At 48.4% G+C, this 130,249-nt stretch overlaps 1 protein-coding gene across 1 annotated transcript; it reads right to left on the reverse strand.

Annotated features, from left to right (window-relative positions):
- Positions 1–15,004: 15,004 nt before the first annotated feature.
- On the reverse strand, positions 15,005–73,648 carry nectin1b (nectin cell adhesion molecule 1b). The gene is made up of 6 exons (XM_048981323.1): positions 72,548–73,648; positions 35,937–36,308; positions 32,923–33,222; positions 32,508–32,625; positions 30,318–30,466; positions 15,005–19,896 (listed from the first exon to the last, which is right to left on the reverse strand). The coding sequence occupies exons 1-6, from the start codon at positions 72,603–72,605 to the stop codon at positions 19,397–19,399; spliced, it is 1,497 nt and encodes a 498-aa protein (XP_048837280.1). The 5' UTR covers positions 72,606–73,648; the 3' UTR covers positions 15,005–19,396.
- Between the last annotated feature and the right edge of the window lie 56,601 nt (positions 73,649–130,249).

The raw sequence follows: 130,249 nt of genomic DNA on the forward strand, positions 1-130,249 counted from the left end.
TTAGTGAGTAAAATGAACACATCCATGAAATATTTAAATCTAGTGAAAACCCCTTCCACGGGCAATGTGCTCATTCATGTTTGATTGATTTATCAGTCTCCACACTTCACGTAATCTTTCTGTCCATCAGCTGGGAGTGCAGTGCTATGCTAGTTGGTGTTGCAGAAAGAATGATCATGTTTTGATCAAGCTTTAAATCATGGCTTCTATAAAGCCACTTCGGAGGAGGTCTGGTTACATTCCGATAGGTGAAATTATGTTTTTACCAAGGAATTATATAATCATAGCATCACCTCCCTTGACTTAAACCACACACCTAGAGAACCAACCCAACATCCTATTGGCCTTTTTAACTGCTTCCCCACACTGGCGAGAGTGGGACATGGAAGCATCAACATGCACTCTGAGGTCTTTCTCATAATCAGCTACCTTTATTTCAGTGGAACCCATAAAATATCTGTACTTTATATTTCTGCTTCCTGCATGGATTACCTTTCATATATCTATATTAAATTTCATCTGCCAGGTATCAGGCCAGTCGCTAATTAGATCAAGGTCCTGCTGTAGCCTCTGATAGATCAATATCTGCTACACCACCCACCTAGGTGTTGTCTGCAAATGTAACCAGTTTACTGTATATTTAATGTAAATTAGGAACAGTAGTGGTCCTAAAATTGAACCCTGTGGTACCCCACTATGAACGCAGGCCCACTGTGACATTATGTTTCTAATAACTACTCGTTACTTACTGTCTGTTAACCAGTTTTCAATAGAAGCTGCTACAGTTCCTAAAATCCCTGCAACCTTGAGCTTAAGCAGGAGCCGTTTGTGAGGGACAACATATTTAGAGAATAATAATACAAGCAAGAACAATAATAATAATAATAATAATAATAGTAATAATAATCATCATCATCATTCTAAGTTAAGCAAGCGCCTGGATTACAATTTTGCTTGTACCATCAAAGAAAATTTGAAATAGTAAAATCCTTTGCAGACATATAATAGGAGGTTACAGTTTCCTTTGAAAAGCAAAAACATAAAAATACACGGAATCAGGTTGAGATCAAGATCAGGCCTTGGCTCCTCATCCCAATGGGCAGGAGACCACAGAGGGTTTATTTATAAGCTGGACACCGTGGAAGCCCTGGGTTTGAGAGTCACAGTCGAGGTTCTGATGACTTGCCATTCAGTGTCAGTCAGTGAGCCTGACTAGGGCGACGGTGAGTGTTTGTCAGGGGACATCCAGGCCATGATAAGCACACCAACGGCAGCACCTCCCGGTCTTTGAGGGCCACCAGTATTGGCTGAATCCTCAGTGATATTTGCGAAGACAGCTCATGTTTTGCTTTGGGGTTTAATTGACTTTGGTGCTCATGAAAAAGCCTCATTCACACACATGTCCTCTGCTCACTGAGCCAGCCCAAGGTCGGGGCTGCATTGTCTTTTTCAGTTATTCCCATTTACGATGGCACACCTTCCGTGGTTCCAAAGACAAGCTGTTGATTTGAAATCCTGAATTTTGCCCTTGGTGTGTCCATGTTTGCCTCTGTAGGTTCCACTGCCTTTGTGACAAATTTTAAGAAAATATCAAAACGGTTACTCCAGATGAAGTTCTGTGAACATGCCCACAAAGCACACTCTTTTGAAGTGGCTTTCCCGCCTTAACGAGCTGAAAAAGCTGAACACTGACTTGTGTCTGTCTGTCAGCTTCTTGCCACCTCTGTTTCCAGGATCAGGAGTCATAAATTCCATTAGAGCAGTGTTTCCCAATCCAGTCCATGTTTTTGCTCTCTTCCGGCTCCCTGGCAGACAGTCCACAATTTTGCTGCAAGGGACCAAAAATGCGTACTTTCTGCAGGTCCCTGAGGATCGGATTAGGAAACACTGCATTAGAGTATAATTCAACTGAAGATTGCTTGAGAGATAGAGCTACTGTAGAAGTGTGCCTGTATATTTACAGCATGCATGTCTTCACCAGAATGTACCTGATCTCCTACATCTCCAAGTCCTCATGAGGAAGACAACAGCAGTGCAGGTGACATAGACAGCATCCATGCCTTATGGACATCTACAGCGTCCATTCCTTATGGACATCGACAGCGTCAATGCCTTATGCACATCGACAGCGTCCATGCCTTATGGACATCGACAGCGTCCATGCCTTATGCACATCGACAGCGTCCATGCCTCATGGACATCGACAGCGTCCATGCCTCATGGACATCTACAGCGTCCATTCCTCATGGACATCTACAGCGTCCATGCCTCATGGACATCGACAGCGTCCATTCCTCATGGACATCGACAGCGTCCATGCCTCATGGACATCGACAGCGTCCATGCCTCATGGACATCGACAGCGTCCATGCCTCATGGACATCTACAGCGTCCATTCCTCATGGACATCTACAGCGTCCATGCCTCATGGACATCGACAGCGTCCATTCCTCATGGACATCGACAGCGTCCATGCCTCATGGACATCGACAGCGTCCATGCCTCATGGACATGTACAGCGTCCATTCCTTATGGACATCGACAGCGTCCATGCCTTATGCACATCGACAGCGTCCATGCCTTATGGACATCGACAGCGTCCATGCCTCATGCACATCGACAGCGTCCATGCCTCATGGACATCGACAGCGTCCATGCCTCATGGACATGTACAGCGTCCATTCCTTATGGACATCGACAGCGTCCATACCTTATGCACATCGACAGCGTCCATGCCTTATGGACATCGACAGCGTCCATGCCTCATGCACATCGACAGCGTCACACCCTGTGGACATACTTCATATTCACCCTCCACACCCTCACCAAAGGGGATCGATGTTCCTCTGGAGGCGCCGTCCTCCAGACAGCGAGCAGCCCTAACGAGCTTTCCCATCAACCCCGGGGTAGACCCCCGCTGTCATTTTTAGATCCGTACCCTTTAGGATGACATTAAGCGCCCGCGTCTTTAAGATTCTCTCCTCTCCGAGCAATTACCATTTGTCATTTGTTTCTGCATTGGCATACATTGTGTGACACGCTGTGTTTTGGGGTGTGTCACTGTAGCACAGGCGATTAACGCGTTTCACGGCATGACGTCATGTTAACATCCCGCTTCGTCCCAGTAATGGTAACCACTGTGTATGTGGTAGGATGTGTGGGTGTGGGGGCTGGGGGTGTCGGATTCTGCATCCTCACATCTTTTAATTTAAGCTTCTAAAGACTGGGGGAGTGTAAATTTGTAATTCAGTGGAGGTTGCAAGCGAGACACTGTTTGTTTTTATGCTTTATTCCTCCGTCGGTGCCTGTCTTCCCTTCAACCTGCCCCCTGTAGGTTATCTCCTAAATTACCAACACGCCCCATTTACTCTCCAGCTGAATTCGATTCTCTGGAATCTGCCAAATGCCGTTTAACTTTTTATTAAATGAGGGATTTTTTTTTCTAAAAAAAAAAAAAAAGCTGTCATTAGATCTTCAACATTGTCAAGTTCTCACCTCCGGTTCTATTACCTACACATCACAAATGAATGTGCTCATACACACACATATAGATTAGGTATCTATATCTTTGTGGGGACACTCCATTCATTTCTATGGGTATAGCCCAAATCCTAACTATGACGACCCCCTACCCAGTCATAACCTTACCCATAAATAACCAAACAAAATTCAAGACTTTTGACATTTTTAGTTTGTTGGTTGCAGTTACAGATTTTTGTAAGATTTCATTTCTCCTTGTGGGGACCAAAAATGTCCCCACAACATCAAAATAACTTTTGGTCCCTACAATGTAATATTTACATGACCCACATACACACACACACACTTACTGCATGTCTCTGAACTGCAGACACCAGAACAGCATCTTCACCCTGGTGTCAGGCCCTGACGCTGTGCGGTCCGTGCCGAATGCCACAGCGAGCGTGCTGCTAGTGGCTGACACGTACACGCGCTGTCAAGCCGCTGTGCGATTACCTGTGAATCTGCTTCGCCAGGGATTCAGCTGGCTGCATTCCTTTACGAGCCAGGATCACAGAATCTCTACTGGCTTCCCGTCGTACAAAGTTTCCTTTACCGTGTTCCATTTCTTACTTCAGTAAGCAAATAAATCAGCACTCAGATAAAAGTAAGCATTTTCCAGAGAGGTGTGTCCACAAGGATTTCACACTCCGAAAAATAGATGTTGTGGGGACTCTGCAGCAAGGCAAAATGGCTCTATTTAATGTTAGTGTGCTTTAAACAGGGCCGCAAGGTTTTAAATCAAATTTCATTTTTATTGGTTTTATTGGGCTGAGTTTAGGATTTTATGCGCTCTGTGTATGTGTCTGTGTGTGTGTGGGGGGGGGGGGGGGGGCGGTGGGTATCACCTGCTCCTGCCATGTGCCCTACACTCCAAGCCCTATGTGATCATATCTGATTGGTTAAAGGATAGATAGATGGAGGGATGGATGGATGGATGGATGGATGGATGGGGTGTTGTGATCTCAGAGGTAATGCTGAAAGAGTAGAGGAAAAGGAGAGAGAGAGAGATGTCTGTGTTATATTTCCATCTCTCTTACATTCTATCACCCCCCACAACCCCCTCCTCTCCATCTGCTTTGATTTTCCTCAGGATGTCTGACAAACTGCAGAGAGATTCCAGACTATGATCTGCACCCCTCCCCCAGTCCTCCACACCCGCTCCTCACGCTCTTTTTAGCTTGGGGGGGCGGGGGGGTGCATTGCATTTAAATAGTGATGGTTTCGCCAGGCGGGGTAGCGGTGTGGGGGGGTGGGTATTTGAAACCTGATCCCTGTCAGGCCCCGCAGGCAGGAAGTTGCATTCCTCTGATCACTTCAATGGCGACAGCCTCCGATCCAAACTGTCAGCATTTTGGCCCAAGCCGATCTCTGTCTGCGCCGAGGCACACGACAGACAGGCTCAGAACGTTCCGGGAGGTTTCAGAGACGCGACACTCGCTGGCGCACAGAAGAGTCCGACGGGGAACTGGGCTCGTTCTTGTCCCGGGGAGAGACACACGATGCCGTGGTGAGTGCCAGGAAATCAGAGTGGCGATTTCAGCGGGGCCTCATAACTGTGAGATTTCCATGGATACCGCATCAGAGTGTATCTGTGCAATTTTCCAAGAGCAGAATCGCTCACTCACTGATATTCTGCGAAAAATGCACGCTTCCCTCCATGTGAGTGAGGACAGGGCCAGCTCGCCATGTTCCGTCAGAGACAATGAGTCTCAGAAGCGTGCAGAGACACGGATAAGCCCACCTGCCTTTGGTCCACACTGAAAGTTTTCACACCGATCCGCCAGCTCTGCAAGATGCACGACTTTCTCAAAAGTTGGTCCCGATACCGATATCAGAAAACAACGATTAAGGGAGGCTGTCAAGTTAGAAGCATGAAGCATGATTTGCAGAAATCTCTCTCTTGACTTTTTTATTTGAGCTTCAGAGATAATTGTCTTTTTATCGATTGAACAAATTTGCAGACTGAATGGTAAACGTGCGTGAAATACCACAATCCTGTAAATTAAATGTCTAATCTGATTGAAGTGCCTCTAAGTCATTGATACAGATTCCGGGCTGGGGAGGCCGAGGTTATTTATATCAGCCAATCAGCTCTCAAAGATCCCGTTTAGTTCGATGCTGACGTCATGCTCCTCAAAAAAGTCAGAGCTGTCAGATATCTTATGGAAACCTTCTCATATGATAGAAATCTCTAGAAACATCTTCAAACACCTCATTCAAGGAACGCGACTGTGACAGATGTGTGAATGGAAAAAGTCAGCTCCTGTGGGGTTAGTAACCCTGTGCGATGATGCAGCATCATCCCAGGACGTACAAACTGGTCTAGTCCAAACATCCATGAGGACTCAGCTATGGAGTTTTAATTCTGTTTCATATTTTTATGCTTTAAATATATATTTATAACTATGACTGAAATTTGCAACATTTTCTTTTCAAACGTTATCATGGTTGAATCACTTTATGATGTAGGTGACACCCAGCATTTAAACGCTCAGCTATCGCTCTGTTGGGTCTTTTGTGGGTAGATGGAAAGCAAATGCTCCTTCAGTGGACCTTCATGTTTATCTGTCTGTTTCTGTCGGGACGTTAATATTGCTCTGCTTCACATATCAGACAGGGACCAGCAGTGAACACTTACCCTGTAATAGGTCATGTGCTATCCCAGGTGGAATAGGGTTCAAATCCCCAAGCCTGAAAGCACAAAGTGTCAGCGCTACCTACCGAGTCCCTAAGGTCCAAGTGAAGTATCTCCCGAAGAAGCCTATTGAATACCAGCTAAGGAAGTGCTACCTTTATATCTAAACAACATTCTTTTTCAGCAGTGCTTAGCAGACATTCTTCTGCTTTGTTCGACCAGACATTTGTGGCATTCTTGAAAAATAAAGATACTGAAATTCAAGGTAGATGACATTAATAGCCACTGGAGACAATATAGATCAAATATCTGAGGAATGTTTACATGCACTTGCTGGCAGAAACTGGGAAACACACCATCGGCATGGCCTGTGTGCATCAGCAACCGAAAACCACTGGCTAAGTGAGCAGAATTTTATGGGGCACGTTAACATATTTATGCAAATGAAGCTTATCTCTCTTATTTGCATATCCTGATACTTTCGCGTCTGTGACATACATGCGACCATAAAATGCTCAGTGGGTCAGCTCGGTGAAAATGAGTCGAAATTCTGCTGGAAGAAACGCGGTGGGAAGGAAGCATTTATCCATCGCATTCAAAGCTCTTTTTTGTTTCTTGATCTGGTGACACGGCCATTGATTAGGCTACTTGAAATTCCAGCTGCATTTTGTTTCAAATGCCTCAGATAAATATTTTATCCTGTTTCAGCTCATCACAAGCCATTTTTTGGTCAAATGTCACAGAGACACCGACGACTCACAAATCAGACATTGTTGAGATGGTATGAGGTCATCGTCGAGAGGCACCATGACAGTCCATCCGAAACAAAAATGTCTCTTTAGCAAGAACCAGACTCTAGAGGTGTCCGCTTAATTTTATGAAACAAGTAATTTGGGCATTGAGTCAGACGGTGTGTTCTTTGTGGTCCTCAAAATCGAGCTGTATTGAGAGGGACCGGCCTCTTCAATGCCCATGTAGGAGAGGCAGCTGATGACCAGAATACTGAGAGGTTCGGCCCAAACGACCCACCTCGCCAAACTCCGACATCTCGACAGTCCTCCACAGATGAACACATCAGATAAGCGTCCGCTCCCGTGTAATCAAATCTCCCGCACAGCTACATGAGCAAGGGCTGTGAAGAGCTTGTTCGCTGAAAAAGATATTCTGCCACAGGATCTGCGGTAAAAAATATCCCCTTCTCACAGAAGAGGGTCACCTGACCATCTGATACTTGTCCATTCTCTGGCGGGGCGTGAAATCCCAGTCGGGCTCTGTGAGTTTTACTCTGGCCTGCCTTGACCCGGATTGCCTATCTCTACATTTTAGCCCTCATGACCTTGACGGAGACCTGCGGTATGCAGTGTGCATATGTAGCCAGGTACCCTGCCGAGTGGCTAACGGATCAGAACCAGATGGCTGATACCTGTCTGGGGGTGCAGCAGTATGATGTTTGGTGACGTAATGTATGCGCTTGCTCCCGGCGGCGGGGAGGGGGGTTGGCTTTGTTTCTCAGTAAAGGATCTAGCACGGATCCTCGCAATTACCAGTCTATAAAATAGTACAAATCAGAACTGAACATCGTGTCAGACGTGGTCGACCTTGCTTCTAAGTGAACGTAGTTCTCTGGTAGCGAGTCGGTGGACATGCCATTTCCCTGCCAACCCAACGGGTCAGTTCATTTGAATTTCAGCTTTGATTAGTTAGTTGCAGACAAACTAGGTAACTAACTCAGGTAGTAGTCCTCTCATATGCCAATGGTAGTGATATTGTGTCCATTCACAATATGTACCTGTAATTGCCATTGATGATGGGTGATTTCAGTCCTGTAACCAGCTCCCGTTGCTGCATATGCATCAATAAACGCCTGCTTTAGCCCCGTCGCAAAGGATCCACCCGATATTATCCCAAGATTCTTTGCGCAGAGGTAAAGTGGGCGTGTCCTGGCTAGGCGATCGGTGCCGAGCTTTGTGACTCAGTCGAACAGCTGGTGACGGCCAGACCGCCTCATTCGACGATGCTTTCCATCCGACCGTCGAAGACTGTCGAAGACACCATCAAAGACCAGTTCCTTCAAAAGATGCGACCCCTGAATTCACCCAGAGCCTGAGCAGGGGCGATTTCCTAAGGAAGCCCCACCGCGTGCTGTGCTCTAGACGGATCGGCTTCCTCTCGGCTGCATGTCACTTAACTGCACTTGCGCACGCGTGTCCTGAAGGCCGAGTGAAGGGCGGCTCTCTGCTAGCCTGCTTGCCTCCCTCTTTAAGTTGCAAAGTGCGGCGAGAGCCAAAGGCCTGATCCACGGAAAGCGGTACCCAGGAGCAAAAATAACCAAAATGTTGTATATTAATGTTAATTTTGTTCCACTGATGCTTAAGACACTGAAACACCTACGAAAACGACACTTTATATTATTAAAGGATGTGGTAATAAAAGTCTAATTCTGGGCATGCTGTATCCATGGTCAGGTTAACCGTGCCCCGGGGGGTTGTTGGTTCCCACAAAAATCGCCAGGAACTAAAATTACTCCCACATTACCTCCCTAATGCAAAGGTGCAATAGAGAGATCAGAGTGTGTATGACATTATCTCTGATTCTTCCTGTCCTTCCAGGCCAAATCCACACACCCACAAATTCCAGATTCCAGGTCCATATCTCATATCAAACACCTTAACATTAATATATTAAACATCAATTTCATCTTAATTTCCAAAGCTCAGAAATTAAGAACTGCTTACATTCAATTCACATACACAGACTAGTTCAGACTAGCTCATTATCCATCCAGTATCTGAATCTGCTGTCCGAGTCCAGAGACGTCCCTGGTCCCACAAAACTTATTACTGTAAGATGCTCTTCAAGCTCCGTCATTGGAGCAAAAAAAAAGAAAAAAAGCCCCCATTTTAATTTCCTCAGAGGAAATGAGTTTTATCAGATGCTGAAAAACTGGAGTGAAGGTGAACTCATTAATTCAGAGCCAGTGATTATTTCCCCGCAAGTCGACTGCCTGTTAAAGTAGTCTTGAGTAATCAAAATAAATACATTTTAATGTGCGATTTTAAGGGCGTCTGCCGCGGCCGCCTCACCCCCGCTGTTCGCGCCTCCTGCTCCTTTATGATAAAATGTATCGGCAAACTTACTCGCCGGTCTTAATTCCTCTTTGAGGTCTTATCGAAATTAATAAAATAACTTTACGGCACAGGGAGTGGGATTAACGGCGTGATGGATGGTCACTGGACCCGTCGGAAGGGGGAATGCTGAACAGGCCCCGCACCTCTCTGAAAATCAGGGATTTAGGGACACAGCTGAAATTGGATTTGGAATCACCGCTGGGCAGGACACAAGCTCCCCGCCGTCGTCATGGCGCCAGTGACACGTGTGTAATCCGGGTTACAATGGAATTAACTCAAATAAAAAAGGTTCCTTCTCTCAATCAAGATGTGTAACACCGGAGTGGGGAAAGTGAGCAACTTCCATTCTTTCAATTTGTCATCTGTTGTAATATGAATCAGCTTCTGAGCGAAACCATGGCGACCAGGGTTGGGGGGAGGGGTGGGTGGTGTGAGTAGGGTAATCTCGATACCATCTCTGTTTAATGGAGCACTTAAAATACTTAAAATACTACTCAAAATATTTTACCAGAGTTTCAGCACGAAAGATTTAACCTAAATGTGTAAACATAAATACCGTTTTACACCAAATTCACCCAGCTGTGATAATGATGTCTTTGTAATTAGCTTTGTGGTGAGCATAATTAAATATTTTACTTATTACCCAACAATCAGTGTTTGGGGCCTACTTGATCACTCGGTTGTTTAAACATTAATTTACTTTTAAACATTTCCCAAAGGAGAAATTTTGATAACAATTCATACAAATGAATTTGGTTTCTCCCAAAGTTTTTCCAGAAAGGATCTCTGTTACCATGTTAAATGATGATTATACACGATAAAGTGTTTTTTTCTATAATCTCACATCCTTCAATACACATTACATTAAAGTAAATTAAATAAATGGCTGTTCCCTTACGCTTCAAGTGATATTTACTTCCTTATTCCCTACGTGAAGTATCATCATCGTCCATGTGACCAGTCATGTGACCTTCCCTGAGGCCAGTGAGGCACTCAGAAGTAGTTAAAAGCCACCGTGATGAAGTTGTAAGAACACAGAATTCTTACTGATCATCGTTTCTGGAATGGTTCCTCGTAAGTGACTCCCAGAATGCAAAGGGGGGCCAACTGGGCACGACGTGGCAGCCAAGCTTCTGCCAGGACACCTCGCTTTGTGGAAGAACGTAGGAAGCCACTGGCTCCATGGGTGACCTGGCTTGGAGTTAGCTTGGCACCGGGCTGGTGCCCTGGACGGCAGCCTGTACAGGGGAGCGGAAGACAGAGGATGGGTACTGGGGGGCTGAAGTCTTATTCTGGAGGCTGACCGGGTAGCTCACAGCAGTGAGCGGTTGTTGCTTCCAGAAAGCCAGGCAGCTACTCTTTCAAGCAGAGCAAGAAACACTTCCTGTGGGGAGGAATTAATGGTAAGTGCAGAGCTGGCCCTGATAGTCGTGTGCAGCTCAGCACCACGCTGCGCAGAGGACAGCAAGACGTCAGCTAATGCGACTGCGGCCCCGTGTTTATCCAACGGAGGAAAGAGAAAAGTTCACCTATTAACTCTTAAACAGTCCCTGTTCCTCAACTCCAGCAGGACCAAGAATATGACAATTTCAGGGGTGGGGGATCGGAGATAGATCGTACACTTTGGAGATCGAGACAGATATAAGAGTTATAAAAGCGGGTGCCTAATCGCACAGTTACTTTAGTCAGATGCAGAGGGAAAATGGCTAAGTATTATGACAAGGGTTTCTTGTGTTGTCAAAGCCTCCGTATACCTCTGAAGGCCTGACCTTTTAACCACCTTTCCTACGCTCACTCCCCTCTGAAGAAGTCAACCTTTCACTGCAAAATGAGGATTCCCAGTGCCAACAACAGGCTCGCTTTGGGTGATACACCTTCTAAACCGTAATTTGGCCCAGATCTGCTCAACCTGATCTTCGAGGATTATTGTGATAAATTTTGCAGTAAAACAGTTACAGTTGCATAGAGGTAGATGTTCCACCAAGGAGAAGGACCTTCTCTTTGTCCACAGGAAGCTCTGGTACAGAATCCGCTCTTCATCACCTTTATGGACTGTGACGCGTGCCATCAGCCTTTTCTCACCATGACGATTATATGTGCCCCTCTGACCCCCCCCTTGGTATCGGGTTTCACAGAAGGATTGTTGGGTGACGTACATCAGCCTATGCTAATTATATGGATCATTATGGGTGGATGGCAGCTTGACCAGGAGACCAACCTCGATGCATCAGACATGAACATCAGAGGTGCAGAGAAGCACCGTGGCCAAGGAGACACAACGTTCAGGTGCCGCGGTCTGACTTTCGACACTGAACACAACTAGAGCTACATCGCTCACCGGGCAAATGAACGGAATTGGTCTGTAAAAGCCTGATAAGAACCTAAACTGATGACCAGAAATTAAAAACAAGGGTGAGAACCTCAAAATAAAAATCACAGAATAAGATGCATGCTCAGGAACCAGCAGCACGCGGAAAAAACTGAAAAACTGAAAGTTTTTACTGCTGACTGAGAGTAGAGATGGGAGACGGGAGAATCTGTCAGGCAGCAGTGTTTATGGATGTTTATTATGGCCAGAAAACGTACATTTCCTCAAAATATTCATGGAGTTTAGCTCACCTGCAGTTCCACCCAAATGAATTATTATTTAAAAGGGCAGCTTAGCCACTAAGGATTGATGTGTAAAAGTTATTAAACTTACCGGAGGCTTGCAAACTTTTTACAGTTATTTAACGCGATTCGGGTGACAGGGATGAATAGCTCCATCCGTCACTGTAAATCAAACTGATTTGCCTTAATTCTGCTATTCCTGAACCTAGGTTAATCACTCAGGTGCCAGATCCTTCCCTGCCTAATTAATAATAAAATAATAAATTCCACAAATTCATCAGAGTAACCAAAATAAAACCCTTAAAGCAATCCAAATATCGTATCCACGACATCAATGATTAAAAGCGCACATCAATCTCCCTTCACCTCAAGGTGAGTTGCACCTCCGAGCCGCAGACAATCACACAAATCCCTTCATTGGTAATTAGCACACAAGTCTCTCCCCCCCCCTGTAATTTATTACACTTTCCAAATGCTTCTCCAAACTGTTATTGAAGAGGCAGACAATGAACGTCGAAGGTGTAAATCACAGTGTGCCGCACACACATGGAGACACATGACTGCTTTAGCCAGCGTGAGGGAGCCGAGACCTGCTTCCAGTGTCGTCCGGAGCCTTGATGTGCGAACTCTCGCAGGTCCAGACACCGGCGGTTTGGGGGAGACGCATGTGACCCAGAATCCAAGTCCATCCATCACTCTCTCGTGGTAATTATTTATTGCAACTAACGACGCTGATCATTGTTAAACTTCGTCTGTCACAAACGTAATTGGCGTGGAGTAACGTTTTGTGTAATTGTGTAAATTAAGAGCTTTATTTTCTCTTTCAGTACATCTATTATCTATCTGCCACTAATCAGCCGGGTCATAGGGTACACATTATTATTATAATTATTATTATTATTATTATTATTATTATTATCGTGGGAGAGTGGGAGAATGTTCTCTTGTGTCAGGGGAAGACATCCCTGTCTTGCAAACCAATGGACTCTGTAATAAATAATAAATCATGTACACGGTGTGATGCTTGGGAGAGTTGAGCTCCTGTCACTGTAGCGCTGTCAGAGATGCTGCACCATGTTGCCAGCGACTGCTTCTCCACCGGGACCCATCACTGCCGTCCTACTCACTCACCTGGGGGAGTGGCAGCGGCCTGTGGCCCGGGGCCAGAAGAGAGGGGCCGGACCTGTGCGTCTCCGTGCTCTGGGTTCCGGCTGTGCCCCCAATATGGCCAGGATATGCATCAGACACGTTTAACCCTGGAATCATTCTTGGAAAGAGCTAGAATCGTAATTTATCCCGCGATCATTGACGTGGCTTTCATTACCATGAATAAGCACAAACAATTGTCTTTGAATACCTAGTTACTGATGCATTCCATGGATAAATTGCTGACTAAGCAATTGCATTCAAACTGGTAAAGGAAGGGGTTAAAGCCACGTCAGATGATGCCCCCCCCTCCCACCCCCCCAAACCATTAGCATAAATTCCGCAGTCAAAGGAAAAATCTTGGTAGACCAAGAATATTTACTATTCACCCTCAAACATGAGAAATATTTTATTTAAATATTTAAAAGAGCACAGTGGTTAGCTTCGATACTGCCAGCATATGAGGTATTTATTCACTGATATGTTGTTCTTTGTTACTTACCAATGTGTGACATAAATATCCTACCCTGCGAGTCACCGTTGTCTTATCTAACCTGCGTATGTGTCCACTGTACATATGAGAGCCGTTGACTGGAAAATTCCCTGTGTGTGTGAAGATACTTGGCCTATAATCCTGACTGCGACTTGGGGGGCTTGTTAGCCTGTTTATCCAGCTCCTCAAGGACTGTTTTTGAGAGACTGTACAACCCAGACTCCAGTCAGATCACCCGCGAAACGTACCTGAGCGCAAACAAACGCAGCTCAGCGCTTGTCCATGAACATGGAACAGATCTTGCAGGCTAACTAATGTTTTGTCTTTTTCTCTTGTAGCCAGGTGAGGCTACATATGAGTCGGTGTGGATTTGAGTGGCACCTGCGCTGTCCATGACCTGCCACCACCCCAGACTAGCGACGAGTGGCCCTCATGGAAGCGCCTTGCATTAGTTTCTCCCAAAATGAAGATGAGGCACGCCAAGGTCTTTGTCGCTATAGCATCAGCGCTTTCCTTGTCGCCAATGGTTAATAAACTTTTGTTTTTTTATCTTTGCCTTAAATGCTATTTCTGTGAACACACAATGAAAAATCAACAGGCCTATTTGTTAGATTAATACACATGCAGCTGTTGCATTCATGGGGAGCTTTTCAACAGTGCATCACTGCTGCGGATTTTATCCCGTTACTCAAAACATCCCCGTTAATAACAGCTAGCTATTTGGCGGCATAATGAACTGTAAAGACTTAATGATTGCAATTGGCCTGTATTTGGTTGTTTGACAAATGAAGTCAGAAACTCACGGTTCTGCATAATGTGCGGAAAATAGACGCGGTTTTATTTTCTGCACCTGTGTGAGGATTTTATTATATGCTGAGGTGGTACCTTTAACACGTGGAAGGTTCCGTAATCACGCCGTTGATACTTGGGTTCCCCAGAAGATGCTTTGTGCTGCTCTAGCCAACACTCTAGGGCCATTGTTGTTTTTCAGACCAGCATCGCAATTTTGCTGTCTTCGGTTACATAACGTGTAAATGCGGCCCGCCACAGCTGGCCCCCGCCTCCTGCTGCAGTGCGAGCGCGCGAGTGACTCATCATCGCTTTGTATAAACGAAGAGAACGATTTGAGGTGGTTATCAGAGCACGTATGGAGGGTTCTCAAACAGTCAAGGGAGCTCAGAGTGGTAGGCTGACCCTGAAAGGCGCAGACCTGACTCCGGAAGCTTCTGCAATGAGCACGCGAGCAGCTGTCAGCCTTGGCCAGGTCCGGGAACTTTCCCGTCTTTACCAGATGATGTTTTATTATTTTTAAATGTATCGCTCACAATGAAAGTAAATGTTTTCTCCTTTTTGTACGGACCACAGAGGTTAACACACTCCAAAATGAAGAGTAATTTCAGTCGATACTGGACTGACCTTTCGTTGACATTCATTGGAGAAAGCAAAGGGGACACGGGGGGGAGGCCACGGTGCAGTGTAACGTCTTTTTATTGTGGACAAACGCACCTTCAACTGTACACATCTTAAGTAAAAATCATAACAAAAACAAAGAAACTCATTACCATCGATTTAGTTGACACTATTTATAAAATGCAGATCTTTATACTGTCAAGAGTTGCTGAAAGACACCAAATGGTGATAAAAACTTTTACCCCTGTTCAGCACAAACCACAGGAAAACACAACCTTAACGTACCCTCTGACTTACAAATACAATATCACCCATGTAATACAAGAGTCACTAGGGGCTCTTAGAGTGGAACTTATATTACAGAACGCTAAATCCCTTTATTTACACGTAGCGTCGGTAGGTCCAGTCCGGATCATCGTGACATCACACGTGTGCATGGACAGTCTCTAATGCCCCTCTACCGCTACTCAACATGCCTGTTCCGGACTATGCAGCCATCCTTCTCGAACCACGTGCCGATTGCCTCAAATCAGCCGTATACCCTTCACGTGAGTCCCGCCTGACAGCCGACGACGGATGCACAGATTCTAGAAGCTTCTCATAACAACGCCGCAGACGTCAGGATCCACCTTTCTTTGTGGAGGCAGCTCACGTTCTGCATCGTCCTCATCTTTCTTTCCCTGACATAGCTGCCATCAAACTGTACTCCCTGAAGCCATCGTTCCCATATGAAGATGAACGGCCCATTCTGACGTACTTAACTCCAGAGCAGGAGTGGTTGTAGGGATAACCTCCCTGTTTACATGATGATAGTTTTACAGGATATAAGTGTGTGTGTATGTATGATTGTAAACTCAGCAAAGCATTTCTCTATTTGCACGGGATTATTTACCCCTGTATGTTATGACAAAGATCCCTTGCTGAAGGTGAAATTTGGCCCTCATACATTATACTGCGTTGGCAGCAGTTACTATTTAATAGATGATTACTCAATGTACTTGATGATACTTATGTTTCTACACAATCTTGTGAAATGGCATCAAAAAGTAGACTTAGAATCCTTAACAGGTCATCACATCTAGACCATCGCGTACAGATTATGATATAGAGACCATCGAGTATAGACCATCACATAAAGACCATTGTGTGTAGGTCGTCTACAAACCATCATGCACAAATCATTGTGTACAGACCATCATGAACAGCCCATAATGGGGTGTTTCTCAATATGCGTATTTGACCATACTTCTGTTCTTGGGAACCCGTTTTACATCACCTACCATTGCTAAAGACCAGTTTCAATGCTCAACAACAGAAGTACAGAGGACGGTAAAAATCCCCGGATGTCGTTGTTGCTCCACCCCAAATATCAATGATACAGTGGTTGCATTGTCACCAAACGAGACCAATTCCATGATTCCTTGCATCCCAAGTTCATTCTTGGAAGGCAACTTAGCAAGACCGGTCTAGCCAAGACCACAAGTATGATCTTTGCATCCTTGGTATTGAGGAACACCCATATACAGACCACCATTGTGTAAAGACCATCGTGTACAAACCATAACTATAGCTCACAGGACTCAATGTACCATTGTCTCACACACAATACTGCTGTCTGCTCATAGCCGTCTTCAGTTTCATTCTTTCTTACGAGTAACCACTGTGATTAGCTGGGTCAGTACCTCCTTCAGTAACATGAACTGCATTACTCAGAACATACGGCTGGTCTATCAGATACAAGACAGAGTCAAATCCACAAGCATGAGTATAACATTTAGAGATATGCTAAATATGACTGCGCAAGATAGGTAAAACACGGTAAAACGCGAACCAGGAAGGTGGTCACAAGCTTTTCAAACACTGACTGATATTCCTGCGTCATTAAGTCGTATTTCCACATACTCATGAGTCTTAAGAATAAAACGAGTGGCGTGCGCGTTATTGAATGTGGCGTAAAACAGGTACCGATGTGCAAGGTTGGTACGCAAGAGCCCTGACCCAGCTGCCCAGGTCACCAACTGCTGAAATCTGACTAGAGACAAGAAAAAGTCTCACTCTTTACGGTAGCAAAGAAAGCAAAAAGTTAGAAGCCAGAAAAGGCCGTTATGTTGGAGGTAATTAAGCAGCATCGAGGCGTGAGGCTGTGAGGGAAAGCTCATGGGGGGCGGCATTCACGTCGACGTGGAGGGTTCACTCGGACGCCTCTCTGCGAGCTCCATCATTCACAAGGCAGCTTCCATTTCCAGTGTGAGGCCCCCGAAGCGCACGGTCAGGGCGAAACATCGTGCACGTTTTCATGGACCTTAATGTGCACAAAAGCGTTTTATTATCTGCGTATGTCAATGTAAACACCGTGCTGCACAACCTCAAATCTCAGACTCCACTTATAACCGTACGTCCAGTCAATTCGGTACTTTCTCGGAGACAGATACAGTAAAATCTTCATTTCGGGATATAAAGGCATCTGTGGGAGATGAGCGGGAACACGGACGCTGGAACTCACAGACAGATAGATTTTCTGTGCCTCGACAGTTCTCGTGGTTATCTTTGTGCTTGTTAAATTACAGGGAACATATGTGACTCCACGACACTGGTACATAATAATCCAGACAGATGACAAACAGCTGCGACATAGCATCCATCACACCCCAAGGTTATAAATGTAACTCATGTCTCACTTGGGGCTGGAAGAAAAAAAAAAAACAGTCAGCTTAAGCGACAGATTTGTCCTCTTCCGGAGGTTCCTCTCCTTAGATCCCGGCACAAAGTCCTTCCCACGGTCCGTGAGCACAGACCCTGCTCTGTACCAGTGCTGGCAGGCCTCTCACGTTTTAGCAAGGACACAAAGACACACACCCCGATGTAGGAGGGGGAGAAGCAAAGCCTGCACGTATACACCCAAACACGAGGCTATTTCGTACCAGGTGGATAAGTTTCTGAATTTCAGATGAGCTTCGCCATTTTTATTTCACTCCTTTACACTGTAGACTGGATGCTACTGAGGTCCGGCTTGCTACACATGGGGGTTATTGGCACTGCATACATAATCATTCAACAGAGCTGCCACCCAAAGACACAAAACGCTTAAAAGAAAAATAGTCAGGCAGGATAGATGGATTTGCAGGCTCCTCACATTTATCCAGAGCCGTCACAGTCATCAAAGACAATTAAAAATGTATTTACGAAAAAGAAGAGAACTTAAAACATGTCATGTTGGCGCTCAACACCCTGCGATGTTTGTATATCAGGTTTGTCCTGCATGCATAGCCCAGTGCTTGACAAACGCTAGCATTCCATGTCCACTCTGTGTCTTTAACTGGGTTTTCTCTAAGACGAGGTGGAGGCCGGCACTGGGCTTTTCCAAGGCGCTGATGTCATTAAGGTTATTACGTGTCAAGCGATTCACGCCCACTTTCCAGTTCAGTCTCCTGTTTCAGTAACTTGGTATATTGAACATTTCTACATTTGGTTTTCATCAATTCGAACCTCTGGCATGGAGAGAATCTGGCTAAAATGCAAAACTGATGAAAGCAAAGTGCCATCATTGTCACATGATGACAAAATAACGTTCAGTTCTTGAAGGCGTGTGACTGGCAGCGGTTTGCAGGAACGAGGGTAGTGGAAACATGCGGATTAAGAGATTGGACTTCAGTGCGTCATTTTGGCACCAAATAGATTTCCCCACCCTTATGAAAGCCAACTTTTGGATGCCAGGAAATCCACTCCGCCATGTTTGGCAGTCGGGGCGTGAAAATGACGTGCAGCATCAAGACACTAGAAGCTTGGTGAGGTGTTGGTACGTGCCAGTGAAGGTGATACTAGTCCATTAGCTGGAACCTTCCTGCCAGAGGCTTGACGCATTGCACACTTATCTACCAGTCCTGCTTTCCAAGACTGGATTGAGCAACTGCTGCTGGCAGAGAGGGTCAGGCATATGGCTTAGCGCCGCATTCTGATTGGTCCATAGGTCCAGCAAAGGCTCCTTTGATTGGTTGATTCGATTGGTTAACTGCAGGTGACCCATCAAGGATCGCTTCTCCTTGGTGTTAGCAATGGCTTCGCTAAAACGAAAGAGAAACGCCGGCGAGCAAATGCAGGAGTAAGAGGAAATATCATACATCCAGTGTAGAAGTCAGCCCACAGGTGCAGCAATGCCCTTTTTCATACACAATTGATACATTTAGAATAACATGATAAAAGAAATTATGCACAATTATTATTATCAAGCAGCTAGGCTTCCTGGCAGAGTGAAGTCACCGGCCACTGGCCACGAATGAACCTTTTAATGACTGGTTTAATAGCATTGTTAAAATACCACAATGTGAATCACACTGACGTCTGGAAACGGCTGAGAAGGCGCATTCCGGATTATTCCGTATTCTTTTTATGGGTACGTATGGATGTGTGCCGGGGTGGGGGCAGTTGGGGGCGTGGTCAGCAAGGGAGGGGCCCCTACACGTACCACTCCTTCTTGGAGATGACCGAGCCGTCGGTCTGGGACACCATGTCATCGGCGATCTCGGCGTCGGGCTCGTACTGGAAGGAGAGAGTCCGCCCATCGTACTCTCGCCGCTCCGCCTCCTCCACCGTGAAATAGGGCCGCTTGGTGTCCTCAGAGTCGCGTTCGCCCCCCTCAAAGGTGGCAGGCCCGCTGATCTGGGGCGGCTTTTTCTCGTCGTCTGAGTCGTCAGGGTACTGTGGACTTTTGGGCAGCGCCGGGTGAGGCGGGGCCCCACCAGCGCCGGCCTTGCTGTAGCCATTCCCAAATGCGTGCTTCTTCGTGCTGTAGTCGCCCTTGAAGGTGTGCTGTCGGCGCCGCAGGAAGATGAACAGGAGGCCAGCGGCCACGCCCAGCAGGGCCACTCCCCCCACTGCTCCACCAATGGCGGCGCCAGGATTCTGCTGCTCTTGTGGATTGTCACGCCCCCCAGGCGGCGGGTTGTTAGGGTATTCTGGGTAGGGAAACACAGATGGAAGGGAAAGTGTGTCAGTGTCTGGGGAGTCGTGTGTGTGTGGGGGGGTGAAGGGGTTAGGATAAACACAGGGAAAAGGGGGGTGACGTGTCCCTCCCGCTCCCTGGGGAATCAAGCACCGCCCCCACCCAAAAGACTCACATCTTTGGGAAACATGTAAGGCAGCTTGGAAAAGCACTTCCAGCAGGGGGCAGGAGAGCTGGGCACACAGGGACCCCCCCCCCCCCCCAGCATCTCCTTTTAAACACACAGGACTCTTTCACTGTGGTCAGAGACAGCTGTAATTCAGCATACATGAGCATCACTGCCCTGCACAAAGAGGCACTAATGCAGATGCACTGCTTCCACCCCAGCCCTCACCCATTGCAGTCCTGGTGGGGGGGGGGGGGGCTGCTCCAGTCCATGTTCATTTTCGTTTCAAAATAGGCTGAAAACCAAAGCAATGGATGGAGGAAGAGGCAGATCGCAGACAGTCTGTGTGACCTAATTTACACTGTGCGACATGCAAACGTAAAACGCCCCACTATTTATTTGGGAAGGTACCATTTCTTTAACATTTGCTTCGGTAAACAATGACAATGTTCAGCCGTCAGAGTATGAAACCTCTCCAGCGTGCCGCTATTTGATGTTTAAGGTACAATCTCACCTTAGAGTGCAAGTAGGACAAGTTCGGTTAAACTGACACCAGTCTGCCTGTCAGAGCCAGCTGTCACTCTGTCCCAGCAGCTGACAATCTCATCAAAGCCACATCACACTTCACCATGAACCCCCCACCCTCGAGGAACACACATCGCACGGATAAACTTCAGTGCCGAGCACAACAAAGCCGGGCGGCACCGAGAGGCGACATGCAGTCCTGGGTGGCAGGAGGGGTCGCCTTCGTCAGTCCTACTTCTCATTAACACGTACAACCCCCCCACCCTGCACATGGCTGCTGATTCCATAGCAACAGAGCAGCACAGGAGAACAAATCACAGTGTCTTTCAGGGATTTTTCAACTGACAGATGGTTATGGAAAAATGATCAGAGCTGTTACTGTTTCTGTTGTAATAGATGTGGAAGGAAACAGAGCACTCCCAAAATGAATAAGAGCACCCCTACAAGGGATAAGAGCACTCCCAAAATGAATAAGAGCACCCTTACAAGGGATAAGAGCACTCCCAAAATGAATAAGAGCACCCCTATAAGGGATAAGAGCACTCCCAAAATGAATAAGAGCACCCTTACAAGGGATAAGAGCACTCCCAAAATGAATAAGAGCACCCCTACAAGGGATAAGAGCACTCCCAAAATGAATAAGAGCACCCTTACAAGGGATAAGAGCACTCCCAAAATGAATAAGAGCACCCCTACAAGGGATAAGAGCACTCCCAAAATGAATAAGAGCACCCCTACAAGGGATAAGAGCACTCCCAAAATGAATAAGAGCACCCCTATAAGGGATAAGAGCACTCCCAAAATGAATAAGAGCACCCCTATAAGGGATAAGAACACTCCCAAAATGAATAAGAGCACCCCTATAAGGGATAAGAGCACTCCCAAAATGAATAAGAGCACCCCCAAAAGGGAGAAGAGCACAACTAAAATGAATAAGAGCACCCCTATAAGGGATAAGAACACTCCCAAAATGAATAAGAGCACCCCTATAAGGGATAAGAGCACTCCCACAATGAATAAGAGCACCCCTATAAGGGATAAGAACACTCCCAAAATTAAGAAGAGCACCCCTAAAAGGAATAAGAGCACCCCCAAAAGGGAGAAGAGCACTCCCAAAATGAAGAAGAGCACCCCTAAAAGGAATAAGAGCACCCCCAAAAGGGAGAAGAGCACTCCCAAAATGAATAAGAGCACTCCCAAAATGAAGAAGAGCACCCCTAAAAGGAATAAGAGCACCCCCAAAAGGGAGAAGAGCACTCCCAAAATGAATAAGAGCACCCCCAAAAGGGATAAGAGCACTCCCAAAATGAAGAATAGCACCCCTATAAGGGATAAGAGCACTCCCAAAATGAATAAGAGCACCCCTACAAGGGATAAGAGCACTCCCAAAATGAATAAGAGCACCCCTACAAGGGATAAGAGCACTCCCAAAATGAATAAGAGCACCCCTATAAGGGATAAGAGCACTCCCAAAATGAATAAGAGCACCCCTACAAGGGATAAGAGCACTCCCAAAATGAATAAGAGCACCCCTATAAGGGATAAGAGCACTCCCAAAATGAATAAGAGCACCCCTATAAGGGATACGAGCACTCCCAAAATGAATAAGAGCACCCCCAAAATGAATAAGAGCACCCCCAAAAGGGAGAAGAGCACTCCCAAAATGAAGAAGAGCACCCCTAAAAGGAATAAGAGCACCCCCAAATGGGAGAAGAGCACCCTTAAAAGGAAAGCAATGAAGTAGAACTGATGCAGAAACTGATAGGTTAAGAAGATCCCAAAGGTGAACGTTCACTCTCCCCCGATCTGGGGGGAGGGTCTTCAGGAAGCCACTCTGTCAGGCTGCTCCGCGCCTTTCTGAGTGCCGAACACCTGCACCAAGCACCGAGATCATTATGGATTATTCTGTTTCCTGTTTAGCTAAGGCAAAGGTCGGCTCCCTGAACATTATCTAATTAACAGATACTAAACAAAGGCAGCCCCCATCTTTATCTGATTAATGTAGCACAGGCGGGGCCGGCATCGCAAGCCACCTTACATACAGGGTCCTGAAACTTTAGAGGCTTGAAAGAGACAGACTCGTTAACTGTGCAGAAACAGCTGGAAGGCTGTAGCGAGTCGGCGGGATGGCGCGGCTAGCAGATTGCGGACGGGGAGCCTCTGAGTGGCACCATGCCGACCTGATACCCGCAAAGCCGACCCTTGGGGCACCGGGAATATGCGGCTATGGAGGCAACGGTACGGAGTGGCCAGCAGGGGGCCTCAGCGGGGGCCTGTCACAGGCGTCAAACTGCATTAGTGAGACGCATTTTCACGTCACTAATCATTCGGCTGCGCAACATGTAGGCAGTTTCATGGGTAACACTTCATTTTTATTTTGTTTGTTTGTTAAGCACTGGTAGTGAAGTCCCCCCAGCCCCCACTGCAAACCTTTAACCCTATAGCTTTATAACAATAGCTACTATCTCAGCTGCAACAATCCATCGGTAAATAATGCAGGCAGAGTCACCTGGTCCACGAAATCCCACTGTTGCACCACGGCACCATAAAATACACACAGAGATGTTTACAGATACATGAAGATGCAAGCTGACTGTCACCGCTGCTCCAAACGTTACTCATTAAACGCTGATTAGGCTCATTCCTCAGCCGCAGCCCTCGGGAAAACTTCCCTTCCACGGGCTGTATTCTTAATTTTTTATATATTTCCCAGGAGACAAACCATCTCCTGTGTAACTCGGGCGAAGTTTTGTCTTGTCTGAGTGTTCGATTTCTCATAAAGCTGCTACTGTGAAAATCGACAGCATAAAAAGCCAGTGAGGTGCGTGACGGTGGCTGACAGACAGGGAGGTCAGGAGCCAATCATAGGCCACTGCAGGCATCTCACCCCAGACCCCTATGGATTCTGCTGCAGAGCGAGTGAGGCGTCTCCAGGTCTGCATTTTTTAACGTACAAATGAATCTTCTCCGTAGTCTGGTAGATGTGATTCAAAAGTCTCACCTTTTACATTTTACTGATTTTATCTCGAAGAAACTGACAGACAAACCACCAAATATACATTTTCAAAGAAATATATCCTCATCAGATATCTGCCGTACCTAAAGCCTGCAGGGCAATTATTGCTAAACGATCAAACTAACCATGCTGATAGATATGGACAGAGTTAACCAATGGGGTGACTTTGAGTTGGCCAGGTGACTGAGGAGGCATTCAGATGACAGAGGTACGATAAGGGAGGGGCCAGAGCCCATAGAGAGGCCTTGAAATGCGTCTGTGATTAGTGGACTAGTGGCCTATCAGAGGGGAGAGAGAGAGAGAGAGCACCATATGGGGTTAGGATGCTGTGCTTGTGATCAGAAGGTCGCTGGTTCACATCCTGTGGCTGGCAGAATGTTGGGCCTTTAACCCCAGTTGCTCCAGGGGCCGAATGACCCTGCTCTCCCATTTGTACAATGCTTTGGATAAAAGTGTCGACAAAATAAATAAATGTAAAAGAACACAATGAGTGCCACGACAGGGGCTCCAGGGAAAAGTGTGACTCATGCTGCGGCCTGAACTGCATGGGGTTGCTACGTCTCAGTGACGAAACGCTGCCACAGTCCCTAACTGTGCATCAGCTGCGGACAAGTGGGAGTAGGAGCGAGTTTGACAGGAGCTTTACACATCGGCACAGAGAACGAGTTCCTCCATGTTGGCGGAGTATACACACGTCATGCATGTCGCGTGGGCATTTCTGCGACCGGAGCTGACAGCTCCTCTCCGATCTGACCTTTTCTGTAAGTCTGCGCAGTGACTAGCATGCGGCATCAGGACCCCAGCAGGCTGCCCCACTTACTGCCCGCATGCCCTGCAAAACCACGCGCGTTAATGATGGGGAGAACACAAGACAGTGTCTTTTCACTGACACCAGCCGCTACTCCGCCACCGCGTCCCGGAACATTCCGGCCCAACTGGCCTCGGGCCTTCCGAAATTCAGGTATTATTGGGCTGGCACCGATAATCTCGGAGGGAGCCGCAGAAGGCAAGATAAGCGGCGTGTGAGAATACTTGATGTGAATAATGAGGCGTAATCTCCCCGCGATTCAGGGGTGGGAGAGGGTCCTCCTGCTGCTGGGTGGTGGGGGTGAAAGTGCCACACCCCCGCACCGAGCAGGCAGCCAGGCCGGGGGAGGGAACAGGAACACGCGTCCCACGCTTTTCCTATTCAACACAGACCTGACAGTTTGGACTTAATAATACACAGAACCCACATGTGTGGGCTGTGGGCCCGTCAGTGACACGCGGGGGTTTCCAGGGCGACACCGCGCTCGGCTAGTTAAGCTGATTGAGGCTGTCGTATGGGATGTGACGAGTGCGTAGCGTGTCAGCAGGGGGTCCGTGCTAAGCTGGCTTTAAGGTACGGGAATAGCGCAAAGGACCACCATGAGGCTCGAGTGCACCAGGAAGAAAATCGCAATAAGCAGCAGGGAGCCTTGGGGGGGGCACTCTCGAGCCTAATGACGAAGCTTTATTTACAACTGCGACGCACACAGCAATGCTTCAGATCCCACATATCCCATCATGCTCTGCTTTAAGGTGAATGCACATATTCAGGTGAGGGTGATGCATTTGGAGCCAGCAAACAGGATCAGTCATTTATCTGCCCCCCCCCTTTACTTTATTCAGTGGGTTAAGGGCCTGGCTCAAGGGCCAAATAGTCATGTGACTATTCTGACACCCTTAGGATTCAAACCAGGGCCCTTCTGCTCACAGTCAAGGAGGCCTGACCCTTCTAGGTCAAACACTGTCCTCCCTCGAGCTGCCACTGGGAGAGCCCCCAGCACTGGGGGGGTCAGGGGGCACTGTGCTGTAAATGAGGCTATGCTTCCCGCCCAGCTGAGAGCACCGCCAATTTTCAGCAATTACCTTCCTTTGTGTATTAAAATGTTTGCTGTCAATGCCCCATCTCCCCCCTCTCTCTCGCTCCCCCCCCCTTTCTCTCTCTCTGTCTCTCATACCATTTCTTGGATGACAGCAGACATGTCATGCAATGATAGGCATGGCGTAACTCTCCTGTAACACCCTGCCATTACCCGCCCATCCTCCGATAAAAAGGGGGCTCATTTCTGTTCATCTCCCCCTCTGATATCCAAGGAACCACAGCTGTATTTACTCTATTCTCACCTTGGGGGGTGGGGGGGGGAAGTTTAACCCACCGTCCACTCTCTACCCCAGAAACATGCGATTGCTTGTTCAGGGAAGCGTGAACGGATGTGAGCACAGCTCTCTGTATTCGGGGGGGCAGTTTAACCCGAAGACGCATGTCCCAGCCTGAGAGGACGTGTCCCCACAAGCACCTTGGAACATGTAAATATCCACCCAACCAAACATGAATAGCCAAAGTGAGAATGTGAATATACATAGACAGGCCTACAACAATGAACAAGTAAGCAGTTGTAAGTGACGGGGCCCTGAACGTGTCATGTGGTCATGCTGTTTTTGCAGGAATACGGGGGCGATGACAGAGAGGCACCTGCCCCAGCTGAAAGCTGATTGGCCCCCGGAGTGCCCCCACTCCTGCCACTCAACGTTGCTAAACATATCATTGGTTAAAGATAGAGTTGGCAAATGAAATATGCAACTCGGCTTAAAAAAATCCTAGAACCTCCCCTGCATGATACACAGATGCTTGTAGGTGCTAGAACTTTCCAGGTTCATGGACCAGTGTCTCTCCTCTTATCTGTCTGTCTCCCCCAAACATGGGTCTCTAACTACCAAATGGGGCACCCTGTTCATGCACGTAGATGCTTATTGGGTTAGGGTGCTGTATCTGTGACCAGAAGGTTGTCGGTTCAAATCCCAGTCTTGAGTGATGTCACTGAGCAAGTCCCCTAACCTCCAGTTGCTCCAGGAATTTTATGACCCTTTTTGTTCTTTCCCCGAATAAAATGCATGATAAAGATAAAGATGTTGGATAAAAAATAAATGTAGATGCTGGTCACCAGGGCCTAGAGGCTGCGTGACCAGCAATGGATGACTCGTCATGACATTCCCCCCACCAGCTTCTGCACATCCCATTTCCAGATGGAGTAGAGGGCTCACTGTAGGCCACAGTGAGCGGTTCATCCTAGGGTGACAGTGGGATAACTTGTGGTCAACACCCATCAGACAATTCCCACCAATCAGACTACGGCCTGTGGGATGCGCATTGAACGTGGTAGTTTTCCAGTTGACAGTTCTTCTGTGAAGGACTTAATGGAGAAAGGCGCCAACTATAAATTTTAGAGTTAATTGATTTAATTATAGCCTTGCTAGGCTGGCTTATAAGCGAAGAATCTTATGAGGCTGACCACATCAAACCATCGCCCCCCCCACCCCTCCTAAATCCCCGAAAGACCACCATCACTAAATAACATTCCTCACCAGTCCTGTTACAACATCACACCGCACTTGTCGATTCTGTGAGAATCTTAATGAATCACTGAGTTAGTCTCTCTTCTTCATGCCGATCCTACTGAACTCCACTTAATTAGTAGATGAATCTGAATCAGTCCAGCAGAAGACCTGAACCTGTAATTTATGTCTCAACCTTTTCATGGAGGAAAGATTTTAACCGATTGGCCCTTTTTAAACACAATAACCTCTAAGGGTGTGAATATTCTTGGTAGATGTTTCTATCACCTTGCCCATGCCTCTCTTGACAAGACGGTTGATTAAAATGGGAGGCCGGTTGCACATTTTCATTAGTTTTTTGGCATGTGGAACAAAAGGTGGCATGGTGTCGGACGGCCCCTGAAACTGACTCACCTGAGCTTAGCGGTAATTGCTCACAAACCAAGCCCTAGTCCGACCCACTGCGGAGGGAGGGCGGCCTTATGGGGCACTGTGGGCCGGTGGTTTGGCCTGTCGGGGAGGTTATCTCTCATAAAAACTACAAATGAGGGATTTGTGTCATTGGTGTGTAACATTTAAATACTTAAAGTGTTTCTCATGCTTGAATTAGGTCATGTGATTATAGCTCAGAAAGACCGGACCAAAAGTATAAATCTCACATGGTGCCGCTTTTCTGAACAGCCAAAGGAAACAAACAGAAAAGTATCCATAGAAACTAACCAAGCTAAGTTGATCAGACCAGAGGCTCAAGCAAGCAGAGATCAGACCAGATCTCAACCTAGCCAATTAAAGCTCAGCAATTAGGCTTAAACCAGACCAGAACCTCAACCGAGCTACTATATCAAAACGTACCTCGACCAAGCCAACTAAACCACACCAGACCTCAGCCAAGCTAATTAGGCCAGTGCAGAGCTCCTTGATCAAGTTAACTAGACTAGACCAGAACCTCGATCAAGCCAACTACACAAAAGCATAACTCAACCAATCTAACTAGACCATACCAGACCTAACCAAAATCCAGCTAACTAGACCAAAGCCGACCTTGCAGAAGCTCACTAGACCTAGTTTGATTGATAGGTAAGGCTCAGAGGTGTGTGTGTTAAAAGACGTAGAGGATGCAAACCTGTTGGTGACTCTAACTCCAGTGCTAAAGGGCACCAACTGAGCAGGTGTGGTATTGTGGGCGCATCGTAAAAGTGCAGCGCTGGTGTCACGTGTCACTCTGCAGGGATTCCTCGTGCACGTGGGGAACCCTCAGGAGGAAAGGCCTGGCACCACTGGTGCTCGCCGTCCACCGGGCGCTGTGCCCCTCCTGCTGCCAGACCCGCTTTTTGGGTCGACGTTAAGGCGAGTCCCCTGTCACTCCGGGGCACATCTAGAACAAAGCGGCTTTTTTTACGCCACGGAGGCGGGCAGAACGCCACAGAACGCTGGGAACCGGCGTCAGAGACGAGCCCCGGGGGGCCGAGGTGGTTCTTTTCCCACACAGGGGAGACGGGGAAAGCGTGGAGAGCTGGGGGAGGGACACTCTCAGCATAGACATGGCTTACAGCACCTCAGGGAACCTTTACTCCAGGGGGACTCAACTGGCAAACCAAAATACAATTTGATCTGGATCCCCCCACCCCTGTGCCTGAAGAACCCCCCCCCCGATCAGCAAAATGAACCAGAAAATTTTATTGGGGAATTTGGCCCTGGTTTTGTGCCCCTGATAGACTCTGGACCTCGGGAAAGCAGAACTGCATTCCCCGCTTTACAGCATTTCTTCGTGGAGCTCTGCATGCATCCTGCTGCCTTCGTTTCCAGCACAAACGTGTGGGCTGTGCAGGCTGGTGCCTCCCTGTCACCCCCCTGCAACGGGATAAGCCTCAACATGCCGCTCATCCCACCAAGGAGCTTCTCCTCAGGCACCGGGAAATTAAATCGCTTGTGAAATTCCCAAAGGTGCCAGAGAAAGAATAATTATGTCAAACACGGCCAACAGGTTGGTGAGGGCTTAGGCGCTGAAATGCTGTTCTTTAGGGACATTCGCCCCAAAACAGAGACAGCGGTTGCCTGCAGCAGACGTGACTGTCCCGTTACGACAATGAGCAGCTCGCTTGCTGTGTTCCTCCAAAGCACTGAGGCGGTTTGAGACAAAGGCCATCATTTGTACCTCCCACATAAATATCAGAGCTTCAAAGGCACTGCACCAACTGCCAAGTTAAATCTAGAAAGATCTAGAAAAGCTGCCCTTTTCGAGACCACTTCCCTTGAAATGCTGATCGCTCTCCACAAAAACGCCATAAGGTTGCGTGTCACGATGGAGACTGATCTGAGATCATAGGCTCGCTCTTTTCATTCAGCATAGTTCTGTTTTAAACAGTGACTCCAGGTCTTCTGTCCCGAGGACATGGCCATCCAAGTGCAGCCCGGGGCACAGGTGACAGGGGAGTCGCAGGACTGTGCTGTCAGTACGCCTGATGCACTCACTGGGTTGGCATCTTATGACAAATTTACGGTGACATATTAATATCGGTAAAAGGAGAGAGGGAACGAGGATGAAAAGAATGATTTAGAAAAGTGCTTTTCTGCCGGCACGAGTGCAACTGCACAGCGGTGGAAGTGGACACGCAAGGTGAGAATTCCCTGAACCGAGTGTGCAAGCATCTCTGCTCAGAGGAGAGTGCTATTTATAGAGGGGTTACATAACAGAAGTGAGAGCATGTATCCTCTGCTCCTGCTGTCCACAACACAGACCCCTTTCTCCCTTCGGTGTCAGGGTAGCCTAGCACATGGCCACATCGCTGCGTGCTCCTGGAGCAGGGAATGCCACTTGCAAAACATTTCAGCCTGTCTTACAGAGCCAGAGATCCCATCTTATCTAGGCAAAACAACCCAATGTCAATGGGAGCGAGTCACATGTAGAGACAAGAGCACGGTTTGATTCCAAACATCATCAGTCATCCTTTTATTACAGACATCTTCCATAAAGTGGAACAGCAGACTACCTGTGCCAGCGATGCACAGCAAATTCAGAAAACGGCATCGGTTTTCATTTCCCTGCTTATTCTCATGCAGATAAAACAAATCGACTTGAGCAGGTATCAGGCTAGGAAAGTCACAGGTGGTTCTCAGAAATGCGAGCTTGTTATTCAGGTGCTTATATGTTGTCTCCCTCGTTACCCAGTTCTGTTCCAGAGGGAGATGAGTGTAGTGGTTCTCTGATACCTCTGAGACGGAGATCGGATCTCCGAAGTGGCCTTCATGACCAGAATAACAATCCTCTGGCAATGTCCACATCTTGTCCACATCTTGGCTGACGAGATGTGCCACATTTCTCAAACCGTGCACCCCGACTCACTATAGCAAACAGGAGGAGTCCACCTACCTGTCACGTTCACCTCCACCTGGCCAGAGCGTGTCCCCACGCTGTTGGTGGCATCACACACGTAGGTGCCGGCCAGATCGTAGGTGACGGGGCCCTTGAAGAACAGCGAATTGTTGCGGATCTCCACGTTGGGCAGGGAGCCGTTCAGGCTGGAAAGGAGACGTGGAGGAGTAAGAGACCGTGTCGAGCCGCAGGAACACGCGCTTCCACCTAGTCACGCTTCATCCATCAGGCTTCATACTGCGCCGCCCAGCCAGATGGAGAAGCCTGATGGGTCTCGGCCACCCGCCCCAGCCTTAACCACCAGCCGGACTCCCAGAAACCCCAGGACGTCACGGCCTAATTGGCCGTGAAGCGGCATAAAATTGCGTAGGGACCATCTTTGGGTGTCTGATCCTGACCTCCTTCACGGGTCAAGGGCTCACGCATTCCACCCTGTGCTCCTCTCATGGAGATGCCTCACCTGTAGGCCAGGCTCCCCTCATCTAAATTCCGGCTCTCCTGCCAGCCCCAGAATTTATGGAGGAGATAGAATGAGCGAGAGGAGTGGAACAATTCCTTGGGAATCATCAGACTCGTTTTTGAATCATTTCCTGAAGCGGTGTCTCGTGGCCGGCCTTGCGTTGGTCACGTTTACACTGTTGTTTTTATCGGAATGAGAGCTCGACCTTGCTCTGGCAGGCTTTACGCCACAGCTGTTATGGGTTAAGTCCCCTAGCAATCTGTTCTTAATTCCTGCAGCTGAATAACATGGCAAACATTCTCCTCGGCTCTGGAGCCTGTTTGCAGTGCAGCGAACAGGCAGCGGCTGCTGAACGTGCCGCTCGCTAACAGAGACGGCAAGACATGAGACGGAAATACACTGCAAACATTAAAGCGAGCTGGGGACGCACGTGAAAATCATCAGTAGCTACACTCTCGACACAGAGACATTAACTAATCTCCAATTAAGCAAGAGAAGAACATTTCTCGCCAGATGGCTCCGGTTTACGAACTACGGCTAACGGCAAACAAAGGGAAAGGTGTTCAAAAATTCCGAGCTTTATTTGTTACTGCGTGTTTACGATGCTACAGCAGCAGACACGCTTGCTAGTCACTGCCGCTCTGGGTACCCATGCAGTGGAGGTTCACTGGTCTCTCCAGTAAACACTGGGACTATATTCGCTCAGCTACTGCCTAATCGGATGCAGTGAATAAGCTGCCAGAGGCTTTCATTTCGGTGGGGTTGGGGTTCTGTCTCTGTGCGTCCGTACAAACATACATACAGAGAGAAGCATGGGTTCACCTTCACAGGGGAACGTCACTATGGATTGTGCGTCCTGATTTCAGCACTGTGAGGGCGATCTCCTCATAACTGTCGCTACTGCACCATCACCCGCCCCAGTCACTGCACCCTAAGCCCCCCCACCCTCCCATGCTGACCCCAAAATGAGAAATCCACGCCGTGAGACTCAGCAGTCCTGGCAAACCGTGAAAAGGCAGCAAGTACAAACTGCTTAATTGACTATGCAGGTGTTCCAGAAAGCTCCAGATAGCACCAGCCCTGTGTGTCTTGACGTGGTCACCAGCGTGCCCATCATCCCCATGGTGAGTTGGCCTGTGGTGTCTTTTCAGTGCAAAATGACGCATCTCCCGCTCAAAAATGTAATGCATGAAAGACATAATCTCTTTCTCATGCAAATAGAGCTACAAAGGCACTAAGTGCTCCTTGATAAGCTTTGAAAACATCTTTAAAAACGAGGCTAGAGGCTCCATTATCCTGCCGAAACATCTACTTAAGGTGGGATGAGAAATGAGGAATACATTTAACAGTGCAAAGGTCAAAATCCGAGGTGGTATTTTGCAGACTGATTTCTAATAACTGTATATTTAGATTCCAGCGAGCACAGGAGAGCCCGAGCTGAAATGCTAAAATTACTGTGCTTGGAGCGCACTTCAGAGTGGCTACGGGGTGCTGTCACTGAACCGACATGGTCTCAGTCATTGTCTTGCCTACCCAGTATCTCCGTTATCATCTTCTCTGGACTAATGACAGTGGAATTTCTAATGAATCTGTTGTGCTTCCCCAAATACTCTGCTGCATATGAGCTCCCAGAGGATGAGTGGGGGTGGAGGGGGGGTGCGCGGAAGGGGTATCAAAGTGGATAGGTTTGGTTATTGAAGGAATCGGCGAACCCTTTTGGAACTCACAGCCTCCACTGGTAGACGGTGACTGGGGGGTTAGCATCTGCCATGCACGTCAGCTGCACGTTCTGTCTGTTCAGGTACCAGTTCCCGTCAAAGCCCTCAATGAACACCTCAGGCTCATCTGCAAGGGGGAGGAGATGACATCAGACCCCCCATAAAACATACATACTCCCACCACCACGCATCTGTTAACTATGCTGGCTGATCAGATCTTCACGGGGCTGAACAATCAGCCGCAGAGTGTCTCCGTGTAGCTATGGGGTTAATCGCTGATTCGCCTGATGGGAGGATCTCCTCCTTCCCCGTGTGACCTGTGATGTTACACAGGCCTTTAGAAATGCTACCCAGATATCTATGCACAAGAGAAAGACAGAGATGCACCAAGAGGGCTTTGTGAGGGCATCGTGGCGGGCCTTACACTGCACGTTGAGGACCACGCTCTCCGTGATCTTCTCCTTGCGATAGGTGACCGTGCAGGTCAGCTTCTGCTTGTGCGCCTCCCTTGTGGGCACCACCGTGTAGCTGCTGTGCACCGTGACGGTTCCATTGGCGTTGTGCGTCTCCTGAAAGGTGGCCTCTCCCTTCAGCCGCGTCTCCCAGGTGATCACACTTGGAGGCTTCCCATTGGCTGACACGCAGGTGGCCACTGTCATCCTGTGCTTCTGCGGACGGGCCACTATGATGGGCGCGGTTAGGGTGAGGCGGGTCACCGGCTGAGCTGTGGAAACGGAAGGAGAAAGAGTGAAGAGAGATAGAAGGAATGCAAACCAACAATCTGACCGTTCTTAAAGGAGAAGAACATCTAGTTCTTTGAGGGATGAGGGAGGTGGAAATAAGAACGTCCTGTTAAAGGTCAATGATATTTAGATTTGGGGAGGTCATAGAAAGTCACTCTTGAAGTGTGTATGGTTGCATTATTTTAGAATATGCGTACAGCATGTGGGAACAGTGTTTGCTCCGTAGGGTGAGCTTGTCATTGGATCTAACGACTCCCACAAGATGACTGCCCAGGCCAACACAGTGTGGGTTGAAAGAATCCTTTATCTTCAGACAAACCCATTGATGTAACAGAAAGGTTAAAAATGACTAATCAGACCTCGCAAAGTTAAGGTGCAGGTTTCATGAATGCTGACACCAAGCGATGCTTTTTGCAGTGGCCTTGGGTACGAGTCCCAATGGCAGGCCTGCCGTAAATTCCGGCCTTGTGAAGCTCACAGCTTGTTGCTCTTGTGTGGGTCACTGGTTTGCTGATTTGAGGACACATTCTTATGGTGTTTAGTGACTGTCTCGTTTGTATCTTAGTCAGCCAGTGTTCCTTTGTTGATGCCATTTGTGTTCTTGGTCATGATTTGATAATCTTCCCCATAACACATTAAAATTTTGTATATGGTCCACCTGCAATGCAACAAGATAATGACCGTAAGCATACCTCAATGGAGTGTTGCGAAGGATGACCTGGCCCCCCACCTGAATCCCATAGCCTCCTCCTCCCCCCCCCCCCCCCCCCCCCGGCATCCTGAGCTGGTTTGGGATGAGTTGGATTGAAGAGTAAGAGCAAGGTAGCTAATGGGTACCCAGACCATGCGGAAACTCCTTCAGGACTGTTGGAGAAGCATTCCAGAGGGCTACATCTGGAGGCTGGCTGACAGAATGCCAAGAGTCTGCAATGCTGTCATCGAAGCAAAAGGGGGCTGTTTTGAAGGCCGTAAAATTTGAGAAAATTTCGAGATGTTGAACACTTCTCTTGGCCATTGCAATATCGGAAATGTATGACTTCATTTCCTCGGGGCCTTTTATAATACGATGAATAACAGCAGAAAAAGGCAGAGAGTAATGCGTTAAAGGCAGGTGTGTGCAGACTTCTGACCGGTACTTTAATTAGCATTCAAGCTAATAGGACTCACCCTTGTAGACAAGTTTGTGACTGTGACTCTGATTCTTCCTTGTTAAAGTTCTTTTTCCAGACAGTGTTTATGTTATTCTGCCTGCCCCCGTATGTGCAAGAGCCGGCCCGTGATGGCACGGATCCGGACGAGAAAAGCCGAACTATTACCTCCCATTTACTGAAATGACTGCGCGCAATGGACTGCGGAGCTCTCTCCTGCCCACCTTGCAAATTTAATTAAATTTATCTTTTTAATTTTTTTTTATTCCCTTTTGCAGATATGAGCACACGATGAAGAGCTGTCAGATCTTTGTGGGTGATGAGGGAGGGGAGGGGAAAAAAGCAATAAAATCGAAGCCGTTAAGAAACCATCAAATACACACCAGGCTACGTTCCAAATGCAATTCTAACCCTTCTGTGAGCAGTCAGTCACCAATTACCTACATTTGAAGTACACAACAAAAATACTTATGCATGAAGAAAGCGTATGCAGGAAAAAAGACATACTGGGCACAGCATAATAGATAGCCTGCTTGGGGTCATCTAACCCACTGGCTGTTTGACCCTGCTTCTTGATGCCGAACGAATGAAAAGAGCGAACCAGGTTTCGAGAAAACAGCAGTAGGGATTCATTAATCCAATCAAAACAGGCACACGACAGCTGATCGTACATCAGGATCACACATAATCCTTAGAAACGAAAGGAGAGCCCACCTCTCACCCTAAAACAGTCTCTTTGTCATGTGCACACTCATAACGAATTCTAAACGAAAGTGGAGTGGTTTCACTAGGAGGGGGGAGCTTTTGTTCCAAGGACCGGTCCAAAGAAAATCTGGAGCAGATTTACTGACTTTCTTTCAGCTGGCTAAACACAAGGCCCGAGATGATTTGTTGGTGCAGAGACATACTGTAGCATACGTCTTTTGAACAGGTTACAATCGTTTACAATTCAGGGATTCATAATTATTCACAGACGAAAATGGAGGCGGACGTCAGGCTGAAGTCCCAGAAGGAATACTGCTGTCGTGCTCTTAATTAAGAAAACCTTCCTACATCCAGAAAAATATCAGAGCAAAATATGCAGCTGTCTGTGAGGAAAGTGTTGGCGTTTGAGGGATCCTGCCAACAGCGAAATCGTGTACCTACAAGACTGATCTGACACAAGCCTTTTTAATATCATTTTGATATGATTTCTGGTAGCTAATGTGAAGTGCTCCATGAACACACTATTTCATATTTTGTATGAATGATGTAGTAATGGATTGCCACACACTGTAGAACAGTGTCTTGGGAGGACTCTGTTGTTAAAGGTGCTAGATAAAAATAAAATTAATTGAATTGAACTCAAGGGCGTAACTTATGGTTCAACATTGGGGCCGGGGGATGGGGGTTGAGGTCTCCATCCACTTAGGGGGATCCAGGGGATTATTTTGGCTAGTTTTAATTACTGAGGGGTTACCACCCACCATGCCATCCCCCACCAGCCACGGCATCCCCCACCATAATTCACACCCAAAATTGAAATGGATGTAACTATAACAACGTACCAAAAACCGTGAGGTTGACCATGTTCTCTCGATTACCAGCCGGGAAGGTTGTGTACTCGCAGATGTAGGCTGCCTCGTCTGAGAGGCGCAGGTTCGAGAAGGTGATCGTGGTGTCCTCCAGCGAGGGTGTCCGGTGGCGGACTGCCGGCTGCTTAAAGGCCACCCGCTCCTTAAAGGGTGGCAGCACGGACACGCCCATAGTGGGATTGGCAATGGCCACGTTCTGCTTGGTGCCATTGAGGAACTTCTGCCAGGTCACCTGGGAGATCTTCACAGGTGGGTTGCTGTTGACGAAGAGGCAGCGCAGCTCCACCTGAGCACCCACGAAGCCCGACTTGGTGGAATCCATCTGGACAGTCTGAGCACGACCACCTAAAGGGGGCGACAGAGAGGGGAGCACCTGGTCAATGAACAAAAACCGGCTGGTCCAAGGAGTGCAAAGTGACCGCCGTAAGCCTGACTGCATCCTGCAGGCTGGACTGCAGCCTGGTATCTAATCCGTTAAGACTGCCACCGCGGTGACCCCACTGCTGCCTTGTCTGTTGGCGGAGTCTCATGCCGTAATTGGCTCTCGCCTTCCAAGCCCCGAGTGGATGTCAGCCTTGTGAACCTCACACCTCTCTGGCCCGATCTGGCTCATACTCTCTCATTCAGGCCAAACGGATGCTTCCGACAGCCTTGCTCTCCTCTTCAGATCCCCCCCCCCCCCCCCCCACACACACACACCCGCTGCGTTTCCCTCATAGAAGACTTGACAGGTCTTTCACATCAAACCCCGAGCTCCTTCTGCTTATAGGGCTATAGAATAACTGGATTAATTCTGAAAGCCTTAAGCGCTACTTTAAATGCTAATCTGCTGGCAGTGTACACATCACGAAGTAAGTAAAGAACAATGGCGGAGCTTTTCCAGGGAGATGTCACGCCAAAGTGTCCTAGAGGATGCTTAGGGGGGTTGGCCGACCACAGCTCAACTTCACCTGCTCTCCGAAGGACATGGGAGCACAGTCACTGCCAGTAAGAGGATACAAGGGCTTCTTCTGATGACGGGGGCGTTTGTTTCCCCAGGAACCAGGAAGGCTCTGATACGAGCCCGAAAACAGTCTAAAAATAGACAGAACTGGGAACAGCAGCACAGCAAACACTCCGATTACTCATAAAAATGGATGAACAAGCTGGAACTTAACTCCAAACACACAGGGGCTTGGCGGTGTGCTCATGTTTGAGGACTGTGGGATGAGTACTCAGTATGTGTTTGAACTGTGGTCGGAGTACTTAATGGGCTGTAGGATGAATACTCAGTGGGTGTTGAGACTACAGTCTGAGTACTCATTGAGTATTCAGACTGCAGGCCAAGTATTCAGGAGCCTTTGCTGAATGTAGTCAAAGTACTCAGTAGGTGTTCAGACTGCAAGCTGAGTACTTGAAATGTTTTTGAACTGCCATCTTTTTGCACTCTGCATGTTCATACTGTGGTACTCACTGTGTGTTGGACTGCGGTGTAAGTACTCAGTGGGTTTTTAGACTGTGGGCTGTGTATCCAGTGAGTGTTCAGGCTGCAGACTGAGTAGCTTGTGCATGTTTGGACTGTAGTCTGAGTACTCAGTCGACTGCAGGCCTCCTCAGCTTGCTGATGGACAAACAGGAACACGGCTGTCAGGCCCGTGGCACCTCCAATGTTGATATATCCTCTGCTTTGTAATGAGAGCAGGAGAGGAACTGCTTCGGGCGCGTACTGTCCAGAGCCACTGGGTCACATGGACAGAATGCTTGTCACCTTCACTGAGCCAGAGGGAAGGGATGGGAATGGGAGGGGCTTAAATGGCCCCGTGCCTCTACTGCCACTGCGTCAGTCAGCGTGTGGTGTCTGGTGAAACCCGCGGCACTGCAGATGCTTCAGATATCCGGAGAAATTCTGCCAGGGTCAGTCTGCCCAGACGCCAACAACACGCCCACGCGATGCCACCGCTGCACAGAGGCCGTGCAGAAGCCTGTCAGTGCTGCTGGCTTTTATGTGCGACAGGAGACAGTCACTCCGCAAATCAGCCCCAAACAGGGACCCACATTAAATATATTCATTTAAATCAATCACAGCACGCGGCTGATAAATGCTTTTAAGTTACTCACGTTGTTCCTTGTTTCAGCTTTTACTGAGGGGCGATAATCCTTTACTGTGAAGAAGTCTCTCTGCTGATAGCATTCAGTCGATGGATGGTTCTCAGTGAAGGGAATTTCCTTCGTACTAAATGTGAATTAATGCAAATTAATGAATAAATTAACCGTCTTTGCGGCTTGGATCAGGTTGATTATGGCACAGAGCAGAAGTGACACCTCTAAGTAGCAGAGGGTCCAATTTTCCCACTTAAACCTAATTTTAAAAGGCTTTCGTTGCAAAATGAAACAAGTTCAGGATCTGCTATCTAGCAGAAAGGCCACACAGACAGTCAGACAGTCCTGACACCAGAGGACCCTACATTTAGCTTCCCTGTCATCTCAAAATGCTCGCAATGCTCCCCGTGGCCTCATCCAGCCATCTGAGGATGCCACAAACCGCCAACAAGCACATCTACAGAGCGACCGACACCCTGGAGCCTGAACTACAGCTTGCGGCAGGTAAACGGTTCGCTGAATGCCGTGTCTCTCTAATTAGTCTCGCACTTCCTCACGGCATCCGAGGACTGAAACCAAGCTTTTTAATCGCTCTGATTCCATCACAGCAAACTCTGGCCCTGCTGGGCTTTTACACAGAATGACATGTTGGTTTAAAAACAGAGGTGTGTACAGGGGCGGGGCCACAGGGGCACTGGCCCCAACTGAAAGCTGATTGGCCCCTGCAGTGTCCTCTCCCCTGTCACTCACAGACAGAAGAATATTATTGGCTAATGTTAAAGCTGGCTTCTCTGTATGAATTACAGCCTTTCCAATGCTGGAAGAATCCTAGAATCAACACTGTATAAAGAGGTAAAATGGTCTTTGAACAACAGGTGACGGATTGATATGGTTGGTCGGTAAAACCGTGGTCGTGATATGGTGGTCGCACGTGGTGATGGCAGCCCCAATGCCTCTGCTCTTCCCACGGCTGTGGCTAGCTGGCCCTGCTCACTGCCGCATGCGGTGCACGCACGGGTCAATCAACCCCCCCCCCCAGCCACCCATTGGGACAGCACTGCTGATACACGCAAACAGAGAGCCCATTCTATCCCACTGCGCCCCCCCCACCCGCCGGATCTGGCCCAATAGCAAACGGCCCAGTTTGTTAATTTACTGCAGCCTGAGCGTGTTTGCAATATAAAGAGTGCTGTGAGAGGGTGGGATCGACAGGCCTTGGGGGGGGGTGGGGTCTTACGAAGGCCTGCCGTATCATGGAGAAAGCGGCCCATCAGTGGTAGACAGAGGCTCATATTGATGTCCCTCCATCAGGTGAACATCGGCAACTAAGGCAGGCGGTACCACGTGTCACTCCTAGTCTCCACTGCTACAAGCAGACTTGTACAAAACCTGGCATATTCCATCTCCCCAGCAGATATTTACAGGCAGGCCTCAGCAGCCTGTGGAGACATCTCAAATATCCTCTCCAAGATCATTTTCTAGAGGTTCTGGTGTTCTGCTTCACAGCAGGTCACGTCTTCCTGGTCCTCTTGCCCCTTTCTGGGTGAGACGTTTGATCGATTGGCTCTGTGTGATCATGAAACGACGGCTGAAAACGGGGGCAGGCCCGCCAGCAGGAAGGGGCTTTGCTGAACTCTTCAGGAAAAAGCACACATCATGAAGCCATTTCTGTTTCATGGGGGAAGGGGGTTTCTGCCTGAAAGGAACAGCGTGAGGTGACTCTCTTTAGCTTCCTGTCATCACAGCTTTAGCCTTTTCTGGTTGGTTCTGTCATAGCAAATTATGACAAAACTTTTTTTTCCTGAGTCAGTAATTACTAAGAGATTCATAGGCTGAGGCGGCTCTGTTATCCAGGAGAGTGCGATGTGGGTGAACAGCGTGTGCCAACGCGGCAGAAAAGCCCCTCCCAAATCACATGGGTCTCTACCCAGCCAAATCCCTTTTTCCGCACAGTAATCCGGTCCTGTCATTACCTGCCTTGCAGTGCCCGATTGACATCGCTCAGCGTTAGATCAAAGAGCCCCAGACATTTGCAACAATGGCAAGGAGGGCATGTCAACAAGCAGGACGTTTTGCGGCATTCGGCGTGTAAATATGAAAGGGCGATCAGTAATAATCGGCTTGACAGAAAGGCCAGCGACCGCAACGTGAGTGTGCTAATTAAGAAGAGCACTGCCTTTGTGACACAGCAGAGGAAGGGATATTGCACGTCCCTGGGAACTTGCTGGTGAGGCAGCATGTTTGCCACATAGCCAGCGGCCTTGGGGCTGACAGGTGTGTGGATTGGTGGAAAGTCACAAAATAGCTACTACAGTCTGATATTTTAGTGCTACACATGGCCAGAATAAGATGACTCACAAAGTGGGAAAAAACTCAAAAAGACAGACCGTAACTTGCAGAAACTCAGAGTGAAACCAAGAATAGTTTCAACTGAAAAGATTTTCCAGCTTGTGATTTGCCAGGGAGTCAGTCAATCGTAATGTTTTCAGCTATTGATTGGTTGACGACAGCTAACGAACGCTCCTCCCATTAACAAGTTTAACTTGTTAAAAACTCAGACAGCCCAGGGTCCACTTGACCATGCGCCTCTGCCTAGACTGCAAATTAAGGAAGTGCGAAATGAGATCCAAGCTGTGAAATTACAGAGATTCAGTGGCATAAACTGTGATCTGATGTGTCAGACAAACTGACCGGCAGTACTTAATGTAGAATGTCTCATTCCCATAATCCCTTGCTGCATAGATGCAGAACGCAGCCCATTCCGAGAATCACACTCATCATCATGATCACCATCCGCAGTGGCAGTGCTGTGGCTTGGCACAGAGAGTGTGCTCTGCTGTCCCCTCTGATTCAGCTCTTCACGAGCAGCATCGCATGCAGCCAGGTGTTTGTGTAATCAAGACCATTAGCACATGAGAGAAGGAACACAGTGTCCATTTCCCAGCGGTGACGCACAGGCATACGAGGCTAGCAAGAAGCCACCGCTAACATGACCGGAGGTGGCTAGTTCAGGTTCGGAAAGTAAAAATCCAGACCACAATTATGTTCCAACCAACCAATTGAGTATAAAAAGTCACAATCACAGAGTACTCAACTGGCTGGTTGAAGCAAAATTACTCACCTGTGATCGTGACATGCTAGCATGCCCAAAGGCGGAAGGGCACAGACCCATCATGCGACATGCAGGGCTCTCTGTCACACATCGCTGTACTTCCACACCTGGTCTCCATCCTGTCTAGGTTTTTCACATATCCGCCATGAAAGTCCATTGTCGACAATCCGCAGGCTTCCATAATTAAGACCATCTCCTGATCTCCGCCAAGGATCACCGGCCACTTTCAGGAGTCTCCTTACAAGCTTGCCAGCGGACAGAAACTCAACCAGAATCCAGAGTATCATTCACTCGCCCTGCACCCGCTCCTAGTAATTTTAGAGATGCCTATATACACAGTCTACATGTACATACTGAACAGAAACGTGGGTCTTTCCGGGAACACAAGGGTCCCAATCTCTGGCAGAGCTGAAGGCTTGGGGTCTGGGGGGCTTCTAGGGGGGAGCACGTGAACCATCTGCTGACTCACGACTGGCTACGCTGACTCACACGCTTGAGTCATTCCCGGCTGCAGCACCTCAGATTCCTTTTCCACATGTTTAATGGAAACCTTCTCCTGAGACACCTCTGCTCGTTCCTCAGCCCTATGCCCCCCCCCCAACTCGAAGAGGCACTGTGGTCCCTCTGAGCCAACGAAAGGCATGTGACCGAGGCGGAGCCGATCTGGAGACCGCAAAACCGCTGGAAGAAGAAACAGAGAACATTGGCAGCTCGGGGAGGGGGGAGAGGGCAAGAACAGGCAGCCTTTGTCTTCAAGAGCTGTTTTAGATGAAGTGTATGGAGGAAAACCTTGCAAGAAACAGAGGTATTAAAGCAAATATCTGCAGGCAGGTTTCTGCACGGGGCACCACTGAAGAGATTAAATGAGCGCTGCTGTGACTCTCCTTCACGGCCCCCCCCCCATGTAATGGTCTCGGAGAAGGTGACTCTCTGCTGATAGCGGCCCCGCTAATGGGGCGTGGTGGAGCTGGAAACCAAAGCACCAGGGCACGGCCTTCAGGACGGCCATCACACGTACATCATGGGGCATCTATCCGGGAGGAGGGGAGGCAGCTATAAACACAGCTGGCCGCCGTGGGGAGACCTGAGAATGGCCTCTTAGAGACTGTGAATCCAGCCCTCCATCTGGCTGTGAGTGTAACTGTACAGATGTGCAGATCATAACCGACCTGCACCTGAACACACAGCGTCTGTCGGGCAGGTCATGTGACATCACAGCTGACAGTCAGGAATACCTACCTGCCTGCCTGCCTGCCTGACTGCCTGCCTGCCTGCCTGCCTGACTGCCTGCCTGGCCTGCCTGCCTGCCTGCCTGCCTGCCTGCCTACCTGCCTGCCTGCCTGCCTGACTGCCTGCCTGGCCTGCCTGCCTGCCTACCTGCCTGCCTGCCTACCTGCCTGCCTGACTGCCTGCCTGCCTGCCTACCTGCCTGCCTGCCTGCCTGCCTCAGATGGGCTATCACAGTTCACACCATGTCACAACGGCGGCATTGCACCATGTCTGGCCTGGCATTAATGTCTACCGGCCCACACTGTAATTACCCTCACTATGAGGACATTCTGTAGCCAAACTTCAGAGCGAGGTCATCGCTGGAGCTGGGGGTGGCTGACGGTAAGGGGGTGCAGGGGTGGGGCAGCTGGAAGATGGGGAATCACACATTAACACCAGGTCGGCGTATGCGGACTGAAAGCAGCAGGGGGCGCCAAACACCTCCTGATTCCAAGGTTGGGGGGGGGGGTCACCCGATGGACCGAGTGGGGGGGGGGTGGGGGCAGGTTTCAGTTCCGCTAACTCTCTGAACGTTAAGCAAATTTGTCAAATTTTACCTTCAGCTTATGCACTCGGGATTTAAAAAATGGACAGCTCTATACTTCTGGGTGTTGGTTCAGGCCTGCCACGCCCTTGTGCACACTGACCCTTCACGTTGGTGGAAGCCACGCCCATAAGCAGACGTCTCGCGTCAGGACTCAGAGATGAGTCTGAATCAGAGGTACGTGTGCGTCAGCTCACTTGTAACATGGTACAGAACACGCCAAAGTTTTTAACGAGCTTAAAAACGGAGACTGTGTATGCAGAGGGAACGACCAGGACGAGACTTTCTGAGCCGCCGTTTGACTGTTACGACAGATCAAACTGACAAGGAGCCGCAGCTCAGCTGAGCAGCAATTAGAAAAGAACTTCAGGGAGGCTTTATTGTTAATATCCTGGGTGATGAAAATTCCCCGTTTAAATTAAAGCTCAAGCTCATTCTATTACTGGCCATTGAGAAATGTGTTTTTCTTCAGGTGTTCGAAATGTACAGTATTACTCAGAACACGTCTGTCGTCTGTCGCCTGGGGTGTTCTGGGGTGAACTGGGGATGTACTGGGGGTATCCTGGAGGTGTACTTTGTATGTACTGGAAATGTACTGGGGGTGTCCTGGGCATGTACTGAGGATGTTCTGGGGGTATACTGGGGATGTACTGGGGGTATCCTGGGCATGTACTGAAGGTGTTCTGGGGGTATACTGGGGATGTACTGGAAATGTACTGGGGGAATACAACACCAGCACCCTCCATAAAGGAACCTCCAATACCTAATCCCCCCCATACACTGCAGGCAGCTCCTGTGTCTTAATCAGGGGGCTATTCTGTAGCCTTTTATCAAATTGCAGCAACTCAATTTCTTCGGTTAGAAATTCAAACTGTCAGTCTTCTTCTGGGGCCAGATTTTCCTGGATTTGTGTATATATGAACCTGCATAAACCCCACAACCCAAGCCGGCATAAGAAGCTTGTATTTGGGTGGCTTCCATAAGGATAGTGGGCTGGTTCTCCCCACCCCTGCCTCTTCAATCAATTTATTACAAATATTTACAGTAACAGTGTATAAAAAACTTAGTTCTGATCTGATTTTGAAACCCGGGGAAAGTTGTGTATAAAAAATGTTACCTTGGACAGCTTTTAAGAATAAAAGTGTGAAATATCTATGATCAGTATGCTGCCAGTACGCTGTCACAGCTGTGTGATTCAAGATAAGAAAGGTGCCTTCACTCTGCTGAGCACCAGGTCCTCCGATGACAGCAAAGCTAACGAGCTGACGAAGAGATTATCTCAGAAATAAAGCCTGGATGCACGTTCGCGATCCCTTCGTGGCAGATGGACTCTCTTCTCCATGTTTTAGGAACATGGTTCAATACGGCGCAAACGCCACCCTTAGGTCATGCTAATAAGAAATGGAAAAGCCTGTGAAGACACACAGATACAACAGTAACAACCCTAAGTCCAGCCCTCTGCATAGAACCCTAAGGCATGGAACGTTCTAGAACTTTAACGATAGAGCCAACATGTAATGATCAGGGGCCACCTGCGTTTTCCCTGCGTTCACACAGACCTGCTCCAAGACAATCTGGTGACCTGACCGGTCTGATCAGAAGTGGCTAAGTTAAAATAACATGGATGAGTATCAAATGTTCATGACTGATACCAGTGGGATGTGGGAACCAGTCCCAAAATCCTAGATTCTGTGTGAATCATGTATGGGTGTGGCAGTTCCGACGTTACCTCGAACCCACGAGGAGCTGGCGCCTCCTCTGAAAGGTTCCCCCCCCCTCCAATCCCCTCCCCTGCCTTCCTGCCCCCCCTAGGATGTTTATATCCAGAGGAGAGTCCCACAAGCCCAGACAGGCTGTCCCCACCGCCCCCGGTGTTACCGTCGGCCCTTTCGGGTGAGATCACAGAACCTCCATCAGAATCTGCCGCTCACCATAGCAACATTTTCAGGAGGATCGACGTCGACATGCTGTTTCCTGTCGACTGCAGGTGTTGGGGGAGGGCAGTATCCCTGCTGATGAGTGACAGCCCCACCCAGCGTGTCACACAGACGCCGATCCTCATCCACGCACCTGCCTCCTCAAGCCTAGTCATTATTCATCACCAGCCAAAGAGGGGTACAGTGAGATGAGCCTCGATGGTGTCCCTGCTCACCCATCTCCTGCTGGATGGTATGAGAGGGTGTAGGTGGGTGCAGTTCCTGTGGCTCGGAGTGTTTTGCCAGCACTGTTAAGGTCATGGGTACAAATCCCAAGAAGTTAAGGGCCTTGTAGAAGCTGAGGCTGGCCTCAAACCGGCGATTTTCCGATCACAGGCACAGAGGCTGAGACCGCTGAGCATATGCTGCCCCCATCTAAGAACATTGATGGTAACCTCAAGCTGTCAGTTTGCTGAAGTCTTATACTCCAGCTCAGCATGAACGTGGCGCAGGCCTGTTTTACGCCATAATGCATCAGATCGGCTGCTTTGGAAGTGTTTACATCAGAGACGAATTTGTGACTCTAATGAACTGTGGGCCTGTATTGACACACGTTCTGAATGCTAATGTATTTGGCAGGGTTAGGTGACCCTGCACACTGTCCATGTGAGAGGGGTACCGAGGTGTGCAGCGCCCCCTGTCTGCCAGCCTACTGCTCTGCTCATTCCCGCTGTCCTTTTTCACTCCGGCCTCTGAAAACGGTTACTGTCTGATCACTGCTCCGTGGTCAGCAGTTAAACGTGTTTCCAGAGGTAATAAACTGTGGGGGGCAGAGTTGGGGGCCATATAGAACTTCTGCGATTCAGCACACACCTTCAGCAGCACGTCGCCAGGTCAGGAAGTGATGTCACCGTTTTAGCCCAACGAGAATCACACCTGGGGCTCAGAGTCAGCTGACAGCTCTCCCAGAGATGGGGCACGCCACAGTCTGCCCCTTCAGAAATATTATGGTCTGTCGAACTGGAGCAGCACTGATAAAATAACATCTCACGGCAGACAGAATGAAAAGATATTGTTTAGATCTACCATGCTGGATAACAGAGATTGTGCACATTAAGGTCATCGTGTGTGTCACTATGATGCTTGATCACCATTGAGTATAAGAATGTATGTATTTCCTGCATATATTTCATTACAAACACAAAAAGTTAAATGCCTGACGTGTAAGCGTTCTGTTAAGCAAAGGAACATCTTACGAAATGTACTCATTAGCCTGTTGGGTTTCTTCTACCTAAATAAATTAGTTCTAATATGATGCAGTTAGACAGTCTTCCCAAAGAACAGTACATTTCACTACAGACAGGAAGCCTGAATAATGTAATACTACCGTAAAGTGAGCCAAATGCACGCTCGGCATTCTGGTATATTTTGACAACATGTAGCGCTTTCCGTAGAAATAGATGGACGTCATGCTGCTGCAGTACAAGTCAAAAGTCTGGAGACACCTACTGAAAATAATGTGTTTCTAAAAGGATAAAATGACCCTAAGCTCAGCTCAAGGTTATGTAGTATTATCCTGAGAGATAGAGGGCTGTGATAGATGACCTGGCCCCCACAATCCCCCCCCCCCCGACCTAAACCCTATAGGGCTGGTTTGGGATGAGCTGGGCTGAACATTAAGGGAAAGGTAGTCAACTTGTGCCCAGAACTCCTTCGGGACTGTTGGAGAAGCATTCCAGTGGGCTGTACTACGAAGCGGGGTTACTGGATAACTGGGGTAACTCCTCGGATTTAAGGTACCACAGTTTAAATGAACTTCGTTCACTTACATTTTGCCCAGACTACCTTAAATCCGACAAGTTACCCCGATAAGTCAGTAACCCCACTTCGTAGTACAGGCACCGGGTGGCTACATCTGGAAACTGGTTGAAAGAATGACAAGAGCCTGCCATGGGGTCATCAAAGGTAAAGGGGGTCATTTTGTCTGAAATTTGAGAAAATTTTAAGATGTTGAGCAGTACTCTTGGTCATTAAAATATCTGAAATCTATTGCTTCATCACCTTGAGGCCTTTTATTATAAGGTGAATAACATGGCTAAAACAAAGCAAATGCATTAAAAGCAGAAATGTCCCTAAATTTGGCTGTCACTGTACAATCATCAAATCACTAGTCAAATTAAAGTTTAATCAATAAAGCATTACTTTCAGTACTGAGGGTGGGCCTAACATCTCTCTGATGGGTGTGGCTGTCCCCTCATCCCGATTGGTCAAGTGCCAAAGCCAGCCCCCGGTGGGCGGTCCCAGGGGGGCGGAGCCACGATCCATCTCTCCTGAGATTACAAGTTTATTATGTAGGGCATCAGCTCCTGTCCAGCTTGAGGAGGCCAATCTGCAGCCCAAATCTGACCAAGAATCTGCATGCCGACGCGAGCAGATTTTGCCTTTTTCTTCGGGGTTGAGACGCTGCACCCCATCCTTCCTGCCCCTAACTGGGACCTGCCTCTTGGGTTTCAGGCGAGCGTCCAGCGTGAGCAATGGCGACACAGCAATTCCGGTTTAATCTCGTTTACAGCGTGGCACCCCCAGGACCCCGCAGCATAAAACATAGATTTTTGCTGTCATTTTACGTACGTATTTTTAAGATTCGAACTTGAATAACGATGTTCGACCTCTCAGGCCTAGTAGTCGGACACTGACAGTTGAACTACGTCTGTGCTCCCAGAGACAATCGGATATAGCAGAGCTATACCCATAATTGATTATCTTATACAGCAGAACAACATGACCTTTCATTTCTACATTAAGGATAATCTATATTGAAAAAAACAGTTTTAGGGTAACAGATTATCCTTGACAATGACATAAATGATAGCTGCTTCCAGTCAAAACGAAAAAAAAAAACAACTTCTGGAATGGCACCAGAAAAAGCTGAATTAAGAGATCTGGAAGCTCCATGGAGACAAGGCTGATTTCCAAGGTTGGGCCGCGTTACAACCTCAATGCCGGCCTGATAACTTTCCCTGAGCAAAGTGCAAGTGAATCAGAGCCTTCAGAAACTTCCGGAAGGTGTGGTTCTTAAAGGTGTTTCGGCTTGTTGCCCTTTGACAAGGAACAAAGAGGAAAGAAGGTGCGGACATCGGAAGAATCCCGCGGGGATGGCAGAGGCAGATGGCAGATGAGAACTCTGTGGTCATTACCTCGCCGCTGTCACGGCACCATCGAGCACTGCTAACCTCACCCATTCATCCGTGCAGCAGAAGTATCACAGTCGGGAGTTGACTGACCGCAAGTGTTACAACAGCACCAAGAGGAATGGAGTAGTTAAGGAACTGCACCTGTGACACCAAAGATCAGTGTTTCTCAACTCGGTCCTCTGAGACCCCAGATTTCTGCTTCCTCCCAGCTCCCTGCCAGACAGTCAACATTTTTGCTCCCTTCCAGAAAGTCAACATTTTTGCTCCCTCTCAGCTCCTGGTAAAAACATGGATTGTCTGGGGATCCCCAAGTACCAGATTGGGAAACACTGGATTATAGACAGAAGACAAGCAATGTAGCTGGGAGCTGGGAGGGAGCAAAATGTGGATTGTATGGGGGTCCCCAGGACCAGGTTGAGAAACACTGCCAAATATCACCAAAGGCTCAAGCTCCACTTGTTCTGGGCAATATCCCTGAACTTTGAACTTTAAAATAACCTTTAAACTGCATCAGTCGACATTTCCGGCTGCCTGAGTCAGAAAAAGCTTGGCCTGAATTAATGTCTGCTCAGAAAGAATTAAAAATAGTAACAGAAGTGAGAGGGTGCAAACTGAGGCAGGTGTTGGCCAGATGCAAGAGTTCCTACCCTCATCAGGGCACACATGACCCCCCACCGCCCCCGTGCCCTTCCTCTTCAGGCAGCCCTGTGTGTCGCTCCTCTGTTTCCCCCCATGGGGGCGGGAAGTGCGACATGCACCGTGCCAAACACTGCGAGGGTGCACAATGCACCGTGGAGCGAATCGAATCGCCGCAGAGGCATCGGTGCTCCGCGTCACGGAACCAAATCAGTAGAAAATGTCCTGGAGGAACATTGCGACCGAAATGTTTGGTTTATTCATGCGATGCGGATGCTTTGTGTAGAATAATTTAATCGACTTAATTAGGAAATGGGAACAAAATATTACAGAAATGGTTGTTTCCTGCCTGTGCAGGAAACACTGGTGGTACGGCAAGCAGAAGATGTGCAGGCTTTTTGTTAAGGTCTCACTCCGGTTCCTGAAATCGGTTCCTCACACTCTGAGGTACCGTCAGCAGGTCCCCTGTATCCCAGACTCCCCCACCCTGGGCTGCGCAGCACACTGTCGCTTACTGCAGTTTTTTTTTTTTATTGCAGTCTCAGTTCCAGACCCCCACCTCAGCGATGTAGAGCTGCAGCACTGGGGAGCTGCAATGTCAGAATCTGCTGAACTAGTGAAATGCCCTGAGGATGTATCGTAAGGCAGAGATCTGGTGTGTGTGTGTGTGTGTGTGTGTATGTGTGTGTGTGTGTGCGTGCATACATGGGGGGGTGGGGTCTCCTAACCATATGCCGGCACGCCACTTTGCTGATGACATCACGCTTTGCTCGCTTTATTCAGACAGAAAAAAACGTGTGCAAAGTCTGCTGGCTAATTTCATCCCAGGCCAAATAACTGGGTCCTGACCAGGGTTCTGTTAGAAATGAACCATGAACAGCAGGATCTGAGCAGGGTTCTGTCAGAAAGGAACCATGGAGAGTGGGATCTTTGCAGGGCTCTGTTAGAAAGACGAGAGGATCTCGCTAAGACCAGGATCTGAGTGGCCTTCTCGCTGCTGTGTGGCATCCTGAGATATTGTGCACTGTGTCAGATACAATGCAGCTGGCCTGTGGGAAATTAAAGCAGGAAACTCAAAGTGCAGATATAAACCCTCATTGACCAATGGGCTCGTGTCAGCTTAGCGTGTGCACACATGACCCACATAGAGGCAGAATTAAATCTGAGTGAACATCTGGCAGCCCAGATCAGATTAAACAGGGGATAAACATTTTAAATAAATAATGACAGCACTGTCACCTGCTGCAGGAGACAAAGGGCCTGCTCCTATGGCCCTTCCCATAATGCCCTTCACCGTTTCAGCAGGTCAGTGACTCTCAAAAGGCCCACATCTCGAGTTTCATCTACAGCTGGAATGTGCGCAGGGTATGCAGTGTCACCACGGTAACATGGCACAGAGGACGTGTCACCCGCTCGCTGGAGCCTCGTGACAGGCTTCTCCGACGGGAAGCAATCGGAGACGGTCATGGTGGCTTAGCACTGGCCTTTCGTTCAAGCAACATGCTTTATCATGTCACTCCCTCAGCGTCACGTCACCATGGTAACGTTTCCTTTGGAGGGGGCACGTGGGATGCAAGTCCCAAAGCAGGCCCGCGACTTCAAACTCGCTCTTCCAGTCGGAGCAAGAATCCGAGACGAGGGGAACGCGAGAACAGGGAACATGGAGCTGTCATGTGACACACACACATTGAATACTTAAAAGCACTCTTGGAGAAAAAGGCAGCAGAGCATTCTGGGAAAAATGATTCCAGTACCAGCTCGGCACCCTGTACTAGGACATCTTTTGTACGTCACACGCGATTTATTTTATAGCGATTATGCTCCTCACAAATAATAATAGGCCAGGAAAGTGTGAAAAAAGTTAAATAGAAGTCTCTGATGTTCTGTCAACATTCAAGGCCAACTGGCAGGGCCACGGGCGAGGGCAGGGGCGGGCACTGGGAAGGCCGTACTTATAATGACCTCCTTTCGCTGTCTCTCCCTCGCAGCCCAGCGGTGTGGATTCTCTGTAAACACACGCGGAACGCACTGTATGCGGTGCCCGTGCTGCACTCTGCCTGCCCACTGCTGTAGGATGTCCTGTTTCATTCCAGCTCATTAAGCTAAAGGGTACAGGATAGACACATTAGACCATTTTCCCCTCCTGAGTAGCACATAGGCTGTTATACCGGCTCATTTCAAGCATTGCGTGGCTGATTTTACTGACAGTTCCTCACCCCAAGAATGATTTACGAACCGTTTCTTGCAAAACATCATATGTCATGGAGACTACTGCATGGGTCTGATAACATGACAGCAGGGCCGACCCGTAAACGCACCTCCCTCTGCAAGGAAAATGATCTGAATCTTCACATCATCCCTACCACCCGTCCGTCTTCAGCCTGCTTATCCGGGGTAAGGTTAAGGGGTCTTCGCAGATTCCAGCATTAGCGGTCGTGTAATTCAGACCAGGTTTCCATTTCGCGTTAATGCCAAAAGACTTTCCCGTCCATATTGGCAATATTTTGTAAACAAAGCATAGCGACACAGAGCCATCAACCAGTGAGCAGATCTCTGCCAAATGCTGTCGTGACTCAGTGGCGCCCCCTTCAGGATAAATGGCATTTCATTTGTTTCATTTGACCCCCCTTCTCTTTCACCACCCCCCAAAGCTAGAACATCTGCCAACATTTGTGGGTGTTATGAGCCCCCAGAACTCCCCTGTTCTCTGCTCTCCCTGTGGTAATTTAGTGAAGGGGGGTGTCAGTCCAATAATTAACTCACTTCCTCCCACAGCCAGAGGGCCCCAGCAGGGCCCCCAATGCCACGGCTGCACCACACACATCATGAGCTACAGGGGAGGCGGCCACCGCTGCCTGGGAAGGGGTCCAGGTGCTGGATGATACCCCGTCGTAGGGGACATTCTTACCCCCCCTGGCCAGCTCACCTCCACCTCTAACAAACAATCACCGCCTAACAGTTGTCCAGCAGGCCCTGTATGTGGCGTCATGTCAGTGTATAGCTTAAGCTGGAAGCTTCTGTGTTCTACCATTAGACTGAAGTAGGTGTCAAATGCCAATCACTATGGTAAATATCCACCAGGACGTTGGTGAAGCCAGCAGGTAAGTTGTTAATCAAATGAACTGACTCTAATGAACTAGTTAAAACGGCAGGACGCTCTCCCATCCGTCCCAGCCTCCGCCCAGTTGGGGGGTCAGCGTTAACGATGGTCTACCGTGACTCGCTCTCTATCCAAAGTGGGACCCCCCCCCCCCCCCCCCCCCCCCCCCCCCCGAAGCTCGAGCTCTGTAAATACATCCTGCCTGGCCAGACCCGTCATTAAAACGTTCCCCTCAGCAAGTGAGACGAGTATAAAACAGCGGGTTTGGAAAACAGCGATGAGAGGAGCAGGGAGATGCCGGGGGAGGCGTGACCACGAAGGGCCGCTGCTTCTGGGTCAGAGACCGGAACGCAATCAGCCTCCGGGCGCGATGAGAGGTAGTCAGACGCAGCCAGGCGTCAGCACGTCCTGACAGACAGGGTACTGCCTCAGCCTCCTGTACACACCCACTGGAATACGGCCTGTAAATGGAACATTATATCACTATAATGTGCGCCAGGCAGTGTTACATTATTATTATGTCAGCACTGAGATACCCTAATGCTCCTGACACAAAGCTCCTACAGCCCTAACTGGCAATGAAGCTGAAGTCAGTGTCTGTTCATGTACCACGGGCAGCAGGGTGGGACTAAGCCACCAGTAGCCCCGCCCCCAACCCCTCCCACCACAGACAGATCCAGTAGCCCCGCCCCCAACCCCTCCCACCACAGACAGATCCAGTAGCCCCGCCCCCAACCCCTCCCACCACAGACAGATCCAGTAGCCCCGCCCCCAACCCCTCCCACCACAGACAGATCCAGTAGCCCCGCCCCCAACCCCTCCCACCACAGACAGCTACTTCTGTCCAGTCCTGCTGCCTGTCTTCTCTTCTCACGGCATTCCTGGCGGCTCTGAGTCACGGGTCCCCACTACACCCCAACGACTGTGCTAAAGCGCAGAAGTTTGCACTCCGACATCATGCACCAAGCTGCAGCACGGCATGCAGGGATCGCATGCATCAGTGCGGGATGAATTACGATGATTACAAATACACTCCTTCCTTTCTCTCTTGCCACAAGCAGCCTGGGGCTCCGAGGCATTTCAGCACCTATTAATTATCAGATAGGCAGTATTGTTACACAATGGTGCATCACTGTTATATAGAGTTTGAATAGAAGGAGGCTTCCAATGAGTCGTTATTTTAAACCCTTTCGACAGAGTGTTTCCTTTCACGTGTCCCTAATACATGGTCCTCCCTGTATTACGATGCAAGTCCATGTTTTTGCTCCACTCATCCCCTGACACCCCCTCCTCCCTCCCTACTGTCCCCGATCCATTTATCCACATCCCTGCCAAAGACTTCGCAGTCTCCCTGCCTGGTTGCCTGGGTAGCAGCAGAGCCCACAGGGATCACTTCCAGGTCAGTGGAGGGGACAATGAAGGATAACATGGTGGCTCCCCCCCCCCCTTGGTCCCTGGGTGACAGCCATGAATGTCACCATGACACTCTGGGCAGGGCGATGAAAGCTCAGTGAGTATGTAACCCTGTAAGACAGTATTTCCCAAACCAGTCCTTGGGGACCCTAATACAGTCCACATTTTTGCTCCCGGTAGGGGAGGAGCTGGAAGGGAGCAAAAACATGGACCATCTGTGGGTCCCTGAGAACCAGGTATGGGGCACACTGCTCTGAGGGGCTGATAAACTCCAGCCATGGTGGGCTGGCCCTCGATTCCCCCTGCAGTCAAATGAGGAGGCTACAGAGAAGCATCTGGAAGATCCTACAGGCCAGTGTAGAGACAGATAGGGGCCACAATCACACATTTGTCTTTCATGCTGTGAGTTGAGTGTCAATGAATGAGAGTCAATGAATCACAGAGGCTCCCTAAAGGACGCCAAATAAAATTCTCAGATATGTATAGATACACACACACACACACACACACACACACACACACACTGCATGATTTTACACATACCACCCAAAGAATCCTGGAGACACATCCTCACAAAACGTAAAATGAATCACTCTTTCTTTTTACTTTTGCATTTTTCCAAGGCCAAAATGAGATATGGATTCTCTTTTGTTTTTCCACGGAAGTCCTAGCGAATTTGGCTGAGGCGGGTCTCCGACCAGCCCACTGTGCTCTGGAAGGCTCACAAGTTTGCAGAAACGTTGCCAGTCATAGTAGGAAGGTCAAAGAAAAAAATAATGACTTCATAATCAGAGAAATGGCAGCACTAAACCTTGAGAATCGCAGCCTTCTGCACACATTCATGCTTCCTTACGCCTCCGTGAGCATTTTTGCCGTACCTCGCTTGACCTGCTCCTTTTTTTTTACCCCATCTGACTGATTACTTTCTCTAACCGGCTGTGTTCTGCCAGCGCCTTGGGGCCAGAGAGGGTGCGAGACGCGAGACGACGTGTAAGGTAACTTTCTGAGCCACGGGGGGGCACGCTCTCATGCAGGAGACAGAGGTGGAGGTGATTGGGCCTGTCGGTGGGAGGCGACTAGCGGGGGCAATCAGCTCTCCATATGGAGGAGGAGCTGCCATAAAGTCACCCCAGAGGCTTGTGGGGAGGGGGGTCATGTTCTCCCAGAAAGCTCACACATCGGCGGAGCCCCGCAACCTTTTTTGATAACGCTGTCGCATTAAGCGGCTGGATCATGTGGCACATGAAGACTGTACATCTTCTGGGCCGCCCGGCGCGGGCTAGAGCCATTGCTACTGGCTCTTTTCAGCAGTAAATCTTGTCTTTTTTCTAATCCCTTTAAAATCTATAAAGGGCTTCCTTCGATTCCCTCATTTTTTCCAGTTTCCTCAGCGCAGAAGGCTCTAATTAGAGATTTTCTGGGAGGAATCGATCAGCTTTTCATCCTGTGGAGGGAACTGTTTACTGCATAGCAACCCCCCCCCCCCCCCCAAACCAAACAAGGTCAGCCGTGCCCCCCCCCCCCCCCCAGTAACTCCTGTCCTCCAGATACAAAAACTCCCTCAGTTTCATGTTATATAAGATATTTAAGATATACACACAACTCCCATAGCCCCCCAGCCATAACCTTAACCACAAGTAACCAAACAAAACACAATACTTCTTAAGTTTTTTTTTTGGATTATTGCTGCCATAGATTTTTATAAAATTCAGTTATCCCTTGTGAGGACCAAAATATTATCCCCACAACATCAAAAATAACATGTGGTCCCCACAATGAAATAGTTCCGTAACACACACACACACACATACACACACACAAACAGATACCTTTCCCGCCTGCACTGCCTTCAGTAAATGACTTAAACACCTGTTTTTAGAAGCATGTCCCCAGTGGGGGGCGGGGCTCATTTTCAGGGGCCTCATCTTGGCCGTCAGCTTCATTTACGTAGATTTACGAGAAGCACAAAGGGTTACAGGCAGGGGGGCGGCAGCGTGACCCTTTACGATTTTGGTCTCTCCCCCTAGACGAGCCCCTCGGTGACCTGTGGTTAAGTTACTTAACCTGAAGTCAGTTAAAAGAAAGGGAGACTAATTAGTCAAATTATTAAATTATGAGCGGAAATGTATATATCCATCAGTCCATCTTCCAGCCTCTTATCCTGATCAGGGTTAAGGCTATCATTGTCCGCGTTAGGGTTACGCCCATAGAAATGAATGGACGGTCCCCACAAACATATAAATACAATCCTGTGTGTGTGTGTGTGTTCCAAAGTGGTGCAAGATGGGATACATAAAAAGACACATCGCAATGCACCTGTCCTCATACTCATGCAAATACCAGATGAAGCATCCTTTCATTTCATTGAAGCCAGGAACCCTAAAACACCACTTAACACTAAAACTAACAAAAAAACCTCATCTTCTTCAAACAGAGAAGCAAACCGCGGGTCTCCGGAGGAGGGTAAGTCATAACGGAGCATGCTGCGCCTATGAGTCATAATTCTAGGTGCGAACACATGCATGATACAACATAGACACAATGGAGGCTGTAGTCTTTCTGCAGATTGCTGTTAGTGCTGGTTTGGCGATGGTGTAGCTATTGCGTAAACTAGGGGTGGACCATGCAGAGCCTGACCTAACTAGCTCATCACACGTTAGCAATGCCAGATCAGGCTTTGGTTGACCCAATGCATCGCTACTTGCAGAATCAATTAAGCAGGAGTGGATGTCGTGCTCTCTGCTGACAGGTTCAGGATCATTTTTCCAGCCTGTCTGGGGTTGGCAGAAGGGCCCACATCTAACTAAACAGCTCCAAAGGAAATACCTGCCGGTTAGCGAAGATGTTACAAAACACATATTTTGTCTTTGACGTAGAGATGAATCTGTCAACTCCAAGCCGATGGATGTTTATTGGTCCCGGAATGCTAGTCAGGAATAAGCATCCCACAATTCCTGCCAAAATGTATGGGTCACTTTCTAACATTGAAATCACCATAAACAGTTGATTTGTATTTGTCATTTCTGTCTGCTTGAATCAAACGACTTCTGTACAATGTTCAGGGTTTTGTATGCTGGGGGTGCAGAAACAGATGGCTTACATGGCGCTACATTCAAAGGATCATCAAAGCCCTTTACCACGGTAAGCAGGGCACAAGAAAGCACACAAAACCTCAAAGAAGTAACCCAAGATCATCGCGTATCCACTGCAGCTACTGGTGCCCAATTAGTAAGATGGCATCAGAGTGTGGCCAGATCGTTTGGGATTGTTTTATCTGTAGAACGCATCAGAGTCGTAGAAACCATAGAAACCAAAGTTACAATGAAAAATGATTCAAACCACCGGCGAGTGTCTTTGATCTTGTCCTTAATCTCAGAGAAGCTGGATCGGATGTAGCTCCGAGTCGCTAATGTTTGCTTGTTAGCATACTCTGTCGGCAAAGTGCGGACAAACAAACTCAATGGCAAAACACACAGAGTGTTACTGACTAACGAAAGGCAGATAAATAATAAATATCAAGCAGAGATTCAGAGACACTGATGCGAATTAAGGCTGCATCTTAGTAGGAGAAGCAGCGTGGAGTTACGTGTTGATTTAATTTAAGACCAGGCAGCCTGCAGAAGTCCGGCGCTTGCAGGTACGTGTCAAGGAGGATCAAATATGGCCTCCGGATCATGCTAAGTAGCTAAGCCAACTAACCTCATTTGCTCGTTTCATCTCTACGGAGAATTTTCTAGGAGATTCTTTTGAAAGTGAAACCTCATACCTTTACGGACCAAGCCATACGTATACACATTATTTTACATAAATCTGCCTGCACTGACCCTACACTTGATAAACAGTGATGTCAAATGCAGGTGACAGCTAAACTCCTGATTATACATTACGTATCTCTCTCGGTATAAAGACCTTTACAAGTCGCAAGGATGCTTTCAGCTGTAATTTCCAATTTCCTATTGAGTCTCAGAGTTGCTAACCAATTAGCTTGATAAGTGCAGACCTATAACAGCATCCAGTGTGCCGAGATAAATACCAATCACGGAATGGAACCACTGTGTTGTAAGAAAAATGGATCAAAAATGGCAGAAGCGAGACTAACATTGGAACTGTTTTTAGCTGTCATTCAACCTTTGGTATAGAATAAAACAACCCTACTTCCACCAGACAGTCTCTAACTGTAGGATTTGTGCAAACAGGATGCAACACAGCTAAAGTACATTACTGTGTGGTTTGTGATATAGTCAAACACATTAAGCTGCTGGATGGGTTAGACTGGAATGCAATGGGTTTGGACTGGGATGAGACCAGTCAGAACCACACAGCTGGAAATGGTTTGAAAGCTAAATGACGATGTGTGTGATTATAACAGCCGGATGGATGAGAACTGTACCCATAAAGGAGAGGCAGGGGATAGAGAGGGAGGAGCTAAAACGGGGAGTGGGGGTGGGGGGTGGGGGGTATAGGTCATTGTGATGTCAGCTGGTCCGGTATCATGTTACACGCGGCGATGAGGCGCGAGTCGGGGACCGCGGAATCCGAGCGCGGAATCAGGCCTGACACCAAACACCAACCCATCTGCTGCAGGCCTGCACTCCTTTCATGGTTCTGCTGGTGAAATACGACCATAAGGGCTTAATTAATGCTGAACCGGCCCATAACAAAGCCCTATCCTTCATGAGCTAAATACGCGGATATCACTGACGCCTCCGCAGGACGACACCCCAGACAGCCGCAGCCTGCTTTGCATTTCATTTATTGCCTTGCGATGGCTGCCCCATCCTGAGTTATTCCCTGGTTTCCACCCATACTTTTCAAGACCCGGCATAAGAAAAGTGGCCATGGAAAATGGAAAGACTTTCAACCTGCCAGCAGAGGGCGCTGGTCCGAACGACCTTCGGAAACGCTAGCATAAATTTGGGCCCCGTTTCCGATATATTGCCCCATAAAAGTGAAAACGGGGCTTGCCGTGTAATTGCAGCAGGCCAGCGGTCGATAGGCCACCCCCCGAAAGTTTCAGCAGTCTCATCGGCAGCCCCCGCCCCGTCCGCAGATGTTTTTGGAGGTGGGGACCAAGGTGGCAGTAAAGCTGTCACAGTGCGCTCTGCTATTCCTGTGCGTGGGAGGCAACAGCACAGCTATGCGAGCCTCCTTATCTATGTACAAACTTTCTGACAGCCGTTCATGGTCGTTAAGGAACGGGGTCAACATCGATGACACCTGTTGCCGGGGCTCCCACAAAGCTGCCCTTCTGGTGCCTCCCCTCCCCACAAGGGCTGCCGTTGTTAGGGCTAATCCCCCGCGAGCCCTGGGGGTGGGGGGGCCAGGCTGCCTTGAGCTGCTGCTCCGTGGGATTGGGATTGGAGATCTTCCGTCGCACACGTCGCCGCTTGCCGGCTTGGCTGCGATTCCCGGCAGCTTCCTGCTTCCTGTTCGCTCATTTCCTTCGAATAGGAGCAGGAACAGAAGCAGAACTGCAGCGAGAGGCTGGCGGGCGCTCTGACGTCACGTGAGCCAACCCTAATCCAGCCTCATCTGCGGTGTGACTGTCCGATGACACAGATCGGTACGGGAGACACACAGGGTCCCACACGGCACCTGGAGCAGCCAGCGGCATCTACCACACGGTCAGATGCCCACGCCTTGCTCCTAAACTGTCCCGGGGAAGCACAATGTGTCCCCTATGCAGAAGGACGAGGTCATCGCAGCCGGCAGGGGCTCCGGGGGGAGGGGGCAGGGCTGTGGTCTTTCACATCGTCGTCCGTGATACTGGAAGCCTCTCCGAGACGTTCCTCCTCGTCACCTGTAGCTGGATCTTGGTGGTAGTGTATGTGTAAGACACCATCTGTTATTTGCACCATGTGGCGCACTGTCTAGGTAAGGTAATAACCAGCAAATAACCGAATTCTCGCAAGGGACTGATGCCCTCCATGGAGGCGTGGCGGAGGCCAAGACGGCGATCGTGGGCCAGACTCAGTTTACACAGGATGAGTACGAGAAAACACAGAGGAAAATGAACCCTCACACTGCTCAAAGGACAGGGCGTGGGGATCACGTAACATTAAACACCCCCCCCCTCCTCCAGGAGACTAAGAACTCGGTGAGGCTGATAGATCTGCCGAAATCCTTCAAAACACTCTGATAGCAGCTTCCTGAAAAATACGACGTGCAATTTGTCAGTGCGAGGCAACACCTCTCTGTCCGACATATTTTAATATTTATACATTCCACGCGCGAGGTCAGCCTCATAGGGAAGGCTGACTCCGACTCGTAAAGTGTGTCTCTGAATTGGGCTGAAGTGTTAATTGAAAACAGTGCATAACTCATCCCTCGCTAAAGCGTGTCAGGAGGTGCGGGAGCAGGGGGGCGGTGAGCAGGGGGGCGGGTGGTAATGTACAAGCCGACTCTCCAGATTTAAAGGGACATGCACCTCCAATGTGTTCACAGGAAAAACGGCATGAATCAGCTTCACCGACGACACTAAAGAGTCGCTTTTCGTACACGATTAACACCAGCGCATAGTATGCGGAGATTTTTAACGCTAATTATTAAGCTGTGTAATGGAGGGGCTGGAGACCCACTAAAAATAAAAATGACCCCCCCCCTGGCCCCCTTTCGAAGTTGCCTGGTGTGAATGCCCCATCTACGCGGTTCACACAAGGACCGTAAAAGCGGCTAGCATTGGCGTTGGGATGGTTCTGACCCTGTATGTGGGCCGTCCCAGTGCCCCCACGCGGAATTCTGAAAAGCCGCCATTTCCATGACGACCACCACCCCTCGCCCCCACGAACAGATGGCCCCCCAAGTGGCCGGAGAGGGGACGTCAAAACAAGGAGGGAAAAGTGGGTCAGTGTGGGTGGAGGGGGTGCCGCCACGGGCACATGACCTACACGTGCACACCAGGGACGGATTACGGACCGGGCCAGCGGGGCCAGTGCCCAGGGGCCCTTGGGGTGCAGGGGGCCCGTGGGGTCCCTAGCCCAAAACAATTTGCAACGCTTATCAACAATGTATTTTCGTTTGTCTATTTTAGAGGGCCTACATTCTTTGATCCTCTGCCTACAAGGGCCCCTGACCCTATAGGGAGGGCGTTTGGCTGCCAAGGGCCCTTGAATTGTGGTGGTGGGGGGGGGGGGGGGCCCTCGCAAATGTTTTGCCCAGGGGCCCACACAACCCATAATCCGTCCCTGGTGCACATGGGCCGAGCCCTTCCCTCTCTCAGCACCTTCAAGACACACGACCCTCACATGTGATACGAGCTTCAGAGCGATGGGGTGACGGGCGCTAAAGACAGGCTAAATAGATGCTAAAGAAACACCAAATAACCGCTATGGAAGCTAACCTTCATCAACAGGATGACCCCTCACACCCTTAATCAAAGGAACATTTAAAACGAGAGATAAATGCCGCCGTTCGCGTCACGCGGCCACGCTCCGCTTCTTCCTCGCATGGCTTACAGGCGGAATCCCTCGGCGGACTCTTCACCTTTCCGGAATGCCTGAGAAGCATCCCTAATGAGCCGATCGCTCCCAGAATCTCTAAGCGAGCTTTAAATTGGAGCCGGACTGCGGCGGCGCAGAACGAGGGCTGCGTATTAAGATGAGCGCGTCGGTGAGCAAGACCTGTGCCGCGCCATTCACTCGCTCGTTATCCCGCCCCGTCTAACGAGATCGTCCGCGACGACGGGGCTGTGCCGGTGGAGGGGGGGGGGGGGGGGTAGATCCAGTGAGAATGGGAACTAGCTCCAATGTCACCCAGCAGTGACCTTTTGGGAGCGCTAATCAGCAGCAAAGCAACACTGGGAGGAGGCGACTCACGTGGGTCCCCATCAGACTCAAAGCCCCAAGCTGCTCCTGCAGAAAGATCTAGAAAACTCATTTCCGACAAGAGTTTGGTTAATTTGGCTACTCTGGTTAACAGGGCTTCACTAACTTCTTAACGGCCTTAACTATGAGGCATAAATGAGACACATGGACCGAAATCAGCTGACTCTCTGGGAAATCAGCTGACTCTCTGCTGCATTGGATTATTGTCTGAATCGATGCTTGTGTTCAGTTTGCAATCCATTTCCCTCCACCCAATAACCATCCATCCATCCATCCATCCATCCACCCCCCCTCTACCGGCTGTGGGCAGGCAGCACAAAGCGCAGAGCTAGGTCGCACCCTCGACAGAAACCAACACCAATAACTGCCATAAAATTAAAAAATTAAATATTAATTCCCATAATTATAAACCCGTAAGAGGCATTCTCAAACTGTGCATGTCGAATGCAGAGCTCTCTGTGTCCGTAGGAATTCTGGCACTGCAGTGCTTCTTTGTGTGAGTGTTTAACTTGGCCGGGAATGGAAAAAGTCGACCCCCCCCCCCCAAATACCCCCCTGATGTTAGTCTTGGCACACTCTGCACCTGGGCTGAACTTCACGTTCCCCCCACACACTCCTGCATTTAATTTCCCTCATCAGCTACTCGCACCTTCAGTCCTGTCTATTCACACAGCTGTGGGGGGGGGGTGTTTGTCCCTGTTCCCCCCCCTCCCACTAAGTCATCCTGAAAGGGGCGTGTGAGGGAGGGTAATGTTCCAGCAACACATTACTGACCCGCCACACCCCCTCCATCCCAAGCCGGGCCTGAATCCTGCTGCACGTTGCCCAGAAAGAGCGACACCCTCAGTGAAATCCGCTCCGATCAGCTGAATCGCAGGGTGTGAGCTGGTCAGACCCTCCAAGCCCCCCCAGCTCGCATAATCACACAGGAACTGCTACCCGAGTCACGTTCCTTCAGTATGGTGCCGTCACGCGACATGAGGCCCCGACGACCAACCCCAGCAGCCAGGAATGCCTGACATTAATCATTAGCCTTTCCCTCTCGCTGTGGAGGACAGGGATCTCGGGCAGCACCGATCCTCACTGGCCTACAAACCCAGGCAGAGGAAAACAGCCATGGACTCAAGGTCTAATCTACAGTATAACACTTTCTCAGAAGTATGGCAGGATGAGGAGGGTTAAGGTGGTGTGGTGAGGAGGGTGAGGGTGGCATGGTGAGGAGGGTGAGGGTGGCGTGGTGAGGTGGGTGAGGGTGGCAGGGTGAGGAGTGTGAGGGTGGCGTGGTGAGGAGTGTGAGGGTGGCGTGGTGAGGAGTGTGAGGGTGGCAGGGTGAGGAGGGTGAGGGTGGCGTGGTGAGGAGTGTGAGGGTGGCAGGGTGAGGAGGGTGAGGGTGGCGTGGTGAGGAGTGTGAGGGTGGCATGGTGAGGAGGGTGAGGGTGGCGTGGTGAGGAGGGTGAGGGTGGCAGGGTGAGGAGGGTGAGGGTGGCAGGGTGAGGAGGGTGAGGGTGGCGTGGTGAGGAGTGTGAGGGTGGCAGGGTGAGGAGGGTGAGGGTGGCAGGGTGAGGAGGGTGAGGGTGGCAGGGTGAGGAGTGCGAGGGCATATTTTACTATCCGAGGGTGCTGGGACTGGACAAGCAGGGGCGAATCAGTGAGGTCACTTTCTCATCTCTGTCACTCTGTCTATTCACCTGCAGTACTATCTGCAGGGCAATCGCAGACAGGGAAGCCAGAACATACTCGCAAGCCTTCATTTGCTGACCTTGTACAGTCTGCATGCTGGTGATATGCCAGGACTCATCAGCTCTTACCTCGCCCTGCATTTCAGTCCATTTACCATGTTTGCTAAGGTGTCTTACCCACAACTATTTCCAGCACATCCCAGGTTACCATGGTGGCAGTGAGACGGACCCACAGTGATTTTGGAGGAGTTGCCATCATTCAGAAAGCTGGTGCACCCCCCACCTGCACACTCCACACTCCACCTGAGACAAAACGGCAGTTATGTTCAGCGTCTGCAGAGCTCCTGGCCTCCTGCTGTGATGAAGAACCTGAGTCTGAAACAGGGTACCCAAGTCTGGGCTGGACTGCTCGGCCGGTCTTTGCACGGGAGCACCTGTGCTAAGGAGTTTTTTTACCCATAATTCTATGCGGCATTTTCACATAGTGGCTTAGGGGTTGCAGTGAGATGCGACAGGATGCTCATGCACTCATTGCCAATGGCTGCTTTTTCTTTGTTTCAAAGCAATTTATATAAGAATTCATGGTTTGCATGCAGATATTTGCCTGTCAGGGACACTCACCATGACACTCAAGATAGAAATATGTTTGCTGGTTTTTAACCTTATGAGTCAGTGTAATAAATAGATACATTCAGCCTAATTATTCAGCGTAATTATGTCTTCTGCCTTGGCAACAGCCTGGGGCTGATGAGCTCTCCTCAAGGGATGCCTATGGAGATCAACCACGCCACTACCCAAGATCAAGAAGAAGATTGTGATGGATGGATGGATGGATGGATGGGTGGATGGATGGCTAGATGCGCGTGAAGATCTCATTCAACTCTCTGAAGTCTCTGGCGCTTCCAACACAGACATGCAGTCTTTGAACGCATTGATTCTCAAGGTTAATGTTAATAAAAGCACTTGAAAGTGATCAGCCGTTCCTCTCCTGCATCTGCAGAGACCTGTTACCATGTAAACACGCCTCATACCAGCCACTGTATTTACCAGAAACATTCTGAGAGGTTTCTGAAAAAAATCTGATCTGGTAAAAGACTACGTCTCCTCTCCTTCAGTCCAAGCTTAGCTATGCTCCCTCGTTCCGAGGAAGAGGGTAACATTCATATTCTTCATTTATATAGACTTTGCTGCTCCAAAACGCATTTCCGGTCTATATTTCTGCTTGCTGGGCTCTGTCCCCTACTCAGGCCTGTCCTAACCCGTAACCCGTGCTCATTTTCATATCGGTACTTGTGAAGGAACGTTCCGGTCTCTTCTGCGGCAAAACAGAGCCCGGCTCCTGCATTGATAACCAGTGTTTGGCCCTTTAAATTTCGGCCCTAGGGTTTGAGCAGATCTTCCTGTGTTGCCTTCACCCTCAGCACGATTGGTGCTTGTATACGTGGCAGTGCCTCTCCTGCCAATAGGAATCGTGTTTCTGTACATTAGTGAATAATATACTGTTCATTCATCCAGGTTAATGAATCTATTAGCGGTACAGTTATTATGGCTTAGCAGTGGTTCCCTCTGTGGTGAGTAATCGGAAGCCTGGCATTGCGGTGTTCCTTGCCCCCCCCGAGCTTTATAGCCCCGCTCTGGAGCCATGTCGTCTGCACTAAATCGCAGACCCATGTGATTTCCCAAGTATTTTTTTTTCCTTATAGTTTGCTGGCGCTGTAAGGTTACAGGAACGCTGAACACATGCCTGCGAGGTAGTGAGATATCCTCACGGCTGATTAGACGCCTACCACCCCCCCACTCACACACCCCTTCAAGGCTTACGAGACTTAACCCGGATCCGCAGCTGTTCCCGCTGTTGGATCTGGCCCGTCCGGAGGCCCGGCGGGGAACAAACATACGCTTGGCAAGCAGACTGAGATCCAGGACTCACGCTCGTTCTCACCCCAGCGTTCGAGTCAAACAGCAGCGTAATTGCGTCACCCCTTCCCCCAACGTCAGGCCCGGTGCGCAGAGGGATGTGTTTTTTATTTCTATTTGTGGTTCTGCCCTCCGACTGGCCTGGCCGTCCCAGAATTGCCGGGATGCCCCAAGCCGCAGTGACGACCGTCCCGGACGCGCCATTGTAACCACAGAGCGGCTGTCCGCTAGTGGACAGCCCACATGTCTCATGACAAACCTTCTCACCTTCTGAAAAACACACCTGGCCTGTGACCTAACACTTTAGGTCTCTGTTTCTGTGATTGGAAGGGTACTGGTTAAAATCCCATCCTCGGTACACCTCTGTTGGACCCTTGAGCAATGCCTTCATCACTTCAAACAGTCCAGGGGTCCTGAATAAACGGCCTAACACTGCAGTCGGACCCCATGGTTCGCTTGCAACTGTATGTGTGTGCGCGTGTATCTCATGCAATATCAGCTTTCAGCAGGAAACGTTGTTAAAAGATTTTATTCACTTATAGCTGAGTTCGGCTCTTCACTGGCAGATGAAGTGTTTATGTGAAATTTATGCGCAAAACGAACAATTAAATGTTTTGGCTGAAAATAAACGCACCACGAACCTTGACTCTTTTCAGCATATCTCCTGTACTCAGCGTGGAGTTTATTGCCTGTCGAGAAAGGCTGAATTGGCCTACAGGAGGTGGGCCCAGCTGGAGGTAGCACAAACATCAAGCGCACTCCACACTCCATCTTCTGGGATGCGATTTCAGTCAAAGGCGACAAATGAACGGCGTCTGTGCGTGCAGGAATGCGAGAGTGGCGGCACGGGGAGAGAGAGAGCCGCTTATGGGGAATGGAGACACCGTTTGGAGTTCTTGATCATCTGGAGATCCAATAAAAGACAATCAAGGCAGAAGGACATCATTTTGAAAGTTCAGGAGAGCCACAAATAGTTGCACACTTTTCATCGCATTTCGGCGTAATGCACACTCAGCCCCAGGACAAAAGAGCGCAGGAAAATCGGTCTTTATGGGGTCTCCTAGAGTTAGATCCATGAATCCCTCGCGCTGCGGAAAGCACAGGAGGGATGTGAATGGAAATAATGCAGGCCATGTGCGAGCAGTCAGGCCGCCGCGAGGAGGCCCGCCCATTCCTCTTCAGACATAATCGCATTTCTGAGCCGATGTTCATCCATCATACCAGGCTCTGCCTCCCAAGTGTTTATTGTTTATGGGATGGGGGTCTGAGGGTAGGAAAACAGCCTGTCTCCCAACACAATGGCTGACATTTCAGCCATCCAGGGGGTTAAAAAAAAAATCCTGAAAGCAATTAATGAACAGGGACTAATTAGCCAAATAAGCTGTCATAGTCGGAGCCCCCAAATTCCAGAGGAGGGATTGAGGCTGTCTGGGGAACGTCGTTCGGTGATTACAGGCCAGGGAGATCAAAGGGACTCGGTAATTAACAGACCCATCAATAGGGTCCTCCAATCAGGTGACGGAGGCTGACGGCAGGTTATTTACATATCCCATCAGACAGGTGCCCCCAGAGGGCCAAAGCGCTGTGTAGGGGGGGAGGGGGGGGGTGACATTTCAGCTGGTCCAAGATCAGAAGTGCCCCTCTTAACTGTGACTTGGAGTCCCCAGTGCTGTTTGATCACAGTATTATTCATGCTGACACGTCCCCTCGCTGTTATTACACGGTGTTACTACCCCGGGATCTTTGATTTGAGTTTGCATTTTTTCCCCCCCCTTTTCACAGACCTGATGAAGGAATCTCGCGGGAGCATCTGCGAATCCGGTACGCCCGGCGACTGCGCGGTCTCAATTTCGCCACCCTGCGGGCGGAGTGCCCATCGATCCATCAGTCAGTCAAACAGATCCGTTTTAGGTGTGGGAGTTCATCCTCATTTCCTTCCTTGTACATTCTAGCGTTTTCCCCGCCGGCACCGCGTGTATTTTTTTGTAAAGCTCTGCGTTAAGCAGAATTTACACAATGACCACGTACCACATTAATATGCATTAAAGCATTGATTGCAGCGCATGAAATTAGTTTAGACTTCTTTTCCTCTAAAATAAGGGCTGTACCCATGTAAAAACACTCAGCTAATTCGCTCAGCATTATTGACTGAAGGAGCATAATCTTTAATACATTAATAATGTGTTACCTTAACAAATAGCAAAGTCAATACTCTCGCAGGATGAGCGGCGGTGAATTTCCTCTTTACTGAGACGCCACATCAGTGCAAATTCTTCTTTAAGAAAGACACACAAGTTTCGGTATCCGATGAGACAGAAAGAAAGGTTTGTTAAAGCTGCCTGTGTAATGGCGTGTGATAATGAAGCATCCTCCGTCTGCATACAGCATGCGTGCGGCCCTCGCGTACGGCAGGGAGGTGCTGGCTTTACATTGATTCTCCATTCTGGCAATCCACCCAAACAACCCAAACAATACCATTCATCCTTTTAATGATAATTCTATTCATCTCCCACCCACTTAGCCTGGATGGGGAGCCTGGAACCTATTCCAAGGACAGAGGACAGAAGAGATGCCAGTCCATTACAGAGTACATACATACCGGTCCGCATTAAACATATGGGCATTTGGGCTTGTGCCCAGGGGCACGTTGTCCTCTTTGGGGGGGACAATCACGGAGATTTACTGTGACATCACAGCTTTAATTTCAGTTCACGGGCAGAATTTAAATAGCAACCCCCCCCCTCCCCACATACACCATTCATGAATGCATTTTAACAAGTAAATGCAATTTAATATCTATTTAATGTGATTGCGTATTGTTCTTGTCATGTGCCACTCACTGAGAAGCCTACGTTGGCTGCATTTCAGAAGTTTGTGAGCGTCACACGTGCTGTTATCCAGGGTCACTTAATACTCTCATTCTGTCCTGCATATATACAGTACCAGTTAAAAGTTTGGACACACCTACTCATAGAAAGGTTTATTTGTACTATTCTTTAAATTTTAGAATTATAGACATCAAAAGTATAAAATGACATGCAATTATACATGATCAAAAAATTACTTCAAAAATGAATTTGTTGAGTCAGGGGGGCAGCTCTGTGGGGTGGGAGTCAGAAGGTTGCTGGTTCGAATCCCTGGGTAGACAGAGTAATCCCACCATAGGACCCCACTTGCTCCAGGGACTACCTGACCCTACTGTCTCCTCCACACCAGTTTCATGAGGTGGCCTCCTGGGATGCTTTTCCAGCTGTCCTGCAGGAGGTCCCACATATATCCTGAGCAGTCACTGCCTGCTTTTCCTTCACTCTCTGGTCAGACTCCTCCCAAACCATCTCTACTGTGTTTAGGTCGGGTGCAAAGGTCATGTGATGTGACACTATCACTCTCCTTGAAGGCCAGAGGTGGCCAGTGTGTATGCAGGATCTTGGGATGGTCCGTTAGGTCAGATGTTCAAACCCAGCTGTGAGGATTCTTCTGCCAATTAGTAATCTAATTATCTAATTAGGGAGTTGCATTAAAAACCTGTGTGTGGGTGTGTGTGTGTGTGTGTATATATATATATATATATATATATATATATATATATATATATATATAACTGGAACTGCACATACATACATCGCAATAAACACGTGCAAACATCCACACCAACAGCATTCAAACCTGCAACCCTCGAGGTATGGGCTCATCCTTCCTTTAGCTTGTGTCTTTCTTTACAGCATTTTACAAAGAGAATTAAAACACTAACTGGAACCAGCTGGTCACAAAGCAATCGCAATTCTAAAACCAGCAAGTTCTTACTTAATGGGAGTTAGTAGGAAAATGCACTTCTTCGTGTTTTCATCCATAATGGAGTCACAGTACTAAGAAAGCATTTTTCATTATAAGTCGCTTACTTACACTCAAATTAATCCCAAATAAGTGCGTACTGGTGCATCAGTGTGTCCCCACTGTTCAAGCGCTAAGAATTGAATTCAGTAGCATATGAAGGACAGCAGAAAAGGAGGAGTATTTCGGGAATGCTCTGAGTAGGTCAATACGCCATCGCTTAGCAACAGGCACGACGAAGTCTTCCAGGGCCAGCCAGATGTCCCACAGGTCACCGGAACACCCTTACGGACCCAAATACCTGTCATTCCATTTTAGGCTGCGGGTGTTCACCTTTGACATCTCTGACATCCAAGAATGACTCAGATCAAACTACCCAGGAGCTATAAAGCTTCAAAAGCCATAGTGGGCGGGATTACCAAGCTTGTTCAGGCCAATGGGAAGTGGATTGGTGATTGATATGTGACTGACAGCTAGCGACAATCCCACCCACTATGGGTTAGAAGACTTCATCTCTGCAGCAGTCTAGGCATTTAAGGCAGGGTTTTCCAACATTTTTGCTCCCTCCCAGCTCCCTGCCCGACAGTCCCCATTTCACCAGGCGGAAGCAAAAATATGGACTGTCTGCGGGTCCCCAAGGATCGGATTTGGAAACACTGATTTAAGGACATTAAGGAATGCAGCGGAATATCACGTTCTCATAGATGCCGGGATGAACCCCAGGGTTAATCACTTTATTCCGTGAGGGATGTAAAAAGATTCTTCAACAAATGCTTTTAGAACGTCAAGTAAAGTGATTAATTAGCTCAATCAATTAACAGATTAAGTCATTACTCTGGGCACAAGTGGCACCGCTCGATGTAATCCATGCATATCCGGAGTGTGGGCTGCATCCTCGCTTTACTGCCCAGGCTCAGGGGTCACGAGACGCCAATTTGGGCCCATGATGCTCCTCAGACTGTGACGAGGCTGGTAGCAGATGCCTCGCACAGTGGATGCTCTGTAAAACCAACCTCATTTGTCTACAGAGGAAGGAGAGCACAGGCCATTAATTTCCCAAGCCACAGTGGGCGGGACTATCAAGCCCCACCAATCACAGAACAGTCCAGCTTGCTTCCCATTGGTTACTTTACTGGATTCCTCTCAAATAAAGTAGACGTTGACTTGACTGACAGCACATCACATAGCCACTCTCTACAGCTCATGGTACTCACTTGCCCCACCACTAAATACAAACGCAGCAATAATCTCCAGATGCCTCACACACCGGCACTCAGCTAGAGACAATTAGCAGAAACAAGTGTGAATCTTCTCACCAACACTCCGCTATCGCAAAATTCCAAGTGAACTGTTAGGTTCCTCTACGGCAAGAGGCAAATACTCAAACTAATAATGCTGAATTAAAGCAGGATCAGGTGGGAATGCTATTCGTGGTGAAGATGAGATCGTCACCCGCTCCGTACGGCATGGATGCCGGATGCTTATCAGAAGCTCCCTAAACACCCTATATTTCTCGTTCATTTTATGATATTAGAGTCTTCAACCATGCCCTCACAGAAAAGGAATGGAAAACACCACTTCATTTTTAATGTCCAATCAACAAAAATGTCATCAATATGAAATCAGCAAATTTAATCTCATTTAAGTGTTTCTGCATCGATCTGGCCCCACACTGATGAGAATCTATCCATTCATTTTCACTGACCACTTATTCAATTAGGCACACTCTGATTGGCTGGAGCATTTTATTTATCACAATTATTACCATAGTCTCGTTCTTCCCCTGCTCAACCACCAGAAACGCCGGTCGTTGTCTGTTATGATTGGATCGTCTATACCTCAACCCCCACCTGTCACAACAGCCAAAAGAGGCCACCAATGGCTTGGAACAGATCTCTGCACAGCGGTTGGCCAGTACACCCAAGCCCCACCCCTTGACCCCCCTGCCACATGCAGAGCTGTCCCACCTGTGGCTCTGTGTGCCAACATCTATGATTTAGACCCCTCACTTGACTCCAGACCCTAACTTCACTTTACCGTAAAATCTGACGGGATTTGGCACGCCATTCAGGGGGGGATGTAAATCACCCCCACACCACAACACCCCCCCACCCCCCCAGCCTCGAAAAGCAAATGTTCCCTATTAATGTTTGGCAAAAATGTGGCCTCTAAGATTCCTCCCCAGGGCTTGTACAAGACCCCTCTCCCCCCAAAGGGGCGAGGCTTTTGTTTGCTCCGTCCCCCAGCGCACTGAGAACAATGATCCCCCAGGAACATCATTTATTTGGAACGACATAACATAACACAACCAAAAAATAAATTAAAAACAGAATTATGAACTGTGGCTCACAGAATGGCAGGCTTTTTTAAATGGCCGCGTCAGATTCTTAAATCATACTACATTTCCATTTAAATTGCCTAAAGTCATTTCATTAAGATTTAATGGCTAAGTGTGTTTACAGTACAATGTGAGCCATAATAGGTTTGCTTTCATTACAGTCTGTTTCCTTACTTCAAATTGATCTTGTTTGCCAGCTATGCTGAATGATGTCCAGTGACCTACATGTATCCCATTATCCAACAGAGCAAACTGGAGTGCTTCTGGATGGCTGACTTCGTTAGGCCAGACACTGGGCTCGGTCGGGGAAGTGTTCAGCCACTGAACAGAGGCCACAGGCTCACCCTTGTGGCTACTGAACACGCCCACTTTGACTGAAAGCCTTTACTTAAAGCTGTTGTGACATGTACAGTCATCAGGGAGCGTGAGTCACGGAGATTTACTGTGACATCACAGCTTTAATTCCAGTTCACGGGCAGATTTTAAAGTGCTTATTAAGGCTATTTACCTGTGTAGCCTTTAAAGACCTAGGGGTTACAGAAACACCTTTATGAATAACGCCGACAACACCTGTACCTGTCATTATCACTGTAGTCTTTTTGCCACACACTTTATTTGGACATCGTCTCGGATTTTCTGTGCTTTTAGATGCAAGACCTCGCAGTTTGCGGCTCCAGGGAGGCATGATCGTGCAGGAGGAATAGTGCTGTTCTGTGTTGGGCTTCTGGTGATAAGCTTCACATTCTTCTCAATTTCACACTCCATCGCGGAGGGAGACGCTCCCTACAGTCTGGATACCTGCAGCACGACGCCTGCACCCGCAAAATCACTCACACGGCGCGTGTACTGACGTGTTCGGGGGTACCAGGAGCGCCGGTTCGGTACCGCACCTCAAGCCACCTCCCTGACGCAGCAAATACTGTACTGCTGCAGATCCAATCCCACGTTCATCCCAAGGCACCAGATCATCCCGTGATCGCAAAACAACATGGAACTTCTGGGGATTATCAGGGGCACGCGTACGTCCGCCCGGTCTTTCGGAGGTGGGAAAACTAAGCTGTGAACAAACAAGCCCAATAATAATCCTCGGAGTGCTACTGGCTGTCAGGGCAAATGTGATGAACGGCTGTCTGTCTGTCTGCGATTTAAAACTAACGGCGCACAGCAAGGCTGACGATGTGCACTAATCCGGATGCCTTCAGTATCTCCAGCAAAGCCATGATATATTAATAAATTACAATAATAACAATAATCCGCTCCAGGTAATAGATACATCTTCGGGGAAACAGCGCGTCGGTTGCGATTTTCTATAATGAGCCATGATGGGGTGTATCTAATTAGTTATGGGCGCCGTGTTTGTAGTTCGGACCAAATGAACACATTCAGCTGTTCAGCACCACAGTGACATCTGTGTGTTGAGAGGCATTAACACCTAGGTGGAGGTTCAATGCACCATCCAGCTCTCTCCGGTACCAGCATCCGATGGGCTTTCAGCACTACTGCCATCTGCCTCTGTAGGCGCACACTTCACTCTGCTTATGACAAACAAGTTTGCACGCGTGCATTAATACCGGTTTACTTTTGCATCCATCCGGATGGGGAGGGGGTGTTCTTGGCACCCTTGCTTTTAACACAAATTTTATGGGGTGGTATAATTGATTGCGTGCTCCCATTACGAAATACAACAAACACAGTAGTTGCATTCATGAATAAATAGTCGCAAGTGGACTTACCCGATAGGTTAGCGGCCAGCAACAATATCCAAAAACTGGTGAAGATCGCCATGGCCATGCAGAGATAACGCTAAACCTTCCCCAATTATCCGCTCCCTCCTTGGACCCCCGATCGCGGACAGCCGGACGTGTTCAGCCGAGCTGGTACCAGTCAGACATGCGGATTCAGCTTCCAGGCGTGTTGGGATGTAAAAAAAAACCCTGAGATCATCAGCGGAGCCGCTTATTCGAAGAACGGCGCTTTGACAGCTGCCTTCTGCACGGTTAATATCCAGCCCCGCAATTTATCAAAGACTGCAGAATCTCGGCGATTGTCACTCCATAAAACGAGTAAGTTGGAATGTGTGTAAAGATCGCAAGCCCTAGAAAGATCTCTGGAAGATTTCTACTGCAATGCAAAGACTCTGGAGGTGGACGGCAAACGCTCACTGAATTCAGATGACGTGCCGAGTCCGGATCACATTAGAGGCGCCGATCGTGGGGCAAATCTGACATTATAAAGCATCACTTAAGTTCTAAAAGCCGCCCGTATCCCAGCACTGTTCATTCCAACACAAAATATCCGCGAACTCCGGACAGCTGCGCGATGCTCCAGCCCCGTCCTGGCTTTCGGATGAGGGGGCGGTGGGCGCTCGATGGCTCCAGAGCAAGTTCCCGAGACAGAGTTACTTCTCCATACAGACCAAAGTGTGCCCGGCTGCACGGCCCGTACGGCCAAAGCCAACACTTCGTGAGATGCGGCGATCCCAGATTTCCAGGTGTTTGACTCTTTGTCAGTATTAAGCAGTATTAAGATGTCTAATTTTCTGCAAGGCTGCGGTTGCTGCAATCCGCATAGAGTCGCATGCGTTTCCCTTAGGCGACAAATTGATGTGAAATTGTAACTTGCTTTCGCTTTTTCACTAGATACAGCTCCACACGTCGCAAACGTCCAGTCCAAGTGTGACGATGCTGGACTGAGAGGGAGCAGATCCGAGCCCCATGACGCGGGGTGGGAGGGACTAGATCAGCACTGGGGGGTAGGAGGACCAGCATCTGAACGCCGAAAGTTTGCGCACAGATCGGCGTTTTAAAGCGGCAGAATCACGTCGTTAGTCACGGAGGGTAGAGAGTGTCTGACGCGCCGAGGTGACGCTTAAATAAGCGCTCAGGATGTGCACGGGTTTATATCCCTGTGCTATCTCCAGGTAAGAAGATCCAGGACAGCCCATATAATACAATGGCACGTTCATCATTTGTGTGAAAAGCAAGAGTATGAAGACCCCCCCCCCCCCCTCCTTTAAAGACAGCTTTACATTTACACCCTTTCTCTTACAGGTTACCCCTCTACGCTGAAGTTGTGTAAATATTTTTAAACACCATAAGAGCCCGCATTATGTTCAACGACTTACAGCGAAAGGGAAAAAATAGGGAGCATTTCGTGAGTTTTTGTCATCCTGCAGAGCATTTCGTCTAGCAACCAATTTTTCAAACAGCCTAAATGCTCCCTATCTATTAGATATATCCACGCAGGATTGTATGTGCTAATATATTTATTTTATTCAATTTCGTTTAAAATGTGCGGGGTTTTCCTACGTACCAGGCGGACTGAGTAAGCTACCTTTGTTCCACATTCCACTCGGATAGTAGCGCCTTATTTTGAGGACAAGAAATGCTAAACCCGTTTTACTTGAGCTGGCTTGCCGACGGTCCCGGAGTGCTGTCAGCTCAGCGCGGCGTGTTCCGGCTGCCGAGGGCCGCTCCGCCTTCGGAAGGGGGCTGCCTGCTGTTGTAGTATTAGGTCTGCCATATGTATGTATGTATGTATGTATGTATGTATGTATGTAAATGCATATACATGTGTGTATATACATACATGCATTTGGGCGGTTTCATACACACACACGCACACATACATGTATGTCTGTGTATATGTTTTCAGCATATAGGATGTTTTACTTTTACATATATAAATATTGACTTTAGTTTACTATCTTACAAAAAACGCTAAATTTCACGTTCTCGCAGGTACTAAGCGCTAGACAGGACTTTCTGGCTACGTGAGCGCCTCCTACAGGCATGTCCTCAGTCAGCAGGCTACCATGTGTGAGAGTTGCCGCCCTGGTGGTGGACGGCCGCTTGACGGACGGCCCTGTTTTGTGATAGTTAGCTGTCTTCTGAGTTCAACAAAAACCGAAGGAAAATTTAATACGGTCTGACGGAATGTAGGGACGACTCAACAGGAACACGCTCAAAATTGACCAGATTGCGGGAAACGAATCAGCGAGTCCATTGTTCATGCTGGAACTGATTAAAAACATAAATAGACACGTGCCAATAACAGTGCTTTACCAAGATCCTTACGAAATAAACACTGGATAGAAATCCTATTAAAAAAATTCACTTACACCGACATTTTTTGTCATTGTTTGGCTTGAGATCAGTGCGTTCAGTTTGTGGTGGAATGTTGTGTTGCCTTTTAGACTTTTAGGGTCAGGTCAGCCATTTGTGGAACAGTCAGAGTGGTACCCGTAATGGAAATTCGGTCATTAAACTGTGAAGGCCGAGAAAAAAGCAAAACATCCCCCTCTTGTGGCCGACCGGTCCCTGGGTTATATTAATGAGCAAATGCCGGACGTGGAGCTCTTGGCGAAATGGTAGAGTTTGGTAATGATACAGTCCGACCGCAGGATACAGGAAACAGAGAGACTGCTTTTATGCGAAATGTTAGTCTTAGTACACTGGCTTTTAACCCACAAACCCAGCGCTGGTGTTTATGTCAGTGTTCTAAAGGAATGAAAGCAAAGCAAATGAAATAGAGACTGGACAGAAGTCATGAACTGCTACGGATACAGAAATAGCTGACATCCTCTTAACTAGTGTCACACTGCCAAAACGTCTGAATTACAGGATACCGTTGGAACTTAACACATCCAGAATATCACATTTCCCGTGTAAAAGACAGGTGACGGTGCGACAGATAGATGAGGAGTGTAACTGCTGTCAGTGAAAAAGATGCAACTGTTTTCATTATTTTTTCACACAATTTCTCCATCAACGATGGCAGACTGGCTGAGGGTGGGGGGAGGCTTTGAAAGCCAGTTTGGGTGGGGGTCACGGTGCAGCGTCAGTCACTGACAGGTTTAACCTACTTCCCTGGTGTTGAATGAGTAGAGTGCTTCCTTTTAGGCCCTGATAAAGTGCAGTAATCTCCATCAGCAAGGGTCACCAAGGAGAGTAATGGGGGGGGGGGGGGGCACCTGCCATGTGTCACACCCCCCTCGGGGCACTGGGCAAGGGCATATCCAGAACACATACAATGGGGTGGCCAGATTAGACTCAGTGGTTTACTGGGGTGGCAATGGGGTGATATTTTGCCAACCGGGGGAGGGGGGGAGAGAATATGTTAGCATGCCCAGGGGGGTTGGCCAGTTCACCTGGGACCCCCAGAGTTTTTTTTTCTCCCTACTTGACAGTTTTTGGTTCCTCTCTTCCATGATGTTATAAAGTACCACAACACACCTGTGTAAAGCACCTTGGGGAGACTCTATTGTGAAAGGTGCATTATAAAAATAAACTTGTATCTGGCCAATCCCACATCGTCCCACACATATGCCGTGTCGCATGTATGCTGCGTCACACGTATGCCGTGTCGCATGTATGCTGCGTCACACGTATGCCGTGTCGCATGTATGTTGCGTCACATGTATGCCGTGTCGCATGTATGCTGCGTCACATGTATGCCGTGTCCCATGTATGCTGTGTCACATGTATACCGTGTCGCACGTATGCCGTGTCGCATGTATGCTGCGTCACGTTTGCCGTGTTGCATGTATGTTGTGTCACATGTATGCCGTGTCGCATGTATGCTGCGTCACCTGTATGCCGTGTCGCATGTATGCTGCGTCACACGTATGCTGTGTCGCATGTATGCTGCGTCACATGTTTGCCGTGTCGCATGTATGCTGCGTCACACGTATGCCGTGTCGCATGTATGCTGCGTCATATGTTTGCCGTGTTGCATGTATGTTGCATCACATGTATGCCGTGTCACATGTATGCCGTGTCATATTAGCTCCCCCGAGCCTTTTTGTTTCACTCATCTTGCGACCAACTGATCGACAGGTTGGGCAGCTCTGGTTTACAGGATTAAATTCTTAATATTTCATTCTTATTTTTTGGTGAAGGGTGACGACTAGCGTGGCCATGTATTTACTGGGGGGTGGGGGCATGGGCAGCCCTTAGATTCACCTCTGACTCAACGTCTGTCCTCTGAATTAAGGAGTCCCATCCTGATAATGCTCCCTCTCTGCTCTTCATTTGCAGAATGAGTGTGTTTTCTGACCGTTTACAGGATTAGCGCTTACAGCATTCTCTTACTGTCTCTGTTGAGATCCACTTAATAGCTTGCTGATGTAACCTAATGCGGTCAATGAAAGCTGCAGTTGATCTGTAAGGGGAGATACACATCATGTAAATAAAGTGTCCTCCTCCATACTCTCTCGACTTGTCTACTCCTCCGCAGCCTGGCAAACGGCAAGTGTCAGTACATTCCATACGGGCTTATGGATTCTAGGCCGAATACTATTGGGAAATAACGGAAATATGTATGATCCACCTGCAGGTGAGTGTAGTAAGCGGAGCACAGCCGACATGCGGAGTAGCACAAAGGTGAAGTGGGGGTGGTTTGTGAAGCTGAGTGCCCCCCCCAGGGATGAGGCTAGCCTGAGCTTGTCTGACTCAGGTGCCGCTGGCCCCTGGGGGGGGGGGGGGGCACATGCATTTCTTTAACCTTTTTAATAAGCAGTCTTCACTTCTGGGACGATCGATAAAGAAATAAATATTTCACATCCGGCAACTGATGCAAAAAAAAAGTTGTGTATGACCTGAGCTGTCTGGAGCGGCCATATTGAACCCGCCTCTCCTCCCTGTCAGCCACCTGGAGCCCCTCTAGACGCTCTCCATGGTCTTCACGTGGTCGGGGTAAAGAGTTCTCACTCAGGTGTGACCGCACCACGGCTACAGCACGAGCGACCCCACCCTCCGCCTGCGGGAGTGGCTCATTAGAGAAGCTCGGGCAACAGGGGGTTAGATGCGTGGCTGCTTTGTTTTCATCTTTAACATGCGAGAAGGTCGGGGAAGATGCGCGGTAGCCGAGGCGGGCGAGAGCTTGGCTGAGGGATACCGTGTAGGAGCTACGGAGCCGGAAATGAAATCTCGTCTGATGAGATCTCCAAGGGGTACTTGCCACACGAGGTCAAATGATTGTTCCAGTGTGTGTGTGTGTGTGTGTGTGTGTGTGTGTGTGTGTGCAGCAGGAGTAAACATAGCCCCCATCATGCTTAGTGGCCCTTTGAATTCCTCAATCTTACATATTCTGCCCTTCCAGTGAATCACGCCGATGAACAGACTGTTTATCCTCTCCTCACACACAGGAGAGCACCTCTCGTGCATTTAAATGTCAGGCTTCATCCTATCAAACCTATCATTGCTAAAGTGACTTTTTTTATCCCCCAGATTCCATATTTTTCGTAGCCTTTTCAACGTATACTTTAAGTAAACAGGCTGTGAGGCTGACAGAATATCACCCGTGTTTTTCAGCTCAGAGGGAAAAGACCCAAAACGGCATTTCATCCTGGGCGTACTTTGGCTGTGTGCCCTAAGCTGAAAGAGATAAGGTCCAAGCCCAATGTGCTGTAACCCTAACAGGATAAGTAATTGGAATGTGGCTGTATGGATGGATGGATGGATGGATGGATGGAACTAACCAAAACTGAATCCCAGCTAAAGATGGCAAATGACATTTAGTTACATATTTCAAAGAGGCTTATTAAATTGTTTTAGATGTTTGGACCCATGTTGTGATGACGTAGCTCGATACGTTACAGGTCACACCTGTGTGACTTAGACACACGAGCCAGAGCGAAACCACCCTCTAAGTGTCTATCATATCCAACAGCAGGGTGACGGTGACCCCGCGAGCCAGGCCACCCCAGCGTAAACACAGCAGGCAATTTGGGGTCACCATTCAGCATGGGCTCAGTGACAAGATAAAACTCACTAACTGTATATCCAGAGGCTGCACTCAGACCCCCAGCCCAGAAGGCATGAGACTGCAGCTCTAATCACCAAGCCACAGTGCTTTGGGGTCACCATTCCCTTATAGTTATTTTGGTACATATAAGGCATATCAGGCTGAGGGAAAATGATGATTCACTCATAAACATTAATTGCCATCTCCTTTTAGCTACAAATGCTTTTTTTTCCATGGCTGAACATTTACATTTACAGTATTATTGTACATACTTTAGAGAAAAACAAGATCTTATATCAGACTAGGTCATAGCACTGCCAAATCATATGCACTGTGCAGAATACTACATCACCACACTTCTCTGTAAATGCCGACGACTGTATTTTTAAAAATGTGATGCCTATTTTTTCTATTCATCTTTTATAGTTGAGTTTTTTTAACAATTCTTTTTTAACGATCCATGTTTTACTAATATGGCAATTATTTACTGTTTAAGTGCAATGTATATGATTAATATTCACTAAGGGTGAATCCAAAAATGCATACTTGTTTGCTATGTAGTAGGCTAAATATAGTATGTGACATGAGCAGTATGTCTGAACCCAAACTATGGATGAGACAGGAAGCGATTGGTTGCTTGCTAAGGAATTTGTGTTAAAATGGAGAAGGAAGTGTCGTCTTTGCATAAATTTAAGTGAAGAGCAATACCCAGTTGCAGACTGTAAGTTGACTTGAGTATGTATTAATATGTATTTTTTTCATTATGATAGCGTTGTAATGGTTATTAGCCTCCGCTGGGGTTCAGCCACATCACTGGTAAACATCCATGTCTGCTAGCATACTATATGGGGACTGCGGTGTGTCCTAGGGCATGCATACTGGTCTCATGCACACATACAGTACGCACAGTGTGTCTGAGGACATGCATACTGTTCTCATGCACACATACAGTATGTACTACATTAATAGTTGAGTGGTACGCTTCTGACGAAATTCAGTACCTGCTGTGTAAGTATTTCGGACACATCCTAACTCTATTAGAAAGACTGTGCCCCATACCCTCTCCATGTTGCATTAGCTGTTGTATTTAATTACAAATCAAAGGCACCTGAATGGCCCTATCAGGATTTGGGTGAATTAATGCGTCTCCGTGGCAAATGATCACCAGCCTTAGGCCTGCAGGTTACCCTATTAATGAAGGCCAGCTGAGACTTGTTAGCCTCGGCGTCTTGTCATTTAGAAGGTCAAAGGGGAAACTTGTGAGAAAGCAGAGGAACATGGAATGATGAAAAGGGACTGGGGGCAATTGGCAGTGTTTTTGGTAAGGACTGTTTCAGCTTGTAGTTCTGGCCTGTGCTGTCTCTGAAATATATATATATATATATAAATATAAAAAACACTTTATTTATTTTTCTTGCAATTCTGTGCCTTCATTCCATGCTGTGGTTCTCTTCTGCACTTTGGCCTCTGCTCCAGTGGTTTAAACAGGTGCATGGGAACGCAGGTAGTCTATGCCCAGGCACTTTAACCATAAATTATGATTTGATGGTCCAGTTCAGTTGTCGCCTCACGCTGGTCTGGCCTTACTCTGCTGTGTTGTGTGATCAATAACAATCTTTTTTTATTTATTTATTTTTTAAATAAAACGATACCTCGACGACTTCGCGGGGCTTTGACTAAAATGGAAGGAGCTTAGCCTTATCCTAATGTTTAGGGCTATATGCGTGTAATCCCAGCTCTGCCGCATTTCACCAATGTTGAAATGATTATCCTCCCCAAATGTCTCCTCTGCCGCTTATCCACAATTGTAGTGAACCCTGAATGTAAGGTCCCTCAAATCAGCTTTGTAACACTTAATGAAAATGTCTTGCTATCACGGTTCAGATGAATGTGACCCTTTGACACTTCATTCGAAAGCCAGACTCCGTTCAGATTTCGGAACCTTGAGAGCGACGACGTCCATGAATGAGGTTCCCCTGTGCGTGTGCCTGGCTTTTTCCACAGGGTTCTGGTGAGCTGGTGCTGCACGACAAACTGGGTCCCCCGGGGCAGAAATGCAGTAAACATGCGTGACGAAAGTTGTGAACCGCATTACAATATGAAGGCTTGGATGCCAATATTAAGCTACAATTACGGTGCTAACAGCCTGCTGTACCAAAGTGTAGCAGGAACAGGGAGGAACAAAGATGTACAAAACATGCCCCCCCCCCCCCAATCTTTATGCTTGTCCAACAACATGGCAAAGAATCCGCACTTGCGCAGCCTCTGTGATCCATAGCTCCTCAGGCCCAAACCTTTCAAAGCAGTGCTTTTGTCTCCTGGGATGTGATCTCGTGACCATCGTGTGCCACTTTGAGGTATGCAGTGGCACCCTCACTACCTCTTCTGGCCGTAACCCTAACCCTCTTCTGGTTTCATAATGTTCCCGGCAGTTTGCTTGTCTTGGAGCAGGGGTCTCCAACTCCGGTCCTGGAGAGCTACAGCCCAGCAGGTTTTCTATCTTACCTGGCTTCTGATGAGAGCAGGTGTGGCACAGATAAATACCAGGAACAGGTGTGGCTCATCAGAAGCCAAGTGGCACAGAACCTACTGGGTAGTAGCTCTCCAGGACCGGAGTTGGAGACCCCTGCCTTAGAGGGTGATGAGAGAGGAACTGTGTTGGAAGCTGATTAGATGTGCCTCTTCAGGCGGATGCTTTGATGGGTTCCATAACCCAGAGCAGCTTAGATGAAGGCTTCGGGCCTCCTAAAGGTGCGTCGTCCTCAAACACCAGTCTGTACGCACACAGCCGGGATCTGTTAGGGGACAGTGTGGTCGAGAGGGTCATGCATAAGCACAGTTAGTATGGCTTCACTCTGCTCAAGCCCCGGTTTTGATACCGGCCAGCATGATCCTGTTCATCCCTTCAGTGTGGGTTTGATCTGGGGTCCTCTGAACAGTGCTGTTAACAGTGGTGTGAATTGATGTTCCTTGGCTTAAATCATATAAAATTAATGTGCATAAATCCTAGCTTATGATCAGCAGATCCTTAGAAAGCCATATGTGCTGGAAGCTTCATCTGTCAGGGCTGTTCAGGCGCAAGCAAATTAAACATGTAATTACAGAAAATTGTTCCCGAATTACACTACAATATGAAACGGTGTGACTTACCTGTTCTTAGACCAAGTGGCACGGCACTTAAATCGCCATGAGGTTTCTTTGTGTCGGCGAAGATTATATTGTGGCATTTTCAAGCTCATGGGGCGTCTGTGCGGAGGCTCTTGGGCTGTGACAGCCAGTACAGTCACGTGACCTGAAAAGGGAACCGAAGGTATGCGAGTCGCTTCTCGGGGATGAAAGCTGTACATATGAGAGTGTTGTGTCTGATAAGAGGCGTCGTGGTCTCTGCAGGCCGCGTAAGCAGTCCATGAGACGTTCTCCAGGAGTTATGCGACATAATGCCTTTGACTCTCATCAGGAGGATGACATTGCATTCATTTTAAAGTTTAATATGTTCATCGGTTTGATATGCAGCGGTAATTATGGTACATTACACAGCGACGCCTGGCAAGGCCGTCCTTCTCATTACCATGGAAATGACATCCTCTCATCTCCTGTTCATGGGCGACAAGCAGAACATGAATCTCAGAGGAACGTGGCTTTACAAACCCCCCCCCCCATGTTGACCTGGGCTTATGTCTGCAGTTTATAGCGAGCAGCCCCGTATCTGCATGATGCTAGCTGGCCTGAAGGAGATATTGTACATGAGTTGATTACCGGCAGGCTTTTTCAGCTGCTGTTCCCAATTAACCGCCCATTACTCGCTCGATCGGAGCACAGTGGTCCTCCTCGAGAGAAGGATTACACGCAGCCTGGGGACTCTGGGAGAGTCATGCGGTCCCCACCGTCGTGATAACCTTCAGTGAGATGCCCGTCGTTAATCTGATCACTGTCAAACGTACGGAATTGTGAGTCTATAAGGATTAATGTCACTTCATAACTCACAACTGAGTTAATGCTTCTGTAATGCTTTTAAAACGTCTCAGGTACTGTAAGGCCTTGTAGTGCCATAAGACTTTTATTAGCTGAACAATGGGGGAGGTATTTCCCTGAGATCAGTGTTTTGTTAGTGATACAATATATTATATACAGCATCTGTCTTAGAAAATCACGGTCTGCTTTTAATGTGCACATTTGATCAAGGTAACGAGATTATAAAGCGAAACACTTTCTGTGTAGACTAGTCATTTATTGGGGGATGCAGTCAATTTACTGCCAAATATGAAAATAATCATTGCAGTTTTGACAGCTTCTGTCAAACAGCCTGTCAGAAACTAAAAGATGCACAGTGATACGGTGTTTACCTTCACTGAGCCTTGGATACGGAGAAATGACTGGAGTTGGAGATAATGGGCAAAGCAAAAGCTCCAGGGTTCTGAGGCCTTACCAAAGGTTTGGGGGGGGGGGGGCAGTGGTTAAATGGAGAAGGGCAGGAGCTGAGCAGGAACATGTGCTGGCAGAGATGGGTAGTTCAGGTCCAGAAAGTAAAAGTCCAGACCAGGATTTTGTTTCAAGTGGTTGAGAATAAAATCAGTCACAGAGTGGTTGGTTGAAACAAAATCTTGGTCTGGACTTTTACTGGATTTTTACTCTATGGACATGGACTTTCCACCTCTGTGTAATGGTGTTCAGGGATTGTATCAGAAACAAAACAGAATTTGCTACAAGTGGTTAGATACTCGATTAGTGTATCGACTCTGTCCTTGGTGACCAGCAGACAGTCCTCGTTTTCGCTCCCTTCTGGCTCCCAGAAAGCAAAAATGTGGACAGTCTGGTAGGGAATTTGGAGGGAGCGAAAATGTGGACCATCTGGGGGTCCCTGTCTGATAAAATGAAATGGTCCTGCATTTATTTGATGGAAGAAAGTTGCCTCTAGGAAAGACCTCTGAAGAACAGTCATAAATATCATCAGCCAGAAGCATATCACTAAAACATCTTAATGTGCTGGCGATTTAACAGTGAATTTTCTACAAGGTACAGCTGGTGACATTAATTTTTAGAAGGTGATTTTTATTTTTCATAAAAACACAGTGCTATGCAAGTTGATAACCACTCTGAAGGATGATTTGTTTAGCAGCACTCATTATGCTAGTGGTATCTCTCACGTGCCAGGATGTCATGTCAAGACAGATTTCCATTCAAGGTTTAATCATCATCCATTCACTCGAATCGGTATGTTTATGGAGATCGGATTTACTTTGGAAAGCCTGGCATCTGTTGCTGTTTGTCCAGCCTGGCGTTGCACCCAAACACTGCTGACCGATGAGTGTCCTGTGTGGAACACGGGCTGATTACAGCTTCCTGTTGTGTTTGGTTTTGTTCTTTCACACACATCTGTGTTTGTTCCCAGTGCTGCTCTGCTCTCGAGTGCCTCTGCGGCCTTTTTGAGGTTCTCTCCCTCATAAGGACCTGAGAGTAGGCAGGTAGCCTGGACCCTTATCTCCACAAATTAAGGTTGTATGTTTTGAGGAGAAACAGTTCGAGTCAAGACATTTGGGCTCACAACCTCAGTGGTAAATGGAGCTCAAAACCCAGTAAACATATAGTCAGGGACAGATTACGGACCGGGCCAGCGGGGCCGCTGCCCAGGGGCCCTTGGGGTGCAGGGGGCCCATGGGGCCCCTAGCCCAAAACAATTTGCAAAGCTTATCAACAATGTATTTTCGTTTGTCTATTTTAGAGGGCCTACATTCTTTGATCCTCTGCCTACAAGGGCCCCTGACCCTATAGGGAGGGCGTTTGGCTGCCAAGGGCCCTTGAATTGTGGTGGTGGTGGGGGGGGGGCCTCGCGAACATTTTGCCCAGGGGCCCACACAACCCATAATCCGTCCCTGCATTTAGTGCTTGAAGTATGGGAACCGGAACTCACCTAGTTATTCACTGCCAGTAAGTATAAGACATGCCAGTATGCAAGAAATGTTCCCGGTGCTCTGGAAAAAAATAACAAAGGAGTAATGGTGAGTACTGACCCACTTCAAGCACCGGTCATCTAAGAACCGATGAAAAGGACATGACTTCAGCAGCACCCAAGTCTCTGGCACCGTTTGGCCTCCGATCCAGCAGAGCGGCGATGTGGAGAAGCCAGTTGAGTTTTTTTCAGGTGGCTTCCTATTCTGGCAAAAAACCGAGAGGACATTTCCTTTTAAAATTGCGAATAAAAAAAAAATTAGCACATAAATGAACAAATAAGCAAGTAAGAGTATCTGTTTTAGCAGATAAGACTGTGTGTCTGTGGCCTCCATTAACTTTAATATTCCATCTGAATCAGCGCGTGGAAATGCAGGGTCGTCCTTCCTGCACACGGAACCCAACGCTGGCGTCTGCCCTGCCCACAGCACAATAGCGCTCCTTGCCATGACATTAAATTGAATTTATATTCCGTTTAGACCATGAGGGATGTTTATATTATTCTAGTTGTCATTCATTTTTCACAGAAAAGATGAAGGCAATGAAGCTATTAAATTGTTGGGTATGGGGGGGGGGGGGGGAATGGCCCGTCGTGCTGTGCGAGGGAGTGTCAGAGAACAATGACCATCGAACGGCCATCAAACGAGCAGCCGTGTTAATTATTTCCACTGCCTTTTTCAGCTTCTGACTGGCTAGTGCAACTGGGACAATTAAATTCCTCCAGAAAATCTCCAAACAGTTTTTGCATAAGATACTTGAGCTTTGGTATCTGCCAGCTTTGAATGCACCAATAGGCTAATAGTACAGCAACGTTCCATGTGTCTTGTTTAGTCACGGCAGTAACACTTAACTTTACGGTGCGCTGATACAATATTATACTACTACGTGTGTATTAATGAACCACAAACAAAGTCTTGGTTACATACTGACTTCACATTAATTAGTTAATGATTCATTAATGAATTGTGACGCATGTTTTATCTCAAGCAGTTACTATATTTATCTGTTAATTCCGTGAACCACTGAAGGAAAAGTCAAGAATGACACAATTTAAATACTGATGTCGTGTTTGTTCATCATTAATGAATCGTGACGGATCTTTTATCTCAGCAATCATATTTTTGCATAACTTGTTCATAATTTGTGCTTCGGTAGTAACAGAGATATTACCAGATATTTGTTGAAAAATAAATTGCAATGTCCTATTATGAAGCAATGCAGGACGTGATTTGTCCCATGTTGTTATATCCAGACCAAAATGCAATTCAAACTAAACGAATTTTATCAATGGGAACCTGGGGGATGGTGCCCCTTATTTCTCCAGATTGAAAGTGCCAAACCTAGTCACCTGTGCTTGCCGGTTTTGGGAAAATCCCTGCGATTTGTCCTCCCTTCTTTGAATTTTCGATAAATACTCAAAAAAAAAAAACCAAAAGAGGTAAGAGTACAAAAAAGAACGTGAACTATCAATTTACTGCAAGTAAGTTACCGGTCCTGCTGGTGGTGAAGTGCATGAATATTTAATGCAGTCAGTTGCTTGTCTACAGGACATGAATGTTTATTAGTTGAAAGAAAAGCCCCTGGTTAAAATGCTTAGTGCAATTTTATTGAATTTCTAATTCTGAATATCAACAAGACATCCTCAAGTAGATGCGTCGCAACCTCAAACCTCTGGCGTGGTTTTTCTTAATGAGTAGAAGTTGAGTTTCTCGCAGAGTACTTGGGTTTGTTTTGAAAAAATCAGGAGATTGCGGGGGATTGTTGGCACGCATTTGCTGAGCGTGGCTTCACCCGCGCTGCTCTTGATATGCTCCTACACGCACTGCGACTCATGGGCTGTGCTGCTGCCCTGTGCTGCAGCTTCGGCTTCTGAGAGCGCCGAACGGAGACTCCTGTTATCGGCGAGCGTGACGTGGCCTGAGGCTTTGATCTCAATACAAGGGAAGAAGGACAGTTCCTTAATAGGCCTTTTAATGAGAAAAGACCACAAAACCCCAAAACAAGGAAGGTGAGATAATTGGACTTTGCGTGAGGATCGGCCTCTTGCTGATGCTGTCTGATAAAGGGAAAAGGTAATTTTTCTTATCCTTAGTTAATGGCCAGGATTCGATAAGAAGCATATTTTAATAAGCCCAAAGCTTTCATTGTTTGCTTACATAATCTGCCTGTTTAATTCTAATATATATATCCTGCCCGTTAGCTCTTCTGCTTTAGCAAACATATCGGTCGTCAGGCATTCGTCAGGAAACTGTCTGCTGATTAAACCGATAGCTAACGACAGTATCCGCCTGGATTTCTCGTCAGGTTTTTCATCCCGGCCATCAGAAGACATTTAGTCCATCGCATCCGTCTTACTGGGAGTCGGATCTCTCATCCTGATTTTTTATTTTTTTTTACTAACCTGAAAATAGGAAAGTCTCTTGGAAATCTCTCTCTCGGATTAAGCGAGTTGGCTTTTGTTTGGTGAGTCGGCTTTTGTTCGGCTTGCTTATCTCCGCTGTCCGGCTCATCCTTTACCTGAGTGGCCGTCCCAGTGTCTGTAGCTTTGCCTACCTCCTCAGCCTGTGAAGCACAGTGGATTGGGCATGGATCTCCTGACCTTAAGGAGCAGCTTTCCTTGGATAAAAGGTGTTGGCCCTCAGACGGCATCCTGACCGCTCTTACAGTACTTCCTAGAACCTGTTGCTGCTCTCATGAAAGTGGCTCATTAAAGAGAGTCATTGACGAGATGGTGAGAAAAGCAACACAATGTGTGATACAGAAACAAACAAGCATTGGGGGGAATAAAGGAAAGGGGGGGATGTCTGTGTCATCCTGCAAAAAGATGGTCTGCTTGGGACCCCCCCTAACCCCCCCACTGACAAAAGTTGGCCAGGATCCCGGGAAATCTGCAGAGAACAGGACACTGCATTTGACACTCTCACCATAGATTTTTACCAGAATTTTCTGCTAGGATCAGAACACACCTCACTACAGTCTTTGTATCAGCCCCCTCTCTCCTCTCCTCCTTCCCCTCCCTCATTATATCACCCCTGCTGCTTCACCCTCGTTAAAGAAATCAGAGTCTGGAGTCGTTACTTCCTGCTGATGAGGTTCTGTCATCAGTATGCTAGTAACCAAGCTTAGGAACAAGCTAAGCACTCTTTGGTACCAGGTAATCATACGTGAAGAATTATATACTGGTGTATAATTAAACATCTTTTCCAGGGTGTACCCCAGCCTTCTGCCCTGTGCATCTTGGGATAGGCTCCAGCCACCACCCCCCCCCCGCAAATACCTAGTGTAGGAGTAGCCATTACACAATGGACGGATGTAGAAATTAAGTCCTCTGAATGCTACCTACCATGACTTTGTATTAGAAGTTCACAGGGCAAACGGGTAGCATTTGCCTTACTCATACATCTAAGAGATTGAATGTAAACTAGTTTAAGCTATTTCAACCAACTAGTTGAGTATAAAGAGTCAGTCACAGAGTACTGAACTGGTTGGTTGAAACAAAACCTTGGTTGGGATTTCTAGCTTCTGGACTTGAACTTTCCACCTCTGTGTGTTGGTGTTCAGGAAACTCGTCTTGGTTTGTCTGTCTTTGTGATGCTGAATTGTCGTTCCAGGTATCTGTGGTTAACATCCATTATCCGCGTGTTTTCATATGTCATTAAGTCCCCTGGCACAGATTAGCAGGTCGGCGGCAGGAACCTGGGCTGCGAGGGCTTGTGTCTGACGGCAGAGCTGCGGATGGTGGGCGCGCATCTCTCGGCACCATCTCTCCGCTCGCGGCGGGCAGGCGCCCGCTAATCTGGCAGCTTTGCCGCCGGGTTTATCTGGCCGCGAGCAGGTGTTTCTGCCCAGTGTGTCGGACTGAGCAGTGTGCAGTTCTGCTGCGCCACATTCTTCGTATCGCTTTCCTTTTGTCTACATTCTGTTTTCACATGTAACCATGTTGTATTGTAAGTGGTGTACAGGCATGGCTGTGATTTCAATAGGAACAGCCATGCCGTAAAAATGTTACATTTCTCCGTCTGGAATGTATAGGGGTCTGATTTAGACGGAGAAATCCCCCTGCCTCTTGGACTCTGCTGTATGTATGTATGAGAGATCATGCAGCATTTTGTGTCTCTGAGTTTTAAAAGATTTATAGTGTTCCATGTAGAAAATATTGTTTTTATATATAATTTTTTCTTGTTGTATTTCAGGGTTTGTGTCTTTAACCGTTCCTTTGATCGATGGGGAGGGGGGGCGCACTTTTATCGTGCTGTCAGGTCTAGCAAGGTCTCTGTGAAGAGGGTCTGTCTGCGATGGTACTTTTAAGGGCCCTCGATGCGCGTCGTGGCCGGTGTCATTAATCACGCCGAATGTGACAGGGCGGCGTAAACACCTGGCGTCTGTCCGGAATGAGGAGATGCGCAGGTGCAGGCCTCAAGGGCACGATGACGGGCGCTTCCAGGACGCCGAAGCTCGGGGTGGCCGTTATCGCTGTGATTCAGGGGGTGTCGCAGCTGGTTGAGTGTAAGCAAGAGAACGCTGCTACCCAGCGCGTATCGTACATCACGTTCCGCTCTCCCTGGAGACGCCAGGGATCCAAATCCGATTTGTCGGGCAAAGGTACTTATCAGAGAGCGTTTACATTTGCAGTGAAATGCCGACAACACGCTCCTAACTTTGGATGTTAAGTCCAATAGTGACCTGCATCTCATAATTTACTGTAACATCGATCAGACTGCCAGGCTGGCAGTTTTTGTCCCAACGGTTTGGTGAGACAGAGAGCAGGTTTTCCTGTCACGACGTATATCAGCATGACGTCTGAGACTTAGCGTTTTTACTTGAACTAAAACTTTTATTTTTGTTCGCGTGGATTTCCATATACCGTGTTCAACAGCTGGAGTATATCTGCTCCATAGTCGGCGTAGAAGGTAAATCTGTTTTGACGGGGATTTTCACGTTGTGTAACACTGCATAGTGAAGGATAATAGGAGGGTAGAATGCCGTAGAGAAATAGCAGTAAATGCCGAAGACCTTAGTCACATGATTAAGGGCATTGTGGCGAATGTCTTGTATATCCCACAATGCAGCAGTGCTGTTTGCTTTGAAATGAACCATGTTGACAGATTTGCATGTTTTTTTTTTTTTGGTTTGTTTTCAGTCCTCTGTTCAGCACTGAAGCCTTACCATGCATGTCTATTATGGTTTGGAAACCAGTGATCTATCATTCTATCATTACACAGAGCCCAGGTTCCTCCTACATGGGTGCCATTTTTAAATGGTCTATTTCTTTTTAAAATTACACTAAAATGTGAAGATTCCCTCTTCAACCACGTGTCTGGACACACAAACACGTTTCTCCCAGCTTTTGACAAATCATGTCTCATTATGTAATTTGAAGTTTCAATAGGTTTATCAAGCCTGTCGTGACAACAAATCAGAATATCAAGCAAGGTTGTGATACATTCGGATACTGCTATGGTTGCATCCATTCGCAAGTTGAATTGTGAATGCTGGGTGTACGTTTTAGCGCCTTACTCAGAGGTATGTAAAGGTTTGTACACATTCTTCATGCTTTGGTTTATGTCCCATTACCCATCGTGGAGTGTGGGATAGGTAATGGGACATAAACTAAGGAATAGATCAGCCCTGTACTTCTGTGATTAGACGTGAATGTGATGCTTTAATACTGTTAGGGATGTGTGTGCATGTTTGTGTCTGTGTGTGTAGATTATATTACATTGTGGGGACAAAATGGCCAAAACAATGAGATGATAACCTGCTATTCTGACATCTGTGATCTGTGAATGCCAAAAGTCTCGTATTTTGTTTTGGTGAGGGGTTAAAGTCATCGTGTTCGGATTAGAGTTTTCCCCATAGAAATGAATGGAGAGTCCCCAGAAAGATATAATTACAAACGTGTGTGTGTGTGTGTTGTTTTCCCTCCCCCTCAGTATTCGCTCGCCTGTCGGTTACCCTTGCCATGACGCCCCCTCAGGGCACTAGGAGATAAATATTTCTATCATTTCTGAAACTGAACTTGCATACCACCCCCTGTGGGTGAGCGGAGAGGAATTTCTGAGGTCTGCTATATCAAGATATATGCAGATAAAGACCTGCTATTATTTAACTGGTATTGTTATCTAAACAGACTAATAAATCATTCCCTGTGTAATATCTCCGGTCTGGGTACATCCAGTACAGCGACCCAGTTCCTTATCCAGTGTGTCGCTTGCTGTGTCGCTTGCTGTGTCGCTAGTGGGCGGCGTGTTCTTGTGGAGAACGCCTGCTATCTGTGTCTTACGCCACATCATGTGCTCCCGGCGAGTCACTCTCTGGGGGCTCCTCTGGTCAGTGGTGTGGGGCCGATCTCGCCGGAGCCCCTCGGGCAGGGCACGCCCTGGCTGTGGGTTTTTTAAGTGCGATGTGAGCTGCTCGAGTCTCACACTGCGGTCGCCACTGCCCACAGCTGGAATCCCCGACAAGGCCGTGACTACATCCCCAGCCCCCGGAACCGAAGTACATCCCGCTTGCCAGCGCATAGCACTCTCTCGCCCCCATCACGCACCAGATGGGGTGGTCGTCGTTCTCAGTGCTTCACGGCTGTGAAGAGTGTGTCCCCTCCCACTGTCCCCCTGCCACAGAGCTCCAACAACAGAGACTGTCTCCTTTAGTGGGATAAACAACTCAAGGCAAGGGAGCAACAACTTCACAAAAATGTCCACTGACATCTGTGTAAATATTATCAGAAGGTAAATGGAGGCAGAACCGTGGTTGTGTGTGTAAATGAGGACGCTCCTGCAGCAGAAGGGATCCCTGAGACAAGCCCCCACAGGAGAATCGCAGTCTGCTTATTTCCAGCGAGTCTGTGCAAGAGACCCCCCCCACAACAGGCAGTTAAAACTTAATTACCAGTTTCACCCTAATAGACCACTCGCATGGGTACATTTCCCCAAAACATCCCTGGATTTTTCTCTTCTGGGTGGGCGGGGTGCCGCAGACAGACATGTATGTGTGTCCCAGAGCCGATGGCCGTGAGGTAGAAGCTGCTGATTGGCAGGGGATCCGATTGGCAGGGGATCCGATTGGCCTGGTGCTTCCCATTGTGGGTTATGGCAAGGTGCTGGCATGAAAGCACTCTGGCGTGCTTGTTTACAGACGTGTCTGTCTGTGACGCGGGGAGAGGAAATTAAAACCTGGTCTGGGGGGGGGCACAAATTCACACTCTACACACTGGGAAACCAAATCCGATTTATCGGGCAAAGTTACTTATCAAGGAGTGTTTACATTTGCGATGAAATGCTGTCAACCTTCTCCTAACTTCTCCTCCTAAAGTCGAATAATGAGCTATATCTCATAATTTATCATTCATAATAGCGTTCCATTTCATCCATCCATAACCATCCTATAATCCAGTCCCGGGATGCAGGGGTGTTGGGGATCTCCCGGGACGCAGACTCTGAGGTATGGGATTCCGGGATGAGACACCAGTCCCTGTCAGGGTGGAGAGCAGGGGTCTCCCCGTGCGAGATACCGCACCGTCACTATAGATTATCCTGCTCTTTGTAATCATGCTATATAGTACTTCTGGGCACGAGCAGAGGTTAAAGGTCAGCCTGGATTTGACTCGCAAATCCCTGTGATTTATTGTGGTTGGATGGTTACAGGCCGCGAGAGGTGCCAGCATCGTGAAGTGGGATTAATGGCAAGGCGGCGCTGGGCATTTGTCATACATGGAAGAGTGCTCCTCCGCACCCCAGAAATGCCTTTTCCCCTCATGTGTTTATATATAGCTACTTTTCCCAATTTTGGTGCAGTAATTTGCTCAGCTGACACGATCTTCAGCAGCTGCTAAATGCTCCTGTCTCCCCCAGGTTAAATACTAGATATAAAGTATTTTTCCAGAGGGAGATTTTGGTGGAGGGAGGTTTGAAGATAACGCCTATCGTGCTGTAGAAGTTATTTTATATTATCATTATTTAAAATACTGCATTTCATGCTTGGCGAATTATTAAGAGTCAATTACAAGAGCTAATTGTGAGCCGGGACTGATAAACCTTAATTGAAATGCCGCGAAGGCAGGCCGGGCTACAGCATCGTCGCGCTCCGTTGTATGTCGTTCCTGTGTAATGACGCAAAGGCCTGCCTGGACGGCCACTTGCGCCCACGTGTCCCTGCCGGAATAGGGACGCAGTTGCTGCAGAGGGGCGTTGTGTGATGGGAGAGCGTCAATCCCCTTTTGATTAAAGGCGCAGAGAGACCGTATGGATGGATGCCATGGGGCCGCTGACGACACAGCGCTTCCGCGCTCCGCACAAGCATGTTTACCGCGCACAGGAGGCCGCTGTTCGAATGATCTGTCATCAGAGCCGGCACAAGGGCTCCCACGCGCGTGTGCGATCCTGTGGGCTTGGCGGCCGCCTCCGTACCAGCAATTCTTTGTAACTTTTTCCAATACGAAAGATATTAATTCATAAACGAAGCCGTCACTGTTAGTCATCGCAGCAGCAGTGTTTTCGCAACCCGCTGTTCTTGTGGGCTTGTTGGCCCCTCGATCGGTCCCCACAGTGGCTGCTGAATTTGTACACCAAAAGCAAAAGGTTTGGGCTGGGCCCGTCCAGACCCCATGGCTGGTGACTGACAGGTGTGTCGCACGCTGGCTGGTGACACATATGAAAAATTCAGAGTTTATGACAAACGTGACTGACACACGGAGAGCCAGCTGACACAGGACGGCGAGCATGATGTCTGTGACGTGTCCCTGCCAGCCTCTGTTGATGTTAGATAAATGTGGCCCTGATAGGTGCTCTGCCATACTGAGTATCTCCCCGTGTTTGGGGCGGCATCTTCACGATAAGGCAATGAACTTCACAAACCTCTTCCTCGGTTCCCTCGTCAGGCTGCGGCATACCTCCGATGTCAGATGGCAGGAAGAACGGTGAGACTGGGCCAGCGAGAGCCCACCGAGGACGGAGGGAGCGTCTTTACCTTCCTGCTTACCTGGTGCAGGTGAGTCGTAGGACGTGCTACTCTTCTGGCCGGTGGGCGGAGTAGATGAGCCGCCAGTCCAGACCTCAGGGTCACCTGACCTTGAACCCGTCGCCGGCATGGATGCTTTCTACACCCAGGGCTCCCTTTCATTACGCTGAGTGCTTCCTGCTAAAAGTCTCATTAATCACCGGCGCTGACGTGATTTGCGGTTATCTCTGTCGCCAAAGTCCGCTAATTGACATTTTTCACTATGGTTGCACTTTAACGGCCGCAACAAGTGTGCCCTCGACGTGGACACCGGCGTCACCGGGGGCGCCGCTGACTCCCGTCGACCCGCGGCTATTAAAATGCCTTATGTAAGAGCCAACGGTGCATTATGGGTACTCTCCATTGTGTGTCTGAATCCTTTGAGCTCTGATAGCGGGAACCGGCATCTCGGTACGGATGAGGAACAGTGAGTTGATCCGAGACATGAAAGGGCGTCTGGCTGCACGTTACATAAATAAGTGGTTTCTGAATAATAAAACCAAAACGGACAGGAGGGGCCAACAGCGCCACCAAGAGGTCGCAGAGTAACCTGGCTCTTTGTTTTTGTTCTTAGTTAAGTTTCACCCTGAAATACGCTGCCCCCTCTGTGACATCGCTCCTTCAGAAGCAGTGGAGCTTCACCGCCTTTAATGGGTTTGTTCTCCACTCGGTCGGGTGGCCTGAATGCCACTGCGCCGCATTTAATCTGGCTCCGCACCCCCGCCTGTAAACACCTGGGCAAAAATTGCAGGCTATGTCACAGCCCACCCATTTCACAGAAATGGTTGTGTGTGTGACCCTAGGGGGGGCATGTCCAAAAAAGAAGAGAGGCGTCCTCAGGCTCAGGCGGGAGGGCTGTGATTTTTGCTGAGGTTCTCTGGACTGTGGAACCGCAGGTACGCCACTGTGTTACCCCAGAAACTCCCATGTTGCATCACATCTCTGTGATGTGGAGCTGAGCTTAATTCAGAAGCGTGTCTGTGTGTCTGTCTCTCCGTGTGTGTGTGTGTGTGTGTGTGTGTGTGTGTTTCCTTTTGTGCATTATTTACTACTGAGGGCTCTACACCTTATTAATGCTGCTTGACTCGAAAACATTAATTATGCAGTTGTCAAGAAGCGCATGCCGTTCTTCAAGATGGGAGTTGCCAGTTCATATGTCTGCACAAAAATAATATCACACAAAACACTGGGTGGAATAACGTAGCATTCCTGTTTTTTTACTTCTGTGCTTGTCCTGATTTTTATTGAAACAGTGAGAGCTTGTAGGCGGCTATGAAATGACCCTGTAATCTTTGGATTTACTGTCTGTGTCTGTCCAGCTGACTGACCCCTGAGTGTGAGTGTGGTGGGATCACTGTCCATGTCAGTGCTGTGTCTTCCAGGTCTCTGCCTTCCTCATCAGGTTAAGTGTCAAATCTGCTCTTCCGTTTGGGTCAGTAGGGTCCGGCCAGCATGGTACATGATCCAGTTTCATTTGCTGTTGTTGAGGCTGCCTTTAGGACAAAGCGCCTCGAGTGGAGGACGCTGGGAAATGGTCCAACAGCACCAACCAGGAAGATGTCAAGCGTTACGGGCTTCACTGTGCCAGTGTCCGGTCGCGGATCTACGTCCCCGTGCGTCAGTCCTGGTTTAGGTCCGGACGGGACACACCAAGGCCCTCGGTGCTGATGATGCGTGGCGACGTGAAGGTGGACACGCTCAGGCTTATCTGCTCTCTCGCAGACGGCCCTTTGATCGGCCGGGAACTGCAGGCCGCCCCGTCACACGGCAGATAACGGAGGCGGCGGTAATTTCCAATTTGGACATGTCTGGACCCTGTGAAGAGGCACGCGGACATCTGTTGGCGCCCGAGCTAGCCTTCACGTGCCGTCACACAAAGGCGGCCTGGCGAGCAGCCAAGCACGCTGCCTGACACGGCGCGCATTTTAAAGCCAGTGTGAACACTGCTGGTGGGGGGGGGGGGGGGGGAACTCTGGTGCCAATGACCACCGCTGGTCACATGACAAGTGATGGCAAGTGGAACGAATGATACATGTGGCCACGGTGGTACCCGGAAGGAAGTGGCTGCCAAGCTGAAGATAGCCCTTCCAGTTCTCCCATCGCTATTCGCGCAAATGCAGATGTTCCTTCCCCACCTTCTGCTCAGTGCCGGGCCTGGTGCGAGGGAGCGCCACCTACAGCTGCATGTAAACGCCGCAGTGCTTTCAACCAATCGGAACACGGCAGAGCTGGGCAGGTCACCTGTCGCCAGTGCTTAATAACCCTAACTCTCACAGCTCAATAGCAGCACATGCAGCCGGTTACCCCGAGTGCTTGATTTCAAGACGATGGGCCCAAGGCTGAAAGCTGATGAGAAGCTCGGATTTCGGCGAGCATGATGATTTAAAATCGGCTCCTAGTGATTATGATTCCCTCTGTGCAGCAGTCTTACAATCGGCGATAAAGCCGAGCATCATTTGCTGTCTTAAATCCCCTTAATGAATGTGAAGCTGAATAATAATAATAATAATAATAATATCACTGTAGCATTAAGAATCAAATGGTCAAACAGTAGCCAGAGCTAATTTAGCATTTCTGCGCCGAGTTCATCCCCCAGAGCTTGTCATTATACACGTTATTAGCTGCTTTGAAAACGGTGATGCTTCTCTTTCAGATGATCAATAAACTATCATGTCTCTTGATGTTGTGAATGATCCGAATAAACATCTGAATCAATATAAACACGGCAGTACTATAGACTGACATAATTATAGTAAATATACTTCATAGCAGATTTTGACTGTTTTGATCATTTTTTACTCTGCTCCATATCAAAGACTCTTAATGTAATGTCTGTAAAATGTGGAATGAGTTTCACCTGTTAAGTCGAATGGTGACGTGTTGGCTGTACTGCGCTTAGGGGGGTTTGATCTCCGTGCCTCTTTACAGTCGAACATACACCGATGTGGATTTCCTCTTCCCTGAGCTGTTTGCAGGGATAAGGCTGTTCTGTAGATTAAGGCTAGCTGCGGATTCCATACGCTGTGTGTGTTTGTGTATTTAATTCAGCCTGGATTTTATTTTCTCGTTATTCAAGGCGGCGTATCTGTGCTTGTTTCCGTGCGACAGGCCTCTCGGGTCTCTGGCAGCAAAAAAGGCGCACAAGCACTTTCAGAAGCTCCGCGCGCTCCTTTCCGCGGCGATGTGTCGCGGTATGGCGTCCGACTTTCACAGTGTGGGGCAGTGCGGTAGCGTCCGCTAGTTCTCTGGGCCCTGCGTGTCGCCATGGTGCCGGCCTTCCTAGGGGCGGGTCTTTCCTCAAATGGCAGTGCATGATTGGTCGAGCACCCCCATCCCGCCAACAGCCCATTAGTTAAATCTCCATTGGGCATTTCCCACAGCAGGGCACAGAGCCTGTCTGGAGGGCCTGTGTCGTTCGTGCCTAAAAATATTCCAAATGACAGTGCTATAAAAGACCGTATTTGGGCTGATGACTGTGTCCATATTTTACATCTATCCTGAATCTGTCAGCAGGGTTAGACCCAGCTATGGTCAGGACATTGAATCCCTATGATTCAGCCAATAATCCCCAAGACACTGTATGCCGTGATGGAAGCAATTAGTGTAATCCTGCTGTCACAATATAGTGGGGGGGATTGTGAGAAAAATGATAGAAAATACAGAGGGGGGGGTCACAAAGATGTCCTTTTGATAGTGACAAGTAGCCGAAAGCCGGATTTGTGGAGAGATGCTGTGATGACCCATTTATCTGAGTTGGAAACTGTGGATGAGATGCATTTTTATTTACAGATTAACACTGAAAATGTTTAACAGTGAAACAAATTTCTCCAAATTAAAATCATAGAGGAAAACAGCAAGATGTGAATCTGCTGCATATTAATCTTCTCCTTTATACAAACAGAACTAGAGGCCCAAGTGATTTGATTCAGGAGCCTGTCAGTCAGGCAGCTGCTCATTCCAAATGGAGATGCTTCATTTAAACATGAAGAATGCCCGCATTCATATTCAAATCATCTCTGTAGTGGAGATGATGCTCCCCACCCTCCTTTTTTTGTTATGTAGCCAGATGTTTCTGCAAAACAAATATTTAGCATTGGAGATGAAGTGATTTGAGGCGCGGCCTCTCGTCAGAGATCGATTCCCAGCATCGGGGTGCCTTCTCCCAGCCCCCCTCCCGGCGGAGTCCCGGCCTTCTGCGACCTCGCAGATAAACGGGTTTGGCGGCAAGGTCGGCCTACGGAGGGCCCCCGTCCTCGCCTGCTGTGAGCGCCCCCCCCCCCGCGCCGCTGTGCTGATCACCCCATGATATTTTTTCCATGATTCGTTCAGGGAGGGCGGGTGCTCTCAGCGGACCCCCCCCCCGCCCCCCCTTCACAGGTGGGGCTCATTCTCTCCGTTCTGCAACGAAGGGCAGCATTAATGTAGCTTCCTCTGTCGTCAGTTTTATTTGCTCCTTCATTGGACAGCAGAACAAACAAATAATTATCATAAATAATATGCACGTCAGGGGCACCGTGCCGCCACTGTCTTCACGGCCGCCTGGTCTTGTCCACGATCTAACCTTCACGTGCGGCTCGGCGCCTACCTGCCCGTGTCCTGTGGGGGCTTGTAGGCTAAGCTGTCACCTTGGCACTGTTTTCCTCATGCGGTGGTTAAGAGCTGTTTAACCGTGAATCCACCTGGGCAGGGGGAGCAGGCTCAGCTTAATGAAAATGGATGGATGTCGCAGGAAACACATTTGCATCTCCACCTGTCATGTCAGAGCTTCCTGCCAGGAAGCCGCTTGGATCCAGCGTGCGAGCCCACCGCTGGATTTAGGAGCAGAGCGTTTTACCCCCGTGGCATTAAAGTCCCGAACGTAAGCCACTTCCCGAAGGGTGGCCGTCTCCAAATGGAGATCAAACGCAGTCAAACTGACGGATAGACGTGCTAGAGGCCACGCGCCGAATGAACGGGCCATTTCTCATGGTGAGAGTGCGATGTGAAGCACACATTTTAAATGGTTCCTTTCCCGTACAGTGCATCTCAGTGTGGACCAGCAGGTAATGAGGAGTTCAGGGATGTCCCCCTCTGCACGGCAAGCTGGTTTGGGACCTTAGCTGTCTCCCTTTAGCGAGGGAGAGAGTGTGTTCTTCAGAAGGGTGTAGCAGTGTGTGTGTGTGTGTGTGTGTGTGTGTGTGGGTGTGAAAATCAGCCTCCACAGTGTCTGAAATGACACTCTGCAGTTCAGAGCCCGGTGTTTCACATTGACTGCTGTGATTTTTACCCTTTACGTCATATTTATGCAAAGAGGAAAGGTCAGACCAGCCTTTGATCGTTATTACCGGCCAGCTTTGGGATTCGCGCTGGCGTGCCCTCGCTTTCTCGGTAAGTGTTGTGAGATCGTGGCTGGGCTCCTTCGGCACCGACGTCAGCCGGCCCGACAGTGCTGGCGCTGGATGAGGCCACAGCGCCGGCTGTAGGTGATAATTGGCAGCTTATCGGGCTGGAATCTTTCGCTGCTTCTGTTTTCTTCTGGCCGAGGGCCGCGATGATCACGGAGCTGCCGGCTCCCTAGCCTCCCCTCTTTGGGGCCACATAGGGGCCCTGCTGTCCGCATGCCTGTTTCTTACCGGTGACCCTAAATGAGCATTTTGCCTCATTTACACATTATCCTCAGCAGCTATCAACCCCTCTGCATCCTTCCTTCTCTCTGCTGTTCACTTGGATGTATGAGCACCCTCCCCCCCCCCCCCCCCCCTCGGCCCTGCCACTTGCCCAGACCTGGATGCTCCTCAGCATGGTCCTGGATGCCCGGGGCTGTCAGTCTGAACCCCCCTGGGGGCATCGCCAATATTCCCTCCAGAAAGGCCCACTTGCAATACAAATATAAATCCCATCAGTCAGACCATCAAGATCTCCCATTCCCACACTCCCCAGTCTTTCTGCTTGCGTTTTAATGCTTGTATAACAATACACATTTCTGCACAGCTCTGAATGCCAGCTCCGTCCTGTATCTCTGACTACTCTATCCATTCCTCCTCTATGCAGGAACACTTCGGTATGTGAAGCCATTTCCCCATCAGCAAATGTTTCAATCCCCTCCGCTGTAAACGGTCCGGCCGTGTGTGTGGCTACAGAAGAGCGCGCCCTCGTTTTCCTGTTGAGCTGCGGCCGACCTCACGCCCGCTGCCTTTGGCTCTGCCTTCCCGCGCTGCCGCTTACCGCCGTTTTGTCGCCCGGAGATGCTTTAGTGCCGTGACATGCGCACAGACGCCGCCGCTGTGTTTTGGAAAGTCTGCAAAGCACAGTAAGGGTGTTTTTAGTGTATTTTTATTCTCTTTGATGCTGCTGGTACCTCTTTTTCTTCCCCTGCCTGCGGAGCAGCATGAGGCTCGTCTGATGAGCCGTGATGGCTAGCTAACTCCCTCTGCCGCCTCCGGGAGGGGAGGGGAGGGGAGGCCTGCCGGGTGACTCAGCCTCCTGTGCAGAGTGGCGGGGCATATCCCCGCTCTCCTACTCCGCTATCGGCCGACGTGAGTCGCAGATCTGTGACCTGCGGTTGTAATCCGTGGGATAAACATCCGCATGGCAGTTAAAATGAATACATTATGTAAGGAGAGTGGATCTTAATGCTCTTACCGGTGTCATATGGAGGCAGGCCAGTGAAGCATCCAAAGCCAGGAGGACCGGTGCCTGGACGATCTTGGCCGCTGGTTCCTTTTCCAGGGGACGCCCCCATCTGGGCCGCAGGGTTCGACTGTTAGAGTGCCGGCTGACGTGCAGGAGAACGCAGGTCTGTGGCAGACGGCATATCACCAAGGGGTTAAGCAAGGTTAAACGGAACCTGAATGGAGTCTTAGAAAAGCTCATCTAGAAAATGCACAAGTTAACGATGATCCTTCGTCGGAACGGAAGCGCTTTGGCTCGGCGGCATGCTGAGATGTGCGATTTTCCAGGCCAAAGCGAGTACAGAGCATCTCTGAGGAAACGCAGACAGAGAGTTTGAGAGATTTCTGGCCAAACGCTGCAGTTGGATACAATTTCCAGGTTGTTCTGTTACTGGGGGGAGGACCGGTCTTGGCCAAGTTCCCCCCATAAAATATTAAGTCTTATTCTCTGTTACACCTCCTTGCCAGATTGTGTGATGTTTTATCCTCCAGTAGATGACACACTGCCCAGCGTAGCGGGGCGTCTAACGCACTGATGAAAGGTGTCTGATGCAAGCCCACCTGCTCTCCTGCTTCCTGTTCGGCTCACTGGCGTATCACGAGATCACAAACAGAGCCTGTAGCTTAATCTGCCGCCATTCATCGCTCCGCTTATATGAGGACAGGCATCTTTGTATTTTTAATTAGCACTCGTGGCCCCGAATGCTCATTTCCCGGTGCGAACGTTATTAATTTAAATTTAATTTGAAAATGCAGTTACGTGGCAGTGTGGCAGAAGAAACAAATGCTGGCAGTTTGCAATACGAGGAAAACAGGGAAAGCAGTCAATAACGTCGGAAGATGGTGGGGGGAGGGAGGGTCTGACAATGACATAAATGTGGGAATGGAGCGGCAGCAGGTGGGTGTCGAAACCACACCTCAGGATTGTACGCAGCACGGGGCGCAGTGACGGTCTCTCGTGATCCCGTCAGGCGCACACTGCATCTGCCGTACCGCTAAGAGCGGCGAGACTCCGTCTGTTTTTATTTATCTATTTATTAAAAATAACTTTTTAGATTAGGAAGGAAAGTTTGGCGAGTTCTGTTGTAATGTTTCACATTGTTTCGATCTCGGGTTGGTACTCTGGAGGTTAAGCATTAGTAACATCCATCCATCCATCTATCTTCTGTAACCGCCTGTCCTATTGGGCCCAGAGCCTAAGCTGGGGGCTACAGATGCAAGGCAGGGAACAACCGAGGATGGGGCGCCAACCCATCACAGGCATCATGGCGGGGGCGGGGGGGGGGGGGTGTTCCTGGAGGGGTTCCCATGGTCACCCTTTTGAGTCTCAATGATGACATTGTGGCTAGTGCCTTTTCCTGCGTGTCCTGCGTTTCAGCTGGCCTTTACAGTCACAGGCAGGGTTAATATGCTCCTTTAATCGTCGTCCCTTTGGAAATGTGAGAGTTCATTGTGATCAAGGTGAGGTGATGCAATTCCCACGGGATGCCATTGTGGATTTCAGCGTTGTTACAGCAGCAGTCTGCCACTCATCCCTAAGGTCAACCCACTCAATCAGTAGCACTCCCGGGATGCCGGGTATTTTGAGTGGGCACCCAAATTTCAATTCCATCAGGAGGGGAGTTGCCCAAGTGTGGAGTTTTTGGCTAGGAGATGGCGATAGTTGTCAGTTGGTGAGGGAGAGGGTGATTGGCAATTTGGCAATCTGTTGAGTGGGAAGATGACCTGTTTGGTAAGGCCTGGCCCATCTGTGGCCATGCCCACCCACAGACTGCCACACCTACTAACCTACAGCCGCGCCCCCCTCACATGTGGTCACACCTACCCATCTATGGCCATGCCCCCCACATGTGGTCACACCTACCCACCAATGGCCACGCCCACCCAAATGTGGTCACACCTACCCGCCTATGGCCACGCCCACCCACCTGTTGCCACACCCCTGTTCTAAATCCTCACCAGCAGCTCCCCTGCTTATGCATATTCCATATGCAGCATATGCAGAATGGACGGTTATGACCAGCACAACTCAATGCTGCTAAATCCTCGTTTGCAAATATATTCCAATATCCAAGCCTCAAAAAAATCACATACGTGGAAAAAAGACACATCAAAAGCAGGATCAAACAAGCCTCACAAAAATGAGTGTTTTTAAGTACAAAAACAATTATTGCCCAGCAGACGCGAGGCAGACAGATGAAACAGAGGCTGCTGCCGTGATTATTTTTTCCCGTTCTGTAAAGTTGTCTAGCTAAGCGGTTAATCACGCAGTGTGACAGCGACGTGTGAAGGACCTTCGTGGTCAATCAAACACGTGGCCCACCGCTGTCCTACGTCCCGTGTCACTGCGCTCTACGTATGCTGTCCTGAGGAGTCATGTGACTAGCGTTTCTACTGAGCCGTTCTGCCTGCATTGTTTGGCCTTGCTGGGGTTTTAATAACATCCCTCTCTGTGAGCTTTTTAATGGACTGTATGGGACTACCGGCCCTGTCACTACCTCCGATGGACATTTGCACCCAGGTGACTCAGGGTTGCTCATTCATCCTGAGTCAGCGTGCAGGTATCGTGGCTCAGGAGTATTTGCTCTCGTCTTTTTCTCTAGTTGATGATGTCTCTCTCTTTCTTTTGGCATCTTGCTTCCTCCTGTCACCACCAGCCAATCATTCCCCACCACCGTAACGATAATAAGCAGTTGTAAAATGGATGGAAGTTGATCAGTCTTCTCACCGAAGGTCCTGTCAGCCACAATCCAGCAGTCATCGCTCTCTCTAAGTGGCTGAGATATCTCCTATATATTCTAAGCACGGGGCAGCACGTTATACACACCCCAGAGTGGTATGGCATATTAATTACTTAAACACATCTTGGTAGAAGCACATGCTTTCAATAATTTATGTTTGACTCATTTACTGAAGTATTTACTTTGCTAGGTACCTGTCTGCCATCTTCTGACTGCTTATCTTGGTCAGGATCATGTTAGTTTCCTGTATTTTGAGCCAAATTTAAAAAAACTGGTCCTGAAATTTCAATAACTACAGAATCGGTTTTGTCATCCATTAATTAAACCTCTAAATGCTGATGACATGAGCTCACAGCTCCTATAATTCTTTTGGTGGTTCTTAATATGAACCGTAATGTCTGACTGTGATAGGTAGTGTGTCACCTTGAACTGCGTTTTGAAGTAGAAATAACGTAGAACATGGCCTGTTGAAGCAGGGCCTTCACAGTGCAGGCAGCCGTGAAACATCAGCTTCAAATGACGAGGCGTTTTAGGAGGGCTATCAGCCAAGGCCTCCGATAGCATCCTCCGCGCATCTACCAGGCCGCCAGAGTGTCATCAAGCCCTGGGGAGCGTCTGTCTGAACTTTTTAATTATTCCTTGAGCGTGGGACTGAAAGCACCCCCCCCCCCCAGTGGTGGAATAGGTGCTGGCAGCTATCATTCGGTGCTAATTGACAAAATTACCCGTAAAGTCAATTTCAAAACATTGGTATTTTAACACGTACTTACCTGCTCTCGAAATTGTTTCCTCCTAAGAGCTAAAGGCATTTTAGGTGCGCTGTGTTTTCACTGAACGGTACATTGGGGCTTTTAATGCAAACGAAGACACTTTATGAAAATATGACCTGTACGCATTTGAGATAAAGCACCTCTTAATTTGGACTCTTATCTCTCTGATATCCGTGTCCTTGCAATACGACGGCCTTTGTCGTGTGTATCTGCCGTTTATGATGCATCGTCTGCAATTCAAGGATTAAACCGGTTTCAGCTTCACTTCATTTATTCCTGCAGTTGTGGCCTTGCGGTGAAATTATTTGTTAGGCGGGAAGGTATGTCCATTAAGAATGTCCCTCTGGCCCCCGGCATCTGGCCAAGAGCCCATCAGGGTGAGACGTAACCTGGGCTTGCAGTTCTTTGGACCCGGTGCTAGTCATCTGGGCCAGTAGTTGCCTGCTTGCCTGATTAACGGGACACTGGATGGGATGTAAATCACAGGCTGCCGGCAGCAGTCTGAGGTCACCATGCCGTCTCTAAATAACATGGCATCTGAGTCAAGGCTCTGCAGAATTGCTGTTTTTAACAAGGCACAAATCGACTTGGCCACAAAGTGGGTGGCTGTCCTGCTTCTTTTTATTTTTTTAATGATTCAGCCAGTAGGATGCCCACAGGTTTCTGCCCAATGCTCTGTGCCACGGGGCCTGAAATAGCACCAAATTCCCAGGATGTGCTGGTCAGCAAAGCGGATCAAGGCCCCAACCCCCAACCCCCACAAGACTGCATGCTGAGGCAGCTTCTGCAGTAGCAGCCCGGGGCATCGCGGGCTCATCCACAGCCCGGGATGCAGAGGGGGCGTCCTGGCAGTTTTGACTTGTTCCCAGCATCACGACATCTTCTCCAGCATCTCCACGGGCTGTGATTCAGCGCCCATGCGTGGGCGGCTCTGTCTGCCTGCCGTATTCCTGGTTCCTTCCCAGCATAGACGCCCACTGTGTACTCTCCCAAAAGTTTAATTGCCCATTACTACTCAGCATGATACACTGCTTAGTGTATGTATGTTCTGCAGAGGTCTTTCGGAACTGCCCAAGATGGACAACACTCTGTAGAAATGTTGGTAACATGTTACTTAAAGCTGGCATCCATAACGCACTATAGATACCTTCATAATGCATTATATGGTCGGTATAAGAATTAATAAGCCATTACAGCATCTTCTATTGATAATCATAAAGCATTATAGTGTTGATTTTAATACTTCATATGCATCAATGAAGCTGTCATTTATAAGGCACTAAACATACCTTCATAATGCATTATAATGGTCTAAGTATTAAGGATGCATTGCATTATGAAGGTATCTATAGTGCATTATAGATGAGAGCTTCATAAAGCCATGATGCATAATAAACATGACTATAATGTTATGCATTTTGTAAATACTTATATGCATGTTTATAATGCTTTATGAATGCATCATAATGTGTTATATATGTGTTCATAGATTCTTATAGACATGGTATTCATAAAAAGTGTAAGAGAAATGTTTGATTTAGGAAAGACTTCAGATAGTCAACGGGGGCTGTTCTTCCTGAGTGGATCATAGCAAACAATATACAGATGATGATAGATCAGGGCGCATGAATTTGGCCAGCATCACCAATTCCAGGTTTCCCGTGTTTCAGAAGGTCTGGTTTTTCCTCTCTCTCTACGTGAAAGAGTCACCTTTTAATAGGGTCATGTCTGCCCTCTGAGAATATTAGCTAACTGGTAGAGCCACTTAAGAGAACACATTTTTATTCAGGCTTCTCAGTAATGAAATAAACCCTTTAAAAGTAATTTATTATATAAAATGTAAGAATATGTTTTGTAATTAGGAAAAACAAATGAACACAGATGTTATGAGCGTGACATGTATACATATACCTACATATACCATGTGTATTTGGTCGTTAATTTTCCATTTGGTTGAGTCCTCTGGTCATTTCTCCCGGACGTCCTTTAACTGCCTAGTTCCTCCATCCAAAACTGTTGTGGGTGCCACCTGGTGGTTGACTGAAGTAAAGCACTGGCAAAAAGCATTAAAACGATAGGATGAAGAACCGTGTATATAATGCATATTTATGTCTACAATGAGTCATTGTAATTAGTCATGGAGACTCTGCTGAGCGTGGTACCCTTCCTCCTGTAGAACCTGGTTTCCTTCGGGTCTCTCAGTCCCTGGCCGTCGTCCATCACGCCTGAGTCCCGCCCCACACCACCGCAGCCTTTTCTCCCCCCCCCCCAAACATCTGTTTTCATTAGTGCCGCTGTCATTGCTCTCATTTGTTTTTATTATTGCTTATAACGACGGAAATATCGCGCGGCGGGAATGAGGCGGGACGCTTGGTTTAACGTGTAATCTAATAGGCACGTCAGTCTGCCAAATTAAAGATAACAGCTCGTTTGCTTAGGGGACATTGTAGCGGGGATCGCACAGTGACCCGCAAACAGATAAACGGCCGAGCCTGTAAAATCCGGGCGCGGTGGCCGGAGAAAGAGCTTATCGGAATGCCCATTAAAGACAGCGGATGACAGCGCTTTTAAGAGCAGCGCAAATGAAAATGAGTCACACGGCATGATTAGTACAAGCAGTCCGCATGCATTTTCGCGTTTTTTTTTTTTTTTTTATATATAAATAAGTCTATTTACTCCCCAACACTGAGCATTAGCGGGGGAATATTTTCTCGGCGGCGCCTTGAATCGCTCCGTGATAAATTAAGGGGTGGACGGCTGTGTGGAGGAGAGCCCGCATGGCCTGCACCCCTCCGTGTGGGACTTTCCGCTGCCAGTGAGGCCCATGCTGTCATAAAGCATTAAGGCCTGAAAAGGAGAAGCTCTCGGCCGTCCTCTCGGTAGCCCGGATAAGGCTTCGCCACTGCAGCGGGAGCTTTTTCCCTTGAAGGGGAAGCCGCAGATTAAGAAACGGCGAGACGTTGTGGTTGTGGTCAGGTTGTTTGGGTTTCCGTCCCTGTTTGGCGGCCAAGACTGCGAACACGTTCAAACGTCTCTGCAGGCAACTCGTTAAATCTATCATCCATTTTTCTAGTGCTGGAATTTCACAATAGAGATCAACAAATGAACAAAAGGCAGACAGGATTTTACAGGAGACTTGGCTTTTCAGTTTGTTATGAGTGTCTGAAACGGTTTTACTCATAGGGCATTTTGGGCTCTTAGTTTCCAGTAATTATGGTGTTTTAAGAGCAGAAACATGAAGCCTAGTAAAAGTATGCGAAGAGAGTTTGGACGGGTTTATCGCTCAGGCCCGGAATGTAAATGAGTGTCGAATGGTAATACCAGGGCTGACAGTCCTGTCACCCTCCACGCTCCACACAGTCACCTGGGACCCGCCTATGGTAATCCATGGCATCTGTCAGACGGACGCGTCTGATAAGCGCGGCTGGAGAAAGACCCAGTATCGCTGAGGATTTTCTCCGGGTGTTTTGTTATAAATCGATGCGTCACATTTGCTGGAGCTGTTAGATGTTGTAAAGGTACAGGGTGTAAATGGGAGACTGATGTCCGGGTCGTGGTGACGTCAGACCTGCAAGGGGGCCCCTGGGGGTTCCCTCGGGGCCGGCAGGGAGGGCCCAGCAGCTTACAGTATCTCACACACCTAGCAGAGGGACTGGGCTCTCACTGCGCTTGTGGAAGCCCATTGTCAGGAGGAAATGCTTCCTGCTGATCCTCCTCAGTCACCGTGCCTCTGCTCTTTATTTATTATTTTGACTTTGGGATTTACGGGCTCATTTCCACCTACAGAAGCATCCTACCTCCAACCCTAAAAGCCCTCAACATCCCCCCCCCCCAATCCCTTAGCTCACCCTGCTGTAAGTTCAGAGCAGACGACTGGCAAAGCGCACTGCATGTGTGTGAGTGAAAGTGTGTGTCTGCGTCTGGGTGTGTGGACCAAATGTCCCTACAATGTGATAAAAATCTGTTTTTTTCACTTTGTGGGGAGCATATTTTCGCTCCCAACAAAGGAAAATTCAGTTTTATAAAAATCTGAGACTCCAATCAAAGAACTAAAAATGCCAAAAGTCTTATATTTTGTTTAGTTATTTATAGTTAAGGTTAGGGATGGGTTAGGGTTTTGCCCTTAGAAATGAATGGATGGTCCCCACAAAGATATGAATGAAAACGTGTGTTTCTGTGTGTCTCTCTGTCTGTCTGTGTGTCTGTGTATTTGTGTGTCTGTGTGTGTCTGTGTATTTGTGTGTGTGTGTGTGTGTGTGTGTCTGTGTATGTGTGTGTGTGTAGATGTCTGTGTGTGTGTGTCTGTGTGTGTGTTTGTGTCAGTATTTGTGTGTGTGTCTGTGTGTGTGTCTGTGTATGTGTGTGTGTCCATGTCTGTATGTATGTGTGTGTGTATGTGTGTGTCTGTGTGTATCTCTGTATGTGTGTGTGTCTCTCTGTATGTGTGTGTGTCTGTGTGTCTGTGTCTGTGTGTATCTCTGTATGTGTGTGTGTGTGTGTGTGTCTCTCTGTATGTGTGTGTGTCTGTGTGTCTGTGTCTGTGTGTATCTCTGTATGTGTGTGTGTATGTGTGTGTGTCTGTGTGTATCTCTGTATGTGTGTGTGTGTGTGTCTCTCTCTGTATGTGTGCGTGTGTGTGTGTCTCTCTGTATGTGTGCGTGTATCTGGCCAGTCATTATATCACACGTGGAATTCTCTCGTGGAGATTCGATAAAGCGGCCGGAGAGGCGCGGAGTGCTGTTTATGTGGAATATGAGGGTTGGCCTTCCATTCCGGAGATGTCACTCGCCTGCTCGCTCGCGTGTGGGGTGGTGGCGGCGGAGGGGGATGGGGGGGGGGGTGGGGGAGTGCGCTCCGGAGACAGCTGTGATTTATTTGAAGCATTAGAGATTGACAGAGATCACAGCTGGCTGATCGAAAAGGCGTCAGACGCCGCCTGTCATTACAGCAGTGACTCGCATGCAAAACAGAGGCAGTTTTTTTGTGACACACGGCATAAAGCCCTCGAGGTGCTTCTGAGGCAACCTGCTCCTCCGCTAACGGACAGGGGCTCGCACCCCCACTGCATGGGCGGCACAGTGACAGACGGGCACCGTGCCCTGAACATGCCCCACCGCTGCATCAGGATGCATTATGTAGTGAAAGTACCCCCCCCCCCCCAGCGTGATGAGCCCCAGCTTGCTCACGTGTGGCTGTTACACTGCCGGACGATTGCCTATGTTTCAACATATTTTTCTTTAAAGTCAGTAATATTCAGTCGTCTTATTTCTGCTTTACAATTCTGCTTGTCCCATTATTTTCAATGTTTCAAATACGCTGCCAGAATTTCAGTGGTTTAAAATATGGAAATTCAACCTTATACATCCGGGACCAGCAGGATGACTGACAGACTGCCGATAGTTTGCTTCGGGAACCGCGGTCAAAATGGAACAAGCGGAAAGTACAAGTACTGATTGACTTGACAGCAAATTTTCGTTGATTGTGTTATTTATGTTTCTTGACGTTTACATTAATTTACTTCCATACTCTAGCTACAATTCTCCCTGCTAAAGATATTCCAGGCATGGCTGTGGTCCAGATCTCCATCTGTGATGCCATTACTGTCTGTAATGCCTGCTTTACGCCACTTCCTCATCGGGTGCTAATCCAGGGCTAAATTATGAAGGGTCATTGACGGCGTCATCAGAGGATGGGGGAATGCGCTGGGAGCACGAGTGCCGAAATGTTCTACCGATAAAATGTTTATTGACAGATCTTCAGCGGCGTTATCTGTGGTTCAGAGGAGCTTATGGGACCCAGCTGGGGACTGTCTGCCTCGTCTCGCTCGCTCGCTCTGCATGGATGAAAGGTGACTGGATGTTATATTCCATTAATGTAAATATGTATGCAGCACAGCGGACATCCAGAAAGAATAACTTCGAGAGGCTGTGCAGAAGTCCCGTTCTAGATTATCTTAATACGCATTAATCACGTGAATTAATAATTCAATAAAGTTTTCTGTTCAAGATAAGTATCAGGTTGTCTTGCTGTAGCAGGTATTGCTTTTGCTTCGAAGGGAAGCAGTGCACTGCACCTCCTCCCAGTAGCATCCTGACAAGGGGTCTGTCCCAAGCGAGATTATAAGATTTTTTGAGAGAGGGGGCCATAATACATACAGAGGCGGTAAGCTTATCATTAGTCAATGAGACGTTTTAAATCATTGAGTGACAGTGGAGAGAACCAATCAGCTTTCAGCTCAGGTCGGTGTCACTGTGACTCCGCCCCAGTATTGGCCCTTAGGCCCGGCCTCTGCTCATCAGGGCCCTTGAGGAGCTTCTCTGCATTATGGTGGTGCTTTGTGGCCCCCGCAGGGTTCTTCCTCCTTACCACCATGTGATGACGGTCATGCCCTCATTCTCTGGGGTAGCTGTTCAAAACAAACAAGTCTGCAACCCCACGCTGCTTGTCGAGTTGCCACTTTTGTTAATTCTGTCATGTCACTTTGTTCAAAGTCTGTGTGTGGCCTTTTTCGGAAAGGTGAGCCTCAAGCTCAGAAGATGATTCCGCTTCATGTCAGCCGACGTTTAATCGAGTAAAGAGCTCTGAACTGCCCGTACACCGAGCATGAGCTCGGAAAGATTAATTATTTTACTTAGCACTCTAAAGAAGGTTTGGGAAAAAGACAATTTATCTGCGGGTTAAGAGCCGGGCAGCCACACGCTCAGAGCGTGTCTGGCTATGTACTCCTGACTCTAAACCAGGGGAGGGTGAGGCCTGGGGCTGCCTGTGCTTCAGCCTGGCTCTGCCATGGGGGCACCCGCTCTCAGAATGATTCAGTAAGGTTATATTCAGGTGAGAGAGGGGCCCAAAATGTTGTACACATTTGCTCAAATCCATTGGCCTCCATTAGCCAGCTGCCCCTGCAGGGCTGCTGGACACATTAACAGCTCCGGCACGCTACAGCCAGCAGATATCCCCCCCCCTTCCCCCTCCTGTGGAGGCACGGGTCATGGGGTTCCTGCCTCGCCTCCCTCATATCTCCCTCACAAGGTCCCTGCCTCGCCTTGCCTCCCTCTCTGGGTCCCTGCCTCGCCTCCCTCATATCTCCCTCACAAGGTCCCTGCCTCGCCTTGCCTCCCTCTCTGGGTTCCTGCCTCGCCTCCCTCATATCTCCCTCACAAGGTCCCTGCCTCGCCTTGCCTCCCTCTCTGGGTTCCTGCCTCGCCTCCCTCATATCTCCCTCACAAGGTCTCTGCCTCGCCTTGCCTCCCTCTCTGGGTCCCTGCCTCGCCTCCCTCATATCTCCCTCACAAGGTCCCTGCCTCGCCTTGCCTCCCTCTCTGGGTCCCTGCCTCGCCTCCCTTGCGCCTCAAGTTCGGCATCCCATAATGAAGCCCCCGACCCCCCCGTCACATGGCAAACTTTGGTACCACGTGTCTGTCAGGCTGGGCCTTGAATGATCTGGTTTGTTCAAGACCCCACCCCCTCAATGAAAACCCAGAAAAAGAGCCTTGCCCCCTCCCTACGAGCCCCGCCCCCTCCCTACGAGCCCCGCCCCCTCTCTTAGAGCCCCGCCCAGCTCCCCCTTCAGTGGTTCTGCACTCCCAGTCATGCTCCCACCTGTTTTCAGTATCTTTTCCTGGTCTTGTTACCTTCCTCTGGAGTTTTTTCCATTTTTTTATTATTACTGTTATTACCTGTAGAAAGTGATTTATGTTAAGTGCTTTGTGGCAGGCCACTAGTGAAAATAGCTAATTTAATCTCGCCGATTGAGTGACTGCGTATGTCAATACATACTGCAGAACCCCCTTCCATTATCACACCTTTCTCAAGTGCAGCCGTTTGATGTGGTACGCAATTTAGTTTTTTTTTTTCCCCTCCGAATTAAATAATTACATTCCGGCTCACGCTGCTCAGATATGGGATGGGTGTGATACTGACTTAATTATCTTGATGGAAATCACTGGTGCGAATCCACGTGCGAATCTGTGTTTGTGTGAAGCCCGCAGAGGGTCTCTGGCTATGAAGCTGACATGAGTCTCCGCTCCACCCCCCCAATAACCGCTGGGCCCCCAGACGTTCTCCGTTTCATTCTGACCAATAGAAAGAACCGATTCCTCCTTCTCATTACTCCTTTTCACACCATATAAAATGGCAAACAGCGAATCAGTCATGTTGAAAGGCTGGCACTGTTTGGATTAATGCTTTCTTGTTTGCCCCGTCACTTGCTCTCTAGTTCAGTGTTTCCCAATCCGGTCCTTGGGAACCCACCGACGGTCCACATTTTTGCTTCCACCCAGTTCTCGATCAATGTTATGGACTGTCTGGTAGGGAGCTGGGAGGGAGCAAAAATGTGGACTGTCTGTGGGCCCCCAAGGACCGGATTGGGAATCACTGCTCCAGGTGTCTTTAGGAACAACTGGTGTAAAAGGAGTCAAAATAAAAACAGATGCATTCAATTAAAAAGAACGTTATATTAACGGCTCCTGCCACCTCTTTTGCTCTCAGCACAGGCGTCGTATGGACAGGACTGACACTCGCTCGGTGATCCTCGGCACTGTCTGAGAGCCGGGATGATCACATGGCAGCGGGAGGCCCACACGCGTGTTCTGCACAGACGGCCGCATGTGACGTGCGCAGCTGTGCGCTCTGGCTCCTCATCATGTATATTTATGGGGACCATCGTCTGCTCTGCGGCAGCCGTCTGCTGGGGGATCAGTGCCGTCTCCCGAGTCCTGCCCGCTCCTCATTTGGTGACGGCGGGAAGGGGGGGTGCTGCCTTGGGAACAGGAGCTGGAGGCATCCTTATGATGGGAGGGGGCCACAGTCTGGGGCCAGGGGGTTGAGCGAGGGGGTCACAGCCACCAACACAAACACCAACCCACACGCATCTGGCGTGACACTCGCGCTTTCAGACTCTTACGTAAGAAATCTTACGGCAAATCTGTATTATTCCATTATAAACCTAAAATTAGCTACATCAAAAGCGTTTGGGCCATTTATAAGGTAATAAAAATGTTACATAAACGAAAATCTGTGTGCAGACTTGTCTCAAATTGATAATCTGACGCCAGTCAGTTGACCAAGCAGCATGGTCATGCTCCAGGATCGCCATGGCAGCTCTCTCACCCAGTCCATCCATCCACAGCTTGTCGCAATGTCCATCAGAGCCTCGCCGCTCTGTGGTTTGCCGTGTGTCTGCCCTCAACATAATGATTCCTGCACAAAGCAACTGATTCCCAGCGATTCCAAACTCCCAGATGTCCTTTGCAGATAACAGTTATTAAAACTCACATCTAACAGTATGAATCGCGACTTTAAAAACGTGCCACAGCGGCGGACGATTATCTTTTCCGAAACATGTGGCCGTCTTGGCTGCGAGTACCTCCGTGCTGGTTGCCATGGATACGTGGACCCTGACTGGCGGGTGTTTGACCAGTGGCAGCTGAGCCAAAGCGGGCAGCCGATGGACCACATATGAAGGAAGGACAGTTTGGGAAGAATCACCCTTATGTTCCTTCATACGTCACAATAGTTATTAATGCCATTTGAATTGACGGTTTGAAATACCTGCGGCAGGTACTGCATCATTCGTTATTCTGCTTTATCCTACCGGGAGGACTTTCTCGCTGAGCCTTGAATGTTTTCTCTATTATTAATGGCTGCGAAACAAACATCATCGAGGTATCGAGTGAATATCAGTCACTGTGTGCCGTTAATCAATTTACTTTGAGCTGTGTCATTAATTAAGTCGGATTTCTTGTTCCATAATCACGCACACTTTCAAGTGTCCATTAATTTTTCATATAATTATCCAACCATAATATTTACTCGTTACTACTTCAGTTTGATCAGCCTTTATTTAATCAAGACAAGCCGGGAATGATTCAAACAATGGCTTTAAATAGTATCTAAAGTTGCACATTTCCTCAGTTCAAATACGGCAGATGGATAAATGAACAAATTCATAGAGAGAAAAATAAAACGGAACCTATTAAGTTTTTAGAAATCTGGCTAGCTGGCCTTTTTATTGTTTAAGCTAATTGGTGCTCCCTTTAACGACGGGGAGCCAACAAATCACCCGGGGGAGGAAGGTACACCTGCGGCGATGGGCGAGGGCCGATGCGGACGTCTCTTCCTGCGGCCGGCCCCTTACTCTCCCCGCGGCCGGCCCCTTACTCTCCCCGCGGCCGGCCCCTTACTCTCCCCGCACTTGCCCGTCTCTCTCCTGGAGATTATCGTGCCTTGAGCACTGCGGAGAGCTTCCGGCTGAGAGGCTGCGGTTGCTATGAATTATTCACGCAGTCGGCCCAACGTTATTAAATGCAGCTAAACGTTCGGGTTCAGATTCCAAACGGTGCTTAACTCAGGCACCCTTGCCTTGGGCTTTTATTTATTTATTATTGTTATTTGCTTAATTTTTTTGGTGGACGCATATTAATGAAGCGAGGAACACGTTTCAGAGGTTTAATGCTGAAATGCGCATCTATTGTCTGACCTGAGGGTGTTCGTTGAGCTACGGGGTTTGGTTCTGGGCGTTTTGCGGGCATGATGGGTTTGTCTCTGCCTGCCAATGACGGGCTCCTGACCCCCTCTGGAGTCTCAGGGGCTTCCCTTTGTAAAGTCGCCTGCCATCCTTTGGGGGGGCTCTCTCTGTTGGCACGTTTGTCATCCTCCATGTGGGAGCTTGTTTGTGGAGACAGCTGGGATTAAAGGCTTCCCCGTGAGATGGTAACGTGCAGCTTTTGGCTGTCTCATGATAATGCCCTACAACACCCTTTGCCAAGCATCTTGTGAGAGTCGCACAAGCTCCCTCAAATGGTCCATTCATGTGTGTATTGAAAACACAGACTTTGTTTTCTCTTCAACGCAAATCGGTGAGAACTTCCAGGGAGGCCGAGTCGAGCCGATGGTAAAAAAGGCAAACAAAAGCTGGGCGATTTCATTTCTTAGTCTGGGGTCACCGATGCACATGTATGTGAGGCAGATTAAGGATCTGTGATATGTACGAAACAGGAACTGCTTCCAGGGTCTGTCCTCAGCTGCCATGTTGGAAAAAATGTTTACGTCCCACCTACAATTCCAATTAAAATTTTGGACACACTGACTCCCTAGAAAGGTTCTTAATTTTATAATAATTATACAGACATCAAAACTATAAAATGACATATATGGAACAAATGCATTGACCAAGAACATATTAAAGAAAAAGTAATAATTTCTTGTTTGGGGTGGGTTCGAATCCATGGGTTGGCAGAGTGATCCCACCACTGGGCCCTTGATCAAGGCCCTTAATTACTCCAGAGACTGGCTGACCCTACAGTCTCCTCTACACCAGTTTCATGAGGTGGCCTCCTGGGATGCGTTTCCAGCTGTCTGGAAGATGGTCCATTTATGTGGTTGCTTGTTCTTGTGTTTAACTGTAAGTTAGGGGTCACAGTTCTAAGGTTTTACATGTAGAAATCTGTGATTATTTTAAGTAATTACCCGAAAGGTTAATATCGCTGCATCACATAAAAACATGACTTTTTTTTTTTTGTTTTGTTTTTAATTACAATGAAAAGGACTAATTGTATTAAAACACACACATAATGTGAATAAGTGTTATGTTGCATGTAGCATAAAAGTTTATACCTTTATTCCTGCTGTGCTTTGCCTCTGAGTTTTGTGCTTTATCGGATCGGGCAGATCTGAGGACGCCCTGAGACCTGTTATGTGGGCCTCCCATGGCGCTCAGCGGCAGGACAGAGTGCTCGCTGCAGACAGCACGCGGCCCGGCACCGCCGGACGCTTATTAGGCGACATGCAACATCTCCCACATGGATTCCCCTTTATCTCAGCCGCCTTGCGGATGGTGGTCCTGGGGTCCTGCTGGATCAGTAGGCGATGTTTCAACACCACAGATTACGCCGTTAGGGTATTTTAAATGGCACTCTGTGCGCCGCATAAATGTAGCGTTAACACGGAGCCTGTCGCTTCCCGATTAAAATCACGCTTAAGCGCTTTAACCCTTTCGGAGCCAGTGCGCAGTGCTGCCGCTGTTGTTTCCATCAGGATTTGCTACAATTAACACCCCCAAACCTGCTTTGAAGCCTGAAAATTAGCGACTTTACACCCCAGTCTCTCCATGTGTCATTTCAGACATAAATCAGATAATGATACCTTTTACTTCACCATTTCTTATCACACCTCCGGAGAATTTTCTGTGCTGCAATTCCCAAGTCTGTGTTTATTGCATGTGCTTGAAATAGGTTTTGCCAATATAAGGAAGATTTAATACTTTGCACTTTATTGTTAGGCAGCACGTGCTGGATGTGAGATGTGGTTCACAGTTTCCGTGAGACGCTGCCCGGTTTGTGTTCTTTCGCTGCCGGAATTTCAAACGGCAGTGTCTCGGAAGCTATTATTCCAAGAAATTGTGATGCATAGCATTTTAAATCCCCCCCCCACCCCCCCACATGATATGGGCAGAATTGGTCGCCTTGCTTTGGCCACATCACAGCACAAGGAGAAGGATTTCTACAGCTGCTGAACATAACAGTCCTCTCCTAGATATACCTGAGGGAAAACGGAGAGAGAGTGCGTTACGTCCTGAGGGCTTCGTCCATGTCAGCCTTATGAAGATGAGTGACGGATCCATGCAGTCACCCTTCAGCCAATGGAAAGTCGGTGGAGCCTGTCTTATGAAGACAATTAGCTGGATTTTCTTGCTTGTTCCTTTGAGAAGCCTGTTCCTTTAGTGAAATGCTTTATTTAGGGTCTAGCTGTTAGGTCTGTGGTATATGGAAAAACCTTTATGATCAGTTGTTTTATTCTATCATCATGAGACACACTCTCTCCCTCCCCATCTCTCTGTCTCTCCCTCTGTCCATCTCTATCCCTCTCTCTCTCCCTCTGTCCATCTCTCCCTATCTGTCACTATCTCCATCATCTCTCTCCCTCCTTCTCTCTCTGTCACTCCCGCTCTCTTCCTCGCTCTCCCTCCATCTCCCTCCATCTCTCTCTCTGTCTTTCTCTCTCCCTCCCCCTCTGTCTCTCTCTGTCACTCCCTCGCTCCCTCTCTTTCCATCTCCCTCCCTCCTTCTCTGTCTCTCTCTCCCTTTCTGTCTCTCTGTCTGTGACTCCCTCTTGCTGTCTCTCTCCTTCTCTCTCTCCCCTTCCCTTCCTGACTTTCTCCATCCATCCTTCCCCGCTCCTCTGCCTGACAGACACCTCCCACCTGCCCTAGCCCGGAGACTCACACAGTTTGGCTCCCGCAGTTCAGGATCTCATAGGAAGGATCAAATCCTTGCCTCTGAGCTTCGTCTCTCACGTGAGCCTCTTGCACCTGCCAATAATAAGCGATTTATGATGAGGAAAAAAAGAGAAACTCAGTCATGGACATAATGGATGTAGCCTCCTGCCTCAGCCTGTGTATTTCGCATCCTCTTGGAAGGCGAGCAGACTTTCGACAGGCTGTAATTTCATAACAACATAAACAGCTATTTCCCATATTGGAGCTCATTAGCTTAGCGCCCTCTTGGCTCTCTGCCCGCCTGTCGCTCGGAACAATGGGCTCCCCGTGTGCGGCCTGGCGAGGCACCAGGCAGGTGCGCGCCATGCAGCATGGGCTCCTTTCTCAGCCTCGCTTCCGGTCCCTCCTCACTCTCCCCTGGCCCCCGTTCGTCTGTAACGTCTCGTGGTCCCGTTACCGGTGGAGATGGGTTAGAGGTTTGCTGCTGCTCGCTGCATTAGGGCTCCTGAAACGGTATGGAGCTGGAGGGGGGAAAATGCACAGCAGCGCAATGGGGGCCGGCTCTGCCTTTTCAGGAGCTCTAGGCACGGGCTTAGGGCGCTAAGTGTAAGGAGGGTGACCCGGCCGAGCGGCCTCATCCCCCGCCCCCCCCTCACAGCCCTCAAGGCCACGCCAAGCGATCAGACAGGCCGGGGGGAGGAAAGGGGGGCCCACTTTCCCTCCAGGAGACGCCTATGCATTTTTTATTAACACATTAGCCAGCCCTGCATTGAAATGCATGGAAGTAATAATGTGGAGACGCTGCTGCCCGCCACAGCCTTTCTGCGGCGCTCCATCATCGTTTCCTTTCTGTATCTTTGTCTGAGCGTTCCCATTAGCCGCGCAATTTCCCCGCGCTAATTTCAGCCGAAGTTAAAGCCGCGCACGGGCTCTCAGCCGCTAAAGGCGCAGATGTAAATCGTGCCCGTCTAAGGCTGCATTACCAGCGCGTGCCAGGTGGTGAATGAGGCCTATGGTTTGTTCTGCGGTGCCACCAATGAGGGCGACCTCAGCGATGCATCGGGACACTCTGCCGCCGCGTTGGTGGCGGCCATAATAAACGGAATGCCACAAAACTGACCCCCCCCCCCAGTCTGGCACAGGTGGTACAGTCCCCATAAAGCGGTGCTGCGTCACCCTGGCACTTTACTCCCTGCGCTAATTAAGATGAGCAGAAGAGCGCGGAGCTGCACCTGTACTGAGGAACATTACACTCTACTTAATATGCACCATCTTCTTTGGTAAATTCATTTATATTTTTACACTTTTTTGATGCAGCCCATTAGGGGGGAGAAAAGGGGAAGACTTTCAGGGGCCTGGGGGGGTGCATAAGCGCGGATAATGGTAGCTTTGGTTTGGGGGGTGGTTTCAGGGTGCAGTCTTGTTTTTTTGAGGCCCGAATACAGTTAAAACATTTTTTTCGAAAGCTGCATTTCATATAACCTCCATCTGAAATCTTATTAAAAAAGGATTCAGAAAGACTCCTTCAGGACCAGCAGATACACAGCCAGGTTGGGTTTATTTCATACTCTCTTCTAATTAGACTCCTGATTTTATAGCTATGTGTGGCCCCTACAGCCAGAGAGTCCCATGTCTTGCCTGAAGTCACATGTAATAATTCAGAATGACACACAAATGACAGCTGGAAGCGATTCGAAGTCCTGCCTGGGAGGGAAATGAAACCGCGATCCTGAGACGGCAGGCGGAGGCAGGGGTGGTGCCCAGCACTGGGGCGGAGGCAGGGGTGGTGCCCAGCACTGGGGCGGAGGCAGGGGTGGTGCCCAGCACTGGGGTGGAGGCACCATTACTGACGTTCCTTAATCCAGCAGGCCTTGAGAACATAACAGTGAAAACACCTCGTTGACATGTAAGTACACCATGGGACGGCTGTCAGTCGTCGGCTTAACATCATGCGCTGCTTTTCTCTTTCATGTTTGTTTTTCATTTTCCTTCCGCTAATCCTGTCTGCCGACGGGCTTTGACAAAAGGGTGCGGCTCGATTCTCGTCAGGGTTAAAAGCTGAAATAATAGCGGTAAAATTAGAAGGCCGTGTGTGACGTCCTGTACAAAGCGGGAAGAGAGCGAGCTGGGAAATCGGCTTGGTCAGCGAGCGAGTTCCTACCGACCAAAACACACAGACCCTAAAACCCCAAACCTGACCCTAACCCTGCAGGCACACTGAAGCTTGCGGTGAATAATCAGAATATACATCAATCCATTTTCTGTAACCGCTTATCCTATTTAGGGTCGTGGGGGGGCGGGGGTCCAGAGCCTATTCCAGAGGCTACAGGTGCAAGACAGGGAGCAACCTAGGGTGGGGCACCAACCCATTGCAGGGCAGCCACAAGTCGGGAGCAGCACCAGGTGGGCGTGCAGGCCGCGTGGAGACCGTGTGCAGGCCGTGTGCAGGCAGGCCGCGTGGAGACCGTGTGCAGGCAGGCCGCGTGGAGACCGTGTGGAGACCGTGTGCAGGCCGTGTGCAGGCAGGCCGCGTGGAGACCGCGTGGAGACCGTGTGCAGGCAGGCCGCAGCTGTTGCCGTGTCCTCCAGCTTCTGCCATTCTTGGCAACTGGCCCATCAGATGCATCCAGAGGATTCCGTTTCCCAGAGGAGCCGATCGGGCACCTCTGGCTCAGCTGGCCAACAGCTGGTCTGTCAACCTGTACAGTCGAGTAGTAGTTGGTGCTGAATTGCCAAAAGGATGGAGGAGGGCAGCGAATTGTAGCACGTCGGCAGAATGGGGGACGTGTCAGTGTTTTCAAAGGCAATGGTTTTCAAACTCACTTTTTTTGGAGGCCCCCCCCCCCCCCCCCCCCCCCCCACCCACCCACCCACCCACCGGCAAAAAAATACCAGTCTTGCTTCCCCTTTTATACGATGAAATCTAGCGACCATGGATTTGCCAAGTACTAAAAATGCTAACAAACATTTGAACAAATTTCTGAAAATCATCTCGTAATCCCTGCCAATTATCTGTCAAGCCCACGTGGGTTTTACGCCCCGCAGTTTAAGGAGCACTTCCCAAAGGCGTCGCCGGACTGCACGCATCCTGGCAGGACGCTCAGTGGCTGATATGAGTACAAGTCACTGTACTTCCTGTCTTTTTCAAATCTGCACACAAATACTGTACCAAAGCATCTAATGCAGACTTTCAGCAAAGTACTGATGTAAGGCCTCCGTTTTCCCACCGGTCCCCATGCAGGAAGCAGCGATAGCATCTTTATACTCCTGAGCAGAATCCAAGTAACCTGAGTCACTAATTGAACAGACCAATCTCCCTTCGATAACTTAATCTTGTTCTGCTGTATGAGAATATAGATAACTTTAATCCCTTCTTTAATAAAATTGCTGTTAGTCTAATAAAAAAGAATATTCACAATTTCCCTGAATGTGAAAAGAAAGATAAACTCTAACAAAGGATTAATTTGTTGCCAACATGTTCAGGATATCTGAATTATTACAGAGAGTTAAGGGCCTCCGCTTTCTCCGCAACGACCTCACTTTCATGGTATGTAATTCAATTTATATCTGCATGGAATCTTCAGCTGTTAAACGAAAACGTTCTAGGTGACCTACCTGTGTCTTTGCTCTTTTGCGGTCTTGCAATATAAACTGTAGTTACAATGATTGATGCCAGGGACTGACAACGGGGCGGCGTGGAGGTGCAGTGTTTAGCATTGTTACTACTTACCCAGGTTCGAGTCCCCTGTCCCCATGTGTGTGGAGTTTGCATGTTCTCCCGGTGTTGCTGTGGAGTTTCCTCCAGCTACCATATTGTCCATAGGTATGAATTGTATGTGTGTGTGTGTGTGAGTGTGTGAGTGTGCCCTGTGATGGGTTGGTGCCCTGTGATGGGTTGGCGCCCCATCCTGGGTTGTTCCCTGTCTTGCACCTGTAGCTTTGAGGATAGGCTCCAGATGTCCATGGCCCTGAGTAGGACAAGCAGATGGATGGACTGAGACCCCACACTCTTCATTATGGTGCTTGAGTTTTAGGTCACAGAATGAAGAGCCACTCTGTCAAGGCTCCCCCCTGTCAGGTCTGCATAATGGTATGACCCATCGAACTCTAGAACACTCTGTACTGACATATGTCATTCAGAAGATAGGAACAAGGCACAAGGTGGAAAATCGGATTAACCTGAGTAACATCTGAAACTCAGCCATATAAATAATCATAAACAGTTATATCTATAATATAAATAATTACAAAGACTGAAGTAAAATTCTGTATGGTAACTAACCCTGAAAACATCCTCAATCCACTTACCAAGACTGATTCATCGCGCTAAGCGGAGCTGCAGTTGTGAATGTTTCTCCTCCTCGTGCCGACCGTGGACATCGCGTACGCACAGCGAAAACACCCCCCCTCTCCCTCCCTCCCCTGTCGGTCCCGAGAGCAGCGCCTTTTTTGCGATGCTGATGTGATGCATTTACTCTCAATATAACAAATGGCTTGGGATATTAAAATGAACAACCCATTTTGAAATTCATTTGCTCTCTGTCGGTTTAAAACCTTCCCTGGATTAGAATAAATGTGCTCTTCCATCTTGAAGTAATGCTCATTCAAATTGTATTTACACAAACACCTGCAATCCAGGCAGCGTGTTCCAAAGCCCCAACTTGTGTTTTTTTCTTTAACGCCATTTTCCCTTTCAGTCGGTGGCTGACCTCAGCCTCTCTTCTGGGTCGTTCTCTAACCCTGCAGCGCGTTCATTGCTAACACGCTGTTGTTTTGAGTAAATTGGCATTCATCTGTGCTTTGCGGGGACCCTGCCGGCCAGCATAGCGTGTTATTTTGTTTTGTTGTTGCGATAACTGCTTCTTTGATGATGCCTGTTGTCAGTTGGCACGTCCCTGTCAATTGTAACTGGCAGCTGTTTGCTTAGTTTGGTAATTGTAGGCAGTATAATTAGATTTTGTATTGTATACTCGTAGTCCTCATTACTGCATTACGGCAGCAGGCGTCTTGACATTGTACACTGGCTGCCCACTCAAAGAGCAGGTTTATGACCCGGAATCTTTCCCTAAGTGGATGTTCATGGACTCGCGTGACATAAGACATCCTATGTCATCATGCATCCTTACACATTGCGTGTGCCTTTATAACCCCCTTTGCCGCACGCGCCGGCTCTGCACGGGGATGTTGCTCATGTCAGATTGGGGACATTAAAATGCTTGAGATCCTCAGTACAGTGCTGGTCATAGAGAATCTAACACAGCATTAAATCCCTACATCTGAGGTCTTTTTGTCTTTGCTCGTCAATCTCGCCTGGGGATTTTCGGCCTGAGTTGTGTTGTTTACGGGGTTTATTTCATTACCCAGACTTCCACATGACTATTTATTTGACATTTGGAGGTCTGCGAATTGGCTTCTTGGATGCACCCGCATTCATTTCATACTCAGGCCTGTTGGAATTCCTTCGCTAGTCGGCATGTTGAGTGAGACACCAGTTGACCACCATGTGTTTTGACTTTGAACCCCTTCAAAACTGTGTGTTCAGCCTCCTGCTTGTACCCCTGTGCAACCCACCCCTCCCAAATGGAAAAAGATCGACAAAGAGGAACCTATAAGTGCCATGACTGGATCCCCCACAAAATGTTTTTCTGGGTAGTGGCTTGTGTATACCAAAACCGTATATATATATATATGCACAGGTGGACATTTCACAATCCAAACCAGGATTGTGTTTCAATCAACCAGTTGAATATAAAGAGTCACAATTGCAGAGACCCCAACTGGTTGGTTGAAACAAAATCCTGGTTTGGATTGTGAAATGCCCGCCTGTGTGTGTGTGTGTGTGTGTGTGTGTGTGTGTGTGTGTGTGTGCATGTAAAAACCTCCAGTGTGTTAGAGACACTCCCTTTTGACTTCAGATTCGGTGAGACGAAGGCTCCAGCTCTCCTCCATATGACGCATATGTGCCGGCTCCTGTTTCTAGGCTCCTGCGCCAAGCCGTGGCCAAAGCACTTTAGCGAGTTGACATTTCTTAAACCCTTATCGATCGGTCTGTCCTCGTGCCTCGTGCGATACAGCGGCTGCCCTGACTGTAACGATTTTTTGGCACTCCTCGTTTCATAGATGGGGCAGCCTCTTGCTAAGCAGATCGCCCGGGTTTCTGTGGATAGGACCGTGTGTCCTCCGAGATGATGTTTTAATCATTAGCACCCAGCCATTGTTGCGGATTAACGGCGCTGGACGCTGACTGACTTCTGTCTGAGTGGGGAAAAGAACATGGAGTGGGCTGTACTGCAGCTGATTTTCCTAAAGGAACAGTAAAATCATTTCACTGGTGGTCTTGTCTTATTGACAGTTATGTGGGGAAATGATGCTTCAGCACACAGGTGAGCTAAGCAGGAGCTCTCTGAGGGCACCTGGCCACACCCCTGGCTAATTTAGACTAAGGAATATTAGGACTATTGTGATTTTGTGTGGTGCAAATGAAAATGCTAGTCATCACTTTCGCTTAACATACAAAATGTGCTTCATTTGTATGCTGAAGATGTAGCAAGATTTCTGTGTCTATATCCCAATTAAATCCTGCTACTTGGTATCTGGGGCCTGTTTCAGAAAGCAGGATTTCTTGCTCAGCCGGATAACTTGTCGCATTTAAGGTAGTCTGGGCTAAATGTAAATGAGCAAAGAAAAAGGCCATCTAAGGCATACTGGAGTACCTTAAATCCGACAAGTTATCCAGCTAAACAAGAAATCCTGCTTTCTGAGACAGACCCCTGTACTTGTTAATAGATATTTGCTTTTCATTTATTTCCTTACTTTGTTTCCTTCTTACTTTTTAATCAGACTACATCCTGATCATGTTTGGGTATTTATGGTTAAGGTTAGAGCTGCGGTTCTCACTGCTTAGAGTTTTTCCCCATAGTAATGAATGGACGGTGGGACCCAAATGCGGGGGGTGGGGGTTCTGTCCTCCTCTGCCACACAGAGGATCTCGTCCCTATCTTGAAGAAAATGTTTCCACCAAGGGATTGGTGCTTTTGCCAAGTTTCCTCCTTTGATCCAGATTCTTTTCCCTGCCCTGCTCAAGAGTCCAGCTGTGAGCAGACACTGCATTCAATGTTCTGGCTTTCAGGCTGGATGGCTGCAGCTCATGTCAGACTGCGTGCAGACTGGTGAACCCCCCCCCCCCCTCCTTCCTGGGCTCCCCGTGAGGCATTCACACATCCGTCTCCTTCCCTCCACTCCTTCTCTGGTGTCTGGGGAACCCCTGGACCCTCTGCTCTGCAGGCATGGGCCCTGAGGCCTTGGTCAGTCTCACCTGACACACAGGAGGAACTCAGGAAGCTGGTCAGTAGCTGTGATGACCCTTCCACCAGTCTCCCGGCATTGTCAGCGACCACGTCGGAAGACATTAGCGGGGTATTCGGGGGGGGGGGGGGGGGTGCAGTCTATAACAATTTAATAGATGAAGAGCAACAGCAAAGACCTTTATGAGGATGATAAGACAAACAGACAATCAGAATGGGTGTGTGGGAGTGAGGGAGCAGCCCAGTACTGAGCACTACATGCACCATCTCCGGAATAACGGGCCACTTCCCGTCCAGCAGATCCAACGAACCCAATCCGCAATCCTTGGGTTGGTGGGCGGGGGGTTTGTGCTGCTCCTGGGAGATGGCAGGTGAACTTTTCCGAGGGCCTCTTCACGTGTGATGTGAAGGAAGAACAACTGACTTTTTTGTTTTTTTTCCCTGATGGCACCAGAGGGCTGGGAGGAGGAATATTACGGTTAGTACCTTGATATGGCATGAAAAAGCCACATCGACTGACATCAGGGGCGTGCAGTGAAAGCTGTTGCAGGCCAAAGTGGCTCCCTCTTCGTCCTGCTCTGTGAAAAGCTTCTCCTGCAAGCACATTAACAGCGAATTGTCACAGCGTCAGTAAATCAGGCCCAGTAATTTCCAGGTGAAAGACAACTTTTCTGAGAAGTAGCAGGGAACTGCGCGTTTTACAGAATCACAGTAATGAGGGCGCATCAGCCCCTTTCATCACATATTATCCCTTATGGTATCCAGCATGTTCTGGATTTTAAGTAATTATTTATCTCTGCATTTACCGTTCTGCTGAGATCCTGGGCACTATGTAACGCCGTGTGGCTCGGAGAAGGTCATTCGCCTCGCTTTTACTCTGTCTCCCTTCACTCGTTAAGACTTCTTTCATGTTACTCATTTCCTTGGAGAAAAATCCCTCGCCCAGACTAAATCAGGTTTGGTGGTCCTGCAGGGGGGAGTTTCAAAGGCTGGCCTTCATCTTCCTCTCTGTCCTCTCTGCGCTGGGCTCACCATCCCTAATATCCCTGTCGGCCGTCGACTACAAACGTAAACTTCTGAGATATTTATTTACAGCCGCTGTTTCTGTTCTCAGTCGTCGGCGTAACCTTTAGGGTTTTGCCCACGACAGTCCTATCGTACACTGTTCCCACGCACAGTGCCCCCAGCCTGGGCCAAAGGCAGTGCGGGTGGCCTCTCTGATCTCTAGGCCTTAAACATCCACCACGTTTATGGGGCGATTAGCTTCCCTCGGGCTGGAACGATGTGCGTACCCATGCCGCAGTGCTCTTCCCAAATGATCTCTTTGTTCCACTCACAGTCCAAGGGGAATTCGTGACAATGCACACATTTAGACAGTCAAAAGGCATTCAGAAATTAACGGACAGTAACAATAAATAATACACAAACAATAAACAGTATCAATGCAGAGAATGTCAGGGAAAGGATTACTGGAAATTCCATAGTAACAGCTGAGAAATACATAGTACAGCACAGCGGGTTGTACCGTGAATGAATGGTGTTCTGTCAATGTGCCTAATCTGTTCTGGTCCATTCAGACCACGGAGAGACTCACTGTAGAGTCTTTAAGGAGGAACGAAGGGAGGAATGACTTTGTATATTCCACCCTGGAGGACTGCAGCAACTGTCAGTCTGTTGCTGAAAGGCCTTCTCTGTTTAGCCTAGACAACCAGCAGAAGTTGAGAGTCGTTCTGATATATATGAAGAAATCAGTCTCTGGTGTGACACGCCGCTAAGTGGCCATTTACAGCCTGGAAGCCAGGCTGGCGGTTCTGCCGAACTCAGGTTGCCAACCCTAAACCCTAACCTGATACCCTAACCCTAACCCCATACCTGATACCCTAAACCCTAACCTGATACCCTAACCCCTAACCTGATACCCTAAACCCTAACCTGATACCCTAACCCCTAACCTGATTCCCTAAACCCTAACCTGATACCCTAACCCTAACCTGATACCCTGACCCTAACCCTAAACCCTAACCTGATACCCTGACCCTAAACCCTAACCTGATACCCTAACCGTGTGGTCTTGCTCTCCTGTGGACCTTTGGAAGCGTGATTCCTCTCGTGTTTGTCCTCGGGCACAGTTAGCGGCCACACACATCCCTGGGAGTGCCCCCCCAGAGGGGGTCCCTTCGCAGTGACAACTGGGGCGTGGCTGCAGTGGGCATTAACCCTTTATTTTGAGCTGTGCTCAGTCCATTGGGCCCTCTGTCATACAGTATTTGATATTAATGTTAAATATTATCGGCCCACTTGCAGCCCAATAATGTGAGATGTTCCTTCCTTGCTGTCCACGGTGCCCGTGAGACCACACAGCAGAATATGTGGAACTTCTCTTTAAAGTCGATAATCCCCCTTTCTGCCCCCCCATCCAACTAAATGATAAATAGGGGCAGTCAGACAACATGCAGATACTCCCCTGAATCTCGTTCATCTGCTGGTTTGTGAGAGATCCAATTCCCGGAAGACGGATAGCAAGCCCTCTCAGTCAGGCACTGGTGATTAATTAGTCTGGAGCTGACACACACACACACACACACACACATACTCACACACACACATGGGTGAGGCGTGTGCATGGGAGCGAGGGCAGCAGATAGGTTAGCGTGGGGTTTCCCAGTCCGGTCCTCGGGGACCTAGGGATGGTCCACGTTTTTGCTCCTTCCCAGACGGTCCACATTTTTGCTCCCATACATCTGGCAGAGACAGAGGTGTGAGCCAGGCCCTACACACGGAGAGCCAATTAAAATGCTTGCTAAGCACAGCGCTGGCAATACAGCCTCTTACCGGGAGCTGGGAGGAAGCAAAAATGTGGACTGTCTGTGACTCCCCAAGCTTATCAGACATGGACCAGGGCTCCGAGGTCTGATGTCATTCCCATAAACCAAACCAAGTCAGCTAAAATGGATAGAAGAACCTGCTTCCATAGTAGCAACTACCCCGCAAAGCAGTCATATGTAAGCCTACCAAACAAATCAACCTTGTGAATAAATTGCTTTAATCTAATGTATTTAGGTGCCTTCCGGTTACTTTTGCAAAGAAATTTCACTGAACAATTATGTGAAGTAGCTGTTTACAAATCAAAGTTTATTTTCCGTATCTCCGGATATGTTCCTTATCTTTTTCCAAAGTCTTATCCTTCATTTAAACATTTATTATCTTGCATTTTCCCCAGCGACAGATGAAAGGAATACCTACTTTATCCGCCGGGTACATTTTGTAATTTTAAGGCACTTAATACTGTTCATAAATGGTGGCTGGAAAAGGATTATTTAGAAGCCAACCAAATTACAGTGTGTTGCATCAAAATCCAGGCGGTAATCCTTGGGAATATAGGACCCTGCAGACGGCTCAGCTGTGGGCTGCATGTAGTAAAAGACATCAATGAATCCCCTATTAGCAAGGGAGGTTAGGGCCAGGTCTGAGTATGGCCTGTTTACCTTGTGTCGATTTCTGTGAGCTTCAATCCGTGGCATTAAGGCCGTGTTGCTGGCGCCATGCTTAGCGAGCATTTTAATTGGCTCTCCGTGTGTAGGGCCTGGCTCACACCTCTGTCTCTGCCAGGTGTCTGTTTTCCAATTGGTTCTCCATTTTGTGTTTGTTCTGTATTTTTCGTAAGGTAGCATTTTTCAGGATGTGGCGGCGCTGTGTTTAAGAAAACCTTAGGCAGTTAGCAGTCCTGACATCTCTCTCAGATGACCAAGTGTTTTATCCAACAGGGACCAGCCAAATGTAGCCAATCATTAGTGATTTGCCCAAGAGAAACTGACAAAATGTAACCGGTCTTAGTTATTAAATAAAATTGTCCCAGGACCCACCATAAGAGAGAGAATGCAATTCGTTGCCTCTCCCACCTTTTGAATACCATCCTCCAGCTCCCTTCCCCTGGTTGACAACTTTTGTAGAAGTAGCCATCACCATAAGTAAGTTCGGAGACCCCTGTCCTAAATGAATCCACTTTCACATCATGGTCAGACTGGCCATCAGTGGGCTCCCCAAAACCCGTGATACAATGGTGGGCACCCAAAATGCCCAAATGCCGGCACAAGGTGGCATCCTGGTAACACCACCGACCTCTCGGTGCAGCCCCTGTCTGTGAATACCATGCCAGCCACCACAGGTCTCTCTCAGAAGGAAAAGGCACCGGACGCCCTGGTCACAGAACAGGGACATTAACACGGAGCCTTTTCAAATTCAAAAAACTTTATTTGTCCCCGAGGGGCAATTTAAAAGGCATAGAGGAGCAGCACACACATATAACAGTTGTAACATCTGACACAACAGATGACACACAATAGACACACAATGAACTATGAACAATATAATAAATGGCTTTAAGTACAGAGGCAATAAGGTGCATGATGATCAGGTTTTAAGCACTCTGTCAGCCCGTAACTCTGCTGGTCAAGCTAACGGTGTTCTGCTAATCACAAGAGCGATTACGGATCCAGGAAAAATGATTATAAGTAGAGAAATGGGAACACGGCTGGCCTTCTGCTGTAAAATGAAATGATCTACGTTTGGCGTGGAATGACTGATTCATTAATGACGATGAATAGATTAATATTATATGAGAATGCCATATGTTTAGATGAAATGGCCAGCGATCTACCTTCTGTAAAAGGCTTTTTTCTGCTAAAGGAAATGTAGTGTGGCTTTTGGCCGGCTCTAGCGTGCGTCAACTGAATGGGACATAAATTTGTATCTTATCCAAAGCCCAGAGACCATTGTTGTAGCCAGATTGCAGGTTCAGGGGCTGATTGAGCCTGATATGCGTTCTTGTTGCAAATTCAGAGTTAATGCCAGACTCGCTGGTCCTGGGCACCATCATTCTCCTTGGATTTGAGACGCCTGGCATTTTGCAGATGCACAAATGCTCCGTGCAAATATGTCTTAAGGTCTCCTTTTGGGAGGTGCAATAATGAATAATCGTACGTTTATTACCAGAGAGATGTTAAATGTGTAGGCAGAGACAGAGCTGAATTACACCATTGAGCCTCTGAAAAGCTGTATCTGATCACACGGTCCTGGTATCAGTTATCGGCATTTAACCAGCAGGCTGCCGTTATCCCCCCTATCTGTTAGGCATCAGCATAAAGAGCCGATCTATTCACTTCAGCTTAACGTATTTCTACAGAGCATCACATGGGGTGAAAGCTTTTTTAGATGTTTTTTTTTTTTCTGCAGATTGCTTTTAAAGATGTCCCTGTCCTTGTGTCCCAGGGATGTATTTCACTTTATGTTAAAGGTGTGCTATCCTCCTTAACCGCTTATATTCTGGCATGTACCATTTATGTGTAGGGGTGTCCTCCTCCTTGTATGTATATGGGAAGGCTGAAGGGGCCAGTGGTCTGTCTAGCCAGTGGTCTGTCTCTCTGTGTAGCTAGCTGTCTGTCTGTCTAGCTGTCTGTCTGTCTGTCTAGCTGTCTGTCTGTCTGTCTAGCTGTCTGTCTGTCTGTCTAGCTGTCGGTCTGTCTAGTTAGCGGTCTGTCTATCTAGTGAGTGAAATCCTAAGCATAATCAATAATGTTGTGGAAAACAGAAAGGGAATCATTGTAGGAGAGAGAATAAGTAGCAGTAAAAGAGCAGGAAAAACACATATTTAATACGGAGCCAGTGCACAGGCTCAGAGGCAAACCGCTAAAAAGCTGGAGTAGGATGATCCGTGAGCAGCCCGGTCCTCCTCCTGCTCCCGTGGTGTCACCAGGACACTCTTCCTCTTGTCTGGGATTTTACATTAGAGAAGCTCACAAGCGCCGCTTTTTCTTACACAAATCGAGGCAGCACCCTCCTCCAGGCATACCCTCCCTGCCAGTGTAAATGACCTCCACCCACTGCAACCACCTTTCAACTTTTCACGCATTTAAATCTCCGCTCCTCTTCACAGAGGCACAAATCAAGTTCTCAACAGTCAACTTACCAAAATGTTAACTGTAACCTTTACAAATGGCTTGTAAACTAAAGTAAAATCCCCGACAGGAGTCTTTAAAATACCCCTGCAGCTACTTGATAAGAAATGCACA

This window comes from Brienomyrus brachyistius, chromosome 17 (genome assembly GCF_023856365.1).
Source record: "Brienomyrus brachyistius isolate T26 chromosome 17, BBRACH_0.4, whole genome shotgun sequence".
Lineage (NCBI taxonomy): Eukaryota > Metazoa > Chordata > Actinopteri > Osteoglossiformes > Mormyridae > Brienomyrus > Brienomyrus brachyistius.

Excerpts from the sequence above, each read along its gene's own strand:
- nectin1b (XM_048981323.1), bottom strand. The coding sequence starts at position 72,605 with ATGGCCATGGCGATCTTCACCAGTTTTTGGATATTGTTGCTGGCCGCT. Across the intron at positions 36,309-72,547 it reads GCTGGCCGCTAACCTATCGG|GTGGTCGTGCTCAGACTGTC; the intron begins GTAAGTCCACTT and ends CGCCCCCTTTAG. Across the intron at positions 30,467-32,507 it reads ACCGTCTACCAGTGGAGGCT|CCTGAACGGCTCCCTGCCCA; the intron begins GTGAGTTCCAAA and ends TCTCCTTTCCAG.